Source organism: Brachionichthys hirsutus, chromosome 16 (genome assembly GCF_040956055.1).
Source record: "Brachionichthys hirsutus isolate HB-005 chromosome 16, CSIRO-AGI_Bhir_v1, whole genome shotgun sequence".
NCBI lineage: Eukaryota > Metazoa > Chordata > Actinopteri > Lophiiformes > Brachionichthyidae > Brachionichthys > Brachionichthys hirsutus.
The window spans coordinates 7981509-8123628 of record NC_090912.1 but is presented as its reverse complement, the minus strand read 5'-3'; the positions used below and the strand labels follow the sequence as shown (position 1 = coordinate 8123628).

The window sequence follows — 142120 nt, the reverse complement described above, 5'->3', positions numbered from 1 at the left end:
TCTTTTCCATGGCAGCCCCTTATTTTTGGGACACCGTTCACGACCTGAAAGGAATTTTCTACTGAAGTAAAGTACAGGGATCTGTCAACGTCCCACCTCCCCCCCCCAATTTCACAAGGCATTTATCGGATTCTTCTGTGGAAACCAGTCCAGGACAATTTATCACTTCACATATCTGGGAACTAGAAGTGTTCCCAGATATGTCTTGGCCGTTCTATATAAATGTAAAAAAAAAAAGACACGTCAAGAGGAGTTCAGAGACACGATTTGATGGCCAGAATGCCATCTGGAAAGCAGGAGATGAAAGGCTGCAGGATTCCAGATGCACAGCACTGTTCAGAAGCAGAAGCAGAAGAATCTGTCTCCCTCTGTTTGTGTCCCTCGAGCAGCACAGACAGTGCAAACACAGTGTCCACACTATTTACGAGACCTACACAAAGGAGTTCCTGCTTACAACAAAGTAGACAAACAATGCATGTATCATATATTATATGTAAGATATTTAAGGTGCATGCTGTAAGGCAGTAAAAAAAACTTGTATGTGTCTCTGCACAATACGTGTTTGTTGTTGTGGAGCAGGACGTGAGGACAGTCACATGAATATTAGGCATATTAGGTCACACTGATCGGGCATTTAAGAGGGTGATTCTTCTCTGATCTGGTTGTTAGGCTGTCTGTGGGTTGTGTGGCTCCGCTGCCTCCTGGAAGGGAGGAGTCACTGGAGTTGCAACCGCTGGATCCGGAATCATTAATGACATTCCCGTTCCATTTCCCGTGCCCTTAGGGACTACACAATCCTGGAGAGTTTTCAGGAGAAGCCCAATGAGCTGGCTGCTGTCAAGCCGGACTGTGATGCGTTCAACGACTCCAGTTTCAGGTCGTGACAAACGCCAGTCAGTCAGTACGGTTGCTACGGTTTGCTAGTCCTGTAGTGCTCAGCTGCAGTGTTTGCTGACGCACCATCTTGGCACTGCTCAAGGGAATTCAGGGTCATTACTGGTCACCTGATGGCTTATGTTACTGGAAGGACCTGCTAGGTACACCTGCGCAAGCCTTTGTCTGTTTGTTCTGCTATCGAAATGTTAAACACACACACACACACACACACACACAAAGATAGAGAGCTGTCATTGTGTAAGAATGGATCAACTGTGGCTCAGCTGATTTGTTGATTTCCAGTAAAGTGCCTGCTGCTGGTTTATAATACACATGTGAGCGACATGTGAATCTGGAATACGTAGTAGTGTATGTATTCTCTTATTTATTCTTCAAATGACACTTGCAGTTCATTTAAGGATTATGATGCAACATTGGGTCGGTACGAACTTGTAGGAGTTCTGGACATTGACTTACCTGCACCAAAGTTTTTTTTTACCCCCAATGACTGACAAAGGCCGGATCAGCTGGTAAAACTGATTGGAAGACTAGAAATGGAAAACAGCAAACACTCGGATACGAGTTCTTTAACAGGCAAGAGTAGCAGAGTAAGGATGCATGTTAAAGGAGAAGGCTGTCATTACTTGATCATTTTGTTATTGCGTTGCTCAGCTTCAAGCCCACTGGTTCCTCCACTTCCTGTATCATTAAGGGATGAATGTTTTATTTATATATATTGGGGTTTGTTTTTTATGTTTGTCTTAGCAATACAGTTAATCTGAAACGTACTTATATTAGATTAGGAGGAATCAGGAGCATCAACCTCACAGATAATAGCCCTTAGTTAGATTGAATGCTTTTGCCTTTTTTTTTTGGCATTTCAAAAAAAATGAGGCAAAAGTCACCACATTTATTTAACACATATCCCGCTCTTAAGTCTAACCTGTAAAATAGGCCAGCAAATAAAATACAATTTCCTGTGATGTTCTCAGTGAGCTCAAAATATATATATATCTTCACTGTGTGTGCCGTGGGTTTTGCATCGTGTCTAAATGATTCCGTTTCTTCGCGCAGATGATATCTGTTTACCTATGAAGTCTCATAACAGCATCTAAAAAAAAAGTAAAGGCACTTTCAGAGGAACTTCCTGTGAAAAGTCTTATCTGTGTGCTAAACAGATGTCACTTTCTGGTTGACACAAACACACCATGTGACACAATAAAGTTCATCCCTGGTATATTGGCAGAAGTACACGAATGCTTCCGAAAGAGGTCCTTGGCCCCCTCCCAAAGTATTTTAGAATCCAGGGCACACATGCTGTAACTTTAAAGATTATACGAGCATGACGATACACTTACAAATACTTTATTATTTTTGTCTCCATGGTGATGACAAGCTTGGTTACGCAATGCCCGGGGAGAGAATGAGCGTCACAGACCAGGCTTCCTTGCGCAACAGAAACAACACACCCTGTTCCAAGACGGCGTGTACGAGACAAGTCATAACAATGCGTGACCCGTGTGAAGCCTCTCACCTCCTCTTGTCAGCAAACACCGCCGTCAGACAAAAAGAATGCGCGTGTGATAAAGAGAAACGTTAATGATTTGCAATGTTTCCGTGTTAGTTTGAAGTCAGATCACAAGCATGGAGAATACATTCCAGCATTATAATAGGTGGATGTTCGTTTTCTTGCACAGAGTATGCCGTATATGGGAGCGCGTTGCGTGTTTTCTCCATGTAGTAACCGGTGAAGGTTTCGTTTACGCAGCGCAATTACGCCTAACCTTGCGTAAATACGTCATTTCATTCCAGGCCAGGGACACCAGGCTGTGACTCATGGTGATTCCCGGCAGCCTGCGAGGAGGACTGTTATAGGGGTTCTCTGTTTGGCACATCACAATCACGATCACAGAGAAACGAAACCATCGGTGGTTTACCTGAACTCCACGCAGCATTCCTGGAAGTTCACGACTGAGCTGTATGCATGCGCATGTATAATCAGTTTATGAGCTGCACCTGCAAGATCCGATGCAGCATCCCAGCCATTACGTGTGCGCATATCAAACAACATGTTCGCTGCTTGGATGACGTCATTCCACCGCAAAGCACAGGAGGAGGGGATAGAAAACAAAAAACATACAGCAGCTGAAGATGCAGAGGTGACAAAATAATGTCACAATGGGAAGTGCAGAGTTCTGCCATTGAAGCCAAGCAAAAGGGGCTAACAGTAAACGTGGCCGTCCGGAGGAGGAACAGGAGGAGCGTGCCCGGAGGAAACGGAGGAGGAACAGGAGGAGCGTGCCCGGAGAAAGCGGAGGAGGAACAGGAGGAGCGTGCCCGGAGAAAGCGGAGGAGGGCGGGGTTTGCATGTGACTCATTTCTGCTCGCCTGGTTGGCAACTGGAGCTTATTGACAGTGTCTCCCTGGAAACCTGTCGTTATGGAATTGTAAACAGACGACGGAGAGGCTGGAGAGACAGAGCAGCTCTAATCCTCCACGCGGTGCTGTCAGCTGTACCCACGTGTTCCACTCCAATGCAAATAAAAGACACTCAATATTATGGGGGGGGGACACACGAGGCTGGGACCGTGTCCTGAGATGTGTAGTTCTCACAGGGCAGGGGCATTATAAACATGAAGATTAAAAAAATATATATTGAATTAACTCAACAGCAGTAACATAAATAACAACACAGCAGCAGCAGTTACAGAGGGATCCAGATGCAATTTTCAGAGCATGATGGGAATGTTTACAGGAACTGACGGTTAAATTTTGGTGATGAGCCAGAAGAGATCCTGGATTATGGATCACTTTAAAATCTTCATTAACATTGCAGTCAATGGAGTGTCAAAATGTGTTCCTATCTCGGTTGATTATTGACCAATGTTTATGGAATCTGACACAGCTATGTAGGGTGGGGGCCTCTATGCCACCCTCAAAATTCCCCCGGATCAGATCAAGAATGAACTGCTTGGCGGAGGTCTGGGCTCTCTGAGTGTTTGTCTCGTTTTAAAGCGTTTTTCTCTGTAGAAGAATACACTTCAACAAACTGAGATATTTAACTGGAAGTACTGAAGTCCCCAAAAAATCCCACTCTCAACTGTTCACGAAACTCAGCGTTACTGGGCTTCCCCTTCAGAAGATTGTATTTATCATAAATCCAACAGAGTATTCCAGTTCTAAACTTTCATTGTTATATCATTGTGTATTTATATGTGGATGTTTGATTGTATTTGTACTGATTGATCAGCCTTACCAAAGCATTCACTCATATATATATATACAGTATATATAACCTGGACTACTGTGAGGCAAAGTGGAAAGTTTGAAGACTTATTTTTCTTTTATCTACTCTCCTTTTGTGTCACCTGGTTCAAGTGCAGGTGTGAAGGATACATGAGGGCTTCCTCAGAAAAACCTGAAGTGGGAGTGATAGTTTCAGATCGTTTTAGATGCAGCAACAAGGTCAAAGTTCAGCCGTGATGTCACATTTCTCTGTTACGTGAGCCGCAGTCTCGCTCTCTGGAATCACATGACCAGATAATACCACAGAACTTCTCATGAAGCCGGCACAGTTTTTGTAATCATCCATGATTTAGAAGATCAGATGATATCAGCTGAATGCCAGACCTCAATGTTGCACAAGCTTTTTCATGCAGGACTTCTCATTAAATACCTGATAAATGATTTACATCTCCACCTTAACTGAGGCCGACAGATGTTCCAAGCTGCTCAAACACTCAATTTCATTTCGCCACACGTTTGCCTGATAATGCGTTTAATGTGTTTCTTGCTCTTTCCCCATCTATCTGCAATTCTTTCTTTTTCTTACTTGTGTTTATACATGGAGGTCTGGTTCTCCGGTAAAGAAAGGCCAACCTGTGTTGGTTTATTTATGGTCTGCGGTTTCAATGCACCTTCCCCTTATTTTGATTTTATTACTTGCAATCCGTCATCGCAGCTTTTTCCTGCAGTCTACTCCAAAAAATTACATTCTATAAAAATATAGTCCCCCAAATCCTCTCATTGTTTAGGTTAAAGTCATGACTTGAAGTTTTTCTCTGAGATATAAAATATAAAAATAAACATTTTTAAATTGTCTTTGGAGGGCATTTTCCTGAGAGCCATGTCGGTGCACGGAGCACAGATCCCCTCCTCATCTCACTGTGTAGCCACTACGCAATGACAATAAAGGCTTTCTATTTCTATTCTATTCTCGGAGACGGCTCATCTGTCTCTCAACCCATTGAAATTGAGGAACCAGTAAATTGCGGTGGAGTCAGGTAGAGCTGGAACCCCTTCATGTCATCATTTTGGATCTGGCCGTCATTGCACAAACCCCGTCATCCATCACTTTAGCGCTTCACGGAAAATGTGCTCCTGGCTGCAGACTTTGTACCATCTACACTTTTTTTCATTGTTAAATGTCTATGTTACCTCATTATTTCAGGCCCCCACATACACACTACTGTGTGTTCTAACTACGAAGAATTTATGATCCAAAATGTAGAACTCATCTTGGATCCTCCGACATGAAGGTTCAGCAAAATCACAAACCGAAAAACTGGAAAAGTAAATATTGAAGGCTGCAGCAAAGAGCCAGCGCTCACGTGCTGCAGGACTCAGGTGAGATAATGACTCAGATTGATTTCAGGTGCGCTATTATGTGGCGGGAAGCCTCCGGTGGGTGGAGACTGACCGGATGGCCACGCCCTGCTGAGCACACACGGATGGACAGACAGACAGACAGACACAATGGACGACAAAACACTGGACTCAAGACAGAAGAGTGAGGCGCCGTAATAGTTTATGCTACATGACGTCATCATTTGAAGTCAGTTGGAACACATCTGAACAAACTCTTATGCACCTGAAAAATCCAAATGGACTAATTATATTTTCTGTAGAGACTGAAACCTGAACAAAATCACAAAGCATCAAGCAAATCAAGAGATCTTTACAAATCTTTACTGTACTGCTTTAAAGGGGACATATTATGAACGACTCGCTCTTCCCATGTTTCTACACGACTAATTTGAAGGGTTTGGGTCATTATCAACCCAAAAACAGCTAAATAAACCATCCAGTCAATCCTTGGTCGTTTGTGTAGTTCTGTAATCGAGTACAGAAACGCTTCTGGAAGAAATCTAACTTGCAGTGATGTCACAGTACGAAAACGTGCACATGCATGCACATCCATTGCTCAGCTGCGTGCGTGCACGCAATGAACTTACTTTCGTTGTCGTTTTCAGCGGCTTTTCTGACGGAGCTGTTTGAGACAGAAAAGAGTGACGCTGTCCTGCAGTATCTGTTTGCTATTTTGGCCAAAGACTGTCACAGATATTTCATATATGTGTCTGGGAACTGCGTTAACTTGTGGAAAAAAGTATAATACGTGATCTTTAACAATGAGCACCATCGAGCGCCGTGGAGCACTATGGAGCACAGGAGGTCTTGTTGCCGACAGAATCCTAAAATAATGAATGGAATCGACAAATGGTGTGATCTAGTCCTTCTGCTTGGAGATCAGCTAACACCAAGGCTGATTTAGAAGCTCCGTCTGCTCTCTGTGCTTTAAAGTTCACATTCCGTGACATAATGGGGAAGATATTTGCCGTCAAACTTAAGAGCATGTCGCAGCCAGCTGGCCTGATTATTAGTTAGTGCTTGTATTGAATGTCTTTAAAGGCCTTGCAGCCTTTAAGAGCTGATGTTGACATATTCCTGATTATCTGTGTTGGAGGTGGAGAGCGTGGGATGTCTCTGATCATTTGTGTACTCGCTATTCAGGTTTTAAGCAGCAGCATAATAAAGCGTCTCGGTGGTGAGCGCTTCTTAGACCACACAATCACCTACAAAGGATCCGATGAGTCAGAGGTTGGATGAACAACGACTTATGCGGAAGACGCGTTGCATAGTTCCAGAGCATTTTGTCTGAGGAAGCCGCTCTTAAACAGAAAGGAAACCACAGAGCTTAATTAAAAAAATAAAGGACGCTTAATCATATTCCAGGGAATTCATCTCCTGAATCAGAAACTCTAAATCTCTTGATATGTGATACTTTGATGACACATTATGCGTCAGATAGATGGATAAGATTCCCATCAGTGAGAATGTAAAAGGAAACCAAGGAAAACTGAACAATCTATGATGTTGATCAAGAATAAATTAAAGATAGATGGGACATGTCGAACAGTTATACTTAAGTAAATCCCAGTTTTTAGTTTTTAGACATCATAGATTCAAACACAGGGACCCAAATTCATAGAAAAAATAGTACATTTTTATTATAAATTAATGCAATGTTCATACAAATATAAATAAGTGCAAATTGGTATCCGGCTGCCTGCTTCGTCAAACTTCTCATTCATCTTCAGGCATCCAGAGCCGAGAGGATCGGTTGGCACAGAATACATCTTTATAAAAGACAGCACAGAAACACGCTTCGTTTTTAACGCTCATGTAAACCCATGAAAATAAGACACATTGCTCTTCTCCTCGTTAGGAAAAGACAGTTGTTATTAATACATTCACAGGCAAGGGCAAAACTTCCAATGCTTGCAAATACTACCCCCTCCCCCCACCAAAGCCATAAATGTGACTGATGTGGGACCTTGCAGGATTCAGTCATGTTGGTGCTCTAGAGTCTAGACTGTTGTCTAGATTAGGCAAGTTTGGCATAATTAGCCCTCTCTTTGAACAAAATATTGTCAAATCATTGCTTCTTTCCACATTTTCTGGTCCAAACATATAAAAGAAAGAGGTTTAGTCCTTTTCCCCCCCATGAATAAGGCGATCAGTGTCCACTCATTGGTGCTCCGCATTTCATTGTCTTTGAATCTCCGATGTAGATTTGGTCAGCGTTGCTAGGAGGCCGGACGAACACGAATAACGTGAGCTCATCAGCCTGAGCAGGATGAGGCGAGTGGGCTTCACAGCACGCTGGTCAGCAGCAGGAGGGAAGCTGTGTGTCATCAGACTGTGGACAGCTTTCAGTCAGTTGCACGCCATCTACAGAGGTTCTCGCCCCTTTCGTGCCACCGGATAACAGCAGCGTCCTCTTTTGTGCACGAGTCCCCAACGCAGCCGACAAGCTTGACTTGAAGAAGTCCCCTTGTGAGAGCGCGCCGCGGTCAGTATGCTAATGTGCTCCCTTTCGGGTTCCTTGACGCTCTTGGCTTCGCTTCGCCGTATCCCCGCCCCGCCGCCCGGACGCACATCTCGGAACGAGGTTGCGCTGTGAGAGTTTCTTCTTCGCTCTAGATCGATGCGTCGTACTCCTGGAGGAACTCCTTAAGAGGATGAGGAAGTTGGTCTCTTTTAGCAGAAATGTCTAAATGTCCATTGACAGTTTTCCTGCACAGGTGCTGCAGGGTGGATAAGCTGCAGGACAGAGGTTTGATGAGCTCCAGGGGGATCTTCTCCCCTGCAGAGTGAATGTAGTAGGTGCTCCCGCCGCGGCTGTTCCCTTTGCTCTGAGACATGTAGAAACTGGCCAGCTTGAGGACGCAGTCGAACTTTGGGACGGTGTGAATGTTCTTAGGGTCCGTCTGCAGGTAAAAAGCGGACGCATCGCACTGGATGCGCAGATTCTTGGTGCCCGATGGCGTTTTGACGCTGAGTGCAAACAGGTGGCGATTGTCCGAGCTGTCCCGGATCAGGAAGGTGCCGGTGGCCTCCGCAGCCAGCATGGCGTTGGCCTCCTTCCCGGTGATGGCGCCCAGGTAAAAGCCGCTCTCCTGCAGCTTGTGGAGCGTGGCGAGCACCATCTGGTACTGCTGCTTTGAGGCGAACGTCTTGTAACGGTGAGGCAGCCGCATGCTGGGGTCCACGAGGCCGCTGCTCATTGCGCTGTCAAACTTGCTGTGAGTTACCATGGCGCTGTGCCCGCTCTCTTGGCAGCCTTGGGGGTGTGTGGGGGGGCACTTTGAACTGACGTGGAAGTCAAACGGATCGGAGAGCCGCTGAGGAGGGGAGGAGGAGTGCGGTCTGTGTGGAAATGAATCACCTGAGGAGAAAAGAAGAGAGTAATAGGAATATTATTACTCTGCAGACACACAGTTACGGTTACGGCCCGTCTCTTTGAGTCGACTGTGATACGCTTCAACTCCTGCAGCGCTTCTGGAAACTCATTTCCCAGATGTGCAGCTGCACGTCATGCCTTTAACCATCTCTGGTGGCGATGAGGGGGGGGGGGAATGATCCCCAGAGAGCCGGCACTCTCTTTTTTTTTTTTTTTTTTTTTTTTTTTTACCATTGAGACAGAAAAACAAAGCTTCTTTGATAATTTGCGGCTTTAACGCTTTCATTTAACTTCCACCCTTTCCGGGGAAAGCGTGCGTAATCTCTGCCCCTCGGGTCAGTTCCAGTAAAGGGACGCCGTAGTCCTCGTTGCGTAATTAACATACAATGATCGAGTTAACGTGCGCTTCTAAACCGATCTTTTACGCACATTTCTTTTTTTTAACTATAAGAGAAGAATGGCCGAGCCTCACCTCCAATGTTCCTCCTAATTCGCTCTTTCTTTAAAGTAAATCCCGGCAGATGTTGGATCAGAGCCCGGTCGGATGAGAGTTCTTTCGGAACAACTGGTCAAGTAGTTTTCCTCGGCGTTGCGCACGGGCTGCGCGCTCTCTGCGCTATGACGCGAGTGACTAGTGGAGCGGGAGGAGCAGAGGAGGGCTTATAGTCTGGCTGGGAGGACACCCCGCCTCCTCTCTGTTCCAGGAAAGCCTCTCTCTCTCTGGCGGATTGTCAGGAACCATGTATTTATTTATTTTTTCCTAAAGATTCCTGCTATGAGACGCCCCCCCCCCCCCCCTCCTCCTCCCGCTGCTCCTCCGAAATGGAGTCAAGGAGGAGTTCCAAGCAATACTCCTTCGTTACCTTAGGAGGCTTCTTCAGTGTTATTCAAACATTGTGAAGTATAATTTATGTGTGCGTGTGTGTGTGTGTGTGGGGGGGGGGGGGGGGGGGGTATTTATTTCACAACCGGCCTATGTCATTAAATGAGACAAACTAAAAGATGTTGCTATTCCAGCCTTTTTTCCTTTTTTAGGAAAAAGTTCTTCAGCTGGGATTTTCTTAGAAACGCAGCAGGATTCCTGCGGGACTCCGGTTTTGTGGAAGTTCACAAACTTTATTTCCCAACACAAACAGCTGGTATCCAAGGGCAACAGGTATTCTGCATGTTTTATCTGGATGTCAACGTTAATAAACATGTTTTATTTTTACATTCACTGTGAAATGAGAATTCCACTCAGCGGAGCACAGATCTCTGCTCCAACGGGTAATCCCCTTTAATGTACAGGTCCTGCTGGGTCCATGTTTATTAGATACCAGTCATATAAATACAAATAGTTTTTTTTCATCAAGATCCCAACTTTATTTCCAGAAACATATAACAGCCAATCTTACATTGAGGAAGAACATAATCTGCATTATCAAAATAACATGGGTTCTGTTCTGACCCAGCAAGTGTGTGTGTGTGTGTGTGTAATCCTGCTCACAATAAACAGACAATAATGTATTTGTGCATATAATTAATGAATGCATTAATTATATGCACAAAGACTTCCATGCAAAACTGTTTAGTATGCAGTTTAATGACAAACACGCTGTAGCATAATGCAGATGTAAGATAGTTCTAGTTTCAGTTCTAGTTTTAAACACGTTTTAAACTGCATGTTATTCTGTCAGAGTAACTGAATAAAGGACATTTAACAAAAAAAAAAGTCAAAACTATAAGTTCAATACATTTAAAGGTTTGGTTTTCCTGCTCCCAGTCCTTTGATCCAAACCTCTGAGCTCACCCAGAATGTAACATTCATCCTCCCTTTCTGTCTGAAGGAAGGAAGCGTGTCTAATCTTTTCCAGCGTGCACGTGACTGACAGGGTGGTCATGATGCTGATCGGCTTCCTTCTGCTGACTCAGCGATCAGGTGGGTACCCATCAGCCTCAGGTGGGTTTTGTATTTTTACATTAGCGTCAGGTGCCGCTTTCACGTGACTGCTTTCCTTCCTTTCATGTCAGGAACCCAGCTGCGCAGAACCGACTGTGTCTGTGTTCGCTGTACCCAACTGGGCTGCACATGGTTAGGGGGGGGCTGGTGCCACAAGCCAGATGGGCTTTGGTGAAAGCCATGCAGCCACGTCCACAGAGGTGAGTCAGGTGAGACTGATTCAAACCACCAGCAGGACAAGGGGGGAGGGAAATTACTGGGATAACCTCGTAAGCGTTCTCATCTTTCCAGAAAATCTGCTGTGTCATCATCGTGAGACATCTACTTAACATCCAGCACCCTCCCCCCGCCCGGGACAGCAATAGGAGTCAATGCAAGGGGAAAGGAGCAGCAGCTGACTGGAGCTGTGGGGGGGGGGGGGGGGGGGGGGGGACCCCATGTTCTGTTGCAGCTTGCAGCTCACTGTGTCTTCATGGAAACTGTGCACGTCATTACAGCATGCTGACTTGGCTTTTTAGTATATATAATATATATATAAACTGTCATTTCCCAAGTTGGTTTCTTAATGATGGCGTGGAATAGAGCGAGAGAACCTGTGAGTGCCACAAGGCATCTGTAAAAGCACATTAATAAACCAGCTTGAGGTCAGTCCCGCTGATGGACGGTCAGTCGAGGCAGATGTTAAATGGTAGATGGTTAAATTTTCAACCAAGCATAGACGCACTATCCGTGTGTCTAAATGTCCGACAAAATGCCCCAAAGAGGACCCCGGCTCACACACAAAGTTAATAAATGTCTCCTTTATTTTGCAGACAGGACGAGAGCCCACTTGATAAATTGTTGCACCGCCGTTTCGTGGGATTAAGGCCTCTGTTTAGGTTTCCCCCACTCTGACTCAGAAATTTACTCAAGCTCATGGTTCCCGTAAAAACCTGCTGGATGTAAGGGGGGGGGGGGACTGGAAAGAGGGCTGAAAAGCAGCAAAAGCAGAAAAATGTTATTTGTCCAAATATTTTTGGAGCTGCTTTGTCAAGCAGAATTTGACTCAACAACAGGGAGCGCTTTCAAAAGCTCTGCATTTTTGCGTGTCAAATTATTAGTGATGTCAAATTATCTACAAAAGGCCATTATTTACACACACATATATACATATATATATATATATATATATCATCTCCTGATTTTCCTGTAACAGTGTTTATTTTTTGTTACAGTAGTAAAACTAAAACTAAAATGTCACTGACATCCTTTAAATTGCTAAATCAAGCGCTATCTGGGGGGTTGTGACATTTAAAATGCACCGACTGACTTTGCCCGATAACATGAGCCTGGCTGGAGGGTTACTGGCACATCACTCAGTCCGATTCCTGTTAGCTCTGTTTCATGATCGTTTCACTTCCTGGCTCTACCTGCGCGTCTTCCTTGTTTTACTGCGTCAACGCTCGTCTGCTTCAGAGCAGCGACATTCAGCGGTTGTAAAACTCCAAAACTTCCTTGTCAGTTGAGCAAGATCATTACTGTTTGATCACCAGCCATTCCTAGTAATTTCCTGGTATCTCTCTCTCTCGCTCGCTCGCTCTCTCTCTCTCTCTCGCTCTGTGTGTGTGTGTGTGAATGCCATTCTTTGTGTCATTCTGTGCTTTATGGGAAGTGTCATGCGTGTCCACTACAGATGAGAAGCCATTGTGTTTCCTTTTGCCGTTGGTGCATTTTAGTTTCCACCATGCAGTAAAACCTAACAATAGTCGTCACGTGACCTGATGAGCGACACCAGGAATTCAGGAACGAATATATTGATCAATCACGCTTGTGAAACCCCGAGAGCGTTACCGGCACGGCTTTGGTTTCACGAGTGTCACTTTGCTTTAAAACGTGGACAGATAGTGCTGGGCTAAAAGTTAGCGCTGTGGTGTTTTGTAGAGCTCAGCTTGTTTTTTTTATTAGAAGGTTACTTGATTTGGAAAAACAAAACAAAAACAAAAAAACAATTGTTGGCATTTGATTGTCTTGGCAGTTGTGAAGGCAGACAGCGTAACATACTGAGTACACGCAGCGCCCGGCATTCCTGCCTGCATGTCACACACACAAGTCTATTTATAGTGCCTGTCACAGCTGCCTTCTGGGAAGAGCCGTGAGCGGGACACACACACGTCAATCCGCACCCTTCACACCCTTTGAGTTAAAGACAATGATGTCTGACATTTGGCTGCGCCTTTGGGGCATTTGTGTCTCTTGATAGTTATTTTTAGTTTGCAAGTCAAATAAATGCACGACAAGAATGAATTTAGGCGTGGGCAAACTACGGCCTGCGGGCCATATACGGCCCCGTTGGGCTTTTTTAATCCGGCCTGCCGAACTTGTCCAAATTATATCATTAAATTAAATGTTATTAAAATTAAATCTCATTCATTTGACCTTTTTCCCTGTAATGCTGCCTGTAAACGGCCAAATCCTTTCATGTAATGTCATTTATATTAGTTCACACAAGCACTCCATCCATGTTTAGGTGGCCCAGCCCCTTTGGCAAAAAGTCCCCCCCCCCCCCCCCACTTTAGAATGACCCCATAAAAGTCCAGAATTGAAAGCTCACTGAAGGGACGTTATAGCGGCAATAATATGACATGTTGGAAGTCACTAAAATGAATGTCATTATCTCTATTTGTTTTATATCACTTCCATGGGATCATTATCATTGATGTGTTACCATGGAGATAGTTCTTACTACATTACGGTCTGGACACCACAGTATCTTCTCGTGAACAGCAGCCACGAGATCCATTTTATACATACGAAGGAGCGGAAATTAGAATATTCATATGTTACAGCTGAAGGCAAGAGAAAGGCAAATCGAAAATGCAGTCGTTAGAATAGATTTTTACTTTCCACCATAGGTCTAGATAATTATCTCTCAAAGATGCGTGCGTTTATCTCACAGCTGTAGTCTCCATTTAGCAGCTGCCTCAAGCAGGTCTTTTGAGAATGATTTGACTTCTGATTTTATGACACACTTTCTGGCATTGCTTTATTGTCCGCCCTGCCAGAGAATGACCTGCAAGCCTCGCAGCTCCGGGCACGGCACCAGCATTTACACATCGCCACACTGTCCCGCTAATGAGGCCGGTACCAGCTCTGCTCCCCTCAGGCAAAAGCAGCAGGAGGCGAGAAAGGAGCACTTTTGTTATAACAACAGGAGAGCTGTGATAAATTGGCTCATTTCCCTGAGCCTGTGTTTATTTTCCTGGCATAAGCCAATGAGCTGTGTTCGGCGCTGCTGTGATAAATGGCTTCTGGAGAGGGCACATGGGTCAGCTGCCAATATTGCAGCCTGGTGACAGTAAGCTGGAGCCTCATCCGGGGCTATTATTGAGACAGGCATCATGCGGCTCATTCCTGAAAGACTCGCGCTGGAATTTCGTAACCCCCTGTTTCCAAATCGCGTATAGCTGACACAATCTGACCGCGATGATTTTGACATTTGGTGCTAAGTTTGGGAAATGGCTACAGGAAATGTAAAGTGGGAACAGTCGGGTGAGATTGACTGCACAGACATGGTGTTGAGGAAGAAGGAAAAGAAAGAAGTGAATGTCACAAACGTCATCAGGGCGCCCCGGCGTGTGTGTCATTATTTCCCACAGCTCGTCGCGTCGTGCCAGATGTGGTTGCTAAGCACATTGGCGGCTAACATTTACTGGAAGGGTGAAGATCAAATGTTTAGAGATCAGCGGAGGAACACAGAGAACCGGTTCAAATTCTTCACCAGTTAGATTAGACCGAAAAAAAAGAAAAAGAAAAAACATTTGAACGTATGAAATGATCGTGTCTCTGAGAATGAGTTTGTTTGACATCACCGAAAACAAGCTCAAGTGAGCCACAGCTTGAAAATCTCACAACAAGGAATGTGTGTTCCAGTTCGGAATTATTCTGTGATAATGTATCTATAGAGATGTTGGGGCAAAAAGGAATAAATAAATAAAGTAGTCGACAATCCTCTGGCAATATGTTGAGACTGTGGGACTGACTTGGTCGCCTCGCCTCCTGGACTGGGAATCTCCACAGACACCTTGGATTAGCTAATCTGTAGCTGGAATAGGGGATTTAATTTAACTCATTTTATCTGATCATCTTAGCCTTGCTTTTTAAGATTAGTTCAATTTCCAAGTATTTAAGTAGTAATCTGTGCTACGATGAGCTAACCAGCTGCTGGCTGTTTCTTCTGGGTTTCATTGTCAACATATTTTTTTTCATGCACAGCCAGGAATTAAAAGCCTGCATGAAACAATAATGTGCAAGAGATACAATCTGCTCATCTTTGATCTGTGGCTGGATTAAGCCCGTTTTTGGGGTCATACTGCCATGGTCGTACGTTTCATCTGGAAAATGCACATCTGTCATTGTGTCCAGATGATGATCAACTGATGCTTCAAACATTCAGATTGCCTTGTGGCAGATCTGATGCCGCCGCTCATCTCACCATCCGTTTATCAGTATCAAATGAGAGCCCGTGACATAATTGGGAAACTCTAAAATGGACTTTGATTCCCACAAAACCCAGAAATAGCTGGCTGATGTCATAGGGCAGATGGTAATAAATCTGTCGACACCATAATAGCAGGTTGGCTGGGAGATGCTGTTCGCTGAGAACACCTCATTTAATGGCACTCAGGCCAGGGTGTGTACAACTTAAATGTGTTTATATATATATATAAATGAAAAGTACAAAATAGATGCTCTAATTTTGTGCGGGTTTGTATTTTTCTTTTTTTTTTTACAGGTTGTTGGTTGAATTTGGGTGTGAGAGCTAAAAATGTGTGCCAAGGAGCTCCCAGTTCTTTGAGACGCAGCGTCGCTGCAGCTCTTCAGCCGACTGTAGATAAGCAGCAGCGCGTTCTGTGAATGTCCTCTGAGGCAGGAAGTCAGCATTAAAGGCCACATGAAACAAAACAATGGCAAAATGGTGAATACAAATATAAAGCCATGCACAAATGCAAATACATTCTGAAAAAAGATCTGCAAGATCACAGATTTCCGCTGCATGAGGCGCACTTGCATGCACAGCGCAGTGCTGACATGCACGCAGGATAATCCATCAGCTATGCTCGGCACATGCAATCACTTCCTCTATAGAACACAGTCGCAGTAACTCGATCCTGAGCTGTGCCGGTAAGCCCGGCATTTCCAGGTGGATTTAGTGCGTCCGTGCAATCTCCACAAGCCAGCTTTGTGGTTACGTCCAGATAAGAGATAGATGTCTGAGATAGGTGCCAGGCGGAGGACAAAGAGGGATTCACAGATTGGAGTTTGTCCTGTTGTTCTTCTAGAGGCAAAGTCTGATTGTGACCCCCCCCCCCCCCCCTCGAACAAGAGGCCACCTTTTCCCTCTGTACCCAATGTCATTGAAGGGGCCCGATTCAACCGCAGATGTTTGATGATGTTGTTCAGGAGGCATCGGTCAAACAGATGTAGGCTTTGATCTCAACTATACAACCCCCCCCCCACCCCCACCCCCATCTGTAAATAACTCCATATGCGTTTATGACTTGGCCCGCCATGACCTTGCACGTAATGTCTTTATGGCAGAAACAATGAAGTCACATAAGTCCCCGGCTATTGGATCCACTGAAAAGCCTGTCGTTACTGCGGCAGGTGTGCGTTTGTTCTTGAGTCTTCTTTCATCTTTTCAACCGTCATCAGAAACCGTTTCATGGTTCATGGTTTAGTTTCAACACTGGAGCCCTCTCGTTGTCTTGTCTCACGCAGCTGGCTGCCGTAATCCATTTGATTCCTCTATCAGACCTTCGTTGTGGATGTTCTTTGTAGGTTCACGACTCATCGCCTCTCTGTGCAGCCTCGAATCACATTTCAGATATTGTGTGTGCTATTATTCCAGATTTTCATCATTTTCCACAAAAAAAAAAGGTGATTATGTCAATAATAATAATTTTAAAAAAAGAGTGCTGCAGTAAGCGAGTCCTGGATCAGAGTTCAGACAAGAGCTATGCAGGCCTCTCACTCTTTTCAAGGCTTTTCATTTCCTTTGTAGCTGGGCACTCCCTGTAGACAGGAAATTCTCCTGGAAATGCTCCAAACCACGACCTCCTTTTCCTTCTTCTTCCCGGTTTTAAGCAAAAAATCTTGTGGGGGGGGGGGGGTACACGCTGTCCCGACCCCTGACCGGCATGTAAACAAACAATCTGCCTGTTCCAGAAAGCCAATCATCTTATTGATCTTCCAGCATCCCGCTGTCTATATTGCTGCATGTAAACTACATTAAACTACAATCGTCATGCAAAACGCTTCCTGAAGGCATGTGAGAAATGGGGAAAATCAACAGGAAAAACAATTGTGATTCTTTTCACACCACATTTAAAAAAAAAAAGATTCCCAGAAAACCATTCCCACCCAGAGTTCAATGAATGTGCGGCAACATCCCACAATGCCATTTTTCCGCAAGGACAAACAAGCCTTTGTCCTTTTTTTTTTTTTTTTTTAATACAGTTATTCTTGAGCCCCTGCATCAGCAAGATCGCTACCAAAAAATGTTATACAGAGGAGAAAGAAAAGAAAACACCCAACTGATTCTCCTTTCCAGTAAATCCAACTGGTGCGGCCCTCAGACAGTGTCTATGCCCCCAACTGGATCCGGTCCGCTCATAGTCAGTTCCTCGAACTGGCTGCATTCAGGAACAAATAGTTTGATTGAAAGTTAAGGGGTCATTTCTCAGATGCAATCCGATAACGCCGCTGCGAGTTTAGAGTTTTACTAGCTGCAGATGAGCTCTTATCGTTTATTGCTGAGCGATAAAGCCGAGTTCTGTGTTGTTCCAGGAGGGCGACCGTGATCTGGAGATGCTGTTTGCTTTAACACCTTTTATTGCCCTCCTAAAGTCTCAGTAAAGGAAGTGCAGCAGAAACTGAAAACCTTTAGGAAAACGGCTCCAGACACAGAGAGAGATCAGACGTCCGATTTCAAAGGCAGGTCAATAAATTGTTAACGTGCAAAACAGCTCAGCTTTCCTGCCGTTTTAATGCTCAGATAAGTTTCAGTCACGTTGCTTCACTTAAAAACAAGTTCAACTCCAAATCTTCTTATTTTATTTTCTGCTCCACTTTGTTTTGCAGAAACTTTATCTCACGTACTTTGGATTATATCACATATCTAATATCCCGCTTGCATTTTACTCTCTGCACTAATCAGCTGCTTCAACCTCACACACATGACTGGGAGGCAAGCTAAACACATCTTTTGCATGCTTGTAAGAGTGTGTTTAAGATAGTGGACAGGGAAGGAAATGTTGCCGTTGTATTTGGGTTTAACAGCCCTCTTCTCAGAAATCCTGCCTCGAGGATGAAAGACGAACAGAACACAGACGACATTCCTGACGGGTTCATGCTGGATTAGTTTTTCCAGTAAAGCAAGAGTGTTTGCTACGTGTCTGCGTGGCTTTTGTGAGTGTGTGTGTGTGTATTCATAAACAGGATGATGTTATGGGAGATCAGATGCTATGCTGGCTCCTGAGCCGCCTTTGAGGGTTTGTCTTCTTGTCGTTGTCAAAAGCCTGCGATTGATGCCCTGCACAATGCACCAGCTTCAAAGCTCCACGCAACTCATCCTTGGGGGGGGGGGGGGGGGGCTTCTCCAGCCAGCTGAGGTCAGTGCTGACACCGTGGGGTGCACCCTTAACCCACCGTGGCGGGCTGAGAGGCAGGGAGAGGCCCTCCAGCATTTCTGGGAAACAGTCTGGGCCTAATTGGAGGCTGACTGGTCTCACATGTCTCCACTTACTGGAGGAGACATGAGGATCCCGCTGCCTGGCCAATGAGAGCCGCCGTAAGCGCCAGGCCTTTCCCACTTCATCAGCATAACCACAAAGAAGCGAGTTGGCCAAACAGGCCTGACATGAGGGCATGACGTGATTCAGCGCAGTGGGGGGTCAGGTAGCACGTTGAGTCACCTTGTAATGTGTTGTTGGGTGGAATATTTGACCTTGATAAAGCCTTCTCAATACATTTTGTTCCTTAGGATCTTCTTTCTGTGGAGTACAGGGTGTTCACCCACCTCCTATTGTTCCCTCCTGTGGGTTAGGGAAGGAGAGAGCCCCCCCTCCCAACAGCAGATTGCATTCCCTTCCTCCACGCAATCAGCATCATAGAAAACGTTGGCAGTGAGAAATCTGAGAAGTGAAAAACACGAGCCTCCCTGTGGCGGCTGCTACGACGCACAACCAAGACACACTGTCAGAATGTTTTTCTCAGCTTTTCTTCCGCTCGCCATGGCAACGGGCGTCTCATTTCCCATCAGCGGCCATCACCTCCTTGGCCCTGATTTACAATTCTCAAAAACGTCACGTTCCAGATGTGCACATGCAGGATGAACTGCGGCTGTGCAAACATGATGACAGGAGGGTTTTCTTTTTTGTGGTTCGTTTCAGAAAACCTCTTCATTTATTATCAGAATGCACAAATGCAAAGCAGGAATGGTATTTTTGCAAAATGTCTCACTTTTGGTTTGATTTTTTTTCTTAGTGCACATCTGGAATAAATTGCTTCATCCTTCAAAACACTCCAGGCTATGTCTCAGGAAAATACAAATAGGCTCCCCTTCATTTAGCCGTGAATTGGGTCTTTTTTTGGTTTAGCTGAAAGCCTTTAATCTCAGCCAGATCAGAAAGCTCTTGAAAGATGGTTGGCCATGTTTTTTTTTTTTTTTTTCTTCTACTTCTTTTGATGCACACTCGAGAACTCAAGCGGCACGTTTCACCGTCGGTCTTCCTGCTGTCACGACCCACGGGACTCCACGGCTTGCAGCTGCAGCCCTTCCTTCTGACATTTTCAACTGATTCGTTTCCGCTCATCAGCTGCCATCTGCACATGCACAAAATCTGCGCCAAAAAAAATGCGTGCAACAATCTTTTAATAGAAACAGTGTTTAAAAACAGCTGTGAAAAAAAGCACAAGTTAAATCATTTTCAAGATGCTGTCTGCATGGCGACCGCTGCAGCCCAGTTGTTCATCCCTCATCAATGTTTAAAGCAACTGTGGGAGTAGAAAACTACAAATCCCGAACAAGGTGGGAGAGGATTTCCTTTTCACAGTTCTTTATTGCAACTCATGCGATCAGAGTCAGGCATCATTTCACATCTGGAGTTTGTATTTCTACAATCACGCCCAACTGTTTCTTGCATACCAGCATTGAGAGTCATTTCTATTGATTTCTTTTACAGGCATCATTTAACATCACCGACTCGCTTGTGAATATTGCCATTTCCCTGAAATGAAATGTTTTCAAGCTGCAGATGATCAATAATTTAACCTCTGCTTGGTTTAGCAAGATAGAAAAAGTGTTGACCTTTGAATGAGAAAAATAGAAACCCAAACAAAATTAAACTTTGTTGTTCGAGGCGCCGAGCTTCAGGCCTTATGGTATGCTGCCACCTGCAGGCGACATTGTGCTACCGCCACATACACACGTGTTCACAGCCAGAGTTGACAAATCCATCTTTATTTCAGCTTGATTAAATGTTAATGGTAGAATTATAAACGAAATATTACTGAGCAGAATAACCAAAGTAAATGCCACCACTCGCAACAAACTAAAGTGTAGACAAAAATACCAAATATACAGTTTATGTACAACTCCGATAAATTAAACAATATATTTAGATGTGATTGTTTTTGCATTTTTTTCCAAGGATTCATGAGCAGAGAGAAAGAGAATCAGGAAAATCAAGGAAGAGAAAATGAGGATGGCATAAAACTCGACCTCGATGCAGTTTATATTTCCCAGTGCCACAGCATGGCGGCCCTCGTCCCGCTGTCTTTCGCTTCATGGCAGTACATTCCTCACACAAGCATCGTTTCTCACTTTGGACCCGGAAATGGGCGAACCCATTCTGCTCCAGGTGTCGCTTTGATGAATCACAAGTTGATTAAAGCCTCTCCAACAACACGTTAAATATTGTGTCTTGTTCATACAAAAGGGTAAAGGACTGTGTGATCACTGAGGTTGGGCAGGATGATGAAAATGGCGCTTGATTTGGTTACCATCGAGGAGGAAAGCCTCTAGAAAAAAAATGTACATTAACAGTTCATAAAAAATAAAAAAAATGTTCAGACAGAAAAACAAAATGACTGTCGCTAACCAGCAGCTTCTCTAACCACATTTCATCTACAGCGCCAGGCACAAACCACATCCAACAATTAAATAACTTTTTTTTATGACATAAGAAAAGAACGTGTTCTTGTGGGAGAGAGGGCAGGAGAAGAATTGTGGCATTTCCAACCCCCCCCCCCCCCCCCAATCCCAAACAAAGGCCATTCCTGGAATGAACAGTGACATCCAGTTTGGACAAGCTGATCCTTTGAGGTGCAGAACGTCCCCCATCCTGCAGCTTGACAATCCCAATGAGCAAAAACCCGGTTTAGTCTGGGACACTGATGAAACATGGCTGTTGTGTCGTCAACAGGAACATTGTAACAATCTCCTGAGTGGCAAGTTAATTTTTTTATACACACACATACATTTTTTCCTTTTCTATAAAAACCCGCTAACAGCAGGACAGTCCCTCGGCCCAGCGTCATCGCTCCTGCTGACGAAAGCCAACAAAACTAAATGTAGGAATCCGTAAAGGCTGTAAAAATAGACACGTTTAACCATAACATAATAAAGCACGTCAGGAAAGTCTTTACTTCAGAATATTTTCTGGTTGGGGTGCAACAGTCAGACCTGCTGAGTTTAAATGATGCATCCTGCGGTGGGCTCCATGAGGACATGCATGTATTTTGATTTTTTTAAAGCGTCTTTAGAGGGAATTCTACCGTTGAATGGAGAGATTCCGGTTCAGCCTCACGGAAAGAGAAGCACATACACGGCTGAGAAAGAGACATCCAGACAGGAGATTAGAGGAGGACCTGACTTATCTGCAATTCCCAGCATGCTTCCTGTTTTTCTGGCCTGCAAAGTAGCAAAGCCACAGCTAGTATACATGCCAGAGAAAAGCCCTGGAGAGGTCCGAGGCAGACTTCAACCATGGCTTCTGCACCGGGCCAGACAGGGCAGGCAGATCCCCCCCCCCCCCCCCCCCCCCCGACCCCCTGCTCCATCAAGTGCAACATCAGGACCGCCGAGCCACTCTAGTGCCTCTTCATGGATGACACCTTCTTCTTCCGGGCTGCCAGCATCTCGTAAAAAGGGTCCCTGCTAATGGCGGCTCTGTGGAAACACCAGATGGGAAAATGGGAGTGAGCGAGAAGGATAATAATAAATGTGCAATGGAGCGCTGTGTGCATGAAAGTAGGCCAAAGTCTACCCCTTTTCATTTCTGTAACATCTCTATGTAAATGTGTCAGCACTTTTATTTTTGCCTTCTGTAACCACAAACGTGCCCAATCACCAGATGACTTCATTACTGAGCACGACTGGGAACAAAGATCCTGCTCGACAACCGTGTTCAGATGAAGAAGCGGCGTGGAGGGAGCGAAAAGAAGTAACAGTCAAATGTCAATGGAGTCATGACACATTTTTAGACTCGCACCGAGTCTACCGCAATCTCTGATCCATCGCAGCTGCCAATTTGCTAAGAAATCCGAACAGCTGGGACTCCAGAAGTCACCCAAGAAGCAACACTTTGTAAACTCGCAGTCTGTACGGTATCCGTTAGACATCGTGTGACGCTCGTCATCATCCACGTCAAAAGCAAGAAAGGAAACATTTACTTAATACTGTTCATCCATTCGTCTTTCTCCTCAGCAGTGGGGGCGGAGATGCGGTAGAAGGTGTGGTTGCCCTCCACAACGCGGCCGTCAGCCTCGGTCTTGCACGCTTTTATCACCTGGTCTTTGTTGTCCGGGATGAAAAGCTCAAAGGAGTTCTGCAGAGAAATAAAGCAAATGTGATGACTCCACTATAGCCAAAAAAAAAAAGGTTAATTCTGCTTGTGTTATATAAAACACTGAGGATGAGACTACGGGTGAAAATGGTCAATATTAATATAGATACAACTGACTGCAAAACAGCATTACTATTAAAATTCCTTGAATTACTTAAGTGAGAAGATTCATCTGAAATAATCCCAGTTGTCAGATTTTTTAAATATTGCCTCCAGTTTTGCTGTAATCCCAGAATGAACCAGCAGAGGGAGCTAAACTTACAGGCTTCTTATCCTCAACCTCTTTAATACTTAGGTTCTCCAGTGGGATGATTCCTCTCGGCTCCTTGTCCTAGACAGAAAAGAAAACAAGAGCGCTGCAGACAACGAACTAAAGGAGGAGTAGAGCAAGAGAAACTTAACTGTGAGAAACTAAATTGTACTCACAGTGGTGTACTCAAAGTAGTAGAGACAGTTGTCCGTGAGGATGAACCACCTCCTCTTCCAGGTCTTAACTCGCCCCCCTGTGGAATAAACAGCCGCTCTTAGACAAGTACGGCAAGACGGAAAGCAAGCGGAAAGAGCACCAAAGCACCGGGTCGAGCAGCAGACAGACAGACGGCTGTACGAGCACACAGACAGGTGACGGCTCCAGAGGACATCCCACCATTCACCCAGATCCACCATCGAATCGTAATTGTCTGCTCTTATTTATTTTAAAATCTAAATACAAAGTTTCACTTTCATTTATCAGAATGAAGTGAAAGCTTTCGTCTCCTTTAACGCATTTGTGAATGAATAAACTCCTGCTTTGTGTGGTTTCCACTCAACAGGACTGTTGTAAACGTAGACCACAATGCAACAGGGCTGACGACGGAAACTTTTGAGTGGCACAGGATTAACTTCCGTTCCATGCCCAGCGGGGGCTCTCTGGTTAAATCTGTACTTGTTGACCGGTTGCTGATCTTTGACCCCGTTTGTCACCTCTACTTCCTGCGAGGGGAAACCTGATGGCAGGCTCTCGCCCTGAGACGATGGGATGCCTGGCTCCATGCTGGGCCTGACCAGGCATCTCAGACTGGGATTCCTCGTCTAGCACCGGCCCGTCCCACCACCAATGTTAGAAAGAAGCCCCACCATCACGCCCATCTAGGCTTTGAAGGTACTTCTGTATCGATATATGGAACACACTTGCATGGTCATATAACGGCATTAGAGCTGTATATGATCTCCCATCATATCGCAGACACACGATAGGTCAAACACCTCGGTCTATGTTGGCTATCATCTATAGCTTTGTTCGACAGATCGAGAGCAGAGCGCCACATTACGACAGCAGACAAACACAGAACACAGACGCGATGGCAGAGTTACACAGCTGACGGCCTGCGGTCTGATTGGGCTGGGGGGGGTTGTGATTGGTTCATGTCACTTCCCGTCAGGCCAAGAAAGAGATTGCCTCCTCCTTGTGCAAGAATGTTGGCTGGAGTGGAGCCGAGCGGAGGGAGGTACCCGTGCAGCACGGGACGACGGGAGGCCGGGTGGGCAGAGGTTACGTGGGAGCAGGGTTCCTTACAAATCATGTGCCGTTGCAGGAAGCTTCATGAATCCTCCGATTCATCACATGGAAATTAGCAACTGGACGTTTATCACATACAATCAACAGATTATTGCACCAGAACATTTCGGATTGAATCCGCTTCAGTTGCAACAATACACAAGTTGAACTCCTGAGCATGTGCACTGTTGGTTTATATAAATCATGCATGGCACCGGCCCACTCCTCTGCCCACACTCGTCTCCCACAGTCAGGCCCAGTCCGGTCCAGCTCCACCGCCGCAGCCACACCGTTACCCTTCAGATACGCGTACAGTAGACAATGGTAAGAGCAGAGCCACATTGTTGAAAAGGTGCAGTATTCCCTTTCTATACAGCCACAGAGCTATGATAATGATAATAAATGAAAATAAACGAGCCAATAAGCACATCGGAACTTTGGAGAGGCACAAACAAAAGTCCTTTTTTTGGTGGTCATTGTATAGAATGAAGGTATAATGCAGCTTCCAAGAACAAAAAAAAAGGACCCGAGTGACCACCACAGCATATAGAGAGAGAAGTTCACAGTGATCAGTAGCCGGGTCACAAAGCAGTCGGAATCAACCCAATGACCATCGGTCAACCGCCAACAGTGAACGACAGAATGCAGACAAACTACCGGCGCAATGAGAGACTGAACAGACAAACATCTGAATGGAAAGAAATCTCCCCCCCCCAAATAAAACTACCCTGCGTGAACGTATACAAAAAATGAGAAAGAACAAAAGCATGGCCGACCACCAAAAGCACCTGAGAGCGGAGAGATGAGCTAGCATTTGGGAAGAGCAGGTGTACATACCTCCTGAGGAAAGACAACAGCCAAAATCATGGGAACAAACAAACAAAAAAAAGAAGAAAACAAAAAAAAATCAAATTAAATAAGGAATCATTGCACCATAGTCGTGTTAATCGGTTTCCAGGGGAGGTTTGATGCACTGCTTTACAGCTCAAAAGGTTCAAATTCTATCAAATAATTAAAAAAAATACTATTATATTTCACACATCCGTTATTACATCCACCCACAAGGGGGCGCTCAACTGTAAAGCACTGCATAAAAATCCCCTCCAGCTGGGTCCATTTCCTTCTTCCCAGTAATATTTGGAGGAACAGAAATTCTTCACTCCTTTCGTGTGCTTGGTTGTAAAGATTCACAGCAATTCAGCTTTTGTATTCGCGTTTTTTTTTTTTTTTGGGACAATATTTTTGTGAATCTGTACAACAGAGAAATCCCAGAAAACACAGGATAAAGAATTCAGGCTCCAGGGTTGTGTCTTTCTGCCTGTACACCGATTATGAACCCGTCACAAAACACTGGTAAAAAATCCGATCGGAAAAAGAAGAAGAAAAAAGGAAGGAAACACCAGGATACACCCTTTATACTAAAAAAAACATATTTTATGCTGGCCATTTTTTTTATAAACGTCAAATCTCCAAGTGGATCAAAGCATACATTTAACATGTAAATGTGCAAAAAGTAGATTTACACGTTATAAAAATGAATATTAGTGTCACAGTGTGAATATGAACAGCCTTCAATAATTTAAAGGCTTCCAAGGATGGTTAGTCCGATCTCAAAGCCACATTCATAATGCATTAAGGCGGGAAGAGAAGTCCTTTGATGTTTCGGGTCAAGTGTGAACACACCTATCTGCACGTGCTCACAGAACACACACACACACCTCTGGGGAGGTTGTTGGTTAGCACTTTGTAGATTGGGATTCTTTGAAAAACCAACACAACATAACATTATTATGACAATTCCTGTCGCAGTAAGAGTGTGCGTTTGCTTTTCAGAGTCACTCACCCAGTTTCAGCAGCCAGCCCTCTCTGTCGGGGTTAAAGAACGTGTGTGTGAGGTCATTGCCGTCATCCTCGGGGATTTTGAAGGGCTCATTCTTGATGCTCTCGTACAAATTCTACAATAAAAGGAATTAAGTAAACAGATTTGAAACAAGGACAGGGAAGGAGAATCACAGAAGAATCACTCGGGAGGGAAATAAGAGGAGCCACAGGTGTGTTTTTAGAACCATCCTGACCCTGAGGAGGTCTTCGGGTAAATCGCCGCCATCATTGATTCCTCTGTTCATCGAGATGAATCGCTCGACTGTAGGCTTGTCCTTTACATTCGGGTTGTGGAGGCTCGTGTTAAGCATGATGATGGCGAATGACAGGATGTAACAGGTGTCTGCAACACAGCATCATCATAAAAGAGGGGTGAACTTCATGAAATGGCAAAAGCTGGCAGTGCTGTTAATCACACAGCCGCCTGTCAGGAATCAATGTGGCAGTTAAACGCGAACGTGAAGCAGCCGAGCTGAAAGGACGGCACTTAGAGAAGCGCAGAACAAACCGAGAGGGGCGAAAGGTGGCGTGCGGACAGCAAAGTGTGCTTGTGTGTTTCTGGACGCACTCACTGATGTGTGTGTGTGTTTGCTAAAAGACAATGTGGACAGCGCACAGCTGACAAAGCAGCACTTTATCCGGCCTGCTGAGAACTCCTATGCATTATTCACATCCATGTTAGAGGCAATGGGCTTCGTCCATTACTGCCCAAAAGGCCCGACTGTGGTCCATCACGCCGTTCCCTTCGGCAGACCTCGTGTCTGCTCAATAAAGTGGAGAGCAGTTCCACTGACATGCAAGTAGATCTCGGTAATATGGAAAAGGAAGGTAATAGTTTATATCATTATAAATGAATAAACATCGATGTTAAAATATGTTGCTGACAAATGGCAACAATTTGAACTCGAGTCAAGAACTACGAAAAGTAATCAATAAAAATAAACTAAATGCAGTAACAAGTCTGAACTAAACAAGACTTGTTTTGTAATATTTATTGCAGCAGGTAAGTTAGTTAGTTGCAATAATGACCTGGACCTAAGTTGGATGTTTTTGGTGGTGGTAGGAAGCCGGAGAACCCGGGGAGAGCCCACCCAGACACGGGGAGAACATGCACTCTCCACCGCGCTGCCGCATGGCACGATGGTGCTCACCTGTGGACTGGAAAACGCCAGGGTTGCATTTACAGTAGCGCTGAGCGAACGCTTCCATCATCCGGTCGATCTTCTGAGCTTCTCCTGGTAAACGGAAGCTCCACAGGAACTGTCTGTTGGGGGGGGGACACGCCTCACAAATCAGCAACAGACGCCGCCGTGAAGCGGTGCAATTTGCACGATAGCTTTGAGACAAAAACAAACAAACAACGACCTGTATCGCAGCTATGAGGATCAGGTGATGACCACATGATGCCGTCTTACCTGAGGGCCTGGACCAGGTTGAGGTCTGTGAACTCATGAAGCTCCACAAAGGCATGGAGGACTTCGATATTGAAATCATCCCTGTAGGAAACAAAACATGGCAGAATTCTTACCGGTAAGCCTTTTAGAATAGTCTGCACAGCCATGACGAAAAGAATGTGTAGAAATGTTAGGGCTGCAACTCAAAAACATTTGTGTTTGGTTCCTGTCAGGCCAAGAAAGAGACGGCCTCCTCCTTAGTGGAGCTGAGTGGAGGGATGGATGATTATTGATTAGGATTATTGATCTACTAATTAGTTGGTGCCCTGGACCAAAACTCTATATTCAATTACCTTTAACAAAAGGCCAGGGAATACAAGGCATTTTGAGAGAGCGTTTACTTGACATTCTCCAGCACCATCAGAACAGTGAGAGGAACAAAAACACATGGACGGATGCAGCGGAGCCAAAAACAGCAGACCCGACCAACAGTGAGGACTCGGGCTGGGCTGTGATCTTGGTCTGATGGGTGAATGATCCATCCTGTGGGATCATGGGAAGGCTCTAGACAGCTCTCACAGGGCTGAGTCATATCCAGTCACCACTGAGCCCCCCCCCCCCCCCCCCCTTCCAGAGCCATAAGCAGGAGCTGCAAGAGCTGCAGGAGCACCGACAGTCAAAGACGGCTGGTAATCCAATGGGGAGCATTCCTGGGCGCCACGTCCTTATTCTACCTCCGGGCCACGCCCTGACTGAACACTGTATAGCCTTTAGTCTCTGCCTGGCATACCATACTACATGCATACAGTACATCCCATAGTATATCGTGTACTATGTGATGACTAACAAAGACAGCCAGAAGATGGTGTGAAAGAAGGTTTAAAACTGTGCCGTCGTGCACTCATTGATCACACGACTCATCAGCGAGTAACAAAACCAAAGACAGACGGACAGATGGAGCGACAGACACCGTCTTGAATGACTGACATAAATGTGGGACCAAAGAAATGTGTGTGGGAAAGGAGAGGTGTGTGTCTGACCAAGAGGAAACTCAAGCTATGGAAAGTATACATTTGCTATCGGACGCTTGGTTCAACAGAATGGATGAGAGACTTGGAGTACAATATGGACGCGGTGAGATAGCAGAGAAAACACCGAGTCAATCCTCCTCCCGACCTTTCTCCAAGATAATCTCCAATAGCCGTTTTGTTGAGGCCCTCGCCCTTGTAGAGGAATTGGGAAATGTCGTCGCTGGTATTCTTCAGCAAGTCATTCTCGATCAGGAACTGGATCCCCTAAAACAGAAGACAAGGCCCCATCTTAAATCCTGCAAATACAAGCGTGAGACAAGTCCCAGCAGTTCCAGTCACATTACCTTTTTGGGATCCATGTTGAATTTCTTTCGGCCCATGGCCACCTGTTTGTTTCTTTGCATGTTTTTCCTGGAACATCAGATTGAGGGCTGTTAGTTTTATCCTAATGTGAGCATGTCACTGTCGAAGGAAAAATTAAATGAAATCTGCATTTTATAGAATCACAGACAAGTCAGTAAATCAAAAATAAATGCATGTTTTAGACACCAGAATGAAATGAATTAATTGAAGGCTGAAATTATTAAAATAACTTGTATTAATTTCTAAAGCATCCCTTCCATTATTTTGTAGAACTTGGAATCTCTTCATCACCCAGCAATTCTCAGGCCTCAGGGGTCAAAGTGCACTCCCAGTGCCCGCCGTTGCTATGGTTACGCCTGATCAACTCACACCAGCATTCCTTTGGTTTTGTTTCATCGTGGACTTGGCTCAATAAAAGGATAACAGGAAACTTTAATGGCTGTTAAATCCAGGAGAAAGTGCTCCATGATTATTTGGTAGCTGATTGGCCTCCCTATCCAGTCGAGTAGATCAAATGCAGCACTCCCTGCCTCGGGACCATCCAGTCTGCTTTTGCCGAAACACCCACTGCATTATTCAATGAGGTGGTTCATATGGGGGGGGGGGGGGGGTTACCTGATGAAACATTTAAACTACCTTAAAAAGCAAAGCCAATTAGCGGCATGCATTTGTGTGACGGCATGACCTGTCTCGGACGTCCAACGTGAATAATTGAGAGCTTCATTTGCCAAGTTGATAGATGGCAAACATCAAGTCAATTCAGGCAAGGCAGAGTGGAAAACGTGTGCGAGCAGATGAGCAGGGCCGGGACGAATGTTCTTACCTCTCCTCAGTGGAGCCCAGGTTCTCGATCTCACTTGTTACTTCTGCTATCTCATCCTTCAACCGCTGAAGAGAAGACAAACGAATAAGGATTAAAATGTCAAATGCATGATGTGAGAAAATAATTAATCTGTCCCCATCCTGGTGGAATAGTGTGACCTGCGCAACCAAATCCAATCTAGGCAATTTGGGTCAGAGGAAAGCGATGCCCCTGCTGAATGAAAAAATTAGAGCATTAAAATATGTTTGTCCAAAAAATGAGCAGAAAATACTCAAAAACTCAAGCTATTAGCTCTTCAGGCGCTGCTCAACCAATTCTCCTCAGTTCATTCAATCTAAAAACATAATTCTCAATATCTCATATTAGCTCTTCTAGACAATCCTCTTATTGTTTTTTTATCGCTTAATAGCTTTAGAAGTAGATTTAGTCGATCAATCCAGACATGCCTCACGAGTGATGCCAGCTTACATACAGCTAGTCAACGTAACTAGTGAGGGCTGTGATCATTGAACCTCTTCCCTTTTATCCAGCTGCAGTGACAACGGCTCATTTAGTATTAATATTAGTGAAATACCAAATCAATACAGGCCAAACCGCGAAGGGAACACCCGTGTTTTTCAAGGCATTCACAAACACATTCTTCAGATGCTTTGTTGCCAAAAACAAAGACACCAGTAGAGAGAGGATCGTGTGGGAGTCCAAGAGGAGGAGAGGAGTCAGTGCAGACAGGAGTTGAGGAGGATGGGTGGGTCGAGCGGAGGCCAGAGAGGGAGGGGGGAAGGTCAGCAATGGCGGTCTCTTAAAAGAAAGGGTGTTGGACCCAGCCTCCATTTTTATTACCCACAGGAATATTTGGAGGCCAACGCTCCTCCAGGACATGAGACTGTCACGTCTGTCATTAGCTTATGGAGGTAGTTACAGAAGGACAGATCTGATCATCAAACCGGAACATTCGCTGCGCTCCAGGCTCTGGGTCAAGGCAACAATCCAGACTATTATTATAAGCCACGAACAGAAATCAAACAAACCACTTCAGTGAAATTCAGTTGAGCTGCTTTGAATCCTGGCTCTCTTTAGAAAGCAGTTAATGCGGGCTATTGAACCGGTTATACGAGGATTCTCCTTAAAAGAGCGTTTCTACTTCATGTCTTTTCTTTTGTCTATTCAGGTGTTATTTTCAAAGCTAACATTTTAACAGAAATTACCAAAATAAATAACTTGAAACCATAGATCGAGGATTCTGTTGACACATCTAACCTTTAGCAGAATTGGCTTTCTCAGGAAGAAACAACGAGACAGGAAATATTTCAGATTCCACACGGGGTGATACGTTTTAAGTACTCCTGGGAAAAGAGAAATATGTACAACTGGATTAAAGCTAAACGTTTAAGCAAAAAGCAAAGCTGCTCCAGCTTTAGCTGAAGTCAAAGGGAGGGAAACAAATACTAAAATCCTTCTCCCCCCTGAAGCCTCGAACCGTCAAGCCTGCTCATGTTGGGGGAAGGATCATTTCATATTATCAAGAGGAGCTGGCTGTGGTATCAAGTTTAACACAATCCAACAAACATTTACTTCAGAGATAGCCTTTTCCAGTCAGTGTGACAATTGTAAAATGTCTTGCAACTAAAGTATTTGTTTGCAGAGGAAATGGAGCTCCTATATTCTGTTTGGTATGATTTCAATATGAAATCCTGAAACAACAATTACATTTTGAACTGATTCACTGAACTTTGTTTTTTTTTTGCAGACAAACATGTTTAAACACTGACTGTCTGTGGGGCTTTTGCACAGCATTTCAACATCCCCATATTTTGCGTTACCTGAATGTCCTCCAGCAGCTCCTGTTTGCGCCGGCGGATATTCTCCAGCTCCTGCTGCTCTTCTGGGGAGAGGTCGTCTGGCACTAAAACGAGAAGAGATAAGAGACACGCTTGAAAAGACTCCCAGAACATGATGGACCGCTATACTGGATATATCTATCCCATAAGGTATGTATCAATGCACAGAAATAACATTCACCTTGCTCAACTGCACCACGGAGGTGCTGTGGAGCAGCGTTCTTAAGCTTAACCTCTCGCAGATAACATCTCACAGACAGACAGATTCAGAGTTAAAATGTATGCAATCTGTACCAAGCATCAAAATCGAATAAAATGTTCCCCTCGTTATGCTCGTTATCAAAATTTGTCAAAAACCTTATGAAGTAACTTCCTTAGAAACACAAACAAAACGGCTTTGATCACACAAGTAATTAAAGATGCGAAACGTGCAGGGCACCCTCAAGCCGGTACGGCCATGGATAGTCAAGTTACAACAACTTCCTGTTTCAGGCAAAACACTGAAAGGTATTGCAGCACCATGCCAGATGAGCCTGAAAATCTGGTTAGCTCTTGCCCTACCCAGGGCCCATCTTTCCAAATGGCGCCGATCAAAATAACTCTTGCAAAGAAAATGATGAACATCCATGCTCCTGCATTTGATGAGCCCATCGCCAAACTTGTTGCGCTCATCTCACATTACAAAGAAGGCCATGCGTTCACAAACATGCGAGCGCGAGAGAGCGAGAAGCAGCTTAAAGCAGGAAGTCCAATAATCACATTTGTGGAGTTCTGTTCGGCAGGGCAGCCACAGGAAGCTGAAGGGCCATGCCACACTGAACAGGACAGTGGGCATGCAGCAATCTGATTGGGCAGAATTTGCATGGAGATAATTCCACAGGTTGAAAGGAAACATGGGTCGTCTAGCGCTCACTCCAGGAGGCGCTGGTGGAAACAGGTAATTCATGGGAATCATGTGGACATGGAGGCATGCAGTCATTCACATGGACTGGAATGCAGCCCCCCCCCCACCACCATATGTCTTGCACATTTCCAGAGCCTGGGAACTTCCTATTTGTTTAAACTACAAACAGTACCTCACCAGCACTGTTCAGACTAAATCTACTACATCACTGTAAAAATATCTGCTGAATGTACATAGTGGAGAGAATCACCCAGAAAAAACACAAGATTATCACCATTAAATGTTTCACATCTGAAACCGGCAAATGTCCTTTGACTTCAGTCTAACTTAAGTACAGCAATAAGTATTTTACTGGAATGAGTAGCCAAACCAGGGTAAAGGAAAGATTTTTGGAAACGTGCAAAGGGAGATCAAATAAGGACAAATTCCACAGGTTTATCTCCTTTACCAAATCCAGGCCAGCATAATCTGATCTTTGTCCCATCACGCCCTGGCCTTCATCGTTATTCGACATAAAAATCAACCAACATGTTCCCTGAGAAAATCCTACAATACGCTCAAGGACACCTTTATTTAAATAAATAAATAAATAAAAATAAATAAATAAATAAGGACACCTCGGTTGCAAGTGTCGGTAAAACTCGCCTCTCTCCAGCCACCAGCACACATTCCTCATTCCGTCTGGGCTGGGACTTGAACCGATGGACTCTCCCGCTTCCCAGAAGAAGGCCCAACCAACTGAGCCACCCCAGCAAAACAAATCACTATTGTGACTGTTGATGTTACTCTTTTTGCGGTTAATAGCATTGGCAGAGCCCCTAGATTGTAGATGGGTGAAGCACATTTTAAAAGAGGGCTGGCTCAGCGGCGTGCATCAGGGAGGTGACATCGAGGGAGCTCCCATTAATAGCTCCGTCTCCCTCAGCACATCCTGATTGCCATCAGAGCAGGAGCGGCAGATGTCTCATTTCCACCCAGATCATTGAAGAACCCTCCTTGGAAAATAAGGAAATTAAAATTCTGAGTGCTCGGTGGAGCTCTGCCTCTCGTCTCAGCAGAGGTGACACAATTTAGGGATTTCCTCTTAGTGCACATAGAAAAAAAAAGATTTGCTAAATCAGCTCCTCTTCTCAGATGCCCATAGTGACACCGCTCGCGGATATCTAGTATTGTCACAAATCTATATTTACAATCCCCACTAAACAGTGAAACAATAGTTTAGTGTGAAAGAGGTCACATGTTTTCTTTCAGTAGAGATGATGCGAAAGTCTTGTAAATTAAATCGGTTTAAATCTTTGCAGTCATCAAGTACAGTGAAGAAAGATCAGACTTTGCCCAAGAACCAAAGTTAAAGCAGACGTAACGATGGAGGTGACGAGTCCAAGACGCTGAGGCCATGAAGAAATCCATGTAAAGCAACGCATTGCATATGGGATAAATTCGATTTTTCAGTCTCCATGAACTGATTGACGAATCGTATTTGACAACTCGGCACTCAAAAGGAAACAAAACTGTCTTCAGATCACAGACTCCACCTTTGAAAGGAATTTCTCCAATTTGTCTGAGACATTGTACCCTGGCTGGAAACTCAGATCTTGACAACAATTTTCTTATTGGAATATGCATAGAAATGCACATCCATTTCATCAACTACATATATTTATACATATACATGATTCCATTGTAAAGTTACTGTCATCCATGGCTGACTTCTTCTGTTGTTTCTTATCCAGATTATTTTTCTGGAATAAAACGTCGACATCCTCAAACACATGATCCATTAAGTCTGACTTTCTTTCTGCTGTCACTTCTTTCCAGCCTAAATGCCCTCCCCCCGTTCCTTTCAGCCATTGTTGGAGCTGTACAGTCTTTGTGAGTTATACGGACAGTCCACTCGCTCAAATATGCCCTCCACCCCCAAAGGTCCCTGCGGGCACTAATCGATGCGGCTCTAGCCTAAACCAATAAGAGTGTCAGCTGTAACAAGAAGCAGTCTACTTCACAATGAGATCTAATGCTCTCAGCGCCAAAGACACCCATACAAAATATTGATTATTTGAGCTGGGGAGGGCAAAAAACACAAACATGTACATCAGCATCTATTAAAATGGCCCCAAGCTTTCAGAGCTTAACTGCTGTTTGCTTCTGGAACAGAAAAACATGATTTAAAAAAAAGGTATATATAACTCATCCACTGATCTTTGATGCAAGACAGAATCTCATTAAGGAAATCCTGAGGGGACTCGCCCACATACATTTTGAAACGGCACATTTACACACACACACTCCTTCAGCTTCTAAAGGAGGACGAAGCCCAGCTCGGCACATGAAGGAATGCCTGCCTTTAATGTGGGCACTAGCCAAAAAAGAACTTTGACCTTCAGATCCATAACTGCCACCACTTGAAATGGACCTGCAGTTATAGGTCAAAAAGACACAAAACACCCAACCTGGTGGTAGGAGGAGGTGGCCGGGAACTATGAGCCCCTGTGTTCACCCAGGGAGACGTGGGACACCAAGCGGCAGGACGACAGAGGCAGTGGGACGACCCACAGCTCTTTCTTTGTGTCCGCAACTGGCCTCTCAGGACATTCCGCAGCCAGGCCCGGCATGAGGACGGCCGACTTCAGCATCCTTGGATTCACTCGTGCCCAGGCTCAACCTTGACCTACCGGTTGCCGCAGTCTTCTGACACGTCGTTTTGTACAACTGTGATACAACGTAGAAATAAATCTCTACAGGCAATGCAACGAAGCTTTTCTTGTTCAGATATCAACTCCCCTTCTCTTACTCGGATGCACTTGACATGACAGCTCCAGCCCTCCATCCTTTTCGTGTTAGTACGTTGGCTACTAGTCACCAGCAGTAACCACATCACAACAAACCAGACTGGGGAATGACAGGACAGCTCAGCTTCACTCAGTCAGTCTTTAATACTGTGGTTTGGAGTGAATACAGTCGATGACAACTGACCGAGCTATGCACAGCTATAAATAAGAAGTAACAAAGACAAGAAATTCACTTAAATACGCACACGATCAGGAACAAGCTGAAGCACCAACCTGTGTGAGAAATCCTCCCAGAGTGCCAGGGCGTTCGTCTTTACAGACAGCTCCTCTGGTTTGTCCTACTTTACCTTACGTCTCTCCACACATATATAAAATAAAAATAATAAAAAAAGAACCGAGTATTCCCCTTTCCTGTCAGCTTCTGTGGCTTAACGCAGGGAAGCTGGACATCCACATGGTGTGAAGGAGCCTGCTCCTCCACTCAGGACATCGCTGAGCTTCTCTTAACTGTGCAGCACAGTTAGCAGCTCCCAGACTGCTCCTGGCACACTAACAGTCCATTTCGGGAAGGAGCCTTACTCACCATCTCACTCCATCCCCTTCTCTTTACTTGTTCTCTCTCTCTCTATTTTTCTGTCCCTTCCATTAACAAGGAGGCTCCACCCAGTGGTCAACCCCATCAATGCCTCCTCCTCCTCTCAAACAGGCTTGGAAATTACAAACATCTTTTTCAGATCACCTTTTCAAGTATTTTAAAATACAGACTTAATTTGTGTCATGTGACGATATTATAGCATACGAGTCATACCCATAATGAACGGACCTGCTACATAAACGTAAAAAGCATTAACGGGCTTTTAGGGTCAAGATGCTTTATCACATGACTCGGCCAGGAACCAACAGAGAAAACATAATGGCTTCCTTCTGATGGTTAGATTATTGAAAAGTCACATGAAGCTAATATTAGAAACTCTCTGCAGTGACTATAGACACCAAGAAAAGTCACACATAGGCAAAGAGTGATGAACATAAGTTCTTAGTCTCGTGGTAAAGTCAGAGATTCCAGCATGAAATGTTCTAATGAGGCAGCACCTGGAGCCTGGTTCTTCACTCTGCTGATAAGTAGACGAGTCACGCTATATCTCTCCCAGCTTAACAATGCAGTCTGTTATGAACACAATCGTGTGTTGGCACATGAGAATATTAATACGGATGATGCATGCCTCAACGCTGCCAAGGCTTCCCAGCATTCCTCTGGAGCCGCCCGTTTTGTCAGCATGAATATACACTTGCCTCATGTCTGCGTGCGCTTATGAGTCAACATGAAGCCCTCTGTTGCGTTGGCCGTGCAGTCCCACCGCGACAGAGCTTCCTGTGACGAGCCCAGGCCTGGACCCGCGTGTGTTAGCAGGGTCATTCTGACATGGAGGCTGGAAAGTGTTGAATTAAATAGCTTCTTTTCTCAAACTTCTCTAAATGTTTGTGGAAATAAAAACTCTCTTCTAATTCGACCAATAGTATTTTTCTATCAGCTAATAAAAAACACACACGCACACACAGATAAAAGATCAAACACTGTCTCCAGACTTCAGTTTTTTTTCCCTGGGGAACAAAGGAATGAATGGCCTAAAATCCATAAATAGGTATGGAGTCAATGGTTGCTACAGCAACCGTTTTGGCACATGACCACTTGATAATAAACTAATGTGTACTTATTACAGGTTACAAAGGTCGTTCCATTTGAAGAATTGTTAGAAGCCTTAAAGCAAGTAGTATTTTTAAGGATTTAGCAAAAATCACATCATCCATCTTTTTGGGGAAGCTTGTCCAAACAACAACAAAGAGCACAAAGGACATGACCTTTTTCTAACAGTTCAGTTCATCTTCTAGCTGTGTTACGGCTGCTGCAAAGGAATGCTGGAACCACAGGATGTGACTGGGTGGGAACGGGATGGAGAGAACATATCGCTCGCTCTGCATGCCTCGGCACACAGCTTCAGTGTAAAGCAAACACACAGATGACTCCACAACATAAACATCCCGCAGCTGCACAAAGACTCGCATGAACCACCACGGAATATCAGATTTCTTCAATAATCGGAATTATTGGAATAATTTATTGCAATTTATCAACACTAATTGTTTTGAAAGGCCAAAGAGGGGGCTTCTCAATGCTTTCCCTCAAAAGCGGATGTGCTATTTCTAGCCAAAATGAATGCTTTTGTTCTGTGATGCTTGTTGGCCTTGATTCTTATCAGGGCTTCGTTACTATCAACATCCTCACACACACAGAGAGCTACGGAAGCTACCAATCTTTCTCCTCTTTGTCTGTCTATTCCTTCCTCTGCTTCTTTTTCGGCAGCAAAGCGAAAAGCTCATACACAAACTCAGTAACGTCACTTTCTGTCAGGCATCATGTGAAACTCTCCACTTCCTGTTTGCGAGCCGTTCTCCGGGGAGGAGAGAAAGTCGCAGCTAAACCCGCCCATCCTGTGGGAAAACATAAAATGGCTTTCTTTAAAGCATTGTTCTATAAATTCTGACACTTGGCATGCATGTTTAGCCGACCTATGCATGCCAGCACTTGTACACTGCTCTGCTTATCTTTGACAACGTTTCTGTGGTGGCAAATCCTCAACTCATTCTCAAAAACATAAAAAAATAGCAATCGTTTGAAATTTATAAAATGGAATACAAAACAAAACAAATCAGGTTTTCTTTTGTGATTAAAATAAATCATTAAATGTCATGGACTGATGAGATTTTTTTTCTGAAAGTGTTTCGTTAAATGTAACTAAACAATCCTGGATCCGGTTGTGGGAACTAAGGTGCTTTCCTGTTAGTGATTTTCTACTTCTTCCTCTGACTGGCGATGATGCCACCTGAAAAATGTCAACAATGTGACCAAACTGTGTGTGTTGCCAAGCTACCAAAACATGACACCGACAACACCCAAACTCTGAAGTCGAGTACACACACATAAAATGCTTCATAACAACAACTATTCAGAACTGCATGGGCTGCAATCAATGCATAAAAAAGGCTAAAATATCATTCTGGGAGGGGGGCGGCGACCAACCCACTAGGCATTAGTGCAGGGCATGTTGCTCTGGACGAGGGTCCATTAGAAAAGCACTAGTGGCACCTCTGATGAACACAAAGAGCATCAATCCTGTAACACAATGCAAGCTGTGTGCCGACCGGCCTCAGATCACTGGGGCCTCAACAGTGCAACAAGTGGCTCTCCCCATCAGCAGAACAAAGAAGACAGTAACGCACAACAGGACAAGTCAGCCAGACGTTTAAGATATTCACGATTAATTGTGACGCAAGTAAAAAAAAAAAAAAAAAAAACCTCTTCCAGGCTTCAAGAGCTAAAAACAGGAAGACATGTTGAGCCACAAAAAAAAAAAAAAGGTTTCTGTGTGACACCAAATAAAGTACACAACCCATAGTAACAAAGCAAAGTAATAACTATACGCTTTATAACCATTTTAAATAACAGCCTGTTCAAAGCCAGGTCGGATAATGAAGGAACGGGTTATAATACATAAAGGTAACATAACTAGACTAACCAGGCGCGTCTGATCTTTGACTAGTCCGTTCAGGCTTCACCTCCTGACACTACAGCGTCAACACATCCTGAGTTAAACCAGACACGGTTGGTTTGCCTTTAGAAACGCGGCATATTAACCCAAACCCATAATTCAGGCTTTGGGGTTAACCTCGACCGTAGATGTGTTCAATTAAAAGGTTTACATGATCTAAGAAAGAATAAAAAGGATCCGGATTATCCCACTCACCGACGCCGTCTTCAGATTTGAGCACCATGCTTGTCTTCTTGGCGGGTCAGAGTTCAACAAGTTTCGGGCGGATACCGAACGACACGACGGCGACCCGGTACCGGTACGAACTGTTATTATTGACCTCCGGAAAGGTTTCTGTTAACGAACGCGCTCCGGTTTCGTTACGTCGACGAGTAAAAGGGTGGCTCCGGATCAGCAGGGAGTGGTTTGGTTCGGTTTGGAGGACTTTAACCAAACTTCAGAAAACAAAACGCGCTTCCGGTCATGGTTTTCAAAATAATATAATAATAAAAAATATCATTTCATAGCGAGGTTAATATGCGTTTTCGGATTTTAGAAACTATGCGTCTAGCTGTTTTACATAAGATACATATTCGATTTGTGCTTTGCATTTTAAAAGAAGGTGGACATTGTGTTAAAATCAGGACCGTACTAATATAAGTAACGTAGTGTGTAATTACGTCCACATGACATTGCATGGACACTTGATCATGGAGTTACATGACTGCGAGTGACATTGATTCATCTTCGCCAATATATTTATTAAGATTTTGATGATGATGATGATGATAATAAGTAGCATTGCATTTAGAAATAAAATAAACTTATTCAAAGTCTAATGCAAATACATTCAGGCAAAATTGTATCTGCAAGATGAGCATGAAATAAAGTCCTCAACAATATAGTCCTCCGACTTTATTTTGAGCCGCATCGGTTTATAGTTTCGGCAGACTCTTATTCTTTAAAGAGTTGCTCCATATCCGGTTTAAGTCTCCAGTCGTGGCGGCGGCGTGGAGACTCGCTTGCCGCCTGCGTAACCAACATGTTTCTTTCTTCTTCTCTCTCTCTCTCTCTCTCTCCAGATCATGTCGATCACCTGTTGAGCATTCACCAATAACCCCCCCCCCCCCCCCCTTATTCCCATGGGTCTAATATCATTACCAAAAAAAACAATCATTAACACTATTAACCTACATGTTATGGCATTTTATATACTTTTCTATTCACTGACAGTTTAAACGGGCCGTGTTTATGTATTATTACTGAACATGCTGGGGCTGAACGGTGTTTCAGTCGAGTCAGGTTCCTGTCTCACAGTGTCTGACACTCGGCCACAGGCAGGAATGGCCTCCTGTGCTGCGTCTCGGTGAGAGGAGTCACTGAACGTAGCACGCTAGAGAGGGCCTTGTGCATGGACTTTAGACAGCATCCTCTTCCGGCGGTTAAAGGGAGCGCCGGCATCATCAACTCCAACAGAAATGCGATGCAGCTCTGGCCTGCAGAGCTTCCAGGTACGAAGACCTGCCCAGCATGCCCTCCACCAGTGTTCACGCTGATCTCCTGAGGGGAAAGTGGGTCACCAGTGTTGTTTTCCTCGTGACAACAACAGGCAGCTCCTTTATATTTCTCACATTCATCTACGGAGGAGAACTGTCCTCCCACCGTGTGACAGCAGTTCTCGCCGCTGATGCTGCTGCCTGTGATCAAAGGTGTGTTGGCTTCTCTTTCTTGCAGCAGGGAGACTTTGCGTAAGGGCAGACAGAGGAACTACTAAATGTTCAGACCTGCTGCTCGAGTCGCACCTGTTCCAGCGTGTTGCTGTGAGACAGGAAGAAAATGCCATGCCTGTTCCCGTCAGCTGATGAACACAGACGGCCGAGAGGAATGCTGCACTCAGCGCATTCAGAGTAACACCCCCCCCTGTTTGCCTTTCCGCTGCTCGAATCCTTTCTGGTGTCATAGTATGACAAACGTGGAAAATGCTGCATGTCAGGATGCATTTCACTCAGTTATGCAATCAAATCAGCAGGAATCAAAAACTGTGAGTCGACGCTTTTCTCATTTAAGTAGTTAAAACAAAAACAACATGACTTTGACCACATTCACAGACAAAAGCGTGCATTGGTTATTTTTATTTTTGTAAATAGCTTTGCATCATTAAAGGCTTATTGGGCCCCGAGTCTGCATATCCACTTCATTCGAGGGGCTCTTCTTCAAGCTGAGACCCATGAATGGATGAGTTGTGCTGTCCGACTCAGCGACTGACAATGGGCCCTGTGTGAAGTGAAGCCCGCTCACAAAGTTTCCATTCTCTAAAGAGTTCATCCAGGCCCTCAAGCACTGCTGTGCTGCAAGTCTGTGCTAAAGGGCCACATCAAATGAAAGCAGAGTGCCAATTTGAGCTTTAAATTAAAAGATCATCAACACGCTGCTCTCTGCAGCGTCACACCGCTGCGAAGCGGAAGGGAGGGGTTCGTTCTTTACATGTTTAAGCATGCAGCTGATTATTCTTTTCATTGAGACGGAGACATTCCTGCTTCATTGATGCAGCTCTGCCGTTTCAAGTCATGAAGTTTGAAACTTTTTTTTTCCAATTTCACGCTTCTCGACAATTACAAAACAATTGATCATTTTATTATCATGTTTATTTGACCTTACTTGTTTAAGTCTAGATGGAAAAATGGATACAGATCCACCACTGTGGAAATCATAAGTGATGATAAAAAGGTGATTTCTTTTCAGTCCCTAATGATACCTCTGATAAACAGTTACTGGTCGTTCAGGGTTTAGTCAAAATGGCATTGATCAGTACAGTGTGTGCTCCCTCCAGTGTTTTTTTTTAAAGTATCAGCTGTGTCATGTATTGCCTATAACTAATTGCACAACTTGCAATACTATTCCAGAAACCACAAGGCTCCGTATTATCATCCAGATTTTAATAACAATGAGTCACGGTTCCCGACGTTTTGATGAAAAGCTGTAATTGTTCTTTGTGAGATAATAATATTTAATCAGACGAAAAGCCATCAGAAGTAATTGCCTGTCAGAAAAAAATGTAATTCACGGGATTTGTGTGCTTGTGTTATGTGTGTGTGTTACTCAGCAGGATGACTCTAAAATAGTTGAACAGATTTCAGCAAAAATGTAGAAATAGCTGGGCTCCGGGAAGGGGAATGAAACTTTTTGTTTCCCCCGTTTGTAAGTTTTAGAGAAGGTGTCCGTTTTTCAAATGCTAAATTAAGCTCTAACCAAATTCCATAAATGAGGCACACGCTATTAAAACAGAAATGATCCAAACAACTGTCTCCATTCAGATGCTTTATATTTTCAGCTTCATGCAAACACATTGTTTGTATAGCTTTAGGGTCACTGCAAGATTAAACGCTTGTTGTTTCCGAATCTTTGACTCTTAACATGCAATTCTTTCTGGAGAAAGAAAAAGAGATGTAAAGAGAAATTGGACATTTATTTTTAGCCACCTGTTTGAACCAAGAAAACACCAGCCATGAAAAACGAGGGATGATTGCTGCATTGCATGACAGAAAGGGGTTCCGTTGCTCCGTGAATGACTCAATGAATACAGAAGCAGTAAGAGGCAATTAGACCTTTCAATCCATCCTATAATTTTCCAGGCAGGGGGAGAGGCTGTGGTGACCCCCACCTACAAATTACTGACATTCACTTCTGCTGCTTTTCTAATATGGATGTGAGGCAAAAAATATGGGTGGCCAATCACTTTGCAACTGCAAACAAAAAGGTTAATTTTAATTTTAAAAAAAAGGTTCTCCTTTTATCCTGAGCAGCAAAAATAATCGGCTTTACGTTCTAATCCAGACAGAATCCGACAGAAATACTTACCGACAGTCGCACGGATGTGCATGGAGAAATAGTGGTGTCAGGAGCTGTGACAGTTTTAGGGAGATACTGAAATGTGAAATGTCGAGTGTGTGAAATAGGACAGTCGCACATATCTGCACCGCACTACACTTCTGCAACTGAGATAATCATGCCGCTATCGCTGTCTTAAACTACAGGCTGACAAAGCACTTGCTCATCCATAATTAATTATGCATAAGTCTTAGGGAATGAGAAAATAAAACCCCTGCTGCTCATCTGAGGGGTTTTTTTTTTGTATGCAGACACAAAAGCTTGATGAAGTCCCTGTGTTTATTTACATTTATATTAAAACGACAGGATGAACACTGCGCTACAACTACCAGGGGTAGCCGCAAAAATACTTTCCACCTCCTGTTTTTATTTCATGTTATTTTATCCGCTCATGGCACCAGAGAGATATTGTGTGGCTTACAGGACCATGTGGATTTTTAGCTGGGTCTGTTTGGATTCCCACGCGCTCCTCTTTGAAAGATATTTTTTGCCTTTCATTTGATATGCAAAATATGTCAAGCTGGGTTTTATCAGCAGAATACAGCGCTGTCTCACTGCAAATAGGTGAGGACGTAAAATCTGTCCAATAAGATGCTGACATCACGATCTTCTTTCATACACGAGTGCAAATGAGCTGACCAATCAATTTAGCCTTTTAATCAGCGTGCTTTCGTCACCTCAGAATCAAAACTCAAAAACGTTACAGACAGATCTTGATGAAACTTTCACGAAATGTTGGGAATGTTACCAGGAATAGATTACATTTTGGTGATGATCCAGAAGAGATCCTGGAGTCTGGATCACTTTGAAATCTTCATTAACATTGCAATAAATGGAGCTTCAAAATTTCGTATCCAGATTGCATATATTATCAGGATTTTTCAAGAAATTGTGGTACACATGCGTTTTGGGCCTACTTTACATTTAATGTTTGAGACAGAGATTTCTAACAAGCGTCATCTTATAGCTGAGACAATTCCCCATCGGAGCATGTCGACGGATTTGTTCTCTCTTTAATACCTGAGGAGACAGATCCAGTTGAAATCTGGGTGAATTTTTACAACAAAACAATTTTATTTTTGCACACTTTCAATGATATCTCTCTTATTACAAAAGAGGTTCTGTTTCTGCTGACCTTCACCAAGACGCTGTGGAATTAGTAGTGGACAAACGGATTTGTTGTATCTTCAAAAGCTACGGATCTATAGATCCAGAAGAATCCACCATTACTGAAAGTGTGCGTTTAGTGACTAACTTCTAAACTACCGGTAATAATGATTGCGCTGCCCCTAGAGGCCAAACCGATCTAGTTCATGCATGAAACCCAACAGCGATACACTGATATTAATGAAACATCCATCCATCCATCCATTTTCAGCCTCTTATCCGGGGTCGGGTCGCGGGGGCAGCAGCCTAAGCAGGGAAGCCCAGACTTCCCTCTCCCCGGCCACTTCTTCCAGCTCCACCGGGGGGGGAACCCGAGGCGTTCCCAGGCCAGCCGAGAGACATAGTCTCTCCAGCGTGTCCTGGGTCTTCCCCCGTGGTCTCCTACCGGTGGGACGTGCCCTGACCTGAACACCTCCCCAGGGAGGCGTCCAGGAGGCATCCCAAATAGATGTCCGAGCCACCTCATCCAAGCTGCTAAAAAAATTCTGACTTGAGGGAAAAGTAAAGTCAACATGGTGTCAACCAGTATTTTAAGATCCTCACTCATGTTTGCACGTCCCCGCCCCCCCGAGTAGCTCATGTCAACAAGCATTTGCTTACATTCTGGGAAGAAATTCAATATTCTCCTCATAAGACCTTGTTGGACAAGCATTAGCTGAGTCACACGTGAATCACGAGCATGACTCGTGGAAGAAAAAAGAAAAACAGAAGCACTAACTCCAGAAGGAGCACCACCCAATCGCTGACGACTGTCAAACTTTATTTCAGTGGAGGGCATTTCCACATTAGATGGAATTCCACAACATAATTGCATGCCGACAGAACAATAGGATTGCACAACATTTCGTTTTATATTATACTGATCACATTAAGTCACATACGAGACAACACATTGTAAACATGTAGCAGTAATGCATGACCTCCACCTCCCCCCGTGATCACCCCCCCCCCCCCCCCCCACACACACACACACACACACAATCACATCGGTTCACGAAGCTGATTCACATGTTGTGAAATGACTGAGACAGTAATCGCTTCCCTTTTGCTACACAATCAGCTCGTCAGCTGATTTACCAGAACCGAAAAACCCAGCGAAGAGCTTCAGTCCTGTCAAAGAGTCTTTCAAACATTCCCAATGGGAATGGGAATGTGCATACAACCCTGTGCAAGGCAGAAGAATTCCAAAGCTTAATCCGCCACGACCCAAATCCACCGCATCGCAATTCAGACCTGGTTACTAATCCCTGTTGTGGAAGGACAATTGTGGGAACACTGTGACAGCTGGTGACATTAAGCCCGTACCTGTTCACCCATCTACTTGTAGAAGGAAAGCACCGTGTGTTCGCTCATTAAGATTTATGTGTGTGTGTTTCTATGTGCATGTGTGTGTATGTACTCAGAGCTTTAACTTGTATTTACCGAGAGCCTCCTTAGCCATGAGACACTGACTTTATTCCTATCTGACTGTCATCATCTGTGGTTGAGCCATGCGTTTTTGGACACACAAACAGACATTCAACAGGTCACACACGCCCCCCCCTGGTCACCAAACATGAGAAGTCATTTGAAAGTATAAAGCTTTAAAATGCCACAGAGAGATCAGTTAATATGTGATCAATCAGAGAAGCCATCGGGGCCACAGTGGCGCATTTTAAAGCTGCCCCCAAATGTGACCTTACCTGGAGGTTCTTCAAGCGGCTTCAGAGCTGGACACAAGAAAGTCTGGAAGCTGGACACGCAAAGTTTATTCACTGTCCCCATGGCGCCTGCGTGAAGTCTTTGTTAGTCTGTGTGGAGGTGTGGGGTCCGTCAGTGCCTCCACTGAGGAAGACGTGAAGGCCCTGGCGTCAGAATCGTGCCTATCGAGTCTCTCCGAGCTGCCAGGTCCTCCAGTCCATGAGGACACTCCAGCCGTTAGGTCCTCCTCATGTCACTCCGATTCTCCTAATCCCGCCAGTTGGATAGATTCTGTGCTCCTCCCTCGGAAAACAACTTACCTACTTTCTCTCGACTCCTCCTTCTGTTAGAATGTGCATCTTCTTGCTAAGATGCTGATATCACTTCTGCTTTGTACCCGGTTCCCCTATTCCCGCTCAGCCTCCCTCCAACCTGCCCTGCTACCTCGCTCTAATTCTCTCTACGTCTCTCTCTCTCTCTCTCCCACTTGCACTCTCTTGTTACTTTCCATTCTAATTCAAGCATCTATATTCTTGGACCGAAGCTTTGCAGGCACAAATGAGAAAGTCTGTTTGTATTTTGGAGATCATATTTGCACGCCTTTAGGGCAGATGACTCGTTTTCTGTTGCTTTTGCTGCTACTAACAAAAGGCAGAAAGAAATCATCGCAGGGAAAATAGAGACATAATTAAATTAGGTTTTATCTTTTATCATCCTTGAGCCACGTTGTTTTTTGCGGGCTACAGTCTTTGAGCTTCGTCTCTTACCCTTTGTTTAATTTTTAGCATTTCATCACCCATCATTTTTGGATTCAAGAGCACATTAAAAAAAGAATAATAATAATATCAAGATGTCATTGTTGCTTGGCAACCTGGTGGAAGCAATGATCTGCTTCTGGGCAAAATGCTGTGAGCCTTTAGGATGCTTTTACTGCAATGATCAACAGAGACATATTTTTGGGGTCCTGGTCCTGCTAAAGACGCTTTTCTCCTCAGCATCCACTGGTTTCACTTGGGATCGTCAACTTCCTCCCTTGGGGCAGAGTAAAACTGTTTACCTTGACTGTTGCTCCAACGCCACTCTGGATTAGCACGCCTGTCACTCATTCAGCAGGGGTCATTAATTTGGTTTTCAGCTCTACGTTCACTCTCGGCTTGTCGTCAAGGGTAGCATCTTTGACAAGGTGCCACCTACTGAACAAAACCGATGTGACACATGCTGCATTTCTACAGTTTAGCATCATCCCTGCCCTGCCCTAACTATCACGGGCCATGTTCAGCTGCCAGAGGCCCGAGAAGAATCCTCCGAAATGACCCATGAATGAACTGCAAAGTCAGTCACGGCCAAGTTAATGTGCTGCAGCTGCACATCACCCAAGGGAGTAGGCCTGTCACAAGAGCAACGATGGCACGGCACACAGTGAAGTCAGCAGGAAGGATATTCTTCTCATTTTCTATCATGCATATTCCTCAACTTGGTCTCACGAATAAGCATGTGTCAGCAATTCCCTGAGCATCTTGCAGGCAGCATTTAACAGGTGGCGATGGATGAGTGGGTGGCTAAGTGGGTTTGGTTCGGTGGGTAGCTTAAGTCTACATAGTGGGTTAATGTTGTAGGGGTGATGCTAGGCGGAGTGCAACACAAGATAAAGACTTAATGCGTCAACAAAGGAGGTGTTTGTGGCCTCTGGCGGAGTTGTGGAGCACTTTTCTCATTTGTTGTTTTCTTGTCCCACCTCAGCATCATGACCTAAAAGACTGCAGGGGGGGGGGGGAGATTATAATGGATCAGCGCTCTAACTGTTCAAACATAGCTGCCACACATTGTAATGGGGCCGTCTAGTATGGCGAGAGATTTGTTTCTTTTTATGCAAAAAAAAAGAAAGATTTGCAGCCAAAAATAATGATGTTGATAGATAATAATGGTCTTGTTTGCAAATTTTTTCTTTGGTTGCAAATGCTTTTTTGTTTGATTGCATAAAAAGAAACACATTTCTCTCCCTAGTATAGTTGCTGAAGCTGGACCGGCTGCATCCTCTTCCTCCACTGGATGGTCACTGCAAAAAAGAGGTTCTCTAAAAATCAACACATTCACCTCATTGAATAAACACGTGCTCACACCGTGAAGCTGTCTTTGTCATTGAGCTGTCAGATTTCCCTTTGGTCAGTCAGTGCCACTGCATGTTATGATTCTCGCCTTTTACTCAAACGTAATCTGTTTGAGTGATTATAGGCGCCACCAAGGGGACAGAGCCTGTAACAACATCTCTGCCTGGCTTTCATTCTGACACTATTTGAATATCTGCAGAATAAGATTTAATTCATCTATACATTTTTATTATTTGTGGATCATTCTTGTGGAAATATTGCAAACAGGAGCTGCTTCTAATGGGAGTTTCTGATGATGATGATGATGACAACCATGTATGAATGCTGACAGTACTATCAACATCTAGTAAAAAGATTTATGTCAGTACTATGTCAATACCTCTGCCAAGGAGGTTATGTTTTTGTCAGCGTTTGCTTGTCTGTTTGTTAGCAGGATTACAGAAAAACTGCAGGATGGATCTTGATGAAGGATAAATCTGAAGATGGGTCTTGGTCTGACCTAGACCCCATTCAAATTTGAGAGTGATCTGGAAACCCATCTGGATCTTATAATGGAGGCTTTTTCAAAAGATCATATCTTATAAAATATGCATTCAATTGACTCACCAAAAATCACAGTCATGAAGGGGTCCGATATGCAGTGTCATGCAAAATGTCTTCTGAATCTGATCCCAGAATGAGGTCAGAAAAAAAAAATACAATTGAAAACACAATTTATGTATTAAAAAATCAGTTTAAAAAACTCTGATTCACTTTTCATGGTTGCTGTATAAAGATACCAAGAACAATCTAGAACCTTTTTCCACCGAGTTTCACTGATCACCTTCTACTTCTGAACTCTTGCAACGATTAAATTAGAAAAATAGCTGCTAGTACAAGTTAGATTGACTTTGGGGTGCCAGATTTGAACATCCTGCCTTTTCATCTTTCATTTTCTTTCAGCATAACTCTGCATTAGTCCACTGAGATTCTGCTGCTGACGTTTTGACAATTTTTCTTTGTGTATGCACGGCGCATAGGAGGAGCTTATCTCTCATCCCCCCCGAGCAGACAGTGCAAGCATATCAAGAAAAACAGCTAAATTCAAGTGGGTCGAAGCATCAGTCACCAAGCTAAGGAGGGACGAGGGTCAAACTGAGAGGACAGATGGCACCAAAAACAACAGCAACCGTGTGTCTGATGCTACAATGCACCATGCAAACTAGGACACTGTTTCCTTTTTTGTGCAGTCTTCATATGCAAATAGAAACTGAGCTGCACTGACAGGTAGATGGCCGAAAAGAAAAGCACAGTAAAAAAAAAAGATAAAACAAAGATATTTTGACAACCTGCAGCCTTTGAAGTCTTGAAGAAACAGAGAAGGCACCGACTGAATCCCGAGATAGATGGTGCACGGCAGCAGCACCAACCAACAGTGCAAAAAACAGTTTGGTGACTGTCGTGAAAGCTCAAATTAGGTCACTAATGAACCGAATTTGATGAACACTCTTGGGCGCAGCTCAAATTTCAAAACAAGTTGTTTTTATTGTTTTTTATTTATCCTACAATATCCTGAAAAATCCGAGCACTGAGGGAAAGGCGAGGTGACTCCTTCTCATTCAAGATCACCAGCAGCATGATCTGACGAAGGAGGTGTCAGGGACAGTGAGTGCCGTTTGAATGTGTTGGACGCTTCGTCACATCCTTTCTCTTGTGCTCCAACACTTTAACACAAAAGGACAAATAATTGTCGACTGATGGTTCAATGTCTGGCTTCCCTTCTAAGCAAAGACAGGAAAATCTGCAATCAGGGTGCAAAAAGAATCCTTTAAAAGTTGAAATTCAAACTTAGAAGAGGATCTCTTTGTTGTCAGTCGAGGGACCAGCCCTCCCTTCTTTTTTTATGAGCATCAGTTGAAATGTTGCAATGAGGCCATTGCTGGTGGTTCTATTTTCAGATGCATTGAGCTCACTGAAAAACAGAACTGCTAAATAATTGAAATGAAGCCTCTAGCGTGGTTTAAACTGAGTCATCCTCTATGGCTCATCCTGAGATCATCGCCCTATAACATCATGTCAGTGCATGGGATGACTTTCCTATAAAAAAATCTGTAGGTGTTTTTTTTTTTGTCAACTCGAATCTCAAACTACTTTAAATAAATACGTTTGTATCTTGTGAAGTCCAATAAGAACAGGAATAAAAAAATATTCCATTGCACAAACATGAATGTGTAAATATGTGGATTATCCACGCTGTCACAGGTGCAAGTGTGATGCTTAATTATCATCACGCAGGTCTGTTTGAAATTATTTTGGCTGTGCGTTCCCACCTGAGAAAATCACAGCAGCTACTCCCTTTTTTGAGAGGCGACATTAGTTCCTTTTTGACGTTCAGTCCACTCACTCACAATAATCTGGCAGCAGCGTGAACTGTATATTTGGATTATAATTCCCTGTCCTCTTGGCACAGCAGCAGCGCGTCAAAGCTAAAAGCGCGCACTGGTGGTGCATTTAGAGGCTCGGCTCCAAAACGTCCGATAAAAGCTAGCAGCGCGTCGGGGCGTGGGGCGAGGAGGACGTACCGTGATTCTCCGCCTCCATCCTGGTGGTCCTGATGCTGCTCAGGCCGTCACTGACCCGGGTCGTCGCGCGCCTTGCGCCCGCAGATATCCGGATACCTCGCTCTGCCTTCGCGCTCACCTCCCACGTTCCAACTTCGTGGCAGCTCTCTGGATGTCTCCCTCTTAAACCGCCGGCAGCCGTTTAAAGTCCGCGTGGATCGATCTCTCCACCGATCTGCATCCAGAGACGAGTGCGCACGTGGCTGCCCCCCCCCCCACGAGGAATCACATAGGAAAAACAGCTTTGCTGAATCTTGCACCTTTTTGACATTTATGATGCGGGACCTGACTATATTTCTAACATCAGATTTCATTAAGAATATTATTTCACATGCTTTGTTCTGTTCGTCTAACTTTTCATGTTAAATAGATCCAATGTTTTTTTTTTTATGAATGAATGAATGCTCAAACACTGCTCTTCAGTCTCGCAAACGTTCACACAGGAAGTTCCCTACACAATTAGGCCTGTAGTTTATTTCTCCCGCAATCCAATCATCTTCATCAGTCTTGACAGAGTCATCAGCCACCGCCGCCGGACTCCACGGAGGAAGCATGCATTTAATGCTGCTCTATCTCCAGAAAGAGTTTAAACCTAAAGACTATTACAGCAGACGACATCGTCACAAATCCTCTGCTGTAACGTAACATTCTATTTACTCACCTGAACTGGTTTTCAGTTCACTTTAATGCACCAGTCAGCACGTCGGGAACAACTGCATTTTTGCCTCGTCAGCGAAGTGGATTTCCTGAGCATCATTATATCACGTGGAGTTTTCCACTAGCAGATTGGGACCCACCTGCTCTACTTGTACCTCCATCCGTCCATGAGCAGAACACAAGTCGATTTGGACTACCGTAACCTTCTGCACGCCGTAAGTTAAATTAAAACACGTCATTCCGGATCGACTTCATCTACTTTTAAAATCCTTTCCATTCCATTCAATTTTGCTGAAATTGGTAATTTTTGTACAATCCTAATAAACAATTGGATAAATGAACAGAAGTATTGAAAAAAACTGATTGCTTCTATCAACGCACCTTTTTTTTTTTTTTTTTTTCAATCAGACCTCCAACTCCAATCATTACTTTTAATCGCAATTCAAAGCAATAGATGACAAAATTAAACAATCAGCTCACAAAAGTCACAACTTTATTGCACCTTTATAGCTATGTATAGTGTGGCAAGAGCTGCTTTCAGTATGAAAGCAGCTCTTTCCCTGGTCAGGTGGTGCACAACGTAAGAGCCATCACTGGAAACATGTAAAGACCGTCCGCTCACACTCTTAAATGTTCCCGTGCCAGTTTGAGAGTCGCACCCTAAGCCGATTTCAACGCCGACACACACATCCTATGGAAACTGGCTTCTCGTCACACATTACAGTGGGAGGGATTTTGAATGAAGAGATAACAAACGCTCTCGCACACCAGTGACCAAGCACATTCTCCAGTTGATATCCGTCTAACGATCCCAGGATTTGTAGCACATAAAGATCTGTCTTTTCTTTTTTCTTATTATGCATTTATAACATTAAAGTCTACAGCTTTTTCATTTTATTTTTAAAGCCAATTCAAGGCAACATCTCTAAAATGAAAAGAACACGGGCAATTCTTTACAGCGTTGGAGGGAATCGTGGTGCACAAGATGGACTGTACAGTAGTCTAATACTAACAAAGCATTTTTGTTTTAACCTTACGTTTAGGGCATTTGTGCCCACACCTGAAATACACTGTTAAAAAAAACAGTTTCTACAGGATGCAAGATGGTGGGACTACTCCGGGCTGTCTGACCAGATGCGAGGATGGAATGCAGAATGTCTGGAGTTCCTGAGTCTTAGCCCAGTTTCTAGGTGACCAGCATGACCTTCAGAAAATTGCATAGATATATATGATGCAAGGGGGAATACATTGGTAGCACATGGCAGTCCTATTCTAACACAGTGCCTGAAGTATAAAACATAATCCTTTTTATTTTAGCACACTGGTAAAGAACCGTTTGAATGTTGGACTGATGAGATGAGCGTGATAGGAAAATACAAAATCTCAACCCTGCAAGTTCTCATTCCACCACGAGCCTTTAGGACATTCTTACATCCAGGTAAATGTAGCGCTTTGCTGAATCTCTAAGTTGTTCGTCCCATTCAGCAGCGCATCCTTTAGTGACAAAATGCCTCGACATTAAAATGATTCTCACAACGGGAAAGTTCTATAAACAAGCCAACAAAAATACCATTTGTTTCAATTACCGGTAATGTTTTTTTTTGACATGCATGCAAAAAATAAAATAAAACCAAAGCAGATAAGAGGATAAAATAATAAACTTATACAGGGCTCTAAAATAATGTTACAATGAATAATTCTGGATCGTTATAATTTGATAGAGGATTAAAAAAAGGTCACTTTTGTGATGTTGGACTTGCTGAGCCCTTCAAATAATCTGAATAGCCTTCAGTAAAAAAAAAGAAACAGCGTGTCGCTTGTTCGCGTAACCATCGGAACTATGGTTGTACTGTAACTAAGTAACTATAGTAACTAAGATGGAGGGGTTATCATTAAATACTGCATTACATTAAGCACTTAATGTGGCATTTGGATTAAAGTTGGGGAAGTCAAATCTCTCTGGTCAATGTGAGTGAGGACATGATATTTTATTGTGTATAAATCTGAAGTCGAAGGAACAATCTTTTTCATAAAATTTAATTCAAGAACTTGTGTCCAGGACGTCACAAAATAGAGGAAAAATGAACGAGGGGAAAACAAAGTACAGAAGGTTGCTCTTGAGTATGTGTCTCGATTTGCATTCGGTATCAAGCGGTCTCTCAGCGACGGCCTCCAAACACGCTCTTTCCTCCGGGCTTCACAGACCACTTGTTCCGCCTGTCCTGGATCTTCTGGAAGATGCTGCCCCCGCCGCTTCTCCACTTCTCTTTTTTATAGTTTTTAACTTTCTTCACCTTTTCAGAACAAAAAAATGGGAGAAAGTTAAAGAATAAGATATTATTACTACACGAGCTGTCGAGGTGATACGACTTCAGGATCGGATCGTTTTCCCCTCACCTTGCCGCTGTCGAACTCTTCGTCCCATTCGTCGATCACAGTGTCGCGCTTGGCGTGGCGGGCGTCTTCGATTGCATCTTGGCTAATGGCCGAGACCTCTCCATCCCAACTGAGGACTGCACAAGAAAACAATTAACACCGAGAGGTTCCCGTTTCCTGGGTTCTTCGTGTCTCACCGTTGGCTCCGTAGGCTTTATCCGAGGCGTTCCTGAGCAGTTCCTCCACCACCCCGCTCGTCCTTTTCCCATCCCAGGCCACAGGAGCGGCGCAGGGAGGGGTGTCTGACGACTCGTGTCCATTCGCTGCTGCAGGCGCCTTGCTGCGTTTGTAGCCGTCCTTCACATGGAAGTCCCACGCCACCACTTTGGATACAGATAAAACAAGATTAAAATCAGGCGTTCAGCAGTAATACATTCTCTGTGTTGGCATGGAAACAGGGTCATATCTCTCACTAGTTTTCATAGTTTGCACGCGTGGACAAGTCCAGGCTCACATACCCGTGCCTTCTTTACTTATTTTGGCATTGTCTGTGGCGTTGTTATTGGGAGGGGGCTCCATCGCTTCCGGCTCGTCGTTTTGCACTTCGGACCGTCGCCTGCTCTCCTCCCACAGTCCAGTCTCTTCTTTTAGCCTCTTCTTCTTCTTCTTCTTCTTCTTAGTCTTCAATTTGATCAAATGTCCAGCGTCACTCTCATCAACTGTGGCCTTCGTCTTACGGGTGCTGTTGAGAGGGGAAAAAAATAAAATCAGCTCCAGAGCAGAGCTCGTTTCCGACGGTAGCTCAACTTCGGATTTAGGAAGAGGAAAGCGCCTGCATTGTTCGCATTTGGCCCGAGTCTGACTGAGGTTGAGCAAAATGAATAGTTGAAGAAACAAATGTTTCACAGAAGGCTAGTTCAAGCTAGCGTAAGCAGGAAAAAAACATTGTGAGAGTTTTGATAAAGGATCGACACATAATACCGCTCGACGATGGAGCCCGCTTAGCTGTAATGTAAAAGATACGGGCCTCATTCTGAGCTCAGCACTTAATGGAATTTTGCAAACTTATAATAATGGAAAAAGCTAAATCCTAAACTTGTACCCACGTTTCTGATGCAGCGGACGCTGCAGCGATACCCTGGAGAGTCTCCACGACCTTTGGCTTCTTTTTCTTCTTTCGTTTCTGCTCCTTCCTGGGCTCTTCCTGAACGGACTGCAGAGGGGCGGGGCTAGTTAACGGGGCCTTTCGTTCAGACGGTTCTGGATCTGGATGCGATGTAATACTCCATATGCCGGCGTGACACCAATCCTCTTCCTGGTTCAATGGATCCAGATGAGACGGGACACACTCTCTTTCCTTCACATTCTCACCGAACCCGTTCTCCCCTTTTCGCTTCTTCTTCTTCCTCTTCTTCCCATCACTAGTGGATTCCACGAGTTCAGCCCGCTTCGTCGTTGCCGGGGTCAGGACCGGGGTCGGGACCGGCTCTGCGTCGCCCTCCACCTCAGAATGTCGGCGCTTTTTTCTCTTCTTCTTTCGCTTGATCTCTGCTTCTTGGACAGCAGAGCTGAGGCTCTTTGCGCCAGCATCGTGAATCCCGTTAACTGTAAGAAAAGGTCCTGCGCTTGGTTTTTGCTCGGTGTGAAAAAATGACTGTTTCTGAGGCCTCTGCTGTTTGGAGGATCCACTCGAGTGGGCAAAACGCTGCGATGACTGGGCTTTAGGTGAATGGAATGGACTAGCACTGGGAAGAGAAGCAAGCAACATCTGGAGTTACCGAGCAACCCACATGCTGGCCTTAGGAGGCGTGTGGCGCAAAGCTCATCATACCTGTGAGTAGGTGAGGCGAAGGTGAGCGGGTGAAGTTGATTTTGATGTGTGGGGTCGCTGGACAGCTGGCGGGGCAATGGGGGGAGCGCGTCAATGCTGCTCGGACTCCGGCTGCGAGCCTGCAGTTATCGACATAAATAAAAACTTGGTGGTCTAAAGAAAATAGCCATGAATGTGATAAAATAAGGAAGATTAAAAAAAAAAAAAAAGGGGGGGATGGCGAGAACAGATGGAGGATTAAAAAGAGGAAAGGGTATGGCAGAGAAGAATTAGAAATGGTTAGAAAAAGGGACAAACAAACTAAAGGAGAAGACGACTGCACAAGTGTTCCCATGTGGCCGACTGGACGGGCAAGGCGGGAGAAACCGCACACTGCATGCCGCTTAAACAGGCAAAAAAGGTTCACACAATGAAATAAATAAATATCCCACGTCTGGGATAGCGGCGCGGAAGAATCGACAAGGAACCGTATCACGAGCTTTCAATCAGCCGGCAGGCGATGCTGCGGCTGCAAGGGAGGGTTACCTTCTTGGCTGACAGGGCCAGCTTCTTGGCCGGTGGAGGCGACATGGTGCCGGTGGCTTCAGATGCGATGTTGTTGAGGGTTGGGGGTTTTACTTTCGCCGCCTTCTGCCCTTCTGTGCTCTGAGATCGCTCCACGCTCTTGGTTGGAGAAGCCGGGCCTTTGGAGCTTTTTCTCGGCGTGGAGGGCGTCTCTCCTGCCAGCGCGCTTTTGGCGCTGATGGAGTCCTGGTCGAAAAAAAAACAAACAAAAGGCAATCCACAGGGAGCGGTTGCGCGGTTACGCCCCTGTGTGTCGCAGTGTGGCGTCGTGCCATTCTGTGTAACAGACGCATCTAAATGATGTTCTCGCTGTTTAGAAGCTACTCCCGTGTGTCAGTCACCTTCGAGTCAGTGGCATCGGCAGAGGAAGAGTCAGACAAAGACTTGATTGAGGTAGACGCCGCCATGCCTCTGCCCTCGCCACCTTGCTTTTTATCCCCGTCCGTCCTGCTGATCCCGTTGCTGGAAGGGGCCGGAGCGCTGCTGCGGTACTGCGCTTGGCTCTGGGGGGAGGGTTTCTTCAGCTTCTTAAAAGGCTCCTCGATAACCGTGGGCCCGCCGGGCAGCTTGGGAGTGCCGTTGGAGGCGGGCGTCCAGCTGGAGAGTCTGGGCTGAGGCTGAGAGCTCACGCCGTTCCTGGAAATGGGCAGACCCAAACCTCCATCCATGGACTGGATCTTACGCAGCAGAGCTGGTTCAAGTTTCTGAAGAGAACAGAATCGCATTTAGATTGAAGGTTTTTTAAATTGACCCTTCCCACATGCCAAACGGCGGCGATCTCGTCTCTTACCTTCGTGACCTGTGGGGAGGAGAGAGGCCCGTTCAGGTTGGCCCGCTTGATCTGCTCGGATGACAAACTGCTCTTCCCAGGATGCAACGCCCCCAGCTTGTTGGTCTGACCGTCTGCATTCTTTCTGGATTCAGGAATCCTTTAACAAATAGCATTTCCAGTTGATTGAACTTTTTTTTTTTATATAGAGAATATTTACATCCAGGAAGGAGCAGGCGACGTCGTTCGTGATCTCTTCCGGCTCCTCCACCATCTTACCTAAGATAGAAGAGCACATACGCCTGCTGGTTCAACACCACCTTGATGTTACTGGCGTGCACCATGGAGTCGTTCATCTGATACCACTGCCCATTACTTGCCTGAGAAGAAACAAAGAGGCGATGCAAAGTTCAAATGAATGACTGACAAAATAAAGTGTTTCATTTAAACTTTTTAAAAGAGAAATAGAGAAAGTATAATAATAAAAAAAACAACAACAACAACAATACTATCGACACAAATCAGAACCTTAAGCTACAAAATATTAGGAAGAAATAACGCTGCTACATTTAACTAATTAAAAGCAGCAAATACAGTAACGGCGTTAGAATGACAAATCCAAAACACGACGATCAATGCAACAGTTCATTTTACTAGATTCAATACCAAGACATCCTTGAGGACAAGGTGGCTCGTCTGAAAGGCGTTCATCCTTAGAATCTGAAATAAGTTCCACCAAAAACAAAAAAGGAACGATTCCCTGGTCCTACCTTGACGTAGCAATAATAGTGACCAGCATGACAACTGTAGCCGGAATGCACCAGAACAGCGTAGAGGCCGTACATCACAGGGTCGCCTGAGCTCTGAGACATGTAGGGTCGAATGTTCAGGACTTCTGGGTAACCGACATCCTACAAAAAAAAAAAAAAAAGACAAGCATGAAATCACACAGACAAAAAAAAAAAAAAAAAGGCAGCATTTGAAAAATGACCAGCAGCGTGCAAACCTTTGTTATTTTTCCTCCGCTGAAGTTGGCAAACCTCTTCAACGACAGGGTGAGCACATCGGATGCTCGATGGACAGTGAAGCGCTTGGTGGCCGGAACTTTCTTTTTGCACCTATTAAATAAAAAAAAAAAAGGACGTAACTTCATCCTAAAACGTGCATCTCATTTGAATAAATGTACCATAAATGTAAACAAAGAGCCATTCCCGCTGCCCTGCAGAACCGTAGGATGCTGTCGGATAAGATGCACGGCACTCACTTGGCGCACATGTAGGCGTTCTCCCCGCTCAGGACGTCTGGCTTGACAAACAGCTCCAGGGCTCGCACGATGTTTGCTGCTTGCTGACAGTCAAAAAAACACACAAAAAAAACAGAAAACATTAGAAGCACGTCACCACAGAAAGAAACAGCGATGCTGAAATCGTGCGCCGCGTACCCGAATCTCCACGGCAATGTCCAGGTAAGGGTCGTACGTGTCCGACACACTCTTACAAATAGAGCATTTCACTGAAAGACAAGTGGGGGGGGTAAAAAAAAATAATTCTGTCAAATTCTTCTCAGAAAAAACACAATTGAATCTTTGTAAGCGGGACGCTTGCTGTACAGTCACTCGACCAAACCCGCTTTTCAGAATCAGGCCATCTTACAGGTAGACGATTTAACATCAAGCCAACTGTAGATGATATCTGCAAGGAGCTTATTGTATCAAAGCCCTCGTTGCAGGTTTCTAGGGGGTTCAGTCCTCAGAACAACCTCGAAAACCCTACTTCCTGTCTGCTGTGCCAGGAAATGACATCACAGTATTACACGAAACAATCCGTACGAGTGGATCCTCTCTGGAAGGATGTTTTTTTTTTTTTTTTTTTCAAACATTGCTGTCCGTGAGCGGAAAGAAAGAACCTCTACCTCTTGACCTGAGGTAACCTCCAAAGATCTGGTGAACCAGCGTCGTGGCCTGGGTCTGCCTGTCGAGCCTACAGCCAGAAATGCAAAGGACAGTCAGAACCGATAGAAACATTCATTCTGCAGAGGCTTTAGGAAACAATAATCAAAGCTTTACTTTGGGTATCCGTTGAGACAAGCTTTTTGCATGGCGTCAATAGTGTATCGCAGAAACTCATGGGCGTCCTCCTGGCTGCCAAATCGAAAATGCCTGGCGATTTCTGCGGGAGACAAAAGTGCTCATTAGCTGCGCTCGGGAAACGTTCTAAGGCTTTTCTCAATTTGTGGTGAACTTGGCCGGGAAAACGAGAATGTCAACGGTTCTGGAACCGGCATTATACCAACATCTAAAGCCAATGAATCCAAGTTCTAAATGTATGTTTCCATGGCGAGGGGTTCTAAATGCAGGTAGTGAATATAAATAGGAACGGCGCTCATGAGAAGGGAATGCTCAGCCCTGGCAAAGGTTGGCAGTTAAAAAAAAACACAGAGTTTAATGTAATTTATACTATAAAGGGAATACATTTGTTTTCCTTGTTTCATCATATCAAGCAAAAATATTATTTTGCCTTTTACTGGATGTAAAAAGTGACAATCTGAAGTGTCTTGTTGGAAACTTGTTTTCCTGAAAAAAATTTAAATCATTAAAACTAAGAAAATTCTATTTTTTTTCTGTTCATCAGTTGTGTCTTCATATTCTGAAGTTAATCGGATGCTTTTCCCTTTTTAAAGCTGAATTTTATATTCAAACAGAATATAAATGCAAACTGTCTGCATGATTTTTAATCTATACCAATATTACATTTTAACATTGAAAAAACCCATACACATCAACTCTGATTCAGTTCTACTTTTCATGGTTGGTGTATAAAGATAGCAAGAACAATTTAGAACCCTTTGATGATGATCCAGATCAACATGTGGACGGTGTAAATCTAATTAGGAGGGGAATGAGCTGCTCGGCGGAGGTCTGCGCTCTGAGTGATTTTCTAGTTTTAAAATGTCTTCAACATTTCAACATATTGTTAAAGTCAAAATCGCATTTTGAAACTGGTTTGTCAGAAGCACTCGGAGATGAATGAAACAACCTTGATGCAGAAACAGCTGCTGCCTGAGGAAAATCAATCCCATAATAATAATAAATACTGATAATGTAACATTGCTGCTTATTTATTGAAACTAATCATTAAAAACCATGAACCATTTCCTCTGACGTGTTGACCTAGCCTGTGAGCGTTGAGCATCTCAGACAGCGACCTAATAAGGAGCTTCCTGCCACTTAGTGGCTCCAGACGACTCCCGTCTCATCTGGAAGTCTCACATTAGATTAGATGTAATGTGGCACTCATACCATTGCCTCTACGCTAATTCCATAATGAAAACGGGAAAGCCGGTCCATCATTATGAGGTCATCGCAACATTCCCAGCATCGAGTCCCTGCATAATAGTGAGTCACCACTGAGTGGAAAGAAACAAGTCAGACTGCTCAATGACAGACTCGGGGCACTTCTGAGAGACTAGGAAGGCGTCTCATTTGTATGAGGGGGTTAAACCGGTTTGAAAACAGGGCGGTCCGTAAAGTGCATCCGATACATCTTTGAGTTCGGGCTGAAAAGAAGGGGAAACATTTTTGTGCTAAACCTGCAGTCACAAGAGGACGGAGAGGGCATTGGGGAAAGGGAGTGGAGCTGAGAAAGAGGTGCAGGAGGCAGAAGGGTGGGACGGGGCCTGGGGCGGAGGGACCTCCCGGGACACCACAGCACAGTGGCTCACCATGTCAAGGTGCTACCACTCATAGCCTGCCGCCCCACTGCAGCCAGTGCTGCGTCGATAAAACTTCGGATTTCAGCCCATCCACATTATTACAATAATTTCAAGGATGCAGCTTCATAAATCTGAAAATGTGTGGGTTTTTTTTTTTACCCCATTTAATTACTTAAATAATGTTAAAGATGTGCGGTTTTTGTTTTACTGACCTTGGAGAATGGCGACAATGTTTACCATTTGTTAGAATAATTACAAACCGATGCATCAATCAATAAGACAATAATCAGATCACTACTGAATCAATGCCTAATGCGCGCATACCTTGAATGCACGCATAATAATAATTTAATAAGTCACGGTTGCCATCTGAAGTGAGAACTGATTAAACAGACAACGCTTTACTTTATTAGCATTGTAATTTTGGGACAGAATATTTGCGGAGTACTTTTGCCTCAAGAACCGGCCTTGAAGGTAGGTGGCCTTTGCGAGTGTGACGTAAATTAGGAGACTCACTGCTCTTAACAAATCAGCTAATGTGTGAGAGGACGACGATGGAGTCACAAAAAGGTGCTTCATGCCTAAAAGGGATATTCACGTTATCAAGTCAAGATGATTTAAGCTCTCTATGACTATCAGTTACTGAAAGAAAAGCTCCTGTCCATGCAATCTCATGACATTCTCTCACAGCAGACGTGTGAAAACGCTTCCATCGCTTTACATCAGAAACACAGAGCGCACATGTGACGCATTTAGGATCTGATAGGGAAGGAATTTTCGCCGATCTATTGCATTTACGCTGATAACTCTTTCAATGTTTACAGACGTGCCGACACGGCTCAAGATTCCCTCTGGTTTTACCTTGCCTTAATATTAATTTCTAATAATCTAATTTCTTCAGGTTCTCTACTGAAATTCAAATTCGAATTAGGACAATTATCTAATCCAAAAAGCCGAGTCATCGTTTCAGCGATTCCTGCATCAGCCAGCGCAAACGGCTCAGATAAGATCACGCAGTGTCGGAGGGGAAGATGCTGGCCTTACTCTTCAGGTCTCTTATGAAGGTGACGGGCTTGATAGCGTTGCCCGTGTTGGCGAAGGCTTGGATGATGTGGTTCTGCATGACACAGATCATGCAGAATCCGGACTGGTGACCTGAAACACAGAATCAGATTCAGGACTTTACTGTTCAGGAATGCAACAGGATGAGCGCATTCACACATCCAGGAAAAGTTGGATTTTGGCATTCACGAGTCGACACCGTCTCCTCCACTGCTGTTGTTGTCTTCAAAATAGTCTGCTCTTAATTTAGGGTGAAATGAAAAGACAAGTTCAGTTTTTTCCAGACAAACTTTCTCCGCCTTTCAGCACGGAGAATGGCAAGCAGCGAAGGACCCACCACACCAAATGCATCACTCCATTACACTCTGATAGCTCTCTTCTAATCCGTTAGTCATAAAAATGTCTCAGTCGCAGCCACCGGGAAAAAGTCCCTCTTATAAAGTGGATTCTCTCGAGCTTATCAAAGCGCTTAAAGCTTTTCCCGTCAGTAGGTGTACAGAAAACCGTTACGCCCTCGTCCTCCTGTAAAAGCTGCTCGTGTCTAATGTGCACACACTGCTTTGTGTTTAAATCAGCAAATCCATGAACAAAAAAACAGATTTTGGCAAATTTATAAATCAATCCACATCAACAGAAAGTACGAATATTTTACTTTAATCATGAACAGTTTTTGAGAAATCTTCATTTTCTCACTTTGAATTTGTACCTAGTACAAATGCGAGGTCAAATCCATGACTCCACTAAACATTTTGTCCAACTTAATTTAATGAGTTTATATTAATTCTGAACAAAATCTCACCCTCTTATCTGAAATGTTCTTCTGAAAATGTAACCAGCTTCAGTCTGACGCTCACAAACCCAAGCACACAAAACGATTCCTCTCTGGGATGCCAACTTTGTGGTAAAGATGAAAGAGACAGCAACATCTCGACTTGCAATGAAAACTTACTCAAATAAATCCCAGCGTTTTTACGTGCTGGGATGATTTCAACTTTCCAATCCAACCTATGCTTTGGAACTTTGAGGCCGGTGAGTCTCGTTTCAGAACCTGAATGAATCTAATTGGCCGTTGGAAGCTACGTTTATCTCAGCTGCTCACATCCAGCCCATAGGCGGATGGTAGCTAATGGGTCAATTCTATAACGTATTTATGCAGGTGTGCTTAGGGTTGGAAAAACATCAGTACATAAGAGGGTACAGAAGCGTGTAGTAGATTGATTTAAAGTACTTACAGGAGCTCCTGTGCTCCTTTGACAGCAAGTAGTTGGCAAGTGGCGGTGTGTAGGTGAGACACTGCACTGTGGAGTTGAGGAAGCAGGTGTTCCCCAGGTTGTGGAGGCCGGCTCCCACCCTGTACACGCGCTCCCATTTTAGGGCGAGCCTATTACCCGGAAAGAGCATCTTCTGGGGGGCAGGGATCCCATCGTTCTGGCCCCCGTTTGAATTATCTGAAACTAAAACAAGAGTATGGCCGGTTATGTCACAGTATAAAGAAATACCAAAAGTATGCAAATAATATACATTTCCCAGTTTAAATTTGAGCGCTTACCCTGTCTTTTAATTTGGGCGGGCTCCGAGGCCTTCTGGCAGGTAGCGCCTTCATTCCTGGGATTTAGGATGATGTACTTGTTCTTCAGGCTCTCCAGCTGATGGGAGAATCCCTTGCTAGCAGGCTCAAACTCGATCTTCTGCAAAAGGACCTTCTTAGCAGAGGACGCCAACAGTTTGTTGAGGTCGCCTTCATCGCCCGCGTCTTTTCGACAAGGTTTTAATGCCTCCTTGAGTTTGTCCACTATTGGCATCGTTGGAGCATCACTGCAGAGAAAGTTGAGAGCGCTGTCAGTAAATTGGTCACACGGTCACTTTGCTAGGCCCAAAGGGATCAAAGAAGATCATCTCTTTAGGGCTAGATCTTCCTTAAAAACACACCTCAAAGTACCTTTGAATGGCTTTTATTATTATTACTGTGTGAGTACACAAGCCTTTGAACCCAGGGCAGAGTGACGGACCTTCTGAGCTGAGCAGAAAACAGTGGATCATTAGTTGGTTAAATAAACCCTCTCAGACAATCATTTAAGTGCTCGTCTGCTCCTGCTTCCGTGGGACCCTCTTGATCCCTCATGTGATCCTGGAACCAAGTGCATCTGAAGAGCCAGCCGGTTCTTGGCAGCTGTCCCCCCCCCACCAGTTATGCAACACTTTTCACATTGGTAACATGTGGCAGGCGATATAAGAGGAGGCGCATATCAAGCACATAAAGTGCAAGCAGCTGCTGGGGTCAAATGTTTGCCTTGCTATTTAACAAACTTGCACATCTCTAAAGTTGTTTATCATCACGGCTATCAGTGACATTAGAGATTAGGAGGAGAAGATATTGAAGGCTAATAAAATAAACATGACCTGATGAAAACGCTTGGATTGGCTGTTGCTGCCCCTTTAAATAGAGAGTAGCTGAGGGCCCTAAAAAAGGCCATTTCAATTTAGATAAGAGTGTGTGTGCCCATTTTCACAAAATCACAGTCGAGAGAATGACTTCTGCCATTCTATTTATTTTGATGTAGGAAGACGATATGTGTGAAAACCCATCGTGATGCAGCAGAGACGGCCCCGAACAACAAACACCCAGAAGAATTAAAGCATTACATCCACGTGGCTGTTACAGTGCAGCTGTAATTAAAGAAAAAAGCATCGACATGAAGGGTGCTACGGGAATCCCGCTCATTAGGACAGGCAGGGAAGGAGGACTGAACAACTGAGCATGCACTGTATGCACAAGGGCATGCTGACCTTCACGAGAGGCTGATGCCGATAGAAAAAGGAATGACAACTCCAGCTGTCAATGTATCGATACGATGCACCCAAGAACACATTTTAAGATCCATCCAATCGTAATATATTTCACATAAAGTATATTAAAGTCTATTAAAATATCCTGACATTTTAATAGAATGAATCAGGTAATGCAACACGGGCCTAAAGCAGTAACGGTGATGGCAATGTCTAATATTTCTGACAAAATGCATGCAAAATTGAAAGCGTAAAGGTACATTAGCAAAGCACATAAAGAGAAGTGCATTGAAAATAGACAACGTTGACTTTATGTGGCCTGCAGTAGAAAGGCAGAGTGAAAAATACTGTTTAAACTTTTATAGACCGTATAAGAAAACATCAGCCTGTAAAAAAAAAAAAAAAAAAAACATTTAGTCTTCCTGCATACATCCTGTATACAGAATTTTCCATCTTGTAATTTTCACCTAAATTCAAGTAAAAAATATAAAGCTGAAATCGAACATAAGGGTCTGTTAGAATAATATATTTGTGTGTAAATCTACAGATCAGGATCCAAGGTATTGTGAAATACAAGGCTGTATTGTTGGATGCCAGAGTTCACAACCGCGCTGCTGTAACACGGAGGCCAAGCAGCACACGGGACTGCTACAAATCCACGATGGGCATAAAATAACTGAATGACACTGAAGTGATCAAAAGGTGAGGGTTTCTTTACAGTCACCAAAGAGAGTTAACCTACCAGCTTCTGGTTCGAAATGACAAAAATAATTTATACAATCATTTAGGAAATAATCATGATGAAAACAGTTTCCGTTAAGCGCCTAATTTTGATTTTCATTGTAGCATGATAGGATGTGAATTGATATTTTGCTAATGTACCTTTACGATCGGTATATTAAGATCTGCCTGGATTCTGACAGCAGAGAGAAATTAGTATTATGGATTGATTAAGATCAATGTGTATATTTAAATATACAGGTCTCATATCAAATGTCTGTTGCAAGAGGGCCCTGGTCAAGTTAGCATTAATGGAAAATGTACTACATGTTAAAACATAACATATGTAATGACATACAGAAATTCACAGTAAAGCTTCATAAAAAGCTATAAAGGTATAGAAGGCTATAAACGCTTCTCGTCTCAAAGATGTTTAACACTAAAAACATCTGCTGCCACAAACAGTGGAGCCTTATAACATGTTGTCGTTTAATATCATAGTCAAATGTACAATATTGTTTCAGTTGGACATGCATGCAAAAAAAAAACATTTCATGTGAAACCAGCACATCACACTTGACAGTTTCAAATTATTATTTTGCCACTGTCACAGTCACAAAAGTAACACAACATTTCAACACTTGTATGGCTATGCAACAGGCCGTGGAAGCAAAAAATCTGCTGCCACAAATGTTTTGGGACCTCTTGGGCTCAAAATGTTTTATGCACTATGACTGCAAAATGTAACTGATGCTATATAAAATGTTCTTAAATCCATTCTTAAAGTACCCAGTTGCTCCTGAAATAGCCTACGTTATTATATGTATATACACATATAAATATACTACTGCAATACACAAGTAGTCGAACATTCTCTGTGTACCAAATAATCAACCCTTAGTTAGCCATCATGATTTCAAATGCTATAATGCTAACAGCAGTCACAGCTAACGAGCTGGGCGATTTCTGCTACAATAAGCGTTCATTAATTAATTGTAGTGCGATCCCAGCTGCCCGTTTCATAATTTATTGTCCGTCTACGTTGAACAGTAGAAATAACAAATGATCCAGCCAACAAAATATCAACTTAACGTGGCATAAGACTCCCTCTGCTGCAACGTGAGTTAGCATCTGAGCTAGCGTCCAGGTGGCTAACGATCATGATCTGCCCCATCCTGCTCATATGACAAACAACGCCATCCCGGACGTCCGTGTTCACAACTATTAGGTATATCCGAGAGACGTAAGTCCACTCACCTTTCGTACAATCGTCCAAAGGTAACATTAGAGGGGTCTACTTCCTCAGCTGTGGGTCTCGGGTCTGCTATTTTCGCCCATGCTGCATTATCAGAGGGCGTTGACAAAAAAAAAGAGAAGAAATGAATGACGGCTATCACAAGCCAATGAGAGGACACGTCACGACGTCATTGAAGGGTTGGACCAATCGCGCTTCAACATGACGTAGCGTTGTGGGGAAAGAACAACACGTGACTTCTGGCCATCGCTGTTTACCATTGATGCAACGTAATCAAAGGAAAAAAAGCGGCCAAAAACACCTGGCCGAACAAATATTCCTCTCTTTCATATAAACATCCACGGAATAATTAAATCACGCCCCTCGTGTTCAATTCCTATCAAGCTTAAGGATTATAATAGTATTGTAATACTGTATATGTAAGCAGTTCTCATCCTTACGAGGTATGCTGTCCCCTTTCGAGTTCACTGAGAGACGAGCACGATGAGTATTTATTCTACCACAAACGATTGACAAAGTGCATACTGGTAAATGTATGCTGATAATCAATTTCACAGACTCTTATTGTCTGCATAAAATAAATCCTGAGACTACTGTTTTCGCCACTAGGCGGCAGCAGAATGCTGTTACTTGGTTGCAGAAGAAACGCAACTGCACTTTCTCTTTCAAACACGATTTTAAAAACTAATATTACATTATACGGATCTTTTTTTCTTTTGTGTGCGTGTGTGTGTGGGGGGTTCCTGTTGCTTGCCGCATGAGCCGAGATGTGGGTTAAACACATCTTGTGGATGATCCCTGGAGCCACAGGCATTGATCATTGATGTGAAAATTAACAAGCCAAAGTATGAACATATATATGTTGTCATTTAATATCATAGTCAAATGTACAATATTGTTTCAGTTGGACATGCATGCAAAAAAAACATCTCATGTGAAACCAGCACATCACACTTGACAGTTTCAAATTATTATTTTTCCACTGTCACAGTCATAAAAGTAACACAACATTTCAACACTTGTATGGCTATGCAACAGGCTGTGGAAGCAAATTGACGATTGGATAAATCAATCTCTAATTCACTAACAATCGAGTCAAAAATTAGGCCTACAAATTAACCGTAAATGTACATTTAAACTGTGAAGCGTTCTTAATTCCATTAAAATAATTGATCGTCTCTTTGTGCAATACAAATGGCATAATTTAATGATATTTTCACAATAGAGAATTACAACTTGTGACCTTAAATACTTAATGCTTACTTAAATGCTCCAAACCCTAAAGCATAAAAAAAGGGGAGAGCTACAGTATAAAATACAAAAAAGGAGGATTCCATCCTCTTTCATTAGAGACAATATGCCTGCTGTGACACCCGTTAAAAGTGCATGCTTGTCAATAAACAAAAGGAAAAGCCTTGCATATTCGACACAAGAGAGATTCATAAGCAGGACATGCAAGAGCTGGCACACTTTGCAGCAGCTCTGCTGTCACAGATCAGGTTGCAAGCGTTAGCCTGTTTAACCCTTTAAATTATGTGTACGAGTTTCATTACAGAATTACAGTTAGTTCTAAACAATATCTTTGGTTGAGAAAGGAATCAGAGATGAAAAGCACACGAACAAACTAAAATGCGACATTATGAACAGAATACTGTGATGACTATTTTATCAGAAGGAGAAGTGCTTTGGATTTCAGTGAAAATGCTGTAAATAAAATACGTTCAGCAAAAAAAAAAGTAATCATCCCTCTTAAACAAAAAACATGAAAATGTATTTGACTTTTTTTTATGTTTCTGGTATTTATATCAATGCATATCTCCACTGCAAACATCCTCAGACTGTGACGGTGGAGGGGTTAGGGGTCTTCGATGTCCAGGAAATCATTACTTGGTAGTGCTGCTCCCCTGTACCAGGCGCACGAGTCATCACTCCTCTTGATGCACGCGTAGTGTCTGGCCTGCTTTCCCCTGATTGTTTTATCAATCACCCAGTCTGTCCACAAGCATTCCGCTGGGCTGCTGATCATGCAGGGGATGGAGCTGCAGCGAGTGATCTGAGCACCAAGAAGAGAGGTTAAAACTTAAAGCCAGTAAGAAATATTTCCCAATAAGAGTGGTTTGTGGTAGCTCTTCTTTCAATAATGGAATATACTTTGATTTTTACCTTGCAGCCACAGCCCATTGCATAGCGTTGAGTCAAGCTCTTTTTCTGCGTGGCACTTGTGGACTCCCAGGGCTCGATGAAGTCACAGAGGGTGACATGCATCGTCCCATCGGCTTCCAGTTTGCCTAAAATGGAAAGAGATCTTATTAGCATCTGTAAAATGGCATGGAAACTGCTAAGAATGAGGACGGAGGAGTAAAATTGGCTTGATTTAATAATGTGTGAAGTGTAACATGGCGAGAGTCATACCTGTGATAAGATAATCCTTGCCATTGGTCTCCAGACTCACTCCACACACTGCAGAGGACGGCGCTGTGTAGATGGCATCGACATCCTGGCTGGGACCTTTGAACATCTGACGATTCAAATAGAGAAAAGAACATTTAGATTCATATGGGAATTCGGTTGATGGAACAATATTGATCCCAGATGGAAATGACGGCTTTGCTGCACGCACCTTGGTTTGCTTGATGTCATACTTGACCCTTTTGATCGGGTTTCCGTAGATGTCGTTGCCAACGTCAACCTCGCTCTCTCCAATTAGCCTTGCCCTGATCACTACAAGGAAATAGCAAAAAAAAAACAATCCAGTGTTTACATCTTTAAGCCCTGCCTAAATTGTGGCATGTTGGAGTTGGCCGCAAAGCATTGCTGTAGCTTGGATCTGAGGAGTTTCCACACACACACACACCGGGTGTTCTGGGGAGGACGGACCCACAGAAGCATTTCATCAGCTGCAATCAGAGGCCGAATGAGTGCTGCCTGGCTCAACAGCACAGGAAGAAGCTAGTCAGCATATCTTTGAAAAGCTGAACTAGAATGCTTCGCTTGCTCTTTGCCCCCCCCCCCCCCCCCCTCCCCCCTTCCTCATTCTCACTCTGAAATTGCACCCACTATAGATCTAGAAACGTTTCTACCATTATGACGCACGGACTTGAATACGTTGAAGTACAGTTTTGTGTTGATCGCATGTCAGCAGGAGCTTAATACTTGATTACTGTTATCGTTAAAGCGTATTTGAATGCGTACAATTCCGGGGGGGGGGGGGGGGGGTTTACAAACTCACATTCAAGATGAAGCTATTAAGTGCAGGAGACTTAGCGACAGAGGAGAGCTAACGTCAACCAGATGTTCTCGCTCAAGTCCCAGTTCAGCTCTTGCTTTTGCCAAGTGCTTCAGCTCTACCCGACAGCCTCGGACCATCACCAGCCTGCTTCCAGCCCAAAACAAGAGCCAACCTCTTCAGTTGCTTTTTTTTTTGTTTTGTACGACAAACGCACGAAGCTGAAAGCCAATGGTGTGGCCTGATCTGAACACACATTCTGACAGGGAGGGAGAGGAGGTGCAGACTGCAGAGCACGACAGAGAGAGGAAGCATTTAGAGCGTGGCCAGGAGAATTCAAAATACTTTGCTGTGCAAAGCCGTGCACTTCCTCTTTCAAACACTCTGAGTCAGGAGCACGGAGAAACATCTGGTGGGTTAGTCGTAATCCTCTTTGTCTGAGCGTGCAGAATCTCATGCCGATTGATCTCTTGCTTCGGGCAGGTGAAAATAGGGGATACAAAGACACTGAAATGAGAGGCCTTATCTCAATGATATCATGTGAGTGGTTGGAATATATATATACACACACACACACTTTTGAGGGGTATGATTAGCAAGTGTTTAGTGTGATGAAGTTTTCTGGCATAGAATGGCCAAGCCCAAAGAAGTTTCAGTCAACAAGGACTAAAGGGAAACATGCAATAACACACTTATTGCATGTGGCTTAGTTGTTATGGGAGCGCTTTAACAACAAAAGAAAAAGGGAAGAAGGCAAACGCACGTCATGTCTGAGAAGCCGCAAAGTGGCTTGAACGAGAAAAACAAAATAAGAAACAGACGCCTCAAAGCCGAGCCTAACCAAGGGAACGGATGGATTGGGCAATGATGTAAACACGCTATATTCTACAAAAGGTGCATTGCTCTCTATATAGTCATCAAATCAAAAGGGTTTTAATGCATTAAATTACACCGTAAAGACAAATCAAATTATGCATTAATTGCTAGAGGTGCTGCAATGTAATGCAAACTCTGCTTCCGAAGGCTGCAGAGGGCGGCTGCGTTAATGCCACAGTCATGCTAAAGACAGAATTCTGTCAAGAGGGCCAGAGTCACTGCCGTTCATTTGGATTTTCTTTTCTCGTAGTTTGTATTTCTATAATCAAAATTACGAGAAACAGAATGCATCAGAATGTTTTTGTTGTTGTTGTCGACTCCAGACACTGCGACTCCTCACCTGTGCAAATTCAAGTCATACTTTTCCCTTCAGGAAACTGCCGCTACACAGGGCTTCCTCTAACCCCAGCGCCTTTCATTCATGAGGACACGAGGCCACCCATTCAATTGTTGTATGGAGACCTGAATCTAAAATAAAGAGGACTCTGTCCTCGTCTGCGCTCAGGCACAGCGGTAGATGCTGGATAATGACCTTCACATCACTTCAGGCCACCCATTCATTTTCTGTATAGCAACCAGTCATTTTTACAGGCCAATAACAAAAAGGAAAAAATAAAAGAGAAGAACTCACACGCTGCATGCAATCTTGTGCGGATTTTTTCTTTTTGAAGCGCTCGAGTGTGATTGGTGAGGCTTGGAGGCTCAGGAGGTATAGAGCTCGGAAAGCCCCCTTAATCTACATATCAGTCTGTCCTTGGTGAAGATACTGAACGCCACGAGTCTCGAGCAAGGCATCGTCAATGGCAACTGTCTATACGCACAGTGCCAGCCGACGAGCAAGGATCGGCCTCTTAGTACGATGAAATCTTGTGCCTTCCCTCCCTGGACAAATTATTAAAGGTCTGGAAGCACACACAGAATGCATCAGGCTCCCATTTACAGTCAAATATCTGGCAGGATAATGTGGTTTCTTCGCCCTCAAGAGGAATCCAATGGTCAAGCCTTGGAATAAGTCAGCATCTGTGTACAAACCACACACTCTGCAAACTCCAGTTGGAACAGCAGCACAAGCTGGTCACTGTTGAGTCTCATAAGCTTCAGGCAGCAACAAGTGGTGTGTTGTAACGGGAACATAACAGGGGGGGGGGCATATACATGCATGGCCTTTATGAAAGAGTCAATTAAATTGTTTCTTAGTGGTCAACGAGGAAGTGGAGCACGTCTTAATGTGGTCAAGTGGGAGGAGCCTGCGCTGTGAGATCAGTAAATCACATCATTGATTAACCTGCATGATATCTGAATACGAAAGGCCACAAATAGATAAAGATGCATAAATGACAATGAAAACTGTCTGATGGACATTTGATGGCCGGATATATCAAACTTGCTGATGCAGAAAGAAAAACTTACGGCTGATGTTGCCAAATGGAATAGAAAACGCCATAAAGGCGCGTGAAGAAGACCAAAGGATGATTGAGGAGCAAGACCAAAGAGGAGGTGTACGTCCCAACGACTGACCAAAACGGAATCACACAGACATCGGGCCCGGCCGCTGCTTTCCGTTCATTCATTTCACGAACTTACCGACGTCCGAGCTGCAGAACGCTTGCTGCGGGTGCGCCAGGGAGCAGCTGCAGGCGTGCGCGATTTCTTCCACCCGCCAGACAAGCAGGACAGCCAGAGTGACGAAACAGCTGTTCGTCGTCCACGTCATCTTGGTAAAATAAAATAAAATAATAATAATAATTCTAGGAGGCGTGAGGAGAGAAAACTTTAGGAAAGAAGATGCGCACTTGAGCAGTCCTCAAAACAAAACGCCGAGACGAGACGAGCCGAACAGTGTCCGAGACGCGCAGAGGGGACACAGCCGGACACAGACAGACAGACAGACGGACAGACACGCCTCCAGTGACTGTTTTCCACCGCCGAGCGCACATTTATGACTGCGTGCTTGGGAGGAGGCGCCGCCCCTGCTCTGTCCTCAGCCAATCAACGCAGCCGAACTCTGGAGGTCAGGGGCTCCCAAATTTTCTCATCCTTCTGTCAAAAAATAATTTTGCCTAGATCGGCGGCTCGTAGCAACTTTTACCTTTGCATCTAATTCAATTAATACAATTTAAATCTAACATCTATTTAATGTAAATAATGCTATTGTAGTATCTAAGAAATGATACTACAGAGAGAGAATTTAGTTTATGTTATGACGTGTGCCTTAAGCCGTGGGCCTTCTCACGATTTTGTTATGCTCGCATAATGACAATAAAGTATCTTGAATCTTGAATCTTGAATCTTGAATGAATCTTAATTGTGTGTGTGTGTGTGGGGGGGGGGGGGGGGCAGATGGCTTTATGGACTTCACTCAGGTCTCTCAAAGCCATGAAATATACTAAGAGGGAGTATAAAAAAAAAAAAAAGGCGGACCTCGCTGGTAAAAAATGCATATAGACTCGAGTCATTTCTTAAAAGTGATTTCTGTTGATAACGCACAAAGTAGTGATCATAAATATTTGACTGATACGATCAGGCTTCCATTTCATTCGACTGTGCTATGCAGGTCTGAGTAAACTAAAGCAACCCCACGACGATGACGCCACATGGCGTGTGACCTCGGTGCAAACATACAATAATTGTTATAATTCAGTCATAATTCTGACAGCCCAATGAACCAGTGAATCCATCACAGCTTCTTTGGTTTAGCTCTGTTTTCAGACTCCACCATTGAGGGACATGTCTTCTCTTGCTGGATCACCCACTAACAATGCATGTTTGCTGTTTGGCACTAGGCAGTCAGTGTGTAGCCGGATTTAAGAGTTCACGAACACGAAGCAGAGCTGGCTGCGTAATCTGAAGTCTGTATGTCAGCAATTAGACGGAACTAAAACAGTCAAGTTTCAAACTGGAAAGCCAAACAGTTGGTTTAAACTGACGACAAAGCTGCATTACCAACTCAGTCATCTACTTTATGTTGTTTATAAGTATATAATATATCAAATAATATAATATTAATGTATATATAATTCATTCTGATGATTAGTCACAGATGAGAAAACACCAATGTTGGTTTTCCTGAGTAATCCTAATCCCACTCCAGAGTTATCTGCAGTTATATTTCATTGAGTATTTGTACATAGTTTCCAAGGAAAAACGTGAGCAGTGACATCATACTCGTAAACTTAATAGATTCAGTCTGGTAGTGATTTCCCCGCAGCATGAGCAAGCCAACCCCCCCCCCCCCCCCCCCCGCCCCCGCGCCGACCACCACCACCACCACCACACACACACACCTCTCTGTGTAAGGAGTATGCTATAGACACATTCTTTAGTTGTTTCTCATCCTTTCCTTGGATGCAAACATAAATGGAAAGTTAACCACTGCAGCAGCATCTTGGAAACGTGGGCGTCTCAAGACTTTTGGGTTTGTGACCTCATGAGCTGATTCTGGTTTCAAATCACACGGAGGGAGGGCACACGGTGAGATGGATGATGCCAAATAATAAAGGGAATGAAAGAGTGATAGAGATTACAGTACAGTACAAGTTGCTCTGTACTTGTGATGACACTGACAATAAAAGCTTTCCATTTCCTCCCCAACATCATATTTGGCTACTTGCTGTTAGCGTTCTGGTTCATCTGGAAAATTCCATTCTTTCCCATAATTGAGTGTTTTTTTGCTGGGTTCCTTTTCCATTTGTCTCCTCTACTTGATGATTGTGTTAAAACAGGCAGCAGGAGGAAGAGCAAGAGTAGAGAGAGAGAGAGAGAAAGGAGGCAACCAATTCAACTCTGAACTCTGCTTGGTTTGTTTGAATGAAAATGTCATCGATCATTCTTGCAATGCCTTTTGCGGTGGTGCAACAATAGCACATGTTTTATCCCGAAAATGTACTAAATTCTTTGGTAATGTTGCAAGTATGACCAGTGACTAAAATGGAAGTGGCCAGACAGACACGTACGTAATGCAGATAAAAGGCCAGGTTTTGGGTGTGGGTCAGAACACGTGAGAGGAAATGACACATGCAAAGCAAAATGAGCAAAAATGTGCCGCTGTTTGTTTCCAGACTTTACCAAAGGCATCACGGGCAGGGCCTGCCGCCCACTGTCCAAACACTCGACTTCCTTTGCTATGAGATGCTGATGACTGATGCGGTGGGCTTTCCTTTAATCGTAATGTTGGCCCCGGCTCCTGGGCATATTTCAAATGACCTCGCAGCATGACCGTTCTGACCTATTTCCTACGCGCAACTCTCCATTTTAGCGCAGGGTTTTTATTTGAGTGTTAAGAAGTGGATTATTGTGTCAACATTTGGTTTGAATTTGAGAAATGCAATGTAAGCAGCCCCCTGTGCACACTACCCACTACAAATAGCAAAAAAAAAAAGGGCTTAGGAATAGCCTGATCCTCTATTCCCTAAATTATAGACTTGCAAGTGCCAGGAATACTCTCAGAAAGGAAGTGCCTGGAAAGACAGAAAAATATGGTCTCATTGGCGGGAACTGGTGGGCGCTGTGGCATCCACATCCTCTGAGTCCCACCCCCATCCGCCCTGTTGTCCACTCACAGCTCACACAGCATGACTATAGCTCAATGAGGTCAGTTTTGACGCCACTGTGGGGTTAATCGTGACTTGATTTAGCAGGAACTGTGATTGTTCCCAGGAAATTTTCACTTTTGTGCAATAGTATTATATGGAAATTTCCTCTAGACCACTACAGCGGTAATGGTCCCTGAAATCTGGGCAGAATTTGAAATGATGAACAATTTAAGATGTAAATTGTTGTTGGTATAGCTTTTAATCTGCCTCTTAAACGCATCCACCATGTGTTCAACATAATATTTTTGTGACGCTGATGAAATCCAATTGCTAATTTGTGATAAATTCAGATTGAAGCAGGAAAATTGTTTTGCTGTTTTTAAAATTGCTGCCATAAATTATGCTATCACCTGTCTGTGGTGGTTTTTGTTTTTGTTTGGCAATTCAATTAAACTAAATATATAGTAATTTTCTTTCATAACTAAATTAATGGGTGAGACTCCAATTTTGAATGGCTGCAAAATAGGATAGAAGTCAGGAAATTGACAGTGAAGATTATTTCGTAATCTTTTGACCGTTAAACACAAAGAATATAATTTTTTCTCATTGTTTGAAATGTTTTAAGTGGTTTCAAAAGAAATGGGTTAAACATTGAGTAGAAGTAGTCAGTGCTAAATACACGATACAAGACAATACAATACATTTAATCTGAGTATTTTTTATAGGCAAAATATAACCTTTCCAATGGTTTTTGTTAAAAAAAAAACAAAGTTACATGAGCTCAAGTCAACTACAGGCCATTACTTGCAAACGGAAGTGCAAATCTTTTAATGTTGTGCCACAACATTAAGTTTATGCATTAATACGGATCAACTCGAATTGAGTGGTCATTTTTGACAGGGAACACTGCAGAAGAAGCGCAAGAAAAGTTACAACACAACGGGGTTAAGACTTAAGACATAAACTACCACTGCTGCACAAACGAACTTGTAACATCACCCTGTCTTCCTCTTACACACATACAACGTCCTTTCTGTCTATGCGTCAGTAATGCCTTGAGTATTTGCATGATATAGGAGTCTAAAGGGGAAATTAGGAAATTTGGGGGGAACAAAATTTGAGTTTAAATGTAAAATGTGATTACTTAAATTGTTGTTCATAAAAAAACACTATATATGGTTTCAAAATGCTGGGGAACAAACCAAACAAACACACTGGTCATGGCCCAATGGGTCAGTAATTTAGATCAATGAAATTACAGCTAAATTACAGTAGTCTCCCTCCCTGTGTGGCCCCTCGCGATGCGCTGGCGACGCATTCGGGGTGTACCTGGGATAGGCTCCAGCAAACCCCCGCCCCGTGACCGCAAGCGGAAACGCGGGTTGCTTTATCATGTCATAGTTAGTTCCAGCCTGAGGTGATCCGGCTTCTTGAAAACCCATGAGTCACTGTGTGTTTTAACGCCGAGCTCTTCTTCGGACTTGCCCAGGCATGTAGGTCAGCTGTGCGGGAAGACAAAAAAAACAACCCTATGGAAGATTCCATGATTCATAAGGAAGGAATTCATAAGCCAGTAAATGCAAACCCATTCAGACCCAGCATCTTATCTGATTTGCGATAAGATGCATATCAGATGTTGAATAATGCTGACCTGTGTGACCTTAGTTGTTTTCGTTATACGGACAAGATGTGCAATGATACATTTCCTGCAGTCTATAACCATTATTGGACTGTCAAAAAGATATGGCCTGACATTTCAAAATGAATTGATTTACATAAATGCATTTATTTATTGAAAAAGCAGGGGAGGAAATCTTTGATTTGAATCGAAGCTTCGCTCAGCGATATTTGTAGATTCATCGACCAAAAAAAACACACCTTGAATGCACTGAACATGAAGCTGACAAAACAGACGAGCAATATATTCAGCGTGACCCATTCATTGGATCAGGAATACTTTGCTCTCACAACAAAGTGGTGGAAATACTGGTCATCGGGACAGCGGTAGGATACATTATGGTACCACGGGAATAGGAACTGGAAGAAGTCCCCAGTCTCATCTGTATATCTATGGAAGGGCATTTGGGTGTGGAATGGTGCATCCTCTGGCAAGATTTGAGAAAAGACCTAGCCTATGTCCTCCATCAGCTGCTTCAGCCCAAACTACAAAAAGCCATACAATGGAGGCATTGCTTAGAGGCAAGTGTAAATATACCTCACAGGAACCAGATTGTAGAATATTTGCTTTTTAAGGATTTTTTTCCCTTCTGTTTTCATACTCATGAAATGCCTTCATGATATTATTCTAAGTTTTGTTTTTGAAATCGACAACGTTTAGAGTGGTTTTCTATACCTAATGATGGAGGTAAAAAATGTGTCCAGCAAGACCGGCTGACATCGACTCCGATGCTGTCTCCTCGGAAAACATTGAAGAACGGGAATTTACATTTCTCTTCATTTATCAAAACACATCCAGATGCTATGAAATAAAATGAAAGGGAATGCATTTTTTCATTTGCTTTGGCAGTAGTCAAGAGCACCTCTCCTATCTAAATTCCAACAACTGTGCTGCCATCTGGTGGGAAATTAATGAAATGAGCAGCCACCTTCTCCATAGTCAGTTCCACGGACTCCAGTTTTCACTCCAGGGAACTCACCACCTCAACTGTGAGACTCCAATTTTGAAAGAAATTCATGGGTTGAGATAGAGGCCCCCACCCTACATGACTGTGTCAAATTCCATAAACATCAGTCAATAATCAATTGAGATATTGAGGAGGACATTCTGAAGCTTTTGGATGTAATAATCTGTTCCCGTTAACATTCCCAACATTTCCTTGAAATTTCATCAGGATCCTTCCAGAACTTTTTGAGTTATAACTTGCTAACGGACTGACAGACAGACAAACAAACGGCAGTGATTAGATCAACTCCGTCTTGGCGGCGCGACAGTAAAAAGTGGAAAGACAAAAGCAAGAATTAAGGTTTTACTCATTACAACAAAAACATTGAAAACAAAAACAACTGAAATGTCACAAAATGATTCTGGTTTTTAAAAGGAGCATAAAAATATGCATTTTGTTATTCTACCCCTCCCCCCCCCCCCCCCCCCCATCTCAATATGTGCATGTAAATGGACATTCTAAGACTAAAACAAAGACAGTTTAATAATAAATCAGCCTTTTGTACATTCATTATAAGAAAAGCTACAGTGCTGCAGAGGGACAACACGGACAACAAACTAGCATGAGGTGAAAAAAAGTCTTAACATGGCCATACATTTAAATGATTAAATTAAAACAGAATAATCCAAATCAGTTGCAAAACAAAGTTTTTCAAATGCATATGTCAAAACTAGAATAAATATTCATACGTTATGTACAAGATTGGTAGTTTGAACCTCGGGAACAAATTTGATCATTTTCACTTTTAGTAAAATGTACACGCGGACAAAATTATTGCTGCCCCCTCTGTTCATGAAAGAAAAACCACAATGAAATAACTTGAAAGAGATAAAAATAATAATAACAATGTCCCAAAAATGAAGCAATGCAAATCAGACATTTTGAAGTGTGGGTCAACAGAAAATATATATATATATAAAAAAAACCACTATGGAAACAGGTCTGGACAAAAATGATAGTACCCCTAGAAAAGAAAATGTGAAAAATCATTTGTCCCGAGGGGCATTAAACTAAGGTGCGTCCTCTAACTAGGACCAAAAGTGCCTTTAAACTTGTAATGAGTCGCCTTGTGGGGACATGGTGTGTGCCACACTGAGCATGGACTGCAGGAAGCAAAGGAGACTAATTGAAGAGGCGGATGATAAGAATGAACCCAGCAGAACCTCTGAACTTCATAGTCTAAAGTCAAGGTAATTTGAAGTAATCTGAAATTTGCCCCAATGCACATTGACAAGCCACAAATCTTTTGGGAGAATGTCATTTGGACAGTTGAAACCAAACTGGAGATTCTCGGTGACGCACCGAAACGTCATGCTCACAGACGCTAAAATGAAGTGTACCAGGAAAAGAACACTGTGAAACACGGGGGAGGCTTTGGTTATGTTCTGGGGCTGCATCTGGGGCAGGGCGTCTTGAATCTGTGCCGGGCGCTACGGACTCCCAAGACGATCCAGGTGAAAAATGTGCTGCCCAGCGCCTGGCAAGGCTAAAAAAAACACCCACTTCTGCGGAAGGAGCAGAAACATGCCGTCTGGAGAAGGCACCTTTCAAACCCGGGACAACTGGAGCAGTTTGCTCTTGAGTGGGACACAATTCCAGTCAACAGGTCTCATGGAGAGTAAAAAATATATAAAAAATGTGACTCTAAAGGTTGCAAAGTACTAAGGGGACCATTATATTTGGTCCAGGCCTGCTCATTAGTTTGCTTTTTTAAAATTGTTCTGTTGAACCACAATTAAACTTAATGTCTGATTCTAGTTGGTTAATTTTCAGTAAATTTTCATTTGCTTTTTTTCTTCCATTTTCAAGTTATTTGAGTGACCATTGTGGATTTTTTTACTTTCATTAAATGTTCACTTGTGTCAAGTGAAAAAGATTTTCTTTCTATAGACGGAATAGAACTTCACTCCTTGATTACATTTGTTGATGCAGTAGCTTGTAAATGAGCAAGGTTTGAGCGAGCTGCTGCTCGGTGGTGGAGTCGCTCTTCTATTTGGACACATCCTGGGTCAGGTGGAAGAAGCCGTTGTTGTGCATCCACGCACATCACGCTATCGGTGCGCACACACACACACACACACACACACACACACGTAACAATCTACAAATAGTTGCCACAAATACGTTCAATGATTTTCAAAAGTAAATGCTCAGATTGGTGAAGTTGGACTAAAATATGTGCAAAAAACCTATTTAGATGCTGCGCATAATTTTCATTTACAACTCTCAAAACTATTTTACATCAATTCAAATTGGTCAGCAAAATGTGTGCGGATTTGGACCTGCATGTGTAACGGTGAATCTTCATTTGCGGATCATTTAAATAAACGGTGCCCATTTTGAGACCAATTATTTTGTCTTCTCGTCCTGCAAACATAAACCCCATATGTAAACAATATTTTACAATCTGAAATAGCTCTTCTATTTATAATGAATATGATTCCTACAACGCTGGAGTCATGTCTCTTACAGTGTCAAAGAGTAAACAGTGATTACAGCTAAATCAACAGCCACTGAACTGTAAACAAATAAAAGCACGATGTACTCAAGAGTCTAGATGAACTCCAAGCCCTCATATTTCACATCCCCGATCTTGGTTTCTGGTAAAAGGATGCGTCCGTCCAGTGTGAACGCCATAACGTATGTCGCGACCTGTCCGCCGTCTTCCTCCGACTTGAGAGCTAGAATGATCCGATCGCCCGTGTTGGGGACAAACTTGAAGGACGAGAAGCCGTGAGTGGGCTGAAGAGGACCTACTCGACTAACGATGATGTCTTTGAAATCTGACGAGCAGCTGAGGACCAAGTTTGTTGCGCGGTGCTCGTCTGCCTTCTCCTCATAGCGCTCACTGCTGGCCCGGCGCGGGAGGAAAAACCAGCGCTGCAGGGTGTCGCTCCATGCTGCCGACTCGTGGATGAGATACCCTGTGACAAGTCAGAGGAAAATGGGGGAGTGTGAACACACACACACACACACACACACACACACAAAAGAAAAGCAATTTGTCAGCAAGAACAGAGTGAAATCCAAACCTGGACTCTTGATCCCGGCAGCAAACTTCATCGATTTGTAGCGGGGAACCCAGTTCTCGTGCCGTACGTCCCCCCTGAAGCCCACCACTTTCACCCACTCCGGGTTGTTGTTGACAAACTCCCCCTCAGTGGTGGTCCATTCTTTTCCAAGACCTCCTACATAGAGTTGCTTGTTCTTCACTGCCAGCCACTCAGCTTTGAACCCTATATAAAGAGAAAGTACTTCAATGGACAACTTTTTTTTTCTAGATACACTGTTAGATTGTTAATACCGATGGAGGGGCGTGTCAAGAGTACTCGACTTTTTGCCGTTTAAGTTTTAACTACTATTGCACTGCATGTCCCAAATTAAGGGGTCAGACAGTAGACCCGAGAAGCCGTAGGACATTTAAGGAGGGCCTTTTTTTAAAAATTAGTTTTGCTTGATCACTTATTTCAAGTCATAATATTATGATGTCTGAGCCTCAGTCAGACATCGGTTCAGACGACAACCAAAATGTGATGATTCTGAACCGATTTCTTGGCAGAAGTAGCATTTGGAAACAAGGCAGGGATTCGGTTTCCAGTTTGTGAAGTACCGGCTCCGGTTCGATCAGTGTTCGGATGTCAGATTTTTTTGAGAAGTGCACAGACATCTCTCCCCTTTCAAAAATAAGGAATGTGAAGAGACGTCAGCGGAATAAGGAGTAGCGCAAGTAGCACGCAATTAACATTAAAATACTTGAGCAAATATTGACATAGCACATTTGAGACGGGAGTTACTCCAACCTTTGGCCACGTTGCCATCGCCGTCGGGTAAGATGACCCAAGGCACAACCTTCTTTCCAATGATTTGGTAAACAATGCCTGTTCTGTCATCGACGCTGTAGAGCTTCCCGTTGAACACGACGAGCTCCGACAGCTCCATCCCTCGGCCTTTCTCCGACAGATGGCCTTCCAACACCACCTTGTCTGCATCCCATTCAACTGCCACCCTGTCGCCACTCTGGGACACCAACAGGTGCCCCCGCTGCATGTAACTGTACCACAACTTTTTCTTTTCGCTGTGAGAGCTTGTGTCCAGGTCGGCGATGACCCCAATGCGGTAGCGGGTGCCCTGCGGCGTGGTTTCCGGCAGACTGAGCGGGTAGGTGTCGTTGTAGCGAGAGCCCGGCCGGTGGGTGTCACTGTGACCGGCTCGCCAGCCGTATGAGCCGTAAGGGGAGGATCGCACGCCCAAGTTCAAATGCATAACAAACACAAGTAGTACAGCCAGGGACACGGCCACCGCCACAATGGGTTTCCACTTGAGGCGGAAACGAGGGTCGATGGTTTTGGCCATGGAGGCCAGCAAAGGAAGATCTCCGACAGAAATGTGCATATGGTTTACAGGCTCATTCTGCTCCACTCGACTGAAGCCTGCGGGAGCAGGCATGGAGGACGCAGTCCTGGGCTGACCTGAAGGAAGAGGCAGAGAGATGGTGGGTCCACATGCACAACGCACAACGGAGGCCAAATGACAATGACACGAGCAAAATGCATTATGACGCCTAACGGCACAAGCAAAAAAATGTATTTAAAGCATTGCAAGTTAACGTTACTCTGACCCAAAAATCACAACATGCACCAGACAAAAACAATCCAATCCTACGAACGTACTGGTTAAATCTTCAGCCCGAATGGCAGGTAGGTCAGTGCGTTCAATCTAGGTGTAACACATTTCTGATTAAAGCCCAGATAAACCAGTGAATGCCTGGTTAAATATTAAAGAAGCCTGACGTCGTGCAGCTTCGGATTGGGAGGTGCCCGTTCCGTGACATTGAAGTAACAACAGTGAACAGATAAAGCCTTAAATGCATAAGCAGCCAAGCCCCCCTGTAACAAATAGATACCATATTTCTACTTTCTTCATTTGCTGCTTTTCTATGTTTTGCATTTTTGACATTTGAACAAATTTGTGCTTTGCTTTTTTTTCCTATTATGTCAACAACAAGACAATTTATATACTTACTCTACAAATTTACTTGAAAACTTAACTATTTTTGTCTTTGGGACATCATTTCAGATTATAAATCAATCAGATGATCAACAGTCCAAGAATTCTGAAGCACTTTCATGTAGAAAAGTCAAATATTTTTTTTGATTTTAGTTCCTTGCCTTACAGCACGATGAACGTCACGGTTTGTTTCCACAAAACAAAACGTGAATAAAGCTGATATGCAAGGTTGGCATGATACATTTAGTGCATAACAATTAAATGATGGTGCAAAAACAGGGAAAGCAGTATTCCTACACTGACTGACGCAAACCAGTGTGACCTTATCAATTCCTTGAAGGACCCTCTGCTCTACAGAGAGGAAACTGTATGCTGTCTACTCCAAACTAAATTCCAGGTAGCTCTAACCTCAAGCCTGAGCAGCGTCGCACTGACTGGCCTAAACATGGCTGCAAGAGCTGAAAGCCTCTTTCATAAAGGGGGGGGGGGGCGAGCGTCAAACAGTGGGTCACATTATGGAAGCAACATGAGGACACTAACGATGAAAACTACCCTCTCTGAAAAACAAGAGTCTGAACTTAACTTTATAAAAAATTAAACGGACTCCGATTTCACCCAGAATAAAAAGCGGGCTCGCTTACCCCTTTTCCTCAATTTGCCAGAAAGCCGAACCTGCGACATGATTTTACCTCGACAGTCGCTCCTGAGATCTGAAGTCTTTTTTTCTCGCAGACTATTTTTGCAGTGCAACCGTAACGAAGGCTTTTGATCTTTAACTGAATGCTAGTTAAAGGTTACAGAGACAGTTCAAAGGGACAAATCTTGCAGGAGGCCAACACATTTTTTCTTATCGTGAAGGAACCCTTGATCGCAACGGCCTTTGAACATGCAGGCAACAGGTCAGAAAAATACACGTAGGAAACCACTCAACCCTTTATCCTACAGAACATTAGCGTTTGCGTGACACAATAGGTCGTTTTACAGGACTGAGGCCAGAGATCAGTCTGATTAGACAGCAACGCTATTGGTCTGTCAACAAGGAAGTAACACAAGACTTCAGACTCACAACTGCATTTTAACTACCGGTACATAAAAGGTTGTTGCGTAATCAAGTATGCAATTCAATGGATCTGCTGGAAAAAGGAACTTTTTTTTTACAGGTCTTTTATGATAACCTAAAATTCACTCTGAGAAGTGGAGCCTATTAAAGAAGATGCTCAGATTCAGATCTACAGGAGCAAAAAACATTGTTTTTGGAGGTGGCAGTGCTAAACATTTCTAATATAATCTAATTATCTACCAGTCAGATTTCTCCATTAATTATGTTTGTCACAACAACAACAGTTTGGTGAAGAAAAAACAACAAGCGTATTGGTGACATGATCACAGTCCATTCGAGGGTTCTTCCCCATGGGCCAGACAAACCCTCAACAACAATTGAGGGACCCCGGGAAGACTAGCGGATGCCACGGTATCAACTAATGGGGATCCTTTTTAAATAAATAAATACAACAATTAAAGACCACCCACTTCACAATCAGCACTTATCCTAGAACACCGTGTGATTACACCTCAAATAGCTGTGTAATTACCACCATACTTGAATTTGCTTGTGTCTATATTGTATTGCTTGACTGGACCTGTAGTTGCATTGTGTGCTTTACTTTTTATTTCCTTTTTTTTATGGAATTAAAAGACGCTCTCCGATTAGCTAATCCACACAACACAGTGACGCGTCATCAAACAGTTGCTGTCCCACTTTGACAAGTCAATAAAGTAAATATTAGGAAGTCTTTACTGTTGGAGACAAACTATTTGCACGCCAGCTCGAATCCCATGTCCTGCGGGTTGGATCGCAGAGGTAAATACAGATGCTAATATCGCAGATAAATACGACGACCGCAGGAAGTTCCTAATCGATATCGTTTCTGCCCGCACTCACCGTGAACGTCAGGATTTTGACAGCCGGTCCGCAGCTTCTGAAAGCTCATTTGACTTCTCTGTTTAGCACTTATTCTTCGGGTCCCTCCGCTCCACTCCCCCGTTGATCAAACAGGAGATCAGCACTTCCTGTATGCACTGATGACGACGGCATCGTGCGTGCAATCGCGTGCGCGCAGGGGGATGGAGGAGTCTGAACCGAAGGTGCCTTCAGGGCTGTCGGAAATGTTAAACCTTCGAGCCGATTCTCGGTTTTAATGAGGAAACGCGGATTTGGAGAGGGGCGATGTGTATGAGATCAAAGTGTGGTTAACAGAGAGAGGGGTTGAGATTTGAAAAACACCCACCAGGATTGAGAACGTGTGAAAAGACAGAAAGTAAAAAGATGCAGGTAGAATGAATGAATGGCAATCAGCCACAGCAGAGAAGAAGTTACTCCGGTCTACACGTTGAAAGTATTCTTGAACAAGATGTCAAGATCTTCTTCTTTTTCTTTTGGCTTTGTATCGCCCCCCCAGCACCAGCCACTCTCATGTCCTCCCTCACCACGTCCATTTATCTTCTCCTGGGTCGACCTCTAGACCTGTTCCCTGGCAGTTCAGCATCCTTCTACCGATATAGTGCCTGTCTCTCCTCTGGACATGTCCAAACCATCAAAGTCTGGTCTCTTCATTCTACCTAAATCTAAAAGGGGTAATAAATTGTGTTATATTTGGCCTGCTTTATGGTGCACAAATTGAGCATGCAGTTCATTTGATCAACTCATGGAGGCAGCGTCATCTAAAAGATGTCTGCCAACTGCCATAATGATGACGATGATGATGAATATATTTATTAGATGGAATGTTAGTGCAGTACAAGTACAGTACATCACAACAGTATGACAATTGCAAATATATTAATGTTCCTGCAGAAAGGTCCTCAAAGCAGGATCTGGATAGTGTAGAGGCAGTGATGGGACACGATGTATTGTTTGAGTTAAATACACTTTTGATCGATTCAACCAATTTCAGTAAATGTTGTTATCTTTTAATACTCTGTCTCAGACACGTTCACTGTCAAAAGGACTGTTCCAGAACATCATTGACATTAAACCTGTCTCCAGAGGACATTTTAGAGAGAGAGAGAGAGAGAGAGAGATGACAGAACTATTCTATTTCGGCAGGTGTGAGTAGTAGATCACACACACACATACAAGGTGAACTATTATGTTTTGAATGATAAACATTGAACGGATTGACCCCAAGGATAACAGGATGGCCAAATGTCTCATCATGAGCGGTCACTCGAATCGGAGACAGGACTGAATGTTAACTCGTGATGCTTTCGTGATGCTCTGTTAGTCTGCGTTCCTCCTACAGAACCCTGTTAAATTGTTATTATTAATGTCACCACCACGACTGTCCACATGTGCCTGAGCAGTGAGAAGAGAGATTTGGTGTTTCTTTAATTGGAGATGATTAAACCCGAATAAAAGGTGGATGATGCCGTCTTTGTAATGAGTTAAGTGAGCAATGTGCATGTCTGTGCATAGTGAGTCCGGATCTTTCATAAAGTTCAAGTTGATGACCTTTTTGCCTTTCATGAACGGAGTTCAGAGGAGTGAACACGGGGTAAGATGAGGTGAAGGATACAGATCGTGATTTCAGAGGGGAAAGAGAGGTGAGGATGCTGCTTAGACTATTGATGTAGTGTGAGGCCAGTTCATCAGGAGGGGAAAGAGAGTCCAGAATATGGACAAAATGTGCCCATATTAAAGGTCCCTTTTTCCACAAGTTAACACAGTTCTCAGGCACTTACATGAAATATTCCCAACATTTCCTTAAAATTTCATCAAGATCCATCCACAACCTTTTAAGTTATCTTGCTTACAGACAGACAGACGCCGGCAATTACATCAATTACATTGCCTCGGCAGAGGTAATTAAAACAATAAGCTATCCATATATTTTTACACTATGCAATATCATATGTAATGTATACATTACATATGCATACATACATTACATATACATTACATATACATTACATATACATTACATATACATTACATATACATTACATATACATACATACATATAGTTATTTAGCTGCATGCTAAGGAGTAGTTACATTTATTTTACATTATATTCCATTTAGTTACATTTACACTGTGACTACGGTTACAACTGGCCCTTTGAGGGCCATCATAATGCTGATGTTGCCCTCGGAGAAAATGAGTTTGACACGTCTGTTCCTTTGGCACCACTGTGAAATTAACTTCCTCGTTTATCCTGCCAAGTCTCCATCAATTCAATTCAATTCAGTTTTATTTATATAGCGCCAGATCACAACATAAAGTTATCTCAAGGCACTTTACAGGATTAGCAGGGAAAGACCTGCAGGGAAACACAGAACCCAACTTGACCCACAAGAGCAAAGGAGGCAAGGAAAAACTTCCCTTTAACGGGCAGAAACCTTGGACAGAACCTAGGCTCATGGTGGACGGCCATCTGTCTGGCCGGCTGGGTTGAGAGAGAGAGAGAGAGAGGGAGCGAGAGAGAGAGAATGGCAGGTCGGAGACGAGTCAAGGAGATGGATAGGGAAGTGATAGCGAGACAGAGCAGGAGCAGACAAAAACAAAATGCTAATGCTAGCGACGTGGACTTCAGTGTTGAGGGACACAGGTCCAGGTTCTGCAGCACCACGGACAGAAGAACCTGAAAGAGAAAGAGGGACAAACAGGGAGAGAGAGCACAAGACTACGGGAAATAGAGACAGATTGCACACATATATTTATAACATGAATAATCAGATAAAGGGGGAGGAGCTCAGTGTGTCATGACGTTAAGCCACCAATGCTGCCTAATGACAGCAGATTGATTATACTAATTACTGCATCGATTACTTATAAGCTTTGTTAAAAAGGAAAGTCTTTAATCTACTCTTGAACATAGAGATGGTGTCTGTCTCACGAACCAAAACGGGGAGCCGATTCCACAATAAAGGAGCTTGATAACTGAACGCTCTGCCCCCCTGACTGCTCTTGGAAATTTTTGGAACCACGAGCAGGCCAGCATTTTGGGACCGCAGGGTCCTAGTGGGGCAATACGGGATAATCATCTCTGTAAGGTAAGGAGGGGCCTGGCCAGTGAGGGCTTTAAAAGTAAGTAGAAGGATTTTATATTCAATCCGTTCCCTAACAGGAAGCCAATGCAGAGACGCCAGAGCAGGGGAAATGTGTTCTCTCAGTCTGGTTCCTGTCAAAACACGAGCTGCTGCATTCTGGATTAGCTGGAGATGTTTAATAGACTTTTTTGGGCAGCCGGACAGTAAGGAGTTGCAGTAGTCTACGGTGGCCCTGAAGTACGGTGGCCCTGAAGTGCAAATCACAACAACAAATCATATTGCACACAATAAAGAAGGAATCGCGCAAACAAGAAAAAAACACACACACAAATAAGAAATCACGCAAACAAGAAAAAACACACACACAAATAATAAATCACGCAAACAATAATCGAAATCACGCAAACAATAATACAAAACATGCAAACAAGAATCGAAATCACGCAAATAAGAAATGAAATCACGCAAACAAGAATAGAAATCACGCAAACAAGAAATGAACTCCAGTCTGGAAGTCACAAAAGCATGGACTATTTTTTCTGCATCTTTTCGGGTTAGTAGGTGCCTGACCTTTGAAATATTCCGAAGGGGAAAGAACGCAGTCCTTGAAATGTGCTTTATCTGGGACTGAAATGACAGGTCCTGATCAAAGATTACCCCCAGATTCTTGGCAGTGGTGCTGGTGGACACTGAGATGCCATCTAGTTCAACTACAACACTAGAACAAACATTTCTGAGATGCTTTGGCCCAAGAACCAGAACCTCAGTTTTATTTAGATTTAATAACAGGAAGTTCTCGGTCATCCAGGAGTTAATGTCCTTAAGGCACGTCTGAAGTCTAACCAACTGAATGACCATAAAACTCTGTGTGTCTATCTCTCTCTCTCTGTGTGTTCAGTCGTCTGCAGCCTTCCCCATTGGACTTGTCTGCCTGGTTATTCTAGTTTTGCCTGGTTTTTGAACTCTGTTTTTTGTATCTTATCTTTGCCTGCTTCCTCATGTTTGTCTGCTGGTTTTGACTGACTCCCCGGTTTTTGACTAATAAAGCTCATTTTCTGGATTCCTCTTCTGCTGTCGTGCTTTTTGGGTTCTCCCTGTCTGCGTCGAGACGGTATCGTCTTAGAATGGCGGTCATGGATCAATTTCTACAGTTCCCCAGCACAACCACTCTACTGGGCATTGTTGGGATCTTTCTTGCCCTGTATGTATTTTTCCCCAGGATTAATCATCAAGGAATTGAGCCACCGGGACCCAGGCCACTGCCTCTGTTTGGCAATTTTCTGCAAGTGGATCTGAAGATGCGCTACAAAACACTGCATAACGTAAGCTCATGATATGGGAAAATGTGTATAAGGTGTATATATTTCAATGTTACTCCAAATATTCCATTTCAGCTCTCAAAGACATATGGACCAGTGTTTAAAGTCCATTTTGGGACAAGCAAAGTGGTGGTGCTGGCAGGATATAAGACGATAAGGGAGGCTCTGGTCAGCAACAGCGCATTTTCGGTTAGAAATGTTCCCCCAATTGTCAAAGACCTGAAGTTATCACATGGTATGGAGCAAAAAATATTTTGTGTTGTATGTTTAGATATTTTTCTTTTAGCGCTTACAAACAATTTCTTCAAAAAAAACAATCAAACTATGCAATCTTCAGGAATAATATTTGCCAACGGAGACTCATGGAGAGAAATGAGACATTTTGCACTGACTAACCTGAGAGACTTTGGAATGGGCAAAAAAGCATCTGAAGAGCAAATCCTAGAGGAGTGTCAACACCTCATTGATGCCATTAAAGCGAAAGATGGTAATCAATTTTTAATTGTTAAACTTCAATACAAATCCACCATTGAACGAAATGCATTTACTTGAAACTCGTGGTCTAAATGTTTTACTTGTGAGCAATTCAGCTGGTGAAATCACTGCACTTTCTTTATTTTAGGTAAAGCCTTTGACCCCGTCAAACCCTTGAGCCATGCTGTTGCCAATATCATCTGCTCTATTGTCTATGGAACCAGATTCGATTATGATGACACAGCGTTCACATCCATGGTGGGTCGAGCTCGGAAGAACACGGAACTCATTGGTTCTCCTTCAGTACAGGTGATCCACAGTTTTCTGTTCTGATCTACAATACATTTCCCAATGTATGAATGAATCATGTGTATGTAATGACATTTCTGGTGCAATAGTTCAGCTGTATTTAATAGAATTTGTTCAACAGTTATATAACCTCTTCCCAAGACTGTTCGGTTGGGTTGAAGCTCGGAAGGAGCTGATGAAGGGTGCATTTACCAACAGGAGATGCATGAAAGAGCTGATCCAGGGTTTGCAGGACACCCTCAACCCACAGAGTCACAGAGGTTTCGTGGACTCCTTTCTGGTCCGAAAGAGACAACTTGAGGTACGCATGACATTTAAAAAATAAAGCACCTGTTTGATTTGACTAAGAGTAAAAGAGTGTGACTCAAACCCGCCGTCCTCAAGACCGGTGCGGATTTGATTCTGCCCTTTATCACATGTCCTCCTCCCAGATTTAGTACAATAAAAATGAATGCATTTTGATTCTCTTTCAATCCTTGTAAGGCATCTGGGGCTATGAATACTGACTATAATGAAGACAACCTGCTGCTGACGGTTGTAAACCTGTTTACTGCCGGCACTGAAACTTCATCAAGCACTATCAAATATGGTTTACTGCTCATGACCAAGTATGCAGAAATACAAGGTAAGAAACTGTAAGAAGTACTGTCGGAAAAATATCCTGAAGAAATTATTGATGACATTTAGTTTGACATTGGTAAAACCTTTGATTATATTGAACAGTAAAGGGTTATTAGCCTGGAGTGCGCCGCCCCAATTTAGCTGACATATATAAACATGCCAGAAACCCCAAACTTGATTTTTGTACTATATAATCTTTACATCAGTGTCATCCATCCGAGCATCTCAAGAGTTTTGTGGAGGGACTCTCAGGGGACCAACATGTACAGGCTAGTCGGCCTCTGGGTGTGTTTGCTTGCCTTATTTGCTGTTCCTGCATTGTATAATAGTGCCTTTGTGCTCTACAACATTTCCTTGATTGCTATTCAAATGGTTGCTACGGTTACTTATTACTGTTACTGTGTAGCTACTATGACTAGTACGAGCCGGCAGCAGTTTTCTTTTGTGTGCCTGTTGAGGTTATGGAGCCGGTTAAAGTGATGCCAGTTGATCCAGACAACCCCCCCCCTCCTGCAGGATCTTCATAAAAGAGGCTATATTTGTGTTATGCCTTGATACAAAACAAATATTTCATTATCTATTGGAGAAGTGACTCCAAATGAGGAGCGTACTTTTGAATCTCACTAAACAGCACTATTATGACATTCAGCACCTGAATTCAACCAATCCTGCACTTTCACTGGATGCATGCTAATGCAGCTTTCCATATGTCTGATCTCGCAGACAAGGTTCAGGAGGAGTTGAGCAGGGTGGTCGGATGCCGGCAGATCCTGGCACAGGACAGGAAGAACCTGCCCTACACTGACGCTGTAATTCACGAAATACAGCGAATGGCCAATGTTGTCCCGAGTGTTGTCCATCAAACCTCGAGAGACGTTACCTTCCAGGGCTACTTCATCAAGAAGGTAAAAAAAATTAAAAAAAATACTGTTCAATTTACTGCACAGCAACAAACATGACTGCATGGATTAAACTGCTAGTCAAGTTGAAGCTGCAGTTTTACAATATAAAATTCCTTTATTGTTTTCAGTAAGTTTAATACAGTTCAAACATTTACATGCAAGTAGAACCATAAAACAAGTACAAAAGTACAAAAGTACAAACTTAACATGTATAATAATCAACCTCTTATTGCAGGCTACTCCAGTGCTCATTCTGCTGTCGTCTTCACTTCAGGATGAGGATGAGTGGGAAAAGCCTGGCTCTTTTAACCCAGCCCACTTTCTCGATGAAGAAGGGCATTTTAGAAAGAGGGATGCCTTTCTGCCGTTCTCTGCAGGTAAATGTCGTCTTGATATGACCGGGAATTCTGAGGAAGCAACTTGAAGTTATGACTCTCCTTGATTTGTTTTAGGTGCAAGGGTTTGCGTGGGCGAGAGTTTGGCACGGATGGAGCTGTTCCTCTTCTTCACCTGCCTCCTTCAATACTTCCGTTTTGTGCCCCCACCTGGTGTTACAGAGGATGACCTGGATACGACGATGGAAGGGGGCTTCACCCTCAGCCCTTCAGCTCAAGAGCTCGTCGCTATCAGCAGGGTTTGAAACAAGCCTGGTAATCAGTCACTGCTATCACTCTGCTGAGGAAAAACAATCATTTTCACATCAAATTATGGAATTTCAAATTGTCAATATCATACACAGTACGACATACAGCGATATTGTTAGGCACCTTGCTCAAAAATGAATTGCATTAATTAGATTGTATACTCTCAGAGCACATAATCTAACACATGGTCGCAAAGCAAACACACACAGCACTGTTAGGACCCGTGTTGCAAACAAACCGAGGACCCTGCTACAAGAACAACAGATTCACTTAAGTTTTGTCATTTTCTGCAGAGAATGCACAGAAAAAAAGCTCAATTTTCAAAAATATTCATGTTCCTGCAGCAAGGTCCTCAAATCGCTGGCAAGCAGGATCTGGATAGTGAAGAGGCAGTGATGGAGGAAAGTACAAGACGTGTTGGGCTGTGTGGTCCAGCCCCCCCCGAAACAAAGCCTCCATTTGCTTTTGGAAACCTGCTTCTGCTTCCTTACTGGAATCATTCTCTCTTTCCCATTCATTAACTCACACACATGCTTGCTTATCCATACCGGAGCACTTTTTTTATTGTGCTTTTGGTATTTGTAGATGGGAGAAGATTTATTGTTTCATTTTTGATTGATTCAACCTATTTCAGTAAATGTTATCTTTGAAGTTGTCTTGTGTTATTTTGCCAGTAACTGCTGCTTCTAAAGGTTAATTATTCACTGTTTCCAGGGTGATTGCCTAAATGTGTTCTTATTTTGTAATAATAATCATAACTCATTTAAATAAACATACATTTTAATTTAACTTGTCCTAAATAACTGAGAACCTACAGACTCCTTGATTATAGTTTTATATATAAAAAACAACTACAACATTATAGCTCTAATACCAAAAGGTTTTAATCATTAGTTTTCTGAAAATCTTTTTGTGAAAAATGTTTTAGAATGCTAACTTCTCACACTCTGCCTTACACATGGAAATGGGAACTTGCTTTGAATCAACAACCATCAATTTTCTCTTAGAGGAATGCAAACTGTGGATCGAAAAAAATAAAATAAATACTATTATCTATTTAATAATACAATATCATCAACTGAGTAATTTATTTTTATTGGTATTGATACATGTCGATGAATTATGTAGGAAGGACTTTCAACGGAAACAAGACCACAAGGGCTTTATTGAAATGCTCCCCTTAGACAGGATGTTTGACTGTAGTACTTGTACTGTAATAAATGCTACTGTTTGACTGTACTTGTACTCTAACATTCCATCTAATAAATATATTCATCATCATCATACAAGTGTTTAGAAAAATCATTGCTGAAACAAAGACAAAGTGTTGTTAATTATTATTAACATGGTTAAAACCCAAACAAGCCAGGTATTTGAACTCGCGCTTCCATGGCCCTGTATTCATGCTGCAGGTCAAAATCAGGCCAGCTTTTGCCCTTCTGCTCCACGGGAGGTTTCTGTCCTCCCTGAGCTCGCCTTAGGAGACCTGCGTTACCTTTCGACAGGTGCACCGCCCCGGTTGAACTCCCCACCTGCCACTGTCCCTGGAGCAGGCCACCACAAGTGAGCACTGTAAATCTTTAATCACACTGTTAACTGTACTCTCTTAACGTTCTATTTGGAAGAATAAATGAATTACTGATGTCATGGTCATGATTATGCATTAGCAGGAGAAAACAAAGATTCCATGGAGTCATACCATGAGAGTCAAACTGTCATGAAACTATTGCATGAAGGAGCAATGACACAATAGACAAACTGTGCTGCCTTGGTTGAGGTTTTAGAAATTCTACATCATGAGAGCCCAAAAACATGTTGTTATAAGCAACTATAATACGAGCCTTGGGGGGAAAAAACAAATGAATCAACACGTATAGAAGATGTAAACTTAACGTCTTTTTTTTTTCATCGAATATCCAAAAGTTATTTTTTAGCTGAACATTCTAATTCTTTTATTCTAATAAAATCTAATTCTTTGAATTGATCAATTAGATGAAACAAACTGTGGAATCACTGAAGTGTCGAGGAAACATTTTTGGAACGACTTTCTACAGTTGCCTTTCTAAAACAACTATCAGCAGAAGCTTAAATATGCAGTTACAGTATTTCTACAATTTGGTGCAAGCGTGGCAATGAAATGCCTTGGGTTGTAATAAAATGCACATCCAAACCTTTTTTTTTATCCAAAAGACACTAGATAGTCTCTGAGGCGCTCTAAGGTCCTTCAACTTTGATAGTATTGACCTGTTGATCGGGAGTCTGCGTGGACGCAGCACAGTCCTGATGCAACGAAAAGCTGCTCGGGAAACCGGACGCTTTTCTCTCTGATCCTCCAAAAGTCTGAGAATGTGGCTGGCTGCATGTAGAGACATAGGACTGTGTGTACGGTGGCATGAGAGTTTGACTGTGTTGCTGCGGGTAAGCCGCTGCGTACTGTTGTGTCTGAGAGAGAGACGCAGCGTCGCTACATACTGGGAACCCATTCATACTTGGAGGGCTAACTCCTGGCAGTTTAAAGGGATCTCCATTTTCCAAATTCTCTACAGAGCTGTAGTTTGGCTGCGCTTGGCTGCTCTGAGCGTATGTGCCCTGATTGACGTCGAAGCGATCTTGGTTGAAGGAAGCTGATGCAGAAGCCGCTGGTAAATCAGAGGGCGATGGAGTTTTGTTGTGCTGCTGCTGAGCGTGACTACAGCATCCCGATTTGGAGGCAAAACTCTGGAGAGCGCTGAGGATCTGCTTCTGAATGTGTGTTTGCTGTGCCTGCTCCCTCTCCAGGCGACACTGCTGCTCCACCAGCATCTTCACTGCCAGACCCAAGCTATGCACTTCAGAGCCCAGAATCTGAATCTGATCCTGCAGTCCACCTCTCCCTCCAGTGTCCTGGAATGCCTGCTGGGGGCCGGGGTTCCCATCACGACCCGTGCCGCCCTGGACTCCGGGAAGTCGGATGACCGCGGCCCCCGGAGCCGAGGACGATAAAGGTGATGGGGAGCAGCTGGGAGGACGAACTCCGACCCGAGGGAGAGGATGGACAGGACGGGAAGTGGGGCCTGGCCTCTCTGTGAGAAAACGTCTGGGGGCACCGCTTCCTCCAGGCTGACTTTGCATAACAGTCTGTGTAACATAAAACGAAAAGAGAAAACATGAACATTTGCATTGCGGAAACTGTGACCTCGATCAGTATCTCAGCACCAGGTGAAGTTATACTTAAAAACAAACTGCCTTTCTCACTTGTTCAGCGGTCAGATCATAAGTTTCCGTTTGCTGGGGCATGGCGCTTCTCAAGTCAGGACCAGGGACATTCAAGTGATCTCTCCTCAACAATGATGCCACCTGGTGAAATGACTGTTGCAAAGCAACGTGAGCAAGTTAACACATTTGCTTTGATTCACATATGAAAAACCACAAAGCATTTTGGCTAAATAAAAATAATAAATCCCCCCCCCCAAACTGGGATACTGATACATGGGAGTAAGTAGGTACCTTTATCCTGTGGGACACCGCTTTATCCAGAAGCCTCTTTCGGGCCGCTAGCATTGAATTGGTGGCTGGAGAAGGTGTGACCCTCTTTCTCATTTCTGACCTGGAAGCTGTGAGTGTAGAAGATGCTGTGCCTTCTTCTTCTCTTGTTACAACGGGCTGAGAACCTCTCTGTTGGTTCTGTGCGAGGGACGTTACACTAACAATCTGGATGTCATTTTCTTCCTTATGACGATGCGCCGGCCTGCTCCGGCCTGCGAACTCCCCAGACCCTGATGGTTTTGCACCAGCATACGTGTTTGTGGAAGTCTGCTTGGGAAAAGATGTAGCACCTGTAAAGCCAGCATGACGACATGATTCCTGACAAAGATTTTGGAGATGAATGTTTGTCCAGCACTCTTGTCTTGCCCCAGCTGGACCTTGCACCTGTCCGGGTGACGTGCCGCTTCCAGCCTCCACAGGTCTGACCCTTCCCGGTGCTCTGCCATGACACTCCCTCAGGAAAAGGTAGATGGCCTGGGCAGAGACTTTGATGTTCTCCAGCTCAAGCACAGCTTTAATCTTACGGAAACTCAGGCCAGCCCTCCGTAACTCCACCACTTTGTGTTTGGCAGCGTCATCCAACCGGCCCATGGTGAGTGAGTTTAGTTGTTATGCTCTGGAAATGTGATATATTAGAACTGCGATTAATAATGTAACTATTTGTTTCACTATTGGAACATTAAATAACTACCACACACTCAGTAACAAAGTGAGTTTAATGCTTCGAGGGGAGTAAATCTCAAGTTTGGTTTCTACAACATTTTTCTATAAACAAATATCATCATACAATACACTTGAATATACTGGCATACGGTAACATTAAGTTCAGTTTGCTAGCTAACCAAAACTGCTAGCTTAGCACAGCAACATACCTTTTAATCGTGAAAAGACTGCCATCCAAAATCTCATCAATAAAAAGGAAGACCTAATTGTATTTCCTGTAGCGGTAAATCATTTAAATGTTTCACGTACTTTGTTCTTGCATCGACCCTGTGCGTAGTAACATACGCACACTCCAGTTTGTTTCGCGGAACAACACAAAGTAAACAGTCAATCAAGTCGGAAGTGGCGCTCAGGTGGAAACGTCACTTCCGCTCCGTCGTCATCAGTCAGCGACATTTTCTCGGGCCGCAAGTGTTTGAAACGACCCCCCCCTCGTTTGGAAGATATGTAAGTAAAGCGTTTTATTGAGTTGCAATCGTCTAATTTTTAAATACCAATGCATTTGGGTGAAGTTGAGCAACGGCGGAAGATTTTAAATGTTTTTTTGAGCAGCTAGAGAATATAATATCGTAGTAATCGTCAAATCCCCGCGTCGCGCTCCGGATTTTAGAGTCGTCCATTGAATGAACAGTAGCTGCGGATATTAGCCAGACATTTTCCTCACTTGTCCGTGGAATTTAATTATTGATTAACGTAGCAATTAGTTACACATCGATTATCAATGCACTATTATTTAAACCTCTAGAATGTTTGAAGAAGAAAAAACAATCCCACAAGTTGTCTTTTTGTTCTACGGAAATGCTGGATCGTGTTCGTGTGTTGAAGATACCGCGTTTAGGTCATCGGCAGTATTTGATAAGTCGATGTAAAACTGGTTGGCAATTGGTTTTCACGAAAGATTGCCTTTTTATTTTATTTTGTACTTTTTATGCATCGAAATTATTAAAAAGAAATTATTTCAAAAATAATTGACAATTTAATGTTAGTTGCAGCTCCACACTGTTAACCACATATATTATATAGCATATATCACAGCACTATTTTGTCACCTATTATTTCAGGGCACCATCACCGACAAAACGCAAGGAAGAGGAAAAAACTAAAGACAGAGGCAAAGAAAAGACTGGTACCAAGGATGGAGACAAGGAGAGAGGGCGGGAGAAAGTCAGGAAGCGCCGCAGCGCTTCCACCGGCAGCAGCAGCAGCAGGTTCTCGTTCAGTTATATTTATGAACGTGTTATACACTGAAATGATCTTTTTTTTTTTCTTACCATCAATTGTTCTGCTTGAAACACGACTAGGTCTAGATCCAGCTCTACATCAAGCAGCAGCTCTGGTTCCAGCTCGGGTTCATCAAGTGGCTCCAGCTCATCTGGTTCCAGCCGCTCTGGTTCTTCAAGTTCCCGCTCCTCCTCCTCATCCAGCTCTTCAGGTAGCCCGAGCCCCAGTCGCAGACGCCATGACAACCGCCGGCGCTCCCGCTCAGCGTATGTGACTTATCCACTCATTTGTATTTTCCACTTGTGTGTGTGTGTGTGTGTGTGTGTTATGATGAAGTTAATTGGTTTATTGATTGTGTTCCGACAGATCTAAAATGCAGAAGAGGGGAGAAGATAAGGAGCGAAGGAAGAGAAGCCCAAGCCCCAAACCAATTAAAGTTCATTTAGGGCGTCTGACCAGGAATATCACGAAGGTTGGCAGGAAAATTAGGCCTTTTAACGACAAAACTCTTCAACATATTTAGAGTTAACATTACCACAGTTGGTCATTTTCTGCCGATCAGTGGATTTCAAGCGATTTTTAATTCAAATTGTTTTTTTTTTGGGGGGGGGGGTTAGATACCGTATTTTTTTATTGTCATTGAATATTATCTTAACTCAATTTTGCAAAATATTTTCTGCAAACAACTGAACAATTGTGTAACTTTTATGTCTGTTAATGGACTGCATGAATCTAAAACGCTGTATATCGATGAGAATGATCAACACATCATGTCTGGTAAATAATTTCACTCTAAATCGGTTATAAATTACTGAACAGTGTAGTAATTTACGTGCCCCCCCCCCCCCCCCATCATTAGAGCTACATTAATAGTTCGACTGAAAAGTTCCTGGATCAATGTGTAATATGTTGTAGGAAATTTAGATTGAAGAATAATTTGTTGATGAAATGATGCTTCTTAATTTGTGATTTTATGTGGTTTTTTTTCTCCTTTTCTTTTTTTTTCGGGGTGGGGGCGTCACAGGAACACATCCAGGAGATCTTTTCCACGTATGGAAAAATCAAAGCGGTTGAAATGCCGATGGATAGGATGCACCCACACTTGTCCAAGGGCTCTGCTTATGTGGAGTTTGAGACTCCTGATGAGGCCCAGAAGGCCCTCAAATATATGGATGGAGGTAAAAAAAAATTGTACTTGTGTTGCTTTCCGTAGTTAATTTTTGCAGGATATTTGCTGAATATTTGTTCAACTTCAATTTAAGGACAAATTGATGGCCAGGAAATCACCGCATCAGCCGTGCTGACTCAACGAGTCCGTCCTCCACCTCGCAGACCTTCTCCTCTTCGCAGAATGCCGCCACCGCCGCCCATGTGGCGTCGCAGCCCACCTCGTATGAGACGAAGGTACGCTAGATGGATTTCAATCAGTGAATATGCCTGTCTGCATTGGGATCTGCACAGTACTGCTGTTTTGTGAACATATGTTTTCACTCTTTATGTCTTGTGTCCCCTCAGATCCCGCTCCCCGAGGAGGCGATCCCCCATCAGGCGCCGCTCTCGTTCCAGATCTCCTGGTCGCAGGCGTCACCGCTCTCGTTCCAGCTCCAACTCCTCCAGATAGTTTCCTTAAATTCTCTGTCTGGTCAGCTTGAGTGCTTCTTTCCGAAACCTCGTGGATTCGCCACAAGTAAAATAATCTGCATCGAAGCCAACGTTAGACATGTAGAAGTTTCGAGTTTTTGTTTTTTCTAGCCTATGTGAGTGTCTCGTGAATTGATGAAAAGTTGGTTCTGCATTTCTCCTGTTCATGCTGTCATCCTTGCATATTTCTTTTAAAAATATTACCGTACTTCATCTTAAATAAGTTTTGAATTTTTTGAAAATTTGACAAATAAAAATGCAACAAACTTCTCCAGTCAATTGTTTTTATTTGTGTGGTTTGTGTAGCGATTGTTCTGTTTAGTACACTGGTAAAACAGTGAACATGTTTGTGACCAGTAACGTTTTCAGTGGGAACACCAAGAGGGTGGACTAAACGGCAACACAATGGATACGAGCTAGATCAAAAAAATCAGATCATTTAAGTTTCAGGAATATTTTCAAGAGAACCTGAAGCTAACGTTGATAAAGATAGAAAAATTGTCTATTTGCCATGATAATTCAAAAAAGATGAAATAAAATGCTATATACTTCAAGAAATAGATGGATCGCAGCTCCTGATCACCCCTCGTGATTCTGGTGTTTCTCACACGCAGCATAAGGCCATGCAAAATCATATTTAAATCTGGAACATCCATATTTTTCATCTGCAATCTAAAAAAAAATCGCCTGCTTATTTTTCATCAACATTTCTGAGAAATCAAAATCTATTCTGACCCAAGATGATCCTCCAGTCTTAAAGTTGCATGCGTAATCTTGCTGCCAAACAACCCCCCCCCCCCCCCCCCCCCCCGACGAAGGTAGACGTCTCCGGATGTGGGTGCATTCAACGTCCTTCTCGCTTTTGACACATCTTAATGACCCCGAGAGGTCAACATGCTCTCACTCATGTTTCCAAATGCGTCTTAACGCGCAAAAACCAGACTGGACTGATCATGCGTAAATAGCCGTCCGCCCCCCCCCCCTGAAATAGTCTTGTCGGTCTCTATAAACTCCGTCCTGCTTTGGGCGATGAGACTTTGAGGCGTCTGAATCATTTGCGTGATGATCTCTGCTCTGGAAAAAAACAGACAACACGTGAAACGGCTTCTGGAGAAAGCTGGGAATGGAAGCTGCGCGGACTGCGGAGCTGCAGGTAGGTGAGGGAGGGGACACGAATGATGGACACACTTGGTTATTTTAAAATGCACATAATTAACTGCACGCACCGCAGTTTTGACAGCGCAGCCCCCCGAAAGGCGGCTGAGTTGAGTCTTCTCAGACAGTCGCGGTGGAATCTGCGCATGAAATATCCAAGAGGCTCGTCTCGCAGGAGCGCGTTAGATCCTGATGACCCTCATGAGTCACCTAAATAATGGAGAATCCTTTTAAAAACAGCTGCTGGCTGTTGATTCTCTCAGCAGTTCATCGGGCAACTCTTTTATATAAGTAATGGATTTATTTCACACTGATCGAGTTAGTTTCTGTTGCCTTTAACGTGTATTTTAAAATATTTAAATACTCCTTAATTATCGAGGAAACACATGAGGAAATATAAAGACAATCTATAAAAGAAGCAACAATAAAAACACATACAATTATGGAAATAAGTAGGAAATGTACAAATACAGTCATAATCTTTTTCCATTTTGAATTATTTTGTCATTGTATTTGATGCCTCAGTCTCGGATTTCCTTTTTAATTCCATATTTGTATTTTTTTTTATCGTTGCTTCTTTTATTGATTGTCTTCATATTTCCTCGTTTATTTCCTTTTAATATTTACTGTTCATACTGAAATCATTCAGTTCTCTCTCCCCCGACTTTCTGTCTCTTCCACAAAAGCCTTTAAGCTTGGGTCTAATGATTAGCTCCAGGCTTATTGATTTATCTGGTCTTCATTTGTCCACATTTGTGAAAATCCCCAGTGATAAAGTTGGCATATATAATGTCTTATGTTGTTAAAATCTGGTTACAGCAATTATGCCAATGAAAGCACCAAATTGTCTCGTTTTGGAGACATGACAACTCTTGGAATTGCTTTTTCTAATTGTATTTTTCTGAGAAAAAGTCTGAACAGGGTCCATGTCATGCAGAGAAGATGGGAGTGGCCGACAACACATCAGACATCTTGTCTCATGTGCACAGATGCACAGACAGAGGAATCTGCAGAATTGTGATTATGCACAAGGAAGGAATAGGTTTTGTTGTTGGTTTTTTTTGCAGCTTGTTCACTTCATTTTCTGTGAATGAAATGTGAGTGACACGTTGCGCACTCTGGTAAATGCATATAATACAGTTTATATACTGTATTATTATTCCCCTCATAATTGGATTTATACCATCCACATGGTAATCTGGATCATCACCAAAAGGTGCTAAATTGTTCTTGGTATCTTTATACACCAACCATAAAAAATAAAAGTGAATCAGAGTTTATGTGTATTTTTTAACTGTATTTTAAATCCGTAAATGGGTTTCATTATAAAAATTAAATATTTTTTCATAACGTCATTCTGGATCATATTCATATTAAATTACTGCATTCAATTCCATAAACATCGGCCAATAATCAACCGAGATATTGAGGAACACATTTTGAAGCTCCACTGACTGCAATGTTACCAAAAATGTCAAACTGAGGGATCCAGGATCTCTTCTGGATTGTCACCTAACTGTTATCATCTCTTCCTGGTAACATTCTCAACATTTCCTCATCTAATTAGTAGCCTGGTTGGATAGCCTTTAGTTTAAGTACATGATTATTAGCTTTAAACACATGTTTGTGCTCACGCTGCATTCTAGACCCCGAGTTGGCGTCCCACACCCTGGGGGTGTTCTTGTGTGACAGCTGCTCAGGCCTCCATAGAAACATTGCCCAGATCAGCAAAGTGAAATCCATCCTGCTGGATCCCTGGAGCTCCTCTGAGGTGGAGGTGAGAGAACTCCGTCGGATTTCTATGTTAAGTGTTTTAAAGGAATTTAACGATGTCTTTCTGGGCAAGGTGTCAACCACACAAAGGCTTAGCTGCGCCTCAGTGTGTGTGTGTGTGTGTGAGAGAGAGCGCACATTCACACAGGAAAACGCACACTCATTGCTCTACCTCCCCACTGCAGTTTATGGAATCTATGGGTAACAGTGCTGCCAAGGCCAAATATGAGCAGATGGTCCCCGCCTTCTACTTCCGCCCCACACACAGTGACTGCACGTGAGTGATGCATCTTCTTCTCGTCTTCTTCATGTCTGGTCCAGGTGTTTCTGCCATCTCTGCACGGGTGATGACCTCTAACTGTCAGCGTGATTCCTGCAGGCTTGTAGCTCAGATGGATATTGTAAAAAAAAAAAAAACACGATCGGCCACATCCTTGTTTAGAAGCGGGCTTAATTTTATTCTGTTAGTGACACTTGCAAGGCGTTACACAAAATTAGTTACTTGATATCTGTATTGGATTTACTGAACTAAGACTTCAATAACAGCTCCAGCAATGGCTGAATTCATTAGCCATGTGGTTTTAGATAGCCAGGCTGTCAACGATAAGAAGGGCAACTTGATGCGGTTTGAACAGGAAGCAGGAAGAGGACGTCTTCTCAACCAGCCGGGGGTTATAAATAACTGTTTGTGAAGTTTGAGCGGATAAGTTTTGAGTAGCCGTACATTGTGAAGGTGATATTAGATATGTTTAAGGCAATATATAGGAAAATAAACATTGATGGATGTCGGTGAAAGTCAGTTCAGGCGTCTCATGTCTGAAAGCACATGCAAAAGCAAAGTGTATATTTACACGTGACATTTTCAGGATGTTAAGGACAATTGTTAAGGGAAGAGAGAGAAGGAACCATTTAATAAAAGTGGATGAACTCTCAACCCGTGCTGCACAGCATTAAAATTAATATATAAGTGCTAATTATGAGAGGATGTGCACTAGTGATGTGTGTTTGCTTGAACTGCAGCTTTTGTGATGCATTTTGTACATTTGTGACAAAATAAAACATCAACATGTTCTGCAGGCTCCTGCGGGAACAATGGATTCGAGCCAAGTACGAAAGGAAGGAATTTATGCTTGTGGATAAGCAGGAGCCCTACTCGGCAGGTAGACACACACTTCTGTGCAGCCACGGGGGGAGGGGAGGGGAGGGGGGGGGGGGGGCACACAAACACATTCTCCTTCTTGTTCTCGCAGGAAAACAAGTTGTTGTCTGGGACTCACACAGCTTTCAGCGTTCAGGGAACGTTCAGCAGGGAAACAGCGTCATCCATTTAGCACGACCAGCATTCTTGGGTGAAGTGGACGGCAAAATCGAATATCATGACAAAAGGAAAAGAAGCCCCATTGTCATTTAGATCTGCCTGATTGTCAAGGCAGATCTAAAAAAGAGAGAGGAAGTGGTATCGTCGGTCTGACCATTGATCAGACTTGGCTAATCAATAATAAATGGCCATCACCGACTGTATACTGTGCGTTTTGAGCAAGATGAAGCTGTAATATTGAGTCTCATGACCAACAAAACGCTCGCTCTCTGTTGCTCTCTTTCAATGGCTTCTTGTGTTCTGCTGCTGTGCAGAGGTTAAGAAGCATGTTTGTGGAAAGCGTGAGGCTTTCTGCACTCAGCGGGAAGAATAGTCTTTTTTTGTGCATTATAATTCCATATAATAAAAAATATATACTTCTAGTTTGATAAATGCAGTCCTCAAGTATTAAAATGTAGTTACATTTTTTTAAATCCAATTTAAGCCTTTGTTTTTTTTGTGCAAGAGTTCATGTGTTGGCTGGGAGTGTACGGAGCGCTGGTGATCCATTTCTTCCAGCAGTGTTGCTTCCGTTGGCTCAAACTGGTTATAGACAGAGAGGCCAGTGTCAGGAAGAGGAACAGAGCCAACGAGGCATGTGTGTGTGTGCAAGTGTGTGTGTCTGTGTGTCTGTGTTAAACATGGGCATCAGGCATGTAGAGGAAGCCATCAGTTTAAGGTGAATTATTTATGTGCAGTAAAAGCAGAGTGGCTTCCTCCCATCACCACTGAGGTTCTTAGAAGCTAGAAGTGTGTGTGTGTGTGTGTGTGTGCGTGTGGTTACCATTTTGACGAGCCTTTCATGGTTTGCTTTAATTTGACTCCAATTATATGCTGGGGATGCCTTGAACCCCCCCCAGTTATATAGCACTGTCAGGGCGAAGGATATTTGGAATATCCTCCTTAAGGATTAAGAGACTAGCTCATGTTGCTTTATTATATTATGTCTGTTGTGTCTTCTTTCTTTTTCCTCTTTATTCCGCCACTTTGCCATTGGAGGCTACAGAGAAGGGTTCCTATGGAAACGAGGCAGAGACAATGGGCAGTACCTCAGCCGAAAATTCATCCTGTCCGAACGGGAAGGCGATTTGAAGTACTTTAACAAGCACGATGTGAGCCTTTTCCGAATTTGCGTTGAATACTTCTGGCTGTACGAGAAACATTTTTACATCTGACTGAATTAGGTGTAATAAGCCTGCTGTTTCACTTTCAACGCTTTACCCTTGACTTTATTTTCTATGCATACTTTCTTTTTCTGCAGGCCAGAGAACCTAAAGCGATCATGAAGATAAATACCGTAAATGCCATTTTCCAGCCAACAAAAATCGGCACAGCCCACGGCCTGCAGATAACCTACCTGAAGGACAACAGCACCAGGAACATCTTTGTTTACCATGAGGATGGAAAGGTGAGAGGTCGAGCCCTCTTTGCAGAAAACCCGCTGGTGTTTGTTCCTCTAGTGGAGATTGTTTGTCAGTTTTAAGTCAGTGTGCACTTCAAATTTACTAGAAACAGAACTCCAACAATGCCTTTTGTCACATAAACATGACCAGATTGAAAATAATTTTAGAACCCTTTTGCTAACTTCTTCTGCATTTGGGCATCGGATATAGTTTGTGAGTTATCAGCAAAAACAGGAAATATAGTTTAATCATCTGGATTTTGATCTGGATCCGGATCTTATTGCACATAGCAGTGGAACCTCTCTCACAGAACCTTGATTCTTAAATGGAGATGCTTTAAAAGTTATAAAAAAAAACATTCAGATCTTACACAAAATTTCATCAAAACCCATTTGAAACTTTTCCATACCTCTCGTCAAAAAACAAAGGAACAAATATCAGTTACGAATGGATCTTCCTCCTCCTCAGATGACGATTTTTCTCCCCATCCTCTTTTCTCACGCTCATCTCTCAAGTCTTGGAGCATGTTAAAGCTTCTTCTTCAGCATTCCTTCCTCGTCTGCTCTGGTTCATCTTATTAAAATGACATAGGCCTTACTGTAAGTTCATCTTACGGCGACCTGAATGCCAGCGAGTGGCCATTACTCAGCAACCAGTGCAGGATGAAATGTTCCAGGTATAAATAATGTTATTCTTTCTTTTCATATAGCAACCAACCATTAATTCACAAGATGGTTATTAAGCATATTAAAAGAAAAAGTCATGGAGTTTTTTTTTTTTTTTTATGCATTTGAAAACACAAAAGCATGAAAACGACGCCTTGGTGGTTTTGTTGCTAGTGCTAGCCCATGACTCACAGCAGAAGAACGAATGTGGCCCCCGATCAGCCGTCGTCTGGCACTCCTACCACAAACACCATTTGTCTTGTAATGACAGTGCTATAATCAGGTGTTAGGATATGATATGGAAGTAAGAGTCGCTTGCTGACCCTCCTGATTTTGTTGCCTCGAAGGAAATTGTCGACTGGTTCAACGCCATCAGAGCAGCCAGGTTTCACTACCTGCAGGTTGCTTTTCCTGGAGCTCCCACCGCTGAGGTAAACATGTGCTCTGTCCACACAGGACTGCAATGACTACAAGCAGCACAACCCCAACAGGATTTCATAAAAAAAAAAAAAAAAAAATACAAATAAAATAAATGATCTGAGTCTAAATAATCCATATCTGATCAGTTGTTGCCAAAGCTAACCAGAAACTACACCAAGGAGGGTTATATGGAGAAGACCGGCCCAAAGGTAATGCATTTTTCCATTTTTTGTGCGAATCAAATGGTGTTGCTTCACGTCGTGACTTTAAGTTGTGCACATTTGCAAACCCTGTTAGCATCTTGCAGAGCATGAAAGCCCAGCCTGACATTTGCAGATCTATGACTCGAGCTGACACAAGTCTCTCTCCTGTTTCCATTCCACAGCACACCGAGGGCTTCAAGAAGAGATGGTTCACAATGGATGACAGGAGACTCATGTACTTCAAAGATCCACTGGTATTGCAGCTGTATTGAAATGAGAAAACGTCTATTGTCAATCACCAAGACGGCATGACGGTGCCGGGATGTTTTCCTCCTGTACTTCCCATCAGTCTGTTGTCGGCTGTTCCTGCAATTTGTCGAGTTGAGATGTTGACAGTTTGCTTTGTGCTGCTCAAAGTGCCACATTTCCTTTGCTGTCCTTGTTAAAGCCGCAACGGTAGATGATCAATCCCTGCGTCTGCTTTCCTTCATCACTCCAGGATGCCTATGCACGAGGCGAGGTGTTCATCGGGAGTCAGGAAAACAGCTACACTGTGCTTCCTGGCCTCCCTCCTGCCATTCAAGGCTATCACTGGCAGTTTGGCATTACCATCGTTACCCCGGAGAGGAAGTATCTGTTCACGTGTGAAACCGAGGTGGATCAGAAAAACTGGATTGCTTTATTTCAGACCGTTGTCGACAGGCCGATGCTACCTCAGGAGTTTGCCGGTATGTTGAACACCCAGCTAGATGCAATGGGCTTCTCTTCATATCTTATCCTGATATAAACTCTTCTTTTTTCTCTCTGCAGTGGAGGCGTATTTCAAACACAAACCGTGACTCCCTCAGCGTTGGATAATTGTGTGGAGGAAGAGTAGGACTCAGAAATGCATGAGTGGCAGTGAAGGGCGAGAGGGTTTGACTACAGTTAGCATTCTGGCATTGCAGTATTTAATTCTCAAAGTTTTCATTGTTTTAACTGTGTACTTTGAAGTATGCAGCTTGTAATATTCTGGTGCAAATTCCTGCAGGTATGATAAAATATTTGGACTTTTCTTGAGCATGTTCTAGTAGCTGTTTTACGCGATGCTGTCACCTTTAAGAGATGACTTCATCTGTTATATCATATGTAAAAAGAACGACACATTAACATTGTCATGTGATTATCTATCCAGCAGAGGGCGGCAAATGAGATGTTTTTGCGCTCACGCTGACGCACAATGGGTAGGAAGACTTTTGTGACTCTACGCATTAAATTATTTGTCTCCAGTGTCTTTGTCCAAAATTAATAAGATGATGTCCGACTGAGAATTTGATGAGAATTTGCGTTAATCTGAAATACAGTCACATTGAGATTGTAGTGGTTGACATTTCAAAACATTAACGATGACAATAAAAGCTTGAAAACAAATGAATTAATAAAAAAAAGGTAAAAGTCACACCACCTTCTGATTTTATTGTATTTCACTTTCAAGTACAAGACAGAAGTTGCACATTGAAAAGTAGGAAAACAAAATTAGTACATTACTCTCAACATCAAGACTGGGAAACGTAGAGTAAATAGTACACAGAGCTATCGGTACCTACGACGAGAACAAAATCTATCAAAGGCAGGCCTATGCTTCTTTTATGAACAGGTTTAATACTGTCAAGAAAACATACTACGAATGTGGGACATGTAACTCCAAGTAAAACAAAAAGTACGTGTAAATGTGTCCTATACAATATTTAGGCTTACTGTACTGCACGTCTTCATTCACACCTACGTTCTTATTTATTATCCAGTGTTATTCCCCTCCAATAGTAATATACAGAGAAAAGTATTTACATAATTTCTGCCTGAACCCTAATGCATATAGATTCCTTACATTTTAAATTAGAATTTCCAAACAAAAAAAATAATATTATGAACAAGAAAGAAATAACATCAATCCTATAAATATAAAAACATCCCTAAAATAACTGGACTTTTGTTTGAATAATTCATTTTTTTCCCCCAACATGAATCCAAATTTACTTAAAAGGAATATTCATGTTAATGATGCTATTCCGCTCTTGCATCCTGCATAACGACATCTATTTATGTTGATCTGGAGGAAATAAAACATATTCCCAACCACCCACAGCTTAATCATGAATCATAGAAATGCTTATATTTAGATTGTGCTGGTGAGCTCAACCGGCTGCTTCTTGAACCTGCTGAAAAACCTTTGCACAAGGTAATGCAAAGTTCTCGAACACAGAGGTGTGTCATTCAATCCTACGGAGGTCATGGACGCCAACTGACTTTTTTCTTTTGCAAATCATAACCTCGGTCTACATTCACAGCTGCATGAAGGAAGTGAGTGAGAAGAAGCAGGACAAACAGGAAGTAGCAGGGCGGGGAAAATGACTGGGGCAACAGATGGATGGTTTAAGAGTGGAGTAACAGAATGACAAAAAGGTTGGTACCTCGCTGGAGCTAACTCCTCACCTTGAATCGAGTCAGTTATGAATACTTACTGCATGGACAGGAGCGCGCACACACACACACACACACACACACACACACACACACACACACAGATGGATATAATACTGGGGCAGCCTTTAAGACCCGCAGCAGCTCGTGCTCTTCATCTCTTTAGATACGTAATCCTGGAGCTTAAACGTCTCGGCAGGATCCTTCGTAGAGCGGTGCTTCAACTCCCTGAGACAAAAGGAAGAGGAAAAGCCATGACAGCCTCCCACCATTAACGCTTCAAACTGGGAAAGCACTCGGAGAGCGCCGACCTCTACCGAGCACCTCAGTCCCCCTGTATTGGGATTTGCACCAACAATTGTTGTCCTACATTTATTTTATCTATAATTTTAGATTCCTGAAGCATGAAAACAAACATTTAGCAGTTGGATTCACATTGATGTCATTATTAGTTTTGAAGCTATTCACAAAAAGCACACTTTCAGGAATGGTGGATTTTTCAGGATCTATTCTAGATCCAGAAAATTGTTTCGTTGTGCTTTACTTGACCAGTTGCAAATGTAAATTTCCAGTGTTTATAGAGAATCGCACTCACTTTGCCGCAGCAGTGAAAGCCAGCTCTATGTTGAGACCCGACCTGGCGCTGGTCTCCATGAAGGGGATTCCGTATTCCTGCAGAAACACACACAGACTACTAACTCCCTGATACTTCATATCATTTTTGTGTGTTACAAATAACTGTTTAACAGTATATATATTTTTTTTTTGGGGGGGGGGATTAGCCCAGCTCAGATGTGACAAACGTTTCCGAGTATTTGCCGGCATGGGAATTTGTCGCAGCCAATAGTGTTGTGCTTTTAAGTCCATCTTGGGCTGAGCCTTAAGCAACTTAGTGGCACTTTATTGCCTCTATTTGTGGAGAAAATGACTTGGTGGTTTGCCGCTTGCTCTGAGATGCTGTAAAGTCATATTCAGGAAAATGTATTTAAAAAAGTCAGCTCTTGGTCTCAGTGTTCAACAGTTGTGGTTGTATCAAAGGGGTTATTAGAGAAACATTTATAGGCAAGGACACACAAGGCAGGAGTATATACACAAGAAATATTCATTATCAAATAGACAAGCCACCCATGCATTTCTTTTGCTTCTATTATTAAGTTTGCAGGAACTAGATTTCCTCAGAACAGAAATAAGCCTGTCAGATCAAAAGCAGGAGTGAAAAGTAAAAAGCGATCCCTAAATAATCCCGTCTTTCTTCTATATTGCTATGAAAGCCAGTAAATAACCAAAAAGGAGAGACGGCTGCACTCATGAATTCACCTTAGCGAGCCTCTCGCCATCTTCTTTCTTCACCACCCTCTCATGAGTGGCGTCGGCCTGGCGAGAGAAGAACAACACGGTCACACAGGCGAGCATCCTGAACCGACAAACCACAACAACAACCACCCACCATGGAGGCATGCGAGCTATTCGTCCACAGCTTACAAGCAGGCTTTTCAAGGTATTTGAGTCCCATGGCGGCTCCTGGCACAACATTGGCTGTCAAGGTGCTAATTTAAGGCTGCTGTTGAGCGTGGGGGGGATGAAACTAGATTGAGCTCCAAGGCAGAGACATCTGTTCAGAGATGTGAATGGCAGTTGTGAAAAATGTGAAACACTGATATTCGCTCATTTGCAGCTTGAGATGTAGCATGTGGCCACGAGCAAAGAATGTGGTGAAGGAAGCAGAAGAGGAAGAACTCCATGGGAAAGTGGTAGGGCTTGTCTGCCGGGGTCAGGTGGGTGCAGGGGTCAGGTGGGTGCATTATCGATGGCCAAGAAGATATCAATTTGAAACCGGGTTATTTTGGCTCTGATGCCGCTGTGACTCTCTGCCCAGCATTGTCCCACCCACAGCGCTGTAACAGCCAATCAGCAGTAAATGCTGTGCACGCACAGCGCTCACGCAAATGGTGGAGAGGAGAAAAAGTTTTGTCAGCGAAGAAACTCTGCAGAGCATATATAGTAATATCTCGATATACGAGTCCTTTGACAAATGAGTGTTGTGAGATACGAGCAAACCTGCGAGCAAAAACTTTGCAATGACAAACACACACACATATATTTCCCATAATGCCTTGCCTTGTTTCCAAGCAGCATGAGCACCACATCCTGTTGGGCATACTCGTGGATCTCAGTTAGCCACGCCTGGGAAGAAAACATGACAGCAGAGACAACGGAGAGAGAGAATATTGCGTTAAACTCATAAAAACACATTCATTCAGTCGTTCACTTTCTATAATGGCCTGTCCTGTGTAGGGGTTGGAACCTATCCCTGCTGCGAACACATACTAAGACTGTAAAAACATAAATAATTAAATAAATAAATATAATAAAACCAAGATAGGAAGAAAGACAAAATGTGTAGGAGACATCAAAAAGGACTTCAGGGCAAAGATATTTTGTCTGGTACATTAAATATAATAAAATGAAAAACGAGGAAGAGAAAAGTGATTATATCACTAAGATATGTGTGAAAATGAAAGAGGAAAACTTAAAGGCCTTACACTTAAGGGCTTTACACTGCTGTGACGTCCCTGTGGGCGGGGCGTTGTTCCTGCAGCAGTGATGATCAGAGTCATTGGCAACACCTGGAGGAGGTTGTATAAACGGCCCCACCCACAAAGGGGTCGGTCTTTCTGCCTGCAGCCCGGTGATGCCCGTCGTTTGTGTTGTTCCTTGGTTCTGTTCCTTCGGTTCTGTCAGCGTGCTCGTTTTCTTAATTGAAGTAATGTTTGTTATGGGATGTACCGCCGGGTGGCGCTGCAGCCACACATGCTTAGCTGGAGACAGGTGTGTGTGTGTGTGTGTGCGTGTGTGTGTGTGTGTGTGTGTGTGCCAGCTTTCATGGGATGCCAGGGCGTTGGCTGGGCCTACGCCGTGTATGGCGGTAAGTGTTTTTATATGTTGTCAATGAGCGTTGTGATGTTTTAATTATATGGAAATGGAAATGCTCCATTTTAATGGTAGACTTGCCTGCAGATGACTACGGGCGTGGCAGTTACCTGAATAAACCTGTGTAGGAGGCGTTCAGGAAGCACAGGTGTTTTTTTTTTAGGTGTTTCAGGAGGGGTTTTTTTGTATTGGAATAGCTGTAAAATCAGCTTTGAGTGTTTTTGTAATTTGCCTGCTGTCCTTGTGTTTTTGCTTATGCTTGTTAGTCCGTCCTTGCAGTGGCATCAGACCTCTGTAAAATACGGACTAACTTCTTATTTCTATGTCTGTCTGTTTTTTGGGTGTTGGTCACTCTCCTAAATACTGTTCAGTCGGGTTAGTGGGATCTATTATTTTGGATATGTTTTTTTGCAGTGCGTTTCTTTTCTTTTGCAGACCTTTGCAGTGTTTATCAAGATTCTTAAGATTGCAGTGAACTGTTGGATTTGCGGGTAAAAATCTAAATCTAAAATGCTGCTATTTTCCTGTTTGTGTCTAAATCTTAGCTCAGATTCACTCTGGAGTTTTGAACCTATAACCAGTGAACCCCACATCCAAGAGAATGATCTATGGCCCTCTGCAGGCCAACATGGTTAGCTTTGCATGGCCATGAATGTGCTTTAAAATAAAACATTTGCTGAATTTCTTTCGACTACTTCCCTGTCAAAATGCAACAAATCACTCACAAAGGAAGAAGTAGTCATCGCTATAAAATGCAAACCGAGACCTTGGCCTTAAATTGATGTGAAACTAATGCGATGTGGGTTAAAGTTACTAATTCGGGTTTGAATTTAAATGTTTTTTTATATTTGTACATTATGTGAAAATATATTCATTTCCAGAAGGCTTACGAAACCGTAAAACGGGATGGGATTCAAAAACCGGATTTCACTTCACAGCAATTTTCAAAATGCACTACGTGTACACAACAGTGTACACGTAATCGCTTTGCATCACCATGCATCCCTTTTAAGAGCTCGGATCACATTTTGCTCATGCAATAATAAATGTGGCTGTTTCCTTGGGAGCCTTTTTTTTTTTCCCCACGTGACCTACATTTTCTTGTTGCAACTTTATGCAAGCAGATTTGCATACGTTGCGTGATAATACTGTTCTTGTGGAGCTTTGATCAGAACATTATGACAGGGGATAAAGTGGAGGGGCTTCTCCCCTGAGAGAACCCGTGTCATTCTCAGACATACATGACACAGAGGGATGCCGTCATGCTCTGGGCTGCCTAATGCAGAAATGAGTCAATAAACTGTATTTGATTTACCCGAACTAGCGCTTATAGCATATGCATTAATAGGCATTAAAATTAGCTTGTTAGCATTTATGAAAATAATGCATCCATTATTCTACAGAGCCACAAATCCATCCGCCTTGCAAATTTATGTCTTCAGGCTGACAGGAATGAGAGGCTTTTTAACTTTGTAAAGGAGAAGCTGACACGTCTCTCTACCAGATGAAAGGCTTCTGTAATAGAGCGTGAGAATAAGCGAAAGCGTACAGGCGATATCCTGACTTCTGTCAGCGGTCCACTAGTGCGGTTTTGTGCTGCGTTGACCTTAAAACCGTGCATCTCCTTCAAAGATCCAATCAATATTCTTTTTGTATATGAAAGACTGGCCAGCTCTGGATCAGAACTCTGACTTCTGAAAATATTTGAGCAAAATGAAACATTCTAGTGAATGAGATAATGATTGATTTGGAAAATTGCTTCATTATCTGCACTCCCTCCTTTGTAGAAAGCAGTAAGACAAAGAAAGCAAAATATAAAAGGAAAAAAAATGGAACAAATTCTGAAGAGAAAGCAGACTTTGTCTACGTTGGTGAAAAATCAACTTTCAAAATTACTTTGAAATGATATTCAAGCATCAGAACATAAGCAGCTCCCCTTTTTATTAAGCCAAAGTGATTAACAGTATACTGTATTACAAGATGAAATACGAGGACTCAAGAGGAATAGCTTTTGTGGAGAATTACGTCTAATCTGCAGGTGCAGCATATGTCTGTCTAATGTGTAATAAGCACAGTTTATACACAGAACTGAGAATTCAAAATTTATAATCCGTGGAAAAGATAATTTGAGGCTCATCAGCTATGTTTTCTTTCCTAGATTGTCTCATCTCTAATATTTAAAATGGTAGGAATTGTGATGTACACATTTAGAAAGTGTCTTAATTTATGCATAAATGAAAAATGTGTTTTTAAACAGTTTTTTGTGTTATTACTTAGGTGTTAGGAGCCTTGGCTATTTCAGTTTGATTGTCGAATGTAATACACGTACTTGATTTAGTACGATAATTTGGTATTTATTTGGTTCATCGGCTCATGGCATAATAATGATGTCAAAACATGAGAATAAGAAAATAACTGTAGTTATAAATGTAGTTGTGTGCCCAATGCAGGAGTGTGGTCATTTTATACAAACCTGGTAAATTATTTATATAAAATGGGAAATAAATAATTCAAGTTTCCAATAGGCATGATTTAATAAGGGAAATAATGGAGAGGGCTGAATGTTAAGTACCAGGAAAGCAGAGAGTCAGTCTGAGCAGGCTCAGGGTCTGAAAGCTGCAGAAATACAGCAGTCCAAAATCTACCACTTTGCAATGTCTGTGTTGAAATAAATGTGTCTTCAGAACATCTAAAACCGTGGCGTGGGGTTCTGCATACCGTACACAATCCAAATTATTATCAAATCTGCTGTGACATCTGTGAATTGTTTCCAGATGCATGCATTGTGTGTCATAGGGGCGTTTGTGTTTCAGTACCAACCTGCCAATCAAAATGCGGCCAGCGAAGGCAAGCCTGAAGGACAACACAGAGGCTGACCTGGACAATTGCATCAGTTGTTACACAAGAAACGATTTGAAGGGCAACGGAAACGACACCAAGGACTGTGGCAAAGGTGCAAAGAGGTCAAGTTGCATCAAATCCCATCCAGAGGGCAAGACAGGTGAGGTAAATGAAAGGTGCAGGATGAACTGACATGCTACCTGCATACTGACCAGAAAGTCTCAGTGGTGAAGTTATCAACTTTGGAACAGCGGGTCAGTGGAATCCTAATAAGGTCAACCCTGCACTAACCAACCCATCTGTGGAATAACTAGCTACTAATGCAATTACCAAAAAAAGGAAATGCTACTACGAGCCATCAAATGAATGTGGGAACTATGAAGTAGCAGCTCGTAGCTAACATCAAAAGTAGGGAAAACAAGATCCTCCAAAGAATGGGAACAGTTTTAAGATGCAGAACACTATCAGCGGTGGGTGGGCCGGTGATGAGAGCAGCAGGGGGAGCTGTGACCCCAGAACTAACTGAATGAACAGCGTTTGGAAGTGGAGTGACCATCAGCGAGTGGATGATTTCAAGCTGTATGCCGAGTGTGAACGAGACATTCACTGATGTACCTGACGAGGATCTGCAGTGGGACACTGTTCTGTCTTTAAAGTCAGGTTACATCTTATGAAATTGTTGTTCAAGAGCAAAATACTGCTTAATAAAAACTAATATATGCAGGACAATATGTATCGTTTTTATTCCCTAATTTCTATGCATTATTCATGTAGATGCCACCCACACATTTTTCCTGAGTGGGTGTTTCATTTTGTGCTCTTATTCATGCTTGAAAACCATTTTCTATTTCACATTTCTCTCTCGATGATATAACGACTGCGATTCAACCACCAGAGTAACCCCAGTATACAGGACGATGATGATCTGTTTTTCATTCCAGTTATATAACAGATCTTTGTGAAATTTCAGTAGCACCTAGGTTGTAATAGATGAATCATATATTCACCCATGAAAGACAATCATTTCATTTTGTGCAGTGTCAGCACAGGACCCCCGGTTCCCAGATTATTTAACAAATCATTGTCTGAAACTGTTTCAGAGAAAATTCTGAAGTTATTGTGTAAATGAAAAAGAGAAAGAAAACTTCTCAATAACCGTATGAATGCTAAGATTTTTTTCCTGAAGCAGAAAAGATTCTTCACATTTCTGTTTTCATGGTCATGAGAGAGCCCAGAACATAGTTTGTCTTTTATTTGTTGAATTGAACAAGTTTTTTTCCCCAGCAAATTTCATTTTATGAACTATAGAACCAAACATTTGCTCCCAAGGCTAAATCAAAGCAGCACATTTATTCAAGCCGGTCTCACGAATGGATTCACAGTATTTAATATTTCTTTTCAAACATTAAAACGCTACTGCTAAATCATTTTAGGGAGTGCAAACAGTAGAACTTATAAATGCCTGTCATTCACACAATAGGAGTGGAAGCAGTTGATAAAGGTGAATTGGCAGTTATAGCTTTTTCAGTTTGTGACGCAGCGATTTTTACATTTGTTGAAAGAAGTCATGGTTCTTTTTGATCCTGCAGGAAGTGTGAGAATAGAACATTTCTGATTGGCTTTGAATTTAGTGAAGTAAAAACGTCCTATTGTGGATTTGCAGCAAACTCGAAGGAACATTAAGACACTTCTGCATCATAAAGAGCAGCAAAACAACAACTACAAGAACAAGAACAACAAAGCAGGCAGTTAGGATATCTTCATTGATCACGCCGTGTTTGAACGGGTGTGTGAACAGGAGGTAACCGAACACTCTGAAGCGTTGCATGTGCAGATCGACGCGTTGCTGTCTCCACAACATACGTGACTCGTCAAGGACAAGCAACCATCTATTGATGCAGCTGAGCAGCTGACATTCTGGTGATGTTTGATGCAGGGGGCCGAATTACAGGTGACGCTTACTTCGGGAGAAGTTGATGGTGCAGAATAATCCGTGATGTGCTATTTTACACAACGGTATCTTGAAAGACCTCAAACATGAATGCCATTGCTTATTATTAACTGACAGTTTCTGTCATCGCCGTCTGGAGGGACGGTGACATTTACCTACCAGCTATGTGGAGGCAGGTGGCGGTGCCACGTCCTGGCGATGGATTGAAAACACACCCACAAAGACATTATGAAGAATTTGTCCAGAAAGTACCGCATGCCTGCGAAGTCTTATTTCTGTTGTTCTGATTCAAAATGGCCAAAACATCAGATCAGATTCAGAGAAAATCCACTTAATTAAGGCTCCATTGTCAGAGAGAACGTAATGAACATTGCTGTCCTGCGTTTCCGAGGAGATTTTGACCTGGCATGGCATTTCCTTTGGACCTGGTACATTCATTGACATGGCTTAAAAAAAAGACTATCTTGCAGATGAACAATGCTGACATTTTGTTCTGGTAAAGAAGTAATAAATTCCGATAGCTCAAATAACCACAGATTTCTGTCGCGGTTCTTAAACGATGCATTTCGAGGACAGCAGGTTTCACACAAGAAGACAATGCCGAGCTTTGGGCGAAACAGAATAAATGAGTTGCAGCAGATGTCTATACGTGGACTCTCATATTCTCCCTGGAGCACTTCTTCTGATTCTGAGATATTCATCCCATTGCTACGTAACGTGTGCATTTCTGCTATATTTGCTCACTCAGCAAAAACATTATTTATTATTAAGTTAGCAAATGATTGAAACATGGCGCCGACTATAAACAAGGGCACGAAGCGCCTGAGAAACCGAGAAAGCAGAGGAATTAAAATCGTATCGAAAGAGATGATTGGAATAAAGTCCACTGAAAAGACAATTACGCGGTTCAAATAAAAGCAGCTCATAATTCATACGAAGCCTGTCATTAATGAACCGACATGGTTCTGATGAAGTCTCTTTAATCTTCAGGTCTTTCTCCCTTGAATTATATGTTAAAAGCTTTGCTCGCTTCAGTATCTCCCACAGTAATAGGGGGAGACAGTAATAAGCCGAAGAGAGGAGCAGGTCTGAGGGCCGGAGAGGAGAAAATGTAAAATGATTTGCCCCTCTCATATTCACTCTCCTTCAGAGGGGCATTCATCACCGTTAGTGTTCATTAACACGAGTTAGCGCCTGTTGGGGAGCGTTGTGCCAGCGATCCTCTGCTTGCCGCCAGCACATCTTCTTTCTGAAATACACAACCGACCGGCGGAGGGGAGGGAGGGAGGGAGAGAGAAAAGGCCTGCCAACATGTCTCCTAAGATTACCCCAACGTAAGACACAGTCTGTCTTGTCGCATGACAAAAACCTCAGCTATGAAATAGCATGACTGGTTCCTGAGTTCTGATGGTATGACTGGAGATCGGTTTCCATCCCCATGTATGTATATTAAATATAACACACGGCTTATAAATCAAACCTTTTATATGTCCCTCGGCTCAACACATCAGTGTCTTTCCTGCTCGCCCTCTTTTCACCTCATTTCTTGGGCTGCCGAGTCTCTCCAGCCAAATCCTCTGGATCCATTAATCCTATTCCGAGGCAGTTTACCAAAGGGGTCTCTGCTGACTGGTACCAAGAGTCCAGGTCTCTGTTCAGCCAATGAGGAGAGTTGGTGACCCGGACTTGGCAGTAGCAACTCCAAATTCTGACAAGTGGTTCGAGTCTGAAGACTTGAGGTAACACCTACAAATAACCCTGGAAAAGGTCGCCTTGAAAGTCAAGAAGCTCTTCAGTGGAAAAGCCCTGGGTGTGGCTTAAGATTTGACCGGAGATGCTGAGTACATTCATTATTGATTACGATACGAAAGGCTTCAGTTGAATGGAAAACTGCACTCACAGAATGATTTCTCTTCCCTGCGGCGGGCCCATATCTGTTTTCCATTCATCTCTGGCCTTGAGGAATCTCTTTAATTTGTCATTGCTTGTAGCTCTGCCTGTGCATTTCTATTCAGAGAGTTTATTGATCAAATTAGATACAACAAGGGTGCAGCCAGTCGAGATGCTTGTCCTGTTTTTATTTTGTAGAGCCATACAGTTGGAAATAAAAGGTCCAACAAAAGTAACGTACCTTTATGTTGTTGAATGATGTTTTGTTGGTGACGTCATACAGCAAAAGCAAAGCTGAAAGAAGAGGAGAATAAATTGAGAATAAATAAGATCATTCTTATTGTGGAATGATTGAGAGAAAAGAATCAGCAGCACGTGTGAATTAGTTTCAGCTCGACGTCCTGCTCCTCTTCACGTTCAATTATTAAGGAGTTCATTGTCATTCAGAGCATACAGGAACTCTCCCTCTCTTGACCTGATAAAATTATGCAACTGTCAACGCTTAAAGTTTATTTTGTACATCATGTATAACCTTGAGATAGGCTTATTCATAGCTCTACTTGTTGCAGGTATCCTGTTCCAGCTGCTGATAAATAAACTTGATTAGTTAAAGTGTGGTTTAAGTGAAGATACATATATTTACTCAGTAAGGGCAACAAACAGCTCAGAGGCTTTTAATGGCAATTTGTCTGCTCTTCTTTGAAGGTTGGGTTTTCTGTTTAGTTTGGAGTATGATTGCGTTTTTCTATTTACGTTTCCTGCCAGTCGTCACGACAAACTGTTTTGACCTTCGTTTCTCTCGGTCTGGGTTTTCCTCTGCCGTTTTCAGTTCTCGTCCGTTCCCTCTCTGAGTTGTTCTCCCATGTTAGTTCATCATTGCTGCCTTCTTCTCCTCCCCTTTAAAGATTTCCCCCCTCCAGTGTCTGATTGTTTTCACTTGCGGTTGATCACCTCTTCTGCTTGTGCCGCCTGTTTCTCATCGTCCCCGGGATATTTATTCTGTGTAACTATCGTTCCCCACTCCAGTAACTCGGAGTAATACTCCTAAAGGCTGGCTGCCACCCACCTCTAGCAACCCTCCTTTTGTCGATGTGTCATCACACATCTTAGCTGCTTCCCAGTGTTCCCACTATAGGCTTACTCAGTTATGATTTTGCCTTTTGAGTTGGTCTGATCTCTATTTGAATTGATTTATTCTGTATTTATTTAACTTTACAAATATAAATACCGGTAAGTATCAGAAAAACAGTATTTAAATGACTGCTGTGTCGTAAAATTCAGACATATACCGGACCTGTAGATGTTTCTCATTCTGACTCTTGTAATACTTAATTTATTTTCCCTGAATTGAACGATTGAGTCTTTGTAGCTAAAGGTGTGTGTGGAGTATTTTCCAGTCCATCTTAAACATCCTCTCTGAAACCCATTTCCTTGAAGTTCCTTTATCCTGTGAAGGTTGGAATCTATCGCTGCAGTTAATCAAACCAGTCGCTGGTAGTTTGCATAAAATATACAGAACCTGTTTTCTTCTGGGGACTGAAAAAAATCTGTCCAATCAGGAAGTCTCATTATATGCAAAATTTAATAATAGCAAATGGAAGACAAAATTGGAGTTTGGAGGATGAGATGAACGGAGATTTACAGAAAAGACTGATAGGAACAGAATAAAAAGCGGAGATACCTATTCCTGGAACGCAAAGACAAAAATGATACGACAAAAACTTTATTTGCGTCTCACATTCACATTCATTTTCAAAACCGATTTCATTTACATAATGAGGAAAGCATTATTCAGTCCTCCCCTCGTGCATTGTGGATTATGCAAATGTTTTCTGATGATCATTAAATCTGAGCCTGCCTCAGCGTATCTTAAGATGAACTACGGCAGTGTATTATTTTCTATCCATGCATAAAATGAACTTGGGCCCCCCCCCCCCCGCCCTCATAAAACAACAACAAATGTTCCCTTTTTCTTTAGTTTGTCTTTTTTTATTTATACAAATATCTTAACGCAAGACCAACATACAAGTTGCAAAAAATAATGAAAATTAAATCCTGAAAACTGAAGGTGAACAATCCCTGAATTTTCACACAAGAATAAGCTTGAGGATATCTGATGGTTGTCTACACCTTTTCTCCCACACAGCAGATAGAGCACATACAACAGAACATAATACTCCCAATGTTCGGCTTGCTTCCCCCTCCAGCCCACAGCCCTCCTACACTCGTTCTCTAAATGCTCTACAGACCTGGATTTTCTCTGCCTGCAGCTCCGTTCTGGCACCAAATCATCACTGCATTGAATACTGGCGCCATTCATCTCATTTCACCTAGCATTTTCATGCCAGTGTGTGTGGAAGAGGAATCCATGCATTCCTTAGTGTTTCATAATTATTGAACTTTTTTTTTTGTATGTGAATAAACTTTATGACATTTAGAGAAAAGATTGCTGGACAGTTTTGCTCTTGTTTGTCAGTTTTAATACCAGCCAATCAGCGATCACATCGGTGAACAGATGAACCAGAACAGTATTTTAATGATAGTGGTAGAAAAGATAGGCAAAAACAGATGTGACACAGTCAGTGTCATAAATATGTATACAGAGATGGAGATGTTAAAGGAAGAACACACAAAAATACACCTTTTGTCTTTCTCGCAACTTGCATGTTTTCAAAAGTGTAATTTGTATTCTCTGCCACACAGCAGCACAACATTCTTACACAATTAACTGTCCAAGGTCAGCTGATGTTTCACTGCCATTATGTAAAATGGAGAGCTTTTACCCCAAAATCTGCAACGGCTGCTTTGTTTGAAAAGATCAGTTCAGTCTGGGGATGCAAGGAAGGACAAAAGTACACTGTGCCGATAGCAGCGTGTGCTCAGAGGTTTTGCGGCCCACGGGTGGAATTCTTCAGGGTAGTCTAATAAGAAGGTGATGTGCTGCATCTGTCACACATGTTCTTAACAGCCCACATTTGTTGGTTGTTCTGCAGTTCTGCCCATCTCAACTGTGACAAAAGAGTTTTGAACAAAGTTAATGCTATAACTTGTGTTGGATGATATTTTTCTTTATTTATTATTTAATATTATTTACTTGAATAAGTTTGATTATTGATGGATGGAGTAGTGTGGTTTTCGACTTAACCTGATCAATTGAAAGGATTTATGCTATATGGATAGATTATTGCTGTTATTATATTTTTACAACTATACAATTGAATATGCAATGTTTGTAACTTAAGTAGTGAACTGATCAAACGGAAAAATTCAGCAACATGGCAATAACAATAGCAGCACTCTGCAGTCAGGAATTAATAATCTGCTGGCGGTGACTATTGAAAGTTATTTGAACTTTTTTGTTTTTTCCAGCATGTGCTGAAATGTTGATCCGGCTACATATGGCACTCAGGATCAGCACTGGACAGCTCCATAGGTGTTCTTGGCTTCACCAGGTTGCTCAAGCAACAGCAAACAGAGGTTGCTTTTTTTTGTGTGTGTGTGTACTTGAAAGTAAATCCTCTGCAGATGAAGTGGACTCTGTGCAAACATCTCACCGTGGGCATCACGGTAGTAGGCATGAGTGACACTGCGGAATCGCTCCTGGCCGGCGGTGTCCCAGATCTACAGAAAATGAGAGGAGGGAGGTAAACACCGAGTGGACGTATCTCTTTAATACATCTGTTCTGTCATGCTGTTGAGGCGTGACCCTCCATTTCAGTGAGTAACTCAACATTAACACATTAGCATCAGCAATGCTGAAACCAATGACTTGAAAGGTGCTGGAGTGCTACAAATACTACCCTTACTAATAGAAACTTTCTGTATTTGTCCTACCCCAGTGGAATAAGATGGATGAAAACATATTTTCTTATCAGGCAGCATGTTCTCTCATTATAATTTGGCACCAGTGGCATTTACATCTTCTTCTCTCCCTAGAGCAGACCTGTGCAGGTTGACTACCCCTTGCATTTATTTTTTGTGTGAATTTTATTTCTGTATTCTGTCTGTCCTCCTCTTCTCCTTCTTCACCCTGGCCTAGCTGCTTCCTGAAGGCAGCCATGCCCCAGAATCAAAATGGGGAGATTGAGGAATGATGCACAGGAGCAAGAATAACTGTTTGTTGGATGCACCCTGTCCTGTAGAACCCCATAAGAACACAACATAGGGTAAATAAGGACTTCCCCAGCCTACATCAACCTCTAATTAACCTCATCAGCAATGATTTGCAGTCATTAGAACCAGAATCAGAATACTTTATTGATCCCAGGAGGTATATTACGCTGTTTGTTTGAGCCAAGTTGTTCTACACTCATTAAATACAGGATACTGTTAAAGCCAAAAATGGGTGTTATTTTGTACAGGTGGCTGCAATACTTTAGCCTATGTCTTATTTAGTTGATCATTTTCTCTTGTCGGCATTTCTTATGCAGGATACAATCTTACCTGGAGCTTCACCTTGACTCCATCAATGTTCAGGACTTTATTCTGGAAATGAAAGCAAGAAATCAAGTGTCAGTGTGCTTAAATTAAAACCTGACTTGCATGGGGGGCATGAGTTTGTTCCCAGACGCCCGTCTGTACAGCATCTCCCTACCTCTCTCCATCAATGTGTCCCCACCTCACATTAGCCCCGTTAGATGAAGCCTCACTGCTTTCCTCTAGAGGAATAACCCGCCCGTGCCCTCCTCACCTCCCCGCATCTCTCCATCTGAGTGACACATTCCTCTGACGTCCACTTCGCTCTGCTCTGAACAACAGGGTGAAGCTCAGCCAAATGGTTGAGCCATTTTCTCGGTCACAGGGTGAAACAACCCTCCATCAAATTGAATTCATCTTAGACAATGAAACAACTCGATTCAAGTAGAACTTTTCTTGAAAGCATGAATAAAAATATCTTGTTTCATTGGGCAAGGAAAACATTTCAGATTGGACGCTCTTGTATCCCGTGTGGATTCCTGACCTGTCGATAAGTGACTTGATCAGGCAGCCTTTAGGCGTGATCCCGCCTTTTGACCTCGGCCACTCACCTTATTCATCAACATCACTCTTTCTGCAACAGCTGGATCATATTGCATCATATTGACACGATTTCAGCTAAACTGGCATGCGCGTCAAAGAACCCCCCCCCCATCAAAAATTTGTAACATTTTATTTTAGGAAGTAGAAAAGTCTAAAAGTACAAAGTACAGCTAAAGCTGATGGGATATCGTTAGTTTTACAAGCATTTAGTCAAACCTAAGTGTTGGATGAACAATATCTTTGGACTGTCAGTGGTTTTTATTATATATACTGTACTTTAAATATCTGTAGTTCTTCTAGTTGGTTTGTAAGTGTGTTCTGATAGAAATCGCTCTAAAGACTATGCCTCTGTTGTCATTGCTAAAAACATCCCATAATGTGCTTGCAGGCTTCATAAATATTTAGTGACCTCGAAAAAAAAAAAACAAATCATGATAGCACCACGGGTAGAATTAAGGTTAGTCAGGCTTTATTGTGCTGATAAAGGGATTTGTTTGGAGGAAATTACATGAAATCGGGCAGAACAGGAAATAATAAGTGAAAGAGCACTAAAAGCAGCTGGACCGAGTTGGTGAGGAAGAATGTGAGAGGCTTGCATAACTATATCCACTGGGGTGAGACAGGGAATTAAAGTGTTGTATATTTCCCTCAATCAGATCCATCATAGCTCGAACAGCACTTTGACTTTAAAAAGTGTCTTAAAAGTTGCCACAGCCTTCTTCTGTGTTCACTCGATATTTAGTGATGGCCGAGAAGCAGCGTCGCCGCCATGAGCTCCGGCAAACATCCTGTAAACGTCATCTACCAATCTACTGTCGTCAAACACTCTGAATACGGCCTCCACTCACATCCTGCTTGAGCATTTTCAAACAGGACACAGATGCGTTAAATTCAGATGCACTTGATATTCTCCTGTAGCCAGAAATAGCACCGTAAATCATTTTAAACAACACACGTACTGGAACCCACAGACACCATGGGACACATTCACTCATCATTGGGCTAAACTCGCTTAACCTTTCTCATGTATTAATGATTTTGAGTCTGTATGTAAGTGTAAGGACATAAATAAATATAAATGGGTTAAATAAAATGTTTACTAGTGTAATATTTATGACCAGACTCCTACAAAAGAGAGTGTTTATTATTATGCCACTAAAATGGAATGCTTAATCCTTTTGGCGAGTCCGAGGTTACACCGTGTTAATGATTTGAGTTTTGTGTTCTTCAAACACAAGCTCTGCCTGAAAAACGCAAGTCAGCTTCCCCAAAACGCTCCGTAGTGTCAGCGTAATAGCCGGAACGCTCGTGTTATTGACTTCCTCACTTGAGCAACCTGGTGGAGCCGAGAACAGAGACAAATGGACAGAACAGTGGGCCGTTGGGCCATTTCACAAAGACAACTGCTCTGCTCCAAATAAAGGAGGCTTCGCATTAATATCTGCAGGACCGTTACAGTGGTAAAACATGAGGGCTGCAGCGGAGGGCTCCTACAGAAACACAATTATCCGACATTTTATTTACATTGTAACATGCATTGATTAATATGTATGTATGTACAAGCATGAATAAATGCATTGTAGCATCTGTTCACCTATTTTGGTCCAGTATCATGACAGAACTCCTGTTAGATGTTCTTTGTTACGCTCCTCTCATTTGTGGTGTCCCACAAGGGCCTACCATGGGATTCTTTTTATATGTATATGCCACCCCTGGGGCAAATTGTGCACAGAAGAGATGTTGATTTTCATTGTTGTGTGGATGGTCTGCAACTATATGCCTGCTTAAATCCAGTTAATATTGATGCTGCGTGGATTTTAATTTGTTCTCAGTGAGTAAAATCACTCCTTGCTGTACTTCCTTGGTTACATGTGAGTTGCAGAATTTAGTCTTTGATTTTAAAGCCATGAATGTTCAGACTTATTCCTGGAGAATAGCTGCTTGTATTTATATGCTTTAGATATATTTTATATGTTTCCAAAATCTGCATTTGTCACTAGAGGCGATTCCAACTTTTGCTGTCTATGGCAATCTCAGTGTTCTTTTTGCAAGCATTTACACCACCGTTCAAAAGTTTGGGGTCACTTATAGAAATGTCCTTATTTTTGATTGAAAAGCACCGTTTTTTCCAATGATAACTTAAACTAATCAGAAATACTCTCTATACATTGATCATGTGGGAAATGACTATTCTAGCTGCAAATGTCTAGTTCTTGGTGCAATATCTTCATCGGTGTATAGAGGCCCGTTTCCAGCAAATATCACTCCAGTGTTCTAATATGTTTGCTCATTGCCTCAGAAGGCTAATGGATGATTAGAACACCCTGGCGCAAACAGTTTAGCTGGTTAGGGAAGCTACAAAACAGACCTTCCTTTGTCTGAGTGACCCCAAACCTTTGAACGGTAGTGTAAGTCATTTTATTTGATTCTCAGTTGTTTTACCTTTGCAACTGGATTTTAAGTGTTAATGCACTAACCATTCAGTCACCTCTTTTATTCATCATGTGGCCACACAATAGGAGACACTGAAACAATATACCTTAAAGAAATAAACCTTTAATTTACAGTCCATGATGTATGAGATTATTAAATGCTGGAAAAGAAATAGTGAATCCATTCCTGAATCAGCTCCTTAATGTCTTATTCTTCTTTAACTTTTTTGTGATTTTTATTTGCTTCATTCAGTGACGTTTCTCATATGCGTGGGCCCCAACAAATCACTTCTCACCTCTTTCATGCCCCGGTTAAATATTCATCACATTCCTGAGGGATCACCTCCAGATCCCAGTGACATTAGAACGGCAGGTGGCAAAGCTGCTTTCACTAATTACCTCCTGAGGTAGAAGTGAAGCCCTGCCCAATGCGCACACCTTTACACATGCAAAATGCACACAAATGACACGTAAATGAAGACTTAATGTGCAGCTGGATCTTAAACTCTATCATAAAAACTAAACTCTCAGAAGCACTTACTGACATCCCTGTTTGGTGTTAAGTAAACATCAAATATACCTGTAAATACATGTATTGAGTGCCTGTTGTCTGCCTCTGACTCTCCTTCTGCACGATACATCGACTCATTTTTCTAAAAAGAAAGAAACATCCCTGCCAATAGATGGCATGATCAGGCTTGGCACTTTAGTTGCACCCACTCAGACAAGGGAGACAGGCAGATAGGCAGGCTGGCAGGCAGGAGAGTGGAAAATGGAGAAACCAGGCATCCCTACACGAATTATAAATAACAATACAAATGCATAGAGGCTGTAAAATAAAAAATGACAAGATGTATGAAGAGTGCTGTGTGTGAACTGACGGGCTGTCAGTGATATATGCAGCGAAGCCTCAGAGAGAAGTGGAATCTTTCTGAGAAGATGATGGAATCAACAAGTCACAGCTCAATTTCCACGATGGGTCCATTATCATCCTCGCACATGCCAGAGCTGCCTTCCTCCCTGCTGTCTGATGTCCTCTTTTAATCACTCGCTCTAAAATATGCAGTTACATAACAAAACTAGAAAAGCACTCAGTGAGCGCAGACCTCCGCCAAGCAGCTCATTCCACTCATAATAATTCTTATTCCGGACTTTGACAAGAGCAGATGTTTTTTCTCTCTGCTCCTGCTTGACCCCCCACCCCCTGCATTCTCTGTCTCATCCCGTCTGTCTGCTGACTTTATTTCTTGGACCCGCTGCTTGCCGAGCTCTGGTAAACTAAGTCATGGAATTGATTAACTGGTCTCTTAGTGCGATTGATCACATTTCTTCATCTACACACGGCACTCCGGGGGAGCCAACCTGTCCAGACAGGATCCTGCCGATTACATAACCTCCGCCTCGCCTCGGCAGAGGTAAAAATCCAAGAACGGTACTGTGAGTTTTAATTTCTCAAATGTTTCCAGAAAAATAAAAATAAAAAACTTGTTATGGAAAAACAGTGTGTTGAGAGAAGGTCTAAGTCTAAGACCTTAAATAGTTGGGGCATTTATTTTAAAAGAAACAAGCAGTGCTGAATTCACCTCCTTTATATCCTTAAAATGTGACATTTACAGTCACACTTCTCTGTGTTAGTTAAAACATTAATTTATAAAGCTTTCGACCAGCCTTTTGCCCAGGAAATACTGAAACACACTCAGTGTCCTTCATATTCTGGAGTCTTACATTTTATTTTGACACACATTGAGCCATAATGTCACTGTTGCAAAATCAATTAAATAAAAACCAAAATCCAGCATTTTAAAAATGTTAACGGGGCATTTTAATTAAAAATATGCAAAAAACAAAGTCAGCGGAGTGTGTGTGTGTGTGTGTGTGTGTGTGTGTGTGTGGGGGGGGGGGGGGGGGGGTCTGTTTATTTGTGCATGCCTCACTCCTTTTCCTGCAGGTTATAATTGGGAGATTTGCTGCCACCTGTGTTCCTGCTGCCACCTGTGACATCAATTAATCAATCAAACCAGCACAGACCATTTAAAAGCCTCCCCAGCACAGTGTCTGCCCTTCTTCTTGCCCTGAGTCCGTGCATTGTCAATCTGCTAAGTGTGATTTTGATGACTAGGAAGGTTACGGGGGCGGGGGTGGAATGGCAAACTCCGGTTGGCTGGGGTACGCTGCATACATTTTGCCAACAAGTAGCCACTTTGTTATTCCACTAGGTTAGGGGTTAGTGCCGCTGCTGTAAGTTTTATTTTAATTTTCTTTAGAGAAGCCAGTAAGGCCTTTTTGTATCTCTCTGCTTTGTTCAGGAAGTGGTGAACAAAGCCTTATTTTTTGTGGTATTCTTTCTTTTATTTGGATTTACACCGGCCCTCCCCCCCACATGTTAAACACAACGCATAATCAGGGGAGTAATCAATTTGTACAGCTTTAATATCAGGTGCCATGATAAAAGCAATCAATCTTGTAGCAATACGCCTCCTTGAATGTTAAGAAATCACTTCCTTTGAAAGATTCTGGTACATATATATATAAAATATATTGAACAGTACGAATACGTGCTGTATTATGAATTGATCATTATGAATTTATTTTCATTATTGAAATTCAGACATTTTACATACACAGTGTGCCTATTGACAGATGACCTATAAAGGTGTTAAACTCAGTTTCTTTTTATTTTATAGACTAAATTATTAATCATGAAACTTTAGTTGGCATCTATGCCTCAGGTTGATTCCTAGTCTGCTGAGCTTCATTTACACAAAGCGTGAGGAGGGCTCCGTCACTTTAAGGTGACATTAGGCGAGAAAGTCAAGGTATCTTTTCCCACCATTTCCACTTTGTTGAAGCAGATTCACAGCTAAATTAACATTTCAAGTAAACGAGACACGCAGAACCAGCCTGCTGCTTCCTTCCATCTATCCTCACTTCCCTAAAGGTGCGATAGTTCACAAGTAAATTCAAAGACATTCAGAACTCCTGGACCAGAATTATGTGAAACACAGTTTGTCTCTAATTTGATTCGCTCCCTCATTATTGTGGCAAAACGCTCTCAGGCTTCGTGGCTGTGGCTTGCAGAGACATCTTCCCACGCGCAGCGCCGCAAAGGTAAATTACTGAGATTAAGATCTAGAGTAGTGTTGGATGAATTGATATGCCAGATGTGTGATCCATTTAAATCTGTCAGGGACACTTTCTGATCTGCTACCGTGACGTTTCGTCAGCTATGGCCAGCAGAGCCAGCAGAGCCAGCAGCCATATTATGTGTGACCAACTCTCTGGGAACATTTAAATGTTGTGCTAGATATCATATGCTGGTACGAGTTGAGTTATCACACATTTGGTTCATACATCTGGTGGGAGCAAGCGGAGAAGCTGTCCGCCGTGCATCTCACACAGAGGGGGCGTCACATAAATTCACTCATTCAATCCATCACTGAATGGGCAGAGTGACACAAAAGCTCAAAAATAAAGCACTTGTTCTGCTTGAGCTGTTTAATAACAAATAGTCACAACGGAAGTCTCTTGAAATCTACAGTCACCAAGCTCCTTAAACACATTGGATTGAAGTAATTCAGGACAGAACCACACTCCAGAACAATTAAGGAAACGTTTCGCTTGTCAGCAAATATTGTGCTCATCTTTCTTGTCAATGGGGAGATCTTTCCCAAATGAAAATGCTGACGAGCTGGCGGTCTTAGAGAATTCGACTCTGCAGGAGATATCATCTGTGGATGGGGAGCTTCCATGCAACTCATCTGTCAGTTTGCAAAACCAAAAAGCTGTCCTGAGCAGCAGGAAGACCTTCTTCAGAGGCTGAAAATCAGCCGGCCCATGGCAGACGGCACGATTCAAGGTCTGCCTAGCTTTGTGTTTAGGGAGACAAGAGTTGAACTGTAGTTGCATAAGGGGTTTCTCACTCGGGGTGCCGCAGGCCCGACTGACAGATGCAGGAAGCTCCTTTGTTTCTCAGCCGAGGTGAGAAGTGGTGCTCGTCTTCCCACCGCAGCTTTAAGTCAACCGAGGGATTGAGGGATTACTTGCCTCCAGTGTCACGAGGTGAGGCTGAGTGCAAAGAGGATAAAAGGAAAGAAATAATGTTTTCCTGCCACATAAGAAAGGAGATTAAGTCTATTTGGATCTCTGATTTGGTTCAGTATACAGTCATTGATTTTGCGCCCCTCAACCAAATTGAAACTTTTAAGAGTTTTGTTTCAAACTTTGAGGATATTTTGAGTCCAGAGCGAGTGAGCGGGAGAGAGAGAGAGAGGGACAGACAGAGAGAGAGAGATGGAGGGGGAGTGAGTGAGTGGGAGGGAGAGTGAGAGCGAGATGGAGGGGGAGAGAGATGGTGAGTGGGAGGGGAAGTGAGTGTGAGAGATGGAGGGGTGAGAGTGAGTGAGAGGGAGGGGGAGAGAGTGAGAGTGAGTGAGATGGTGAGGAGGAGGGGGAGAGAGGGAGGGGGGGGGGGGGGGGTGGGGTGAGGGTGAGGCAGAGATGGGGGGAGAGGGTGAGTGAGAGGGTGAGCGAGCTAGATATGGGGAGGGAGGGAGGGCGGGAGGACTCTGCTTTCTCCTCTGTGCTCGCTGTCCGCTGCTCAAATGTAAAAGTTTCAAATAGCACAAAGTCATTAACAACTCGGCACTAAAACTAAATGTGGTAAACACAGTATCAAATTGAAAATTGTCAGATTTATAGGGTTGTATGTTCTTGTTTCATGTTGCTGATCTATTGTCTCATGTTTAGTTTGGGGCTGTGTAGACACAGACATGAATGTGAGCGTGACTGGCTGAAACGGCGTCCTCTTTGTTTTAGACGTAGCTCAGTTTTATCTCATAAGCTAATTACGTGCCTGTCTCATACCCGCTTTTAGGTCCTGAGCTTTGAAGCGCACATGACAAAAAAATATTTTGAGATAATTTACTTCAGTGTGTTCAGTGTGTATGCGCCGCAATAAACACATTGTGTCTCGGGGCACAGATGCTCCCAATACTGTCCAACTGAATTCAAGCCAATGTGAATGGAGCATAAGCAATATCATAGCAGAAGGACATAAAAAAAAGAAAAGTTCAAAAGTGGCAAAAAATAAAAAAGCTAAATGTTAATGGGCCAGATAGAGAATGGTGACATTTCAGTAAATCTCCAAAAGATTCATTATTATTCTATTGGATGTGTCCCAGAGTCGATTTGAGGACGGTAGAAAATTCTGGTTTTCTGTTAAACTTTAAATATCAGGCTGGAATCATGTGAGGCGACAGACGTTCCTTTTCTCTCAGACAGCAAGGAGCTACATTTCGCTTGAGAAGCAGCAGCCATTTACACCAGCCTCGTGTCTCCGTCACATCGCTTCTAAGTTCTCGATTAAAGAAGTTGATATTTATTAGCAAGTGCTACTAGTTGAAGTATGAGCAGCGCCACGAGGATCTATAGTGACAGAATCACAGAAACATGATCCAGGATCTTTCATAAATGTGTGACATTGGTAATTATTTTTCTAAACTGTCAAGTCCAAATTATCAGAATTTGTATAACATGATAAAAACTATATGAGATTAATATATGCATGTTTTTTAAATCACCCGTTACCATCCCTTGTAGAAGGAAATGTTATTGCCAAATGTAGTTCGCATGGAATTACACTCCCCTCTCTGATTCCCTGCGTTTAAATCCTAACAAGGCTCCACCATCCCGAGAGCATGCTGAAGCTTAAGAAGGAGATGAGAGTACAATAAACAAGGGCGTGGAGAAAACCGAGCATGTCGCTGCTTCTTTGAAGTGGGAACTGGATCAAATCCCCACACAAAGCAAATTGCCTTTTCTTCTTCTTGCCTTGTCTGCCTTTTCCTAAAAATAACGACTGCCTGTCTCTCCGTGTGCATCCTCCATGGGAAGGCAAACACTAAGGACCTTCAAACAAGTTTTCCTTTTCAACAAAGTCTCACTCTCAATTTCTCAAACTCACGCACACTTGTGCGGTCACGTAAAGCGAAACTTAACATGCATTTATTCAAAAAGCCGGATATCAAAATATGTTTACTTCTGCCGAGGAGGTTCTGTTTTCTACGGCGTTTGGCCGTTTGTTAGGAGGATTACGAGGAATAACTGATGAATGGATCTTGATTTAAAAAAAACATCTGAAGATGGTTCATGGTCTAATTTAGATCCGGATACCTGCCTCGATTCACTCACCATAAATCAGTCACGAAGGGGTCTGATGTCCACTATCATGTAAAATGTCTTCTAGATCTGATCCAGAATGACATTAGGTAAGGGTTAGGGTCCAGATCACCATGTGGACGGTGTAAATGCAATCACGAGGGGGGGAGGTATGCTCTCTCTAAGTGTTTCTTCTGGTTTAATACTAAAACAGAATGATGACGGGCTATCAAATCTGCATTTTTCTGCGTTATTCGCTTCTGAACTAACTTAAGACACAAGAAAAGTCCTTGTGGGACGGAAGATCTAGCAGAAGATGAGAGCCCAAAGGATGATAATAACATTATTTATGCAACTCTGAGAAAATGACAATAATTAAATTCTGAGGTTTTTTTCCCGCCATCAGAATAAATGCAGAGAGAGAGAGAGAGAGAGAGAGAGAGAGAGAGAGAGAGAGAGAGAGAGAGAGAGAGAGAGAGAGAGAGAGAGAGAGAGAGAGAGAGAGAGAGAGAGAGAGAGAGAGAGAGAGAGAGAGAGAGAGAGAGAGAGAGAGAGAGAGAGAGAGAGAGAGAGAGAGAGAGAGAGAGAGAGAGAGAGAGAGAGAGAGAGAGAGAGAGAGAGAGAGAGAGAGAGAGAGAGAGAGAGAGAGAGAGAATCTCTGCTTTGTTCTGACGAGCCTGAATGTACACACAGATTGCAGCTTTATAATTGATGTCATGGAAGTAAATAAATCAACTTCTCATCCTCCCCACACAATTGAGTCCAACCCACGCACAGGGTTTTACAATAGTTAGATACACAATCGTAGAAGGAAACACACATTTGTCCGCTCATGAGCGAGTGTGCCTCCCGAGAGTAGAAAGGATGCCATGTTCCAATTCCAATTAAAGCAATGGTGCTAACTTTCAAAAAACATTATTTACCATGATAAGGAGAGGAAAATGAGCTCCACTGAGCACAAAATGTCTGGAGGAAATGTAAGCCAGTCGCTTGCGAGCACTAATAACGAGTGACGAGGAAGGGTGAGCAGGACAGTGAGCATCTCCTCTCGGCTTGACAAAATGACAAATAGTTTAAAGTAGCATAAAGTTGAGTTAAAGGGGCACCTTAAATGAAAACAAGTCTGTGCTTCAAAGTTTACTCACAGTTCATGTGAAATTCTACTCCAACTGTAAAAATAACTGCGTAGAACCTTTTCTGGCTTTGAAGCCAACTCTTAATCACTGCTTGAGGCCATCTTAACACACACACATCCATATCCGTGCAGTGTGAACAGAGCAGTGTCGTGTTGTAGCCGACTAGACGGCTGCGCTTATTGGAATTCTTCCTTGGGCAACATGAGTTATGGAATAACCGCAAGAAGGATGAGCATCTTGTGGTGAAAAGGCAGCATCTTTAATGCATCTTGTGTCTCAATAATGCACATTAAGAAATGCAAATGCATGTGTCCACTGTAGAGCAGGAGGGTGGGTCCTTTGCAGCGTGTCATCATGTCTTAGCCCTTATGTTGGACTATAAACTGGCACAGAAGAGACGCAGTTACTCCCAAGGGAAGAAAACTAAATTAAAGCATGTCAAACGAATTAAAGAAATCAATATCCTACCATGTGAGACTTCTAATAAGGGATAATTCCATATCTCTCAGACAGATAAAATACACTGACAAGCTCCCATTAGCACACATGGCCCCTTATTTTGCTTATTTTTCTACTACCGGCCCATTTATTTGAACTCACCCTAAAATCGATTCCCACAGTGGAGATGAAGCTTCCAGCCAGGAATGCGGCATCTTTAAACCGAACCAGTAGACACGTTTTCCCCACGCCGGAGTCTCCAACCAGCATCACCTGCATGGAAAACCGAGAGGGGAAAACTCAGAAAAGCAAGTTTGCTCTTACACACGAATAGGAAATAGAACGACCTCCAATTAAAAGACAACTTCTTTTTTTTTTGTTTGAAACAGGAAAAGACTAAAACCAAGATGATGAAAATCAAAAAGAGATAATTCAATGCATTGCTATTATATAATTTATACTGGGGTCAAAAGGTCAGACAAAATATCAGGTTGACTCAGGAGCGCTGCAGCAGAGTGTTTGCATCTTGGTGTTCAACCAGTGTGATTCTACATGTGAATGATGGCGAGACCGCCCTTCTTGGGTCATTTCTGTTTTTTACCATCTTAAATGCATAATCATGCCTGTGTGTCCAAATACAAAAGCAGGCACACTTGGGCGCCGCTTCTGCTGAGCACAGAGTCTTGTGCTTCTCATCTTATTTTACTCTGTGCTGTGATGAAGTTAAGGGATTGATGTGATTACTCTTATCAGGTTAGCCAAGGGGACTGGGGGCCCGAGACATGGAAATCCAAAGGTGCCCGAGGAAGCATGGGAGATGAAAGACAGAGGATGAGGAATGATGGGTCTGGCACTCCGTTTGCTTCCTTCTCTTGCTTCAAATCTTTCTTTTATGCCTTTTATTATCGCTGTATCGTCTCTCTTTTGTCACTCAAACAGCTCGACAGGAGCTAAATGTCTGCAGCCCTGCTATCGGCTTTCATAATTGTCTCGCTGAAGAATAACATTAAAACAGTGCCGAGTAAGTCAGCGTACAAATGACGCACTCTTTCAAAATGTCCCTGCACTATTGGAAAGATGGATGCAGTGCAGGTTTATCTCGGCAGAGCCGCACTAAAACGAACCCCAGATGGGATAATGTTTGATCCGGTCGTTCCAAATGAGCAGCAAGAGCTATATGAAGAATTCAGACAGAAATAAAAGGGGGGAAATGAATGGCATTTAGGACCTTTCCAATGGCAGCGAATGCAATGAAGATATCTACAGTTCACAGTGAAGTAACATGGATGGAAATGTGGATCTGATTGTTTTTCACGCACACTGTCTGTGGCTGAGAATCTGTCTTGCCTGTGAAGTGACATTTCTCCAGACATAAGTGCTCTTATTATGGTTGAATGAAACACGCTTGCTGTTAAATTCAGATCCATTAAGTAACCGTGCAGTGAGTAAATGTGCTCCTTCCAGCGTATCGATCGTCTGTTGACACAGCTGGAGGGAGCAGCTGGAGCGAGCAGCTCGCTGCTGCGTAACGAATAAATGCGGTCGTAAAACTGCAAGACGAGGCGCAAAACGGGGCAAACGCGCGTCGGATGAAACACGGAGCGCACTTGTACGAGTCTTAAGAGGAAGATCTTTACCTTAAAGGCGACGTCGTAAAACTCGCCGCTGCTGCTGATGGAGGGTCTGCTCGGATGGACCACGCCGTTCATCTGAACGATGCTCGAAGCTTTGCCGGTGCCTTTCCCGGCGGGGCTGCTGTTTGCGGCTTTGCTTTTCACGGTCTTCTTGCGTGACATTTCAAAAGTGTGTTTGTGAAGAAAACAGCAAGCAAAAAAATAAAACAAATAAAATAAAAATCAAGCCAGAATTCGCACCCGATCTATATGCAGGAGTGTAGAGCAAGTTAAATGTTCAGCTTTGTCGTCGTTCCCTGTAAGCAGAGGTGGAGACTGGACTCGGTTGTTCAGCCGCTTCCTGCTCCTGCCAGCTTCCCTCTGTGCAGCAGAACAGCTTCGGCGCTGCAGCGGCAGCGAGTTGAAATGCGATGTGGAAGAAAACTCCACCTTTTGAGCGCACGGCAGTCAGGAGCCCGCGAAGACCATCAACACCTTTTATCTCCACGGTGCGCACTCGTGAAATGATTAGTGTGGACACGAGGGAAACACTTGCACGGCGTCACCACGTGACTTTACGGTTTCTGTTGACAAGGTAACGGGATGACCTGCGGGATACATGAAGAGCAGCGTGCACGGCACGAAGCGCAGGGCGCTGTCCGAGGTGCTGAAAGCAGGACGCTGTCCGAGGTGCTGAAAGCAGAGCTGCGCAAACAGATTCCTCTCCTCTGACATTGAAGTTCATATTTTTTGTTACGTTTGTTGTTCATTAGTGTAAAGCTTGTGTTTTTTTTTATAAGGAGGTTGCGTGGCAGGAAACCCCCAAATCAAGGAGCAAATTACTAAACAGTATGAAAGGGTGGCACATGTTAAATTTTAAAGAATTAAATGTTCATTTTGTGCTACTTTACTTGGAATTTAGCGTGTGCTATAATTTCCATGTGTATTTTTTAAAATAATATATTATCAGGCATTGGGAAGTGGAGCGATTAAAATCTTTCAAGAAATTTATTCCAGGGTTTTTGCCTGGAAATAATCTGTTAACGCTCGGCTTCAAAAACAGTCTAAGTGTTGTCACAACGTTCCATATTGATTTTCTCTCATTCGTCCGTGACTTGCATGTTATTTTATGCGTGCGCGAGAAGCCAGTGCTAATCATATTAATAATATATCATATGATGTGCCGCCCTTTAACCGGTCAGCGACTGTCAGATAAATGTGATTGGATGTTTGCAATCTGTTTCTATTTGCATAAGCATTATTGGTGCAATGTGTGTGTGTGCGTGTGTGTGTGAGAGAGAGGGGGGGGGGGGGGGGGGTATCAAACCTAACCAGCAACCTGTGGAGCGTGTTGTTGGAATACTGCACCACAAGAGGGCGATATAAGAATACAACATGTGTTGCACATGCACTTAACAGTGGAGGAAATCAGCAGAATGAAATCAATTCACAAAATATCTCTGAGGGAAGTAAGAATTCTTATTATGAAGGAGTCAAACTTTCCCGAGCGGAAATATTTTTATTTATCAAGATATATGAGAGACCTCCGGCGATAAGCTGGTCGGTGATAAGAGCAGAACTGTCCAAACGATGGTCGCTGGCCTCTACGTCACTTTTATCCGCATGCGTTAAAATAGAAGACATGATCGAATGCCTCGTCAAACATGACAGATGACACACACACACTTTTAGCATTTACAACAAAGAACAACAACATATTCTAGTGTCTGACCTTCTGTGGCCGATAATGAGCGCTTTATGTTCCCAGGGCTTTAGTCTAGTTATATAACATAAAATGCATCTATGATTCCTTTCTAATCAAATGCCAGCCTGTCCAGCCTCTTTAGAATAAATGCTCAAATATCACAGGCCAGAGGCCTTGCCTGATTGGTCCCTACAACAACAGCGGGCTTGTGTTTCTTCTGACCTTTGTGAGGTAGGGTGTGAATAATAAGCTCTAAAGGAGGCTCCTTTTATTAAAAACAATGAAAACAGATTACCATTCAACCCAGGAACAAACACGGGACAGCGACCACCTCTTTGTCAGGGCTCAGCCTCAGCTCTGATGCTTGCATGATATGTTCACTGTGGTTAAAGGCTTCATGTAACATAGTGTATGTGCAATTCCTCATTTAGTTGATCAAAGAGGAAACAATTATGCAGTCTTTTTGGAGGGATGCCACTTATTTGACCCTGTAGTGCCCAGATTGAAGGTGCCGAGCACTGACAGCTGTTGTTTTTAGTTGCTGTCCTTGAATCTGCCCTCTGTCAGCATTTTCCACACTCCAACTATGTTGGTGCACACTGCGGAGTGGAGTGTCACTGGTTTGAGCGAACACAACCCCCAAAACCCACCAACCCCCTCGCACAACTCCCCATGACAGCTGAGATTTGTTCTACCGCTAGAGCAGCTGCCTACTGTGGCAACAGCTGGGCATTTTGGAGGGAATGGGGGACGTGGATAAGACGAGTCGCTGGACTCCATCCACAGTTTCAGAGAAATTCAAAACTTATCTAGAGGAGTTAAACGTGGATAATGTGAGTACTGTACAGTTCCAGAAAAACACAAGTACTTTTGTAGCATATGTTTCTGTGTGTCTTAGATCAAACCTCTCCTCTCAATCCAGCTCATCCTTTACAATTCACTGCGCGCACATTGAGGCAGAACCAGGATTACATAGATCAAACCCTCATCACGCACCACCTGAAGTCTTTGCCCTCTTTGCTTTAGGAGGATGGACATCATCATATATGGCAGCACAGTCACGCACAAACACCTGTCAATTCAAACTCTGTAGACAGAGACATTTGTTGAAGAAACATTCAATATCACAAGGCAGTGATCAAATTAAAGTTTCTCTCCCAGTGTCTTGCAGTCTAAATCATCTCTCTGACTCAGCAGCTAAGAATAATTTAACTTGCATAATTTCAACACGATAATTTGGAATACTTTGGTACGCTCTTTCCTGGGTAAAAAATATACCTTTGAGCTGTGCGATTCCCATGACAAACATCTTGAAAAGTGTGGGTGAGCGCAATATTCCCATTCAGGAAAAACAGCCTAAGTGGGAGCATATGGCAGACGTGCGGTGGCTATAAGTGTATGCATGTACGGAGCACGTGTTGTGTGCCTGGTGCGTAAGGTCACACCACTCTCAGGGTTCTGTCACTCTTCAGGCACACCCAAAGGCCAAGCATTTGTCAGTTTACCCAGGGTCAAGTGCCCTGAACGCGGGCTGGCTGGTGAGCAGCAGCCTGGCCAGTCGCTCAACCAACATCGCAGCAACTGTCGATCCTCTGGCTGCTTTTCCTCTCAGCTGCCTTGTGGCCCGAGCGCCACAAGGAGGGGCAAGGGTAACCCTGCCAGCCGCCATCCCTGCTCAGTGAGCTTAATCATCAGTGGACTGGTACTGCCTGGCACTCATTCTCTCCACGAGGCATCTGAAATGAGAGAAACAGCAGTGTGAGCAGAAAGGGAAGTGAGCGCCATGAGTGTTGCTTGTTCAGTGTGCGCAAAGGTGCAGAAACGAGAGGATTCTATAGGGTATTCCTTTATATAAATGATTTAATTATATAAGTAAGATAACCATAGCAGTTTCCACATACTCATCACTAAACTAGTCATTACTTAAACCTTGAGTAATATAATATAGAGATTCCAAACTTTTTTGTGTGACCAAAATATTTTTCTTTTGACTAAAACAATTTGCAACAACAAAGGAGTTGCTCACATTGATGAACCAACATACGTATAGCAGTCATCTGATTCTGCAGCTTCTCTGAGACTCATGTATCTTTAGAGGGAGTTTCACTGGACGATACGATACGAAAAGATATGATACAATAAGATACGATACGATACAGTGTGATATGATATGATACAAGAAGATGCAACACAAGACGATACAATGTGATATGATGCCATACAATTAAAGTCAGCTAATATATTGTGAGACAACAAGCTCATTCTATCAGCCTTATTTTATTTGAGGGAGTTTGAGTAATTTCAGTTATATTTTACATCACCTCCAAGTGTGCCAACTCAAACCTGGATGATATTTTAATTTAATATAATAACTTGTTGGCCTCTGTGCTTTCGAAATTCAGTCAAAGTCAAATTTGCCCTCATTATGCTGCTCATATACAAGTGTCTTGAGCCTTTGCACACAATATGGTCTGATGAATTGAAACTGCCTTGGCGTGATCTTTTCTTTCAGTTTGTGATGTTTTAATGTACTAAACCCTTGAAGTCAAGCCCTGACTTCAAATATGTCATGAGGCAAAATGTCTAATTCTCTTTCCTCCATGTTGTAAAAATAAAAGTGGCACCGTTAATTCCGACCTTTCCAAAGACGTCATCACAGCATCTCCGTGTCACACTTGTAATTTCCACCTCTGATTTAACACTATTTATATAGTCAAAGCTTTTATTTTTTTATTTTTTCATTTTTAATACCGCAGTAACCCAGCAGGGGGGTTTGCATTAGCAAGGCCTCAGAGAGTTGCAGCAAGTTTTAATCTGGAGTGTTGAAACTAATACATGCCCAACTCTCCCTGGACCTTTTAAAAGATCCAGACATAAGAGTCTGAGCCAGTGTACCAGGATGGAAAAACTTTAGGAGGGCAATAATCCCTACCAGGGGCCCAATTTCCCCAAATATCTGCTCCTAATTTCGATCCTCTTATTTATTCGGACGTAGGCACTTTAAATTGAGTTTAATTTGAATCTGCCCTGCATTTCTATGAATTGAATTGAGGTGCAAAACCGTTTTATTTCACTTGCAAAGACGTCTCCCATCTTGAGAAAGCCGATACTGGGTGCATTCACAAGTGACGCGGTGTGTTATCTAAAGCCCAATCATAAATCCTCACTAATCCGGGGCGCTTCCTGCAAAGTGTCAGTGTCACAATATTCTGTTGCCGTGCTGGTCAGATTTATGACCTCACACATGGTGTCGAACAGGAAGTATCCGGCGTTAAGTGCACTGACTTACTCATAAACATAAAAACATGCAGAGTAAGCACGGGAGAGATTTCGTATACTGCCCATGACATTCAGCAGGGGACAGTTGGGGCAAAAAGTAAAGAGGCGTAAAACAGAGCAAATGCAGAGATTCTCCACAATGCATGCGTAAATGTCCCGCTGCCATTTCACTCGTCGCTCTGCTCTCAGACGCAGAACAGAGCGAGTTTTTGGGGTGGCTGTACTTTTTCACAGTGTAGAGGAGGCCAGAATAGAACATGACTCACTGTCCACTTCTTCATGCTTCATGACCAGAGGTGGGCATTCCATGTCTGAGCTCAGCTGGAACCATGGCAATAAAACACAATGACACACACACACCTACACACACACACACACACACACACTCTACATACAAGCTGTAGCAGCGAGTGGGCACACAAGCACCAACTGGAGAGAGCCATGGTGAGCGGGAAAAGGTGTGAGCAGAAAAAAGTGGTGTGTGTGTGGGTGAGTGTGATTATGCGAGAGTGTGCGTGTGTATTTGTGGAGTTTTTGCAGTTGTGACAGCTGGGATGAAGGAGTGGAGGCGGCGTGTGTGATTGGAGGAGGTGCCAACAAGAGCAAGTGTCTCTTTATTTTCATCACACATACGTGTGTCTGTGAGCAGATATATGTTCATGGACACTATCTACCGTACATCTGTGTTTGTGTATGTTAGTATCTGCCTTTGTGCTAATGTGGGCCGCCCGTACAGAGCAAGCTGATCCTGCTCGATGTGAACGCAATAAGGAGCCGTCACAGAATGTAAATTAGCGTCATGTTTATATGACGCACCCATGTTTTCATCTTTTTAATGTTGTATAGGTGGCTAAAAGGTTCACTGGAGAAAAGAAAAAGCATTATCCATGCATCGCGTTCTGGAATTTATTTGCAATTTTTTTATATCAACCCTAAATCCAGACATGAACACCCGAATTATACAATTCTGCAAAATCCCAAATTGGAATTAAAATATTTCTGTTTTGCGGCTCCAGTATGGTTAATAGGAGAGGATCTTTTTTTTTATGTTTGTGGTGAATAAAGTTGTAAATATTGATTGTGACAATCAATCGATCCAACATGCGTGTGCTTCACCTTGTGAGATGCAGGGTACGCTGCTTCAGCAATAATCATTAGCTTTTGAACATGAATCATGATATGCAGAATCCCCTTATATGAACGCTGAATATACAGAATTATAAATCGTGAAGTGTCCCCTGAGAAACTCTTAAAAACCTGGCCACAAAACCCTGGATGTGAATTTTCCAGCGAGAGCAGAACTCTCTGTTTCTGGGAAAAACACATTATTCTCAACAATTAGAGCAGGACGTAAAAAAAAAAATCCATTTGCCTCCCAATGCATACATATTAGTGGAAAAAAAAACCTTCAAACTGCATGAAGTCAATCTGCATGGGCCAGCTATCACAAGCAGAGACGTGTTTTACAAATTGGGTGAACTTATTACTTAAACCTTTGCATGTTTTTGGCACTTCACAAATGTATCTAATTACTTTGCATGTACGTTTGTGCATGTTGTGGAGGTAAGGTCATGGCAGCAGCTGCAGCGAGGCAGGCAGGCAGGCAGGCAATGATGAGGTCATTCAGCAGGCAGGATTAAGGCTGTGACAACTGGAGCTGTGATCGGTGCCAGTGCTGACCAGGGCAGTTGTGCGGTGGGCATGATGTTACAGCCCGCAGCTCCACACCAGCCTTACCCCGCTGTTGTTTTTTCATTAGCTTGGTATCGTCTTAGGGCACTGTGCGAATTGCCAAGGCCACAGCGTGAACCCACAGTTGTTGCAGCGCTTTAAGGGTTCTCTCATTCTCTCTCTCTGCATGTGTGTGTGTGTGTGTGTGTGTGTGTCTCTTTCTCTGTCTGTCTGTGGTTGCACACTGTGACCGTGGCGCTCACAAGGAATAAAGGATCCGGTTTCCTTCCAACACATTCGTTAACTCAATTACGCAAGTCCCTAACACTTTGATGTGCGGTGATAATGCTGGGATTACTGAAGGGACAGATGCCTTCTGACCACAACAGAGGCTTTTTTTTTGCCTCACGCTTCAGCTACAGTTGATGAAAGTTGGACAGATTTGACCTGTGAGGGACCGCTCATAACCTGAACGGCTTGAAAGACGGGGACAGATGTGGGTGATGACAGTGGAACAAAAGCATGGAAGAATTGATTCTGTACTTTTAAGCTTCAGAGGGTTGAGCAAGCCAATTATTTAGAGTTGTCCTAAACTGAACTAAAAATTGCCTGACTTACTGGAAATAATTTGGATTATCCTGCATGTTTTCGGGTTGTGGGAGGAAACCACAGCTCCCACAGTACACCTTTATCTTGCTTTACCAAATTAAGTTTTAAGATGTACTTCCAGTCAGCTTAATGCAGCTCTTTATTTTTTTTTCTATACAATTTACATGACAACAATTTAAAACATGAAGGAATAACAAGATGTTCTTATATTGACA

The 142120-nt window shown here is 43.1% G+C and overlaps 9 protein-coding genes across 12 annotated transcripts; 3 read left to right on the top strand and 6 right to left on the bottom strand.

Annotated features, from left to right (window-relative positions):
• Positions 1-7137: 7137 nt before the first annotated feature.
• Positions 7138-9502, bottom strand: socs3a (suppressor of cytokine signaling 3a). The gene is made up of 2 exons (XM_068749560.1): positions 9372-9502; positions 7138-8884 (listed from the first exon to the last, which is right to left on the bottom strand). The coding sequence occupies exon 2, from the start codon at positions 8751-8753 to the stop codon at positions 8136-8138; it is 618 nt and encodes a 205-aa protein (XP_068605661.1). The 5' UTR covers positions 8754-8884; positions 9372-9502; the 3' UTR covers positions 7138-8135.
• Positions 9503-21943: 12441 nt separating this feature from the next.
• Positions 21944-45689, bottom strand: cyth1a (cytohesin 1a). 3 transcript variants are annotated; one of them, XM_068750446.1, is made up of 14 exons: positions 45608-45689; positions 34432-34443; positions 31573-31655; positions 29753-29817; positions 28911-28977; positions 28712-28830; positions 27557-27637; positions 27293-27405; positions 26336-26484; positions 26104-26215; positions 23150-23226; positions 22986-23054; positions 22551-22705; positions 21944-22047 (listed from the first exon to the last, which is right to left on the bottom strand). In XM_068750446.1, the coding sequence occupies exons 1-14, from the start codon at positions 45687-45689 to the stop codon at positions 21969-21971; spliced, it is 1263 nt and encodes a 420-aa protein (XP_068606547.1). In that variant the 3' UTR covers positions 21944-21968. The 3 variants fall into 3 exon arrangements, with proteins under 3 accessions (XP_068606547.1, XP_068606546.1, XP_068606548.1); XM_068750445.1 differs by lacking the exon at positions 34432-34443; XM_068750447.1 differs by lacking the exons at positions 34432-34443; positions 45608-45689 and adding an exon at positions 39087-39208.
• A 5715-nt stretch (positions 45690-51404) lies between these two features.
• Positions 51405-66054, bottom strand: usp36 (ubiquitin specific peptidase 36). The gene is made up of 20 exons (XM_068749525.1): positions 66048-66054; positions 62833-63098; positions 62516-62737; positions 61266-61376; positions 58576-58678; positions 58422-58489; positions 57952-58022; positions 57775-57857; positions 57517-57628; positions 57281-57421; positions 56790-56890; positions 56532-56670; positions 56083-56445; positions 55703-55927; positions 55178-55296; positions 54453-55091; positions 53865-54088; positions 53544-53729; positions 53368-53483; positions 51405-53264 (listed from the first exon to the last, which is right to left on the bottom strand). Exons 2-20 carry the CDS (start codon positions 63083-63085, stop codon positions 53130-53132), a joined length of 3411 nt encoding a protein of 1136 aa, XP_068605626.1. The 5' UTR covers positions 63086-63098; positions 66048-66054; the 3' UTR covers positions 51405-53129.
• Positions 66055-66891: 837 nt separating this feature from the next.
• LOC137905489 (metalloproteinase inhibitor 2-like) lies at positions 66892-72160 on the bottom strand. Its single transcript, XM_068749735.1, has 5 exons — positions 71732-72160; positions 68666-68766; positions 68458-68563; positions 68209-68333; positions 66892-68098 (listed from the first exon to the last, which is right to left on the bottom strand). Exons 1-5 carry the CDS (start codon positions 71859-71861, stop codon positions 67901-67903), a joined length of 660 nt encoding a protein of 219 aa, XP_068605836.1. The 5' UTR covers positions 71862-72160; the 3' UTR covers positions 66892-67900.
• Positions 72161-79345: 7185 nt separating this feature from the next.
• On the bottom strand, positions 79346-83051 carry cant1a (calcium activated nucleotidase 1a). The gene is made up of 4 exons (XM_068750284.1): positions 83012-83051; positions 81164-81832; positions 80396-80599; positions 79346-80287 (listed from the first exon to the last, which is right to left on the bottom strand). Exons 1-4 carry the CDS (start codon positions 83049-83051, stop codon positions 79917-79919), a joined length of 1284 nt encoding a protein of 427 aa, XP_068606385.1. The 3' UTR covers positions 79346-79916.
• Positions 83052-84715: 1664 nt separating this feature from the next.
• Positions 84716-91684, top strand: LOC137905459 (cytochrome P450 2K1-like). Of its 2 annotated transcripts, XM_068749703.1 has the most exons (10): positions 84716-84742; positions 88661-88741; positions 88814-88973; positions 89076-89225; positions 89361-89521; positions 89643-89822; positions 90005-90146; positions 90866-91047; positions 91280-91421; positions 91497-91684. In XM_068749703.1, exons 1-10 carry the CDS (start codon positions 84716-84718, stop codon positions 91682-91684), a joined length of 1413 nt encoding a protein of 470 aa, XP_068605804.1. The 2 variants fall into 2 exon arrangements, with proteins under 2 accessions (XP_068605804.1, XP_068605803.1); XM_068749702.1 differs by lacking the exon at positions 84716-84742 and having other exon boundaries at positions 88544-88741.
• Positions 91685-96333: 4649 nt separating this feature from the next.
• Positions 96334-99069, top strand: LOC137905784 (RNA-binding protein with serine-rich domain 1-like). Its single transcript, XM_068750042.1, has 7 exons — positions 96334-96383; positions 96998-97144; positions 97238-97423; positions 97524-97629; positions 98182-98335; positions 98420-98561; positions 98673-99069. Coding segments are annotated over exons 1-7 (843 nt in total). The 5' UTR covers positions 96334-96381; the 3' UTR covers positions 98779-99069.
• A 791-nt stretch (positions 99070-99860) lies between these two features.
• Positions 99861-106613, top strand: LOC137905419 (arf-GAP with dual PH domain-containing protein 1-like). The gene is made up of 11 exons (XM_068749658.1): positions 99861-99951; positions 101600-101730; positions 101912-102003; positions 102804-102886; positions 104083-104195; positions 104345-104491; positions 105499-105582; positions 105718-105780; positions 105957-106028; positions 106274-106502; positions 106585-106613. Exons 1-11 carry the CDS (start codon positions 99861-99863, stop codon positions 106611-106613), a joined length of 1134 nt encoding a protein of 377 aa, XP_068605759.1.
• A 1749-nt stretch (positions 106614-108362) lies between these two features.
• On the bottom strand, positions 108363-134824 carry LOC137905779 (ras-related protein Rab-26-like). The gene is made up of 9 exons (XM_068750036.1): positions 134666-134824; positions 133191-133301; positions 122291-122332; positions 121402-121468; positions 118089-118141; positions 110353-110418; positions 109552-109608; positions 108830-108906; positions 108363-108462 (listed from the first exon to the last, which is right to left on the bottom strand). Exons 1-9 carry the CDS (start codon positions 134822-134824, stop codon positions 108363-108365), a joined length of 732 nt encoding a protein of 243 aa, XP_068606137.1.
• Between the last annotated feature and the right edge of the window lie 7296 nt (positions 134825-142120).

Coding starts and splice junctions, on each gene's coding strand:
- LOC137905419 (XM_068749658.1), top strand. CDS start 99,861: ATGATCTCTGCTCTGGAAAAAAACAGACAACACGTGAAACGGCTTCTG. Junction 101,731..101,911: donor GGAGCTCCTCTGAGGTGGAG/GTGAGAGAACTC, acceptor TCCCCACTGCAG/TTTATGGAATCTATGGGTAA. Junction 105,781..105,956: donor TGGAGAAGACCGGCCCAAAG/GTAATGCATTTT, acceptor TCCATTCCACAG/CACACCGAGGGCTTCAAGAA.
- LOC137905459 (XM_068749702.1), top strand. CDS start 88,544: ATGGCGGTCATGGATCAATTTCTACAGTTCCCCAGCACAACCACTCTA. Junction 89,226..89,360: donor TGCCATTAAAGCGAAAGATG/GTAATCAATTTT, acceptor TCTTTATTTTAG/GTAAAGCCTTTGACCCCGTC. Junction 91,048..91,279: donor AGGGCTACTTCATCAAGAAG/GTAAAAAAAATT, acceptor CTCTTATTGCAG/GCTACTCCAGTGCTCATTCT.
- cyth1a (XM_068750446.1), bottom strand. CDS start 45,689: ATGGGGACAGTGAATAAACTTTGCGTGTCCAGCTTCCAGACTTTCTTG. Junction 27,638..28,711: donor GGAGATTATCTTGGAGAAAG/GTCGGGAGGAGG, acceptor TGTTTCCTACAG/GGATGATTTCAATATCGAAG. Junction 22,048..22,550: donor GAATGGATGAACAGTATTAA/GTAAATGTTTCC, acceptor GTGTTTCCACAG/AGCCGCCATTAGCAGGGACC.
- LOC137905784 (XM_068750042.1), top strand. Junction 97,424..97,523: donor CGCCGGCGCTCCCGCTCAGC/GTATGTGACTTA, acceptor GTGTTCCGACAG/ATCTAAAATGCAGAAGAGGG. Junction 98,336..98,419: donor CCTCAAATATATGGATGGAG/GTAAAAAAAAAT, acceptor CTTCAATTTAAG/GACAAATTGATGGCCAGGAA.
- usp36 (XM_068749525.1), bottom strand. CDS start 63,085: ATGCCAATAGTGGACAAACTCAAGGAGGCATTAAAACCTTGTCGAAAA. Junction 57,858..57,951: donor ACATTGCCGTGGAGATTCGG/GTACGCGGCGCA, acceptor TTTGACTGTCAG/CAAGCAGCAAACATCGTGCG. Junction 53,484..53,543: donor TAAAGCCTACGGAGCCAACG/GTGAGACACGAA, acceptor TTTCTTGTGCAG/TCCTCAGTTGGGATGGAGAG.
- LOC137905489 (XM_068749735.1), bottom strand. CDS start 71,861: ATGACGTGGACGACGAACAGCTGTTTCGTCACTCTGGCTGTCCTGCTT. Junction 68,767..71,731: donor GTTCTGCAGCTCGGACGTCG/GTAAGTTCGTGA, acceptor ATTTCCTTGTAG/TGATCAGGGCAAGGCTAATT. Junction 68,099..68,208: donor CAATGGGCTGTGGCTGCAAG/GTAAAAATCAAA, acceptor CTTGGTGCTCAG/ATCACTCGCTGCAGCTCCAT.
- socs3a (XM_068749560.1), bottom strand. CDS start 8,753: ATGGTAACTCACAGCAAGTTTGACAGCGCAATGAGCAGCGGCCTCGTG.
- cant1a (XM_068750284.1), bottom strand. CDS start 83,051: ATGTCGCAGGTTCGGCTTTCTGGCAAATTGAGGAAAAGGG. Junction 80,600..81,163: donor CGATGGCAACGTGGCCAAAG/GTTGGAGTAACT, acceptor CTCTTTATATAG/GGTTCAAAGCTGAGTGGCTG. Junction 80,288..80,395: donor TGCCGGGATCAAGAGTCCAG/GTTTGGATTTCA, acceptor GACTTGTCACAG/GGTATCTCATCCACGAGTCG.
- LOC137905779 (XM_068750036.1), bottom strand. CDS start 134,824: ATGTCACGCAAGAAGACCGTGAAAAGCAAAGCCGCAAACAGCAGCCCC. Junction 122,333..133,190: donor CTGTGGGAATCGATTTTAGG/GTGAGTTCAAAT, acceptor TTTCATTTCCAG/AATAAAGTCCTGAACATTGA. Junction 110,419..118,088: donor CATCATTCAACAACATAAAG/GTACGTTACTTT, acceptor TTTTCTTCCCAG/GCGTGGCTAACTGAGATCCA.